The following is a 144,179-nucleotide window of genomic DNA, read 5'->3' on the forward strand; positions in this document are numbered from 1 at the left end:
GTAAGTCTTTTCAGGTCTTTTTTGGAACTATCTATTTCCTCATTTCTTATAGCACAATAGTACTCCATTGAACTCATATACTACAACCTATTCAGCCATTTCTCAATTGCTGGACATACTTAGTTTTCAGGGGTTTTGCCACCATAAAAAGAGTGCCTATAAATATTTTTCCCCTGCCAACTAGTTGCACAGTCTTTAAGTGCTCACTGCATGCTCCTAGACTCCCTCCAGTCCTATCAATGGTGGCATTTATTTTCTTCCAGAAGCCAAAATTTCAAAACTTACTGATTTCCCCTGGAATATCTCCCCTTCCTTGGAGGATGGAGACCAGGGAATTAATCATTCAATCAATCAATAAATAATATTTGCTGAGTTGCCTGTTCTGGGCAAAGGAGGAGGGAAGGGATACAAAGATCCTTTGTAAGATGTGGCTCCTTCCCTCATGGAGCTCACAATCTAGTTAGGGAGGCAAGACTGACACACATGCAAAACCCCCCCAGCCTCAGGTAGTCTAAGCACCTATTCAGTGGAACAATCAGTCAGGACTATGGGAGCTCAGCATGAGGAGAGATAACTGAAGTCTTGTGATAATTGAAGAAGGCTTCACAGAGGTTTTGAGCTGGGTCTTGAAGGATGCGAAGAATTCAGAGAGACAGAAAGGAGATGAGAAAATTCCAGTGGGGAATGAGAATAGTTTGAGCAAAAGTGCAGAGGGTAGAAATACAGGATGTTTTTGAGAGATAGTGAATAGTCTCAGGAATACATAAAGGACTAGTGGAAGATGAGGCTAGAAAGTCTGAAAGGGTAGGTTGGTGCCATACTGTGGAGGACCTTGAATATCAATCTGAGGCATTAAGACCTTATTCTGTAAGGTCCTTGGACAACAGATAGATAGTATGTACTCATGTTATGATTGTGATCCTTGTTCATGAAAGTTATACCTGTGGATTACAAGCATTGGCAGGTTCTACTAAGTTGGAAAGGCTTTGTGTACAGACCTGGAGATGGACCATAGGTCTGCCATCTGAGAACCAGGCTAGTTATATTTAGAGAGGCTCATCACAAGAGGGTTGGCTAGAGCAATTCATAACGCTATCTACTAAGGTGGAGAGACATGAGGATGTGTGTTGAAATAAGGGAATTTTGAAGTATTGAAGTAATAGAGAGCCACTGAAGATTGTTTCTTGAGGAGGGAAGGGCTGATGATCCAAGTTGTGTTTTAGGAACAGTGATTTGGTATTGGACTACAGATCAGAGTGGGGCAAAGAGAACCTGATGGGAATGAGTACAGATGGTAATGAGGCTCACTCTCCAGAATTGATAACAGACTCATATTAGTTCTTTATTGCCCCCAAACTTGTATGAATGCCTATCTTTCTGGGTTTTCTTCTTTTTATTTCTTTTAAAAAATATATTCATTTCCCAATATATTACAACTCAGGGAACCCTCCCTTATAACAAAGAAAAATGTTTCAGCAAAACCAACTAACTGACTAAGTGATCCCCACCTGTGTATGTAATATTCTTTACTTGCAAGTTTCCCACCTCTCTCCAAGGCAGGGTGGGAATGTATATTTCATCTTCTGTTCTTTAAAATCAAGATGGTTCATTGCAATTAATCTAAACATATTATTTTTAAGTTTATTTTCTTTACTCTGTAGTACTTCATATGAGTCTGTCCAGGATTTCTCTGACTTTCTCATATTTATCATGCCTTACAGCTGACAACAATATTCTTTTCTGTTCCTATCCCACAATTTCCTCTTCTCTTTCCAGGGGCAACTGGATCGGGGAAGCTCCATACAAGATGGGGAAACCCTGCTCAGCCTGTCCCCCCAGTTATGGTGGCAGCTGCAACAACAACATGTGTTTTGCTGGGCTCCGATCCAACCGACTTATCTGGTTCTAATCACTCCACGACTGGGGCAGTGTCCCGGGTCTAGGTTCCCCACACAGGGCAGGCCAAGCCACAGGGCCCCACATGACCCAAAAGACAGTGATATACAGAGTAGAATAGTTATTTATGATGGGGAGATCACCTCTGGCTGTCCACACCCCACCCCACCTCTCCACTCTAAGCCAGCTCTCCCCTTTGGGACTTTATTCCAGAAGTCCTGGCAAAGACCAAGTAGAATCCATCAGTATCTTTCTACTTTCCAGTTACACTTCTTTGTTTTTCTTTTCCTTTGGGTAGATCATAGCTTTGCTAATTCTTTCCAATTCTTATCTCAGGATTATCCAGTTTTTTAGGTGTTCAGGTCTAGAAGGGACCTTAGAGATCACCTAGGTCAGTGGTTCCAACTTTTAATATTCCTTAAAGCCCTTTCAACAAGAATAACAAAAAGGTTGTGAACTGCCAAGGTAATTTAATATGTTATTCATAATATCTTGCAATTATTTACTGCTTAAGATGTTGTTGAAGAATTTAGCTCATATCCCTCAGACCACCATTGAGAATCCCCAAAGGGTTCATGAACCATTAAATGGGAACCCCTGATTTAATCTAACCCTCTCATGAACTAGAAAATAAGCCCCCTCCAAAAAAAAAGAAAATAAAAGAAAATAAGACCCAAAGAGAAGAAGTGACTTTTCCCAAGGTCACACAGTAGATTAGAGGTAGGACCAGGAATAAAACAGCTTTCCTGAAAAATCAAAAACCTAAGTTGATGAGGGGTTTGGAGACCATAGATTTAGGGCTGAAAGATACTTTTGTACCCAAAACCTCCAATCCAACTTTTTCCCTCTGTTCTAAAAATGAGGAAACTATGATTTGTCTAATGTCACGCAGGTAGTAAGGAGCTGGAATTTGAACCCAGGTCTTATGATATAAAATCCAACAGCTTTTCTACTACATCACCTCCCTAGGTCATCTCTTTCTCTTTGTCCCCTTCTAGCCATAAGCTCACTACAGTGATGAAAATAGGGCACAGTTGCCAGGTCAACAGCCTCACTTCTAAACAGAGATGGTTGTCATCCCTTTCAGACATTCCTCCATATAGATGGAAAAATTCAGGACTGCTCAGCAACAGCTGGGATATAAAATGGCATGAGGAAGACAAATCCCAGGGGGAGGAAACAAACTTGGGAAACAGATCCCCCTCTCCAGGTTTTCCCCTTCTTACAAGAGAACTTCTATATACCACAAAATACCCATAGGCCATAGCTGGCTCCCACTCATCGATCCATCCCCAGCTTTGGGTGGTCAATTGTGCCAGGAACCCATAGGTGCTATCGAAACCTTATTGCTCCAACAACAATGGACTTTTCTTCCAGAACTTCCTCAATAAAGAGACCAGAAGAGGCAACTGGATTGATTCTTTCTAATATACCCCAGACCCACCTACCTTAGTGGTCAAATGGGACCGAAAGTAGTTGAGGAAGAAAGGGTGGGGATGGAAGACAGATTAATTTGAATGGAGAATGGTAGAAAGCTTGGTGATTGGGTCCTACAAGATATCTTGGACTTCTAAGATTGAAGCAGGGGGGGTGATCAGAAGGGACCCGGAAAGAGATCATTCCCTGACTTCAAACTCCAGAGTGTGTGCAAGTATATGTAGGAATATATGTATTTATGTTTCTGCATATAGGTATGTACAGCATCCCCCAAAAGTTTTAGTGTATTAAAAAATTTAAGCTTTAATAGCTAAAAACCTCACTGAGGCTTTTGGGACACCCTATATATATGCATGTAGTATGCATGATTATATATGTGTATCACAAAGTCACAATGCAGTTGCATGCTTTTATTAATACAGAAGAAATTAGCACATAATATAAGCAAAAACCCCTTCCCCATCCTGGGCTCCAATGTTTTCATCTGAAAAACAATTAGCCTACTAAGCAATTAACAAACATTACATTTTATTTTCATTTTCTCAGTAACCCTGTGAGGTAGATAATATAAGAATTATTGTTATTCCCACTTTAAAGATTAGGAAACTGTGACTTCAAGGTCACAGAAGAGTTTCATAGTAGATCTGGGACCATGGGATGACAGGATTTAGAGCTGGAAGGGACCTTAGAGATCAATTAGTCCACCCTTGTCATTTTATAGAAAAAGAAACTGAGACCCACTGGTATAGTGAGGAGGAAAAGTACTGGTTCTGGAGTCAGAGGAACTGAGTTTGAATGCCACTTCTGAAGCTTACTACCTGTGGGGTCCCGATTAGGAAAAGTCATAAAATATAGTAATAAGTGAGAAGGCATAAAAACTTAACTCTGTGAAAGGCGGAAGCCCAAACATGGTGACTTGTTTATAATCATAACTTAGACACTGAGTCATAACTTAAGATACTATGACCTATGAAAGCCATAATAAGAATATTGTGACCCACATGTGACTGGTATATGATCCATACACAAACTTGTATTTGGGTATAACATTGACTTGACTCCCAAGCTCATTACTAAGCAGAAAACCAAAAATACCCACCAATCAGTAGTGATGCATTCTCTAGCTCCTCCTGCCTTTGTCTGTTTTCTATAAGTACCACGGGGATTTTTGGGGTTCTTAGCCAGGATTCCCTGACTGGTGTGACTGCCACCCCAGACTGAGGATGATTAATATCTTGGCAGGGATCCATCACACTGCCTCAGATGTAAGTAATCCAAATTGATTAAACTACTACCTATAATCAATCTGGAGCTCTTTGGCCTCTTCCTTTGGTATAAAAAGAACACCCTGCAGTTATGGGAGAGGTACAGGGTTCCGTAGGTGGGGGAATTCTGGACCTTACACTACCTATATAATTTAGCCTTCCTGGGCTTCAGGTTCCTCTTTCGTATAATGAGAGAACCAGACTAGATGTCCTTTGGAGTTTCTTCTATCATTATATCTATGATCCTATGATCTTTTCAATCAATCAACAAGCATTTATTAAGGGCCTACTATGTGCCAGGCATTGTGTCAAGCAGCGAGGATGCAAAGACAAAATTGAAACAACCAAGAAGTTCACATTCTATTGGGAGAGTCAACATGTACCTATGTAGATATATATGAAATGAATACAAAGTGTAGCATTATCAAGCCAGTATGATGAACGGGATTATTCAACCACTCCTATTTGCCCCCTTTACCCTACTACTGACTCATTGCCTAGATGGTTTTCCCTGGTATAAACACTCTTTCTTTTCTCTAGGGAGTTGTTGTAAAAGAATATATCATTGTCTCTCCATTTTTTGGTCTGAATTTTTTTTCTGGTTGTGAGATATCCAGCTTGAAATGTCCAATAATGTTGCAAAATTGGAGCTCAGGAGAAAGACTGGGTCTGGATGTACAGCCCTGAGAGTCACTGCATAAAGATGGCAACTAAACTCATGAGAGTTGATGAGGAAAAGACTAGAGAAAGAGAAAATTGGAGATCCCAGGGCAGAGCCTCAGAGTATTACCAAGAATAGAAGACATGACATGGATCCAGCAAAGGAAACTAAGAAGGAGTGGTCTTATGATCTCATGTTTCTTTGAAGTAACTTTCCCAAACTCAAACAGATAATAAGTAGCAGAGCCAAACCCAGCATTCTTTTCATGAACTCTGAGGCTCTTTCTAGCTGACGGCTTATTCCAAATTCTCATCCAGTTTTGACATTTTGTAACTTAATGTATAAATTCTGATTCCAAACTTCATGCATCAAGGCCTCCCTTTCTTACAAAAAAAAAAGTTTTTCCACTTTTAAAATGAAATATAATTTTTTTTCAATTAACAAGCATTTATTTTCTCTTCGTTCAACCTCCCTTCTTCCCCAATGGAAAAAATTTTTAAAAAGCAAAAAACTTTGTTAAATATGCTTAGTCAAGCAAAACAAATTAGGCCACTGGCCATGTCCTAAAATAAATGGCTCATCTTGCTTATCAAGTCCATCACCTCCCTCTCAGGAAGAAGGTAACATTCTTCATCATTGATCCTCTGGAATCATGTTTGGTCATTGCTTGGATAAGTCTTTCAAAGCTGTTCATTTGTTCAATGGTGGTGTTATTCAGGGTTGTACTGGAGGTAGCTGATTGTTCAATTTTCAGTGTGAGCCTTTATACAATCAGAAATCAGCCAAAGGCTACAAATTGATTTATTTTTTGTTGATTGTCTAGACTGAAGAAAGTGATGGAGAAAATGGAATGATGCAGATTAAACTTAAAAGTGTGTGGTGCATTTTCAGAGAGCTAATTGTTAAACATTTATTAGCATACTCCTGGTGTTATTGTAGAAATTATTCTGGTTTTGCTCACTCCATTTTGTATCGATGCATACAAATCTTCCCATTTCCCTAAAACTTTCCATTCCATAATTTCTTATAGTACAATAGTATTCTATTACATTCATATACTGTACTTTATTCGGCCATTTCCCAATTGATGGACATCCACTAAGCTTCCAATTCTTTTGCCATCCCCAAAAAGACTGATTATAAATATCTTCATAAATATTGGTCCTTTCCCTCTTTTATCTCTTTGGAGTATAGGCCTAGTATGATACTGCTGTGTCAAACTGGGGTATGCACAATTTAGTACATTTTGGGACATAGTTCCATATTATTTCCAAAATGGCTTGACCAATTCACAGCTCTGCCAATAGTGCATTAATTTGCCTGTTTTCCCTAAACCCATAAAAGAAATAGTAGCAATCATGATTTTCAATAAGGTTACCATAATTAAAAGAGATAAACAGAGAAATTACATTATGCTTAAAGATATCCTAGACCATAAATCAAAATCAATACACTCTCCCTCTCTCTCTCTCTCTCTCTCTCTCTCTCTCTCTCTCTATATATATATATACATATATATCTGTATTTCAGTCTTTTTTCAGTCATATCTGAGTGTTCATGACCTCTATATGGATTTTCTTGGCAAAGATACCACAGTGGTTTGCCATTTCCTTCTCCAGCTCATTTTATAGGTGAGGAAATTGAGGCAAGCAGGGTTAAGTGACTTGCCCAGGGTCACATAGTAAGTGTCTGAGGACAGATTTGATCTCAGGGAAGATGAGACTCCAGGACCAGCACTCTATCTACTATGCCAGCCTAGCTGCCCAATATCTATAAATATGTATATGTACAGATATATGTACCTAAACTAAATGGCATAGTATCTAAATACTTAAAGGAAAAGCTAAATGAATTATATGGAGAGGTAGACAATAAAACTATTATAGAGGAAGACCTCCATGTAACTCTTTCAGACCTAGACAAATCTAACCAAAAATAAATAAGAAAGAAATTTAGTACCTGAATAGAATTTTAGAAAAGTAAGATATCTCCAGTGATTATCGAATGGGAATAGAAATTATCAACAATTTCCCAGATGGTCCTGGCATCTTAACAAAACCTGGTCACTTTTCTTAAAACAATCTACTAAAATATTCTTCTTATTTTATTTCATTCAATAATATTAATAACATTGTAATTTTATAACAGCATACAAACAAATCTTAAACTCCCGATAAAAATGATGTAAACAATCATTTAGAATCACTAAATTGCATCATAGAAACAGACATAGAAGGAAACTTTGAGGTAATCTAATCCAACCTCCACATTTTGCAATTAAGGAAACTGAGTCCCAGAGAGTTGAAATGACTTGCCCAAAGTGACACAGGTAGTAAGTAGCAGGAGAGGACTTTAACTTATCTCCTCTGACTCGAAATCCAGCACTGTCAATTCTACTGGTTTCCAAAAACAAAGGAGAAAAAACAATGGTGAACTTGCCACTACTTTCCCGACCCCCCAACTCTACCTGCCAAGCCTGGGAACCTCCTTAGTGGAGGAGAGAGGGGAGAGAGGTCTTTAATGGGTACTGTAGGTTGGTACTCCAGTACTTGATTGGCAGAGTCTTTATGGGAGCCCCTGTATTTATGGAGGTGGCAGGGGCTCAAGCCCCACTCAGTGCAGGGTGGAGGTAATGGGAAGACATCAGATCAACATTAGTCTCTACCTTTGGCCAAGTGCTGGACCTCTGAGAAGGGGAAGATGGGGTTTACTTGGAGAGTCACTGAGGCAGTGAGGTGGAGAAAGGGAGGCAAAAGAGAATTAAGGGAATTATCCCTTGTAGCCCAGGGTGTGCTGTAGCCAGCTCATACATGCTCTAGAAAGCTGATTGTTAAATTTTCAATGGGATCATTTATGCCTCAAAAATGGGCAAACCTACAAATCAGGGCTTGATTTATCATTTTATTGGTTGTCTAGACTTAGGAAAGTGATGGAGAAAATGTTAATAATGCAAATTAAACTTAGACATGTGTCATGCATAACATTTTCTTTTTTGGAGGACTGATTGTTAAAGATTTACCAACACACCTCTGTTTGCATACTTGTGCCCACTGTCCCTCACCCATCATGGTATGATCCCCTACTGTCACCTCCTACTAGCTGGAGCAAATCTGAATTCCCTGTGATACTCTTGCTTCTGTTGACTTTGATTGGAATTTTGTTTTCTTTCAAAAAAAAAAGTTGATGTAGTCAAGCTGAAGTCATACTTGACAATATCCAATAACATTGACAACTATTCCTGCTCTTCGGAGAAGGTCTTTCATTCCCCTCCCCCTCCACCTTAGCATGCTCTATAGTTTGGAAAACTTTTTCTAAAATCCTTTGAACCTCTGATATTATGTGGTTCTATGAGCCTATGATTCAATTTATTTTTAACTATAGATATGGGCTGAGGACAGTTTTATTGTTTGTCAGCATCGATGACTTTTGCTTCTGGAAAGTCTACTTAACTCTTTGCTGTGCCTGAATATGTGTGTATGAATATACTGTGGATGACAGATAGATAAATAGATAGAGATATAATTAATATACTTCTCAGCTCTGGACAAGATTAGAACCCAGGTCTTGAACAATAATGTCACACACTTGAGGATGTAAAGATCAGGAAGAGCTGGGGGTAAAATTCAGGCTGCCCCTCTAAATCTTAAATTCAGACCTTTCCCTTTGGTTGGGTTATTATTCTGAGCATGCTTCCTCCTGTCCATGAATCCAGGCAGTGGGGTGGGGCTGGGTAAGGAGGATGTCCCCCTCCTGTCTTCCTCAGACCTTCACCCCTCTCCACCTCCCTCCTCCACCCCTCACCTCACACTCACACAGCCAGTCCTTTGTTTTCCTGGGTCTGGGCCCCCAGGCAATAAAAGCTCGAGGCCTTCGTCTCTCATCCTGGGTGCAGGTTGGACTCTCACCTCCACACCCCAGTCTGTCCCTGTCCCTCCCTGCCTGCTGGGTCCCAGGGCTGTCTCCCTCCCCAGATCCAGGTGCAAGGCAAGCTGTAAAAGCCCTCCTAAGTTCCAGCTTCCCGGCTGTTACTATGGCTACAGCGACAGTCCCCTGCAGATCGGTTTCCCTAAGAGACTGGTTACAATTTAACATCCCCACCCACATTAGCCCTGATTAAGAGAATCAATAAGATAACACAGGCCACTGGGCCCTCCCTGGGCCGGTTGTCCCTCCCTCCTTCCCTCCCGACTGGCCCCACTCTCAGGCTGCCTCAGTTCTCCACTCAGCTTTGGGGTCGGTCCCCAGTATATGTGCCCAACCAGCAGGCGGGGAGATGGTCAGTGTAAACATGCCGATAGGGGCCAGTGTGGACAACCCTTATGGTGAGTACGTCCCAGGGCTGGCCGCCATCTTCCCTTCACAACCTTCCCTTTGGGGGTGGGCGGGGTGAGTGACTGTTTTTCCTCTCTCCCTCTCTGGGTCTTGGGAGCCTGAACCAGGGCAGAGGGTGGAAGTCAGTGCTGAATTAGGGGGGCAGTGGAGCCCAGTAGCCTAGGACTGGGAGAAGTCCTGGACAAAGCAGTTGGCAGGAAGGCAGTCTCTGCGGGGCTGGCCATGGGGCCTGGAGTACCAAAGGTGGCTACCGGACACGAAGCTGTGACTGGCCCCAGAGACCCCAGATATTCCCGGTCTAGAAACAGGTGCCTGAGTTGTGACTTTCCCCTTCTTAGGTTGAGGCCTTTCCTGGGCCTCGCCGCCCCCTAGTCCCGGCAGTGAGCCAGGCTATGGGCTTGGCTCCAAAGGTGGCCCTGAGTGTGGGACAGTGGTGCATGGCCCCCGGCTTCTGTTGCCTCCAGGGGCTGGGAATGCACACCTCCATCGCTAAGCCATAGATTCAGAGCTGGAAGGGATTCCAGAGGTCATCTAGTCCCAGGTCCTAATTTTACAGATGAGGAAATTGAGGCCCAGAGAAATAAACTGATTTATCCTAGGTCACAATAACTGTGTCCCGACTGAGCATTTTACTTTCCTTAGACTGGACAGTTTCCCTTAATAATGTTATAAAATGTTAGAGCTTGACGGGACTTTATTATGCAGAATGTTAAGATTTGAAGGGGCCCCAGAATATAGAAGATTGTGAGTTGGAAGAGGCCTCAGAACATAGAGTGTCAGATGGGGAAGGGCTTTTAGAATATAGACTGCTGCAAGCTGGTAGGGCCTTTAGAACAGAGAATGTTCATGCTGGAAGGAATTTTAGATATCATTTAGTCCATCGATTGTTTTTACAGAAGAAGGAACTGAGACCCAGAGCTCACAAAGTCCTGGGCAACTTCTAGGACTAGACCCTAGGTCTGTGGATCCCCAATTCCTAAATTCATGGAAGGGAGGGAAGCAAGAGAGGGAGAGAAAAGGATTATTTGAGCAAAGCTGACTTTTTGTGTGTGGCTCCTTCCCCCTGCCCCACTGGGATCATCTGGGACTTTGTCTTCTGGGCTTGATTCACAGACCAAAGCCACCCTGGGAGGTTTATTAAAATACAAACACCTGAACTTCCCGGCCACTCCCAACCCCCTCTTCCCACTGTTCTAGGTTATAGAGGGGGAAAATAAGGTGAACAGACTGGCGCACCCTATAGAGTCTGCCATGAAGCTGCTCCGTCTGGATCGGAAAAGAGACCCCAGGCTGGGCTCACATATTTCCCCCTTCCCACATCCCACCCCCATTCTGCCAGAGGTGTTATCCAGTTATCTGTTCTATTCTCTGAGTTGACCTGATAAAGGAGGTGTCAGATGGTTGATCTTTAAACTGAGAATGTCCCAAAAGGCCTTCAAGAATTTTCACAGAACTTTTAGAAATCTTTGTGTACGCTGCAGCATCTCAACAGTTATTACACTTTAAAACAGCGTTAAAGATTTCATCAAGTACATAACCTTGGATGGGGAGTCGGTCTGGGAGCTCAGCAAATCAGGGTTCAAGTCTCACTTCAGACACATACTTAAAATTGGGCAAGGTGCTTAAACTCTCAGCGGTCTAGAGAGCTCTCCAACCCATCTAGCTTATAGAGAAGGTGTCAACCTGCATTGGCAGAAGGAGCTTTTCTCATTGGGAGCTCCCAACAGCAATGAAATCGCAGGTCTGGCCCCTGTCCCTATCCCTATGTATAACTGGAAAAAAGGGGTGAACAGGTCATGCAGCTGAGGAAGATGGCTGCCCTTAGGTGTGTTTGAAATGTTAAAAGACCCAGTAGAAAGCCTCCTACACATTCGGTAGATCCCCTATGGAGGATCTGTGGGAGTACCTGAACAAAAAAAGCAAGAATCAGGAAGGATGAGAAAATGTGATTAGGTAGGAATACACTCTCAAGGAGAGAATATGCAATAAAGGATCATTCAAAGGACAAATTGTTAGAGCTCAAAGCACCTTTAGAACAAATGACTGGCAGAGCTAGAAGGGACCTCCATTAATTTATTGTACATCTATTAAGTGTTGCATAAGTGCCAGCCACTGTTCTAAGGGCTGGGGATATCCCAAAATCTGAGGGTCCTTCTCCCCAAAGAGCTTACCTTCTACTAGGGAAAGATGCAACATTTCTGCATGCATGCAGATAAGAAAAACCATTTTTGCCTTGTCATTTCTACCACATCTCTGGAACCTGTCCCTTTCTCTCTACTCATGCCTACAGCCCAGATCACCCTACCTTGGCTCTCCCCATTCCAGTAGATCCTTTACACAGCTGCCAAAGTGATTTTCCTTAAGGGTTAGTCAGACCATGCCACTCCCCTACTCAATAAACTATGGTAGCTTCCTATTGATGATAGGATCAAATATCATTTCATGTTTATCTATTTCTATATTTTACATTAGCCTTATAATGCCTATAATTAGTAGTATATTAACAGTGTGTGATTTATAAATAAGTCTATCAATCAATGAACAAACATTTATTAGGTACTTATTAAGTGCCAGGAACTGGGGATATAAAAAGTGGCAAAAGAGGGTTCCTAACCTCAAGGAGATGATAATCTAATGGGGGAGACAACATGCAAATTATATACAGACAAACCACATACGGGATAAATAGGAAATAATTAACAGAGGGAAGGTACTAGAATTAAGAGGGGTTGGGAAAGGCTTTCTTAAAAAGATGGGATTTAAGTTAGGACTTAAAGGAGGCCAGTGAGGTCAGTAGGTGGAGTTGAGGAGGGAGAGCATTCTAGGCATAGGGGTCAGTCAGAGAAAATGCCTGGAACTGAGAGAGAAAGTGTCTTGTTCTTGGAACAGCCAGGACGATCCAGTGTCTTTGGATTGAAGAGTACGAGTTGGGAAGTAAGGTATAAGAAGACTGGAAAGGTAGGAGGGGCTGGGTTATGAAGAGTTTTGAACGTGAAACAGAATTTTGTATTTGATCCAGACCATAGGGAGCCACTGGAGTTTATTGAGTATAGGGGGAATGATTGAGGTGACATGACCAGACTTGTGCTTTACAAAAATCACTTTGGAGGCTGAATGGAGGATGGATTGGAGTGGGGAGAGACAGAGGCACAGGGGTATCATCAGGCTATAGCAATAGTTCAGGTGATGAAGGCCTGTACTAAAACGGCAGTAGTGTCAGAAGAGAGGAGGGGACCTATGCAAGAGATGTTGCAAAGATGAAATCAGTGGGCCTTGGTAACAGACTGGGCATGAGGGGAGAAAAAGGGGTAGAGGACTTATATAATAACATATACATATCAGGGGTGCGTCCTTAAGCATTTTTTACTGATAGAACTGTTTAATCAAAAAGGATTTAGAAACCAGTGCTCTAGAGAATTTTCTTCACTTCCCTAGAACCTGGAGATCCCCAGCTAGACATGGATTTGGGGCTTGAGCGATAAGAGCTATGTACTGTTGTATCCATAGGTTGGAAGTTTGGCCTCTTCTCCCTCTGAAAAACAGAAACTTCTTTCCCCTTTGGGAGAAGGTTGACTAAAGCCTGAGCCTGCATCTAAATGACTTCCTTTCACAAACTTTCAGAGCTAAAGAAGAGCCTAGAACATAAATGGTTAGAACTGCATATACTATCTGGGTAGCAGATCTACAAGGTAAGAGTTAAGTAGTGCAGTGGGTAGAGTGCTGGGCCTAGAGTCACAAAAACCTGAGTTCAAATCCTGAGCTGGAAGAGACATTTAAGGTTGTCTACTTCTATATCTTCATTTCACAGATGAGGAACTGAGGCCAAAAGAGGGTTAAGTGGCTTTCTCAGGATCACATAGATAGTAAATGTTTGAGGAAAGATTTGAACCTAGATCTTCCTAACTCCAAATCCAGCATTCTGCTTTTAGTAAGTACTTAATAAATGTTTTCCCTATTGCTCCCTCTCTGTGTCTTGGTTTCAGTGTGTCTGTCTCTCTCAATCTATCTATCTGTTTATCTGGCTGTCTATCCAGTAATGTTTGTCCTACATCCATCCATGCATCTATCATGCATGCCCTAGTTCTATGATTCTATGATAATGGCAAAGGAGAGACCAGGACAGAGTGCTCTAGGAAAGTGTGAGGAAGGAAGGATCATTTTTACCTGGGCTAGCAGAGAAGAGGAATAGGATTACAGAAGGCTTCATGGAGGAGGTGAAACTTCACCTGAGAGGTAAAGGAAGAGAAATGTTTCAGTAAGTGAAGATAAGGAGGGAATTCAGTGCTTTTTCGTGAGTAGGGGCTAACTGAGGCAAATGGGATGGCAGCACAATAGTGGAGAGCAGCCAATAGTTTCCAATCAGTTCAACTAAATAGGGTGCCCCAAAAGTCTTAGTGAAGTTTTAAATTTTTTTTGGAGGCAATCAAAGCTAAGTGACTTACCCAGGGTCACATAGCTAGTAAGTGTCTGAGGCCAGATTTTAACTCAGGTCCTCCTGACTCCAGGGCCTGACCCACTGTGCCACCTAGATGCCCAAGTTTTAACTTTTAATGGCTTACAACTGCACTACAACTTTTGGGATACTTATATAGAATGTATGAAAGAGAATAATATAAAGTAATGCAGAAAAGGTGGTTTGGAGTAGATAGAGGAAAACAGAATGGTACAGAAGAAAGGGTGCTGGCTTTGGAGGCAGAGGACTCTGGATCCAAATCCTCTCTCTGCTACTTACTATCTGTGTGACTTTGGGCAGGTCACATTGCCACCTGTCCCTCAGTTTCCTTATCTGCAAAATGGAGCCTGTGTGGTCCCTTCCACTGCTGGATCTGTGAATGTATGAGCCTTTAGCCCAACCAAGAGTTGATATTTTGTCCCATAGGAAACTTAGGAGCCACTAAAGCTTTGGAATGATACGGTCCTACTCATGCCTTAGATTACTCTGGCAGTCCTGTCACTTTGTCCTGGCAGACCAGTTAGGAAGTTTTTATAAGATATATGTATATGTGTGTGTGTGTGTGTGTGTACACATACGTGTGTAAGTATATACACATGTACACATGTATACACACATATATACATATACATATATACATGCACATAGATATATACATACACACATATACACACATATACATATACATATATACATGCACATAGATATATGTACACACATATGCATATACATATATACATACACATAGATATATATCCATACACACATATATATACATACACACACATATATACATATATATATGAGGTCACAAACTAGGTTGGTGACAACATAAGTTAAAAAAAATAGAGTCAAAGTGGGAGATGTTGGAGATAGGAAGGGCAAGATTTGGGAAGTGTAGTAGTGAGGGAGAAAAGGCAAATGGGATTAAGGTTTCAAGCCTTAGGAGACTTGGGAGGATTGTGGTACCATCAACAGAAATTGAAGCAATCAGGGTCCCAATACTGAATAATCATGACTTGTGTCAATTCACTTCTCTTATCTGTAAGATGGGAATAATATCCCTTCCCTTCTTACCTCACGATGTTATCTGGATCAGATGAGATCCCCATGAAAGCACTTTATAACTAGAAAGTGCTATGGATATGAGTCCTGGGGGGATGTGAGAAGGAGAATGTCTTGGCTCCTTTTGTAAGGGATGGGAGGATAAAAGAGATGCTGAGTCTAAGAAGCTCTGTCTAATCCTAGCAAAGAAAGTGTTAGATACATGAAAGAAGAGAGGCAGAGTCCAGCCACCTTCCTAACCAGGCTAAACACATTCCCAGGAAGCCAGGCCAATCAATCTGTCAATCAACAAGCATTTATTAAGTGCTTACTATGTACCAGGCACTGTACTAAGTGCTAAGGCTATAAAGAAAGGCAGACGGTTTTTGCTGTCAAGGAGCTCACAGTCTAATTGGGGAGACAACATGTATGTACAAATTATGTATGTACTATGTACATATTATGTAGTATATACAAACAAGATATATCCAAGATCAACTGAAGATAATCAATACAGCAAAGATACAAGCATTAAGGAGGATTGGGAAAGGTTTCTTGTAGTAGGCATGATTTCATTTTATTTATCTATTTATTTGTTTGTTTGTTTTTACCTTGTTTATTAAGCACCCTAGAAGGAGGGATTTTAGCTGGGACTTGAGGAAAGCTAGCCAGAGAAGCTAAGATATGGAGATGAAGAGAGAGAGAGAAAATTCAGGGCATGGAGGAGAGCCAGTGAAAGTGCATGGAGTTGGGAGATGGGAGTGTTTTATTTGAGGAACAGCAAGAGAAAAAAGAAAGTTGAGAAAGAAATGCTGAAATCATAGGATTTAGAAACGAAAAGCATCTAAGATCATCTAGTCCAAATCATCATTTTACAGATGAGGCCAAAAAAAGATGAAGTCACTGGCCCCCAAACACATGCATTCTATGTAGCCTAGCCAGTAGTCAAATCAAAATTCTGTGATGTAATTCTGGTAGGCATTAACAGTACATCTACACTGTTTCTTTTTAAAAAACAAAATTTCCTGCAAAAAGTATCAATAGAAATGAAACTTCATATACACAAAAGGGATATGTTTTTCAAACCACACTCAAAGGCCACATTTCATAAGAGAATTTAACAAAATATTAAAAAAAATTTTTTTTAAATTAAAGTGAAATACTCCTGTCTTCAAGGAGCTTACATTCTATGGGGTTAGTAGAGGACATGTCCACAAATAAGTATATAAGAAACATGAGAGGAGGGAGTTGAAAGTTAAAAGGATGAGAATTTGTCTATTGCTTTCTCTGTGTATCTTTGTCTCAGCGCATCTAAATCATTCAATCAGTCTGTCTGTTTATCTGGCTGTCTATCCATCAGTCTGTCTGTACATCCATTCATCCATCCATCCAACCATCTCTCCGTCCGTCCATCCGTCTGTCTATCAGTCATGCTGCCTCTCCAGCTCTAGTTCTATGATTCTATGATAATGGATCAGCCTCCTGGCTGTTTCACAAGCAAGACACTTTATCTCTCATTTCCAGGCATTTTCTCTGGCTGTCCCCCTGTTCTGGGAATGTTCTCCCTCCTCTACTCTGCCTACTGACCTCACTGGTTTCCTTTAAGTTCCATCTTAAATCCCATCTTTTTTAGAAAGCCTTTCCCAACTCCTCTTAATTCTAGTGCCATCCCTTTGTTAATTATTTCCTATTTATCCTGTATGTAGCTTGTTTGCATATATTTATTTGCATGTTGTCTCCTCCTTTGTTCCACTCTAATTATGTATGCATACAGATAAGAGAAACCATTGTCCAGGCTTGTCATTTCTTTGAGAGGACCCCAGAGTATAGAAAGTTGAGAGTTGGAAGAGACCTCCAAACATGGAAGGTCAGATATGGAAGGGCCTGTAGAATATAGACTGCTGAAAGCTGGTAAGGCCTTTAGAATAGAGAGCGTTCATGCTGGAAGGAACTTTAGATATCATTTCATCCAGTCAATTGTTTTTACAGAGGAGGGAACTAAGATCCAGAACTCACAAAGTCCTGGACAACTTCTAGGACTGGACCTTAGGTCTGAGGACCCCCAATTCCTGAATTCATTCTCAGTAATGTGACTGGACCACCTCTTTGCTCAACCATGGCCTCAGGGATGCCTTTTACATCATTGCTCCCAAGCAGGTCACCTGACCTGCTGAAATTGAATGATACCTGCTAAACATCTTTCCATTGCCCATTAAGCCACCAGTATTGCCATTAATTAGATCAGTGGCCTGGGGCAGGTTGCTTTTGAGGCTCATTTGAGTTTCTGAGACTTACTAGCTATGTGACCTTAAACCAATCACTTAACCTCTATTTGCCTCAGTTTCCTCAACTATAAAATGGGGGAAATGACAGCACCTCCCTTGAGGAATTATTGTGAGAATTAAATGAGATAATATTTTTAAAGCACTTAGCACTGTGGCTAGGACATAGTAGGCACTATATAAACTCCTTTTCCCCCTCCCTTTCATTTGTAAAAAGGAAATTAATAACATCTGCTCTAGGTACCTCAATGGAGCTGTTGTCAGACTCAGAAGAGAAAGTGGGTATGATAATAACAACTCACATCTTTATGTCACTTCAAAAAGCTCTTTCCTCACAACTTTGGGAAATAGGTATAGTACAAGCAATATCATCCTCATTGTGCAGATAGGGGACCAAGGGGCTCAGACACGTTAAGTGACTTGCCCAGAGCCACATATGACCCCTAGGATGCAGTCTGTGCCAGTTTCATCTCCAGACAGGTCTGTGATTAGGATGGAGCCCAGGGCTGGCAGAAGATCATAGGACCACAGGATTACAAGGCTACAGCTGAAAAGGACCTCAAAGGCCATGTAGGCTAACATCCCCAGATTACTGAACAAGGAGCATTACGGAAGTTAGGAGGCGGCTGAATCCTGCAGCCTTCTAAGTACGGCCTGGCCAGCTCTTCGCTCTCTTGTCTCCCCAGGCTACTCTGCTGGGTAAACATCAGTCCTCAGTGCAGACAGGCCACTGTTTGAGCCTCTGTCTGCAGCGGAGCCTGCCAAGTCTGAGGCCACTAGGGTGGGGATGACCTCCCAGGCCCCAGGAAAGGGGAGCCCACTGGGCAGCAGCAGTTATAGAGGACAGAACTAGAGAAGGGGCTGTTTAAGAGTTATCCAAACACTCTCTGGTAGGAGACAGGGAAATGGGGAGAAATTAGTTTTAGAGAAGAGCTGATGGCGTGTTCCTTGGGCCGTTGTCATCCAGGACCTACAAGGAAGCCCCAGACAGAAAAAGAACAGGAGGAAATTATGGAGTAGATAAGAGACAAAGGTCATTTTATGAGCTTCTTCTTGCCTCCATCTTCTTCAAAATCTCTCTCCCCTCCCCCATCTTATAGAATCCTATAATGTCACAAGTAAAGAGACTTTAAGACATAGAATGTCAGAGCTGGAAGGCCTTAGAACAAAGAAGATAGACTGTGGCTCTGTCTGTGTGTCCTGGGGTGTTATATTTTAATGAAGGACCCAGGGACACTAAAACAACATAAAGATTTTTTGGCTAAATTAGCACGAGGGTAGGGGTGGAGGTGAGGAAGATTAGATATTTCTAGGACTTTCTTCCTACGACTGGTAAAATCACACTGTAACCAATTTGGGGCAGAGGTCCCAGAGCCTTTAAATGCATCCTCCCTTAACAGAAACCTAGAAACAAGTCCCCATCCTGATAGCCCTCCTCCCCAATTTGTGACTCCTTCCTCTCCTGCTTTGAGTGTCTCTCCATGATATGACAGACTTCAGTCAAAATGCAATAGCCCCTTTCTTTCTCCAGCCCCTCCTACTACAGGCTGATATGATTCCAATGAAAAAATTAATCGTTTTCCATCTTCCAGCTAACAGGGTGCCTTTCAACCTGGGCTTTGTAGAGACACAATGCCTTAATGACAAATAGTCACTTTGGTCTTGGGAATTTAGGGAAGCACATATAAGCTCAATATATAGAAGAATTTCCTAGAAATCAGAGCTGAATAATGGAGTGGGCTTTTTATCAGGTAGAGAAGTTCTTGGTCACTGGGACGGTTCAAGCAAAGAGGTTGGATGAGTGAATACTTGGGGTGTTATAAAGAAAATTCCTATTTCAGCTCAAAATTTGAGTAGATGCCCTCTGAGGTCCCTTCTAAATTCAGATACATCTAAATACTTTCAGATATTCAAATACTTGCCCATCTTGTGCTGCTCTGGTCCACATCCTCTATATTCTGATGTTCCCTATTTACTTTCTCCTGACATCTGAGCATCTGAGGTAGCTGAGTTAAAATCTGGTTTCAGACGATAGCTGGGTGACCCACTTAAACTCTGTCTCAATTTTCTCATCTGTAAAATGTGAAGACTGATAGTACCCACCTCCCAGGCTTGTTATAAGGATGAAGTATAATAATATTTGTAAGGTGCTTTGCTAACCTTAAAGCATGATATAAATGCCTTTTGTTTGTTGTTGGGTTGTATCCAACTCTTCGTGACCCCATTTGGGGTTTTCTTGGCAAAGATACTGGAGTGGTTTGTCGTTTCCTTCTCCAGCTCATTTTACAAAGGAGGAAACTGAGCCAAACAGGGTCGACTTGCCCAGGGTCACACAGCTGGTAAGTGTCTGAGGCCAGATTTGAACTCAGAAAGATGAGTCTTCCTGATTCCAAGTCCTGCACTCTATCCACTGTGATCCCTAGCTGCCCCTAAATGCTAACAGTCATCATTATTTGAAAAGTACACAGGCTTTATCTCTTTCTCTCACCATATGACCATCGCACCTTTTCCATTCATATTTATATGTGTGTATATATATATATATATATGTATATATTTGCTGACATGTTTTACTCCAATTATCTTTTAAAATTCCTCGTTTAAAATGTGTTGCAAACTGCTCACACTCCCAGTGACCCCATCTGGGTGATATTCATTTTTAATTATTCAGAAACTGTATTGTTCAATGATTTTGGAGTCCTTGAAACAACTTTGAAATGCTGTAATTCTTCTAAAACATTTTTCTTGATAACTTTTGTTTTTACATCAGCATTCTTTTTTCATCACCATTATTGAATACATTCCTCCCTCCTCCCTTACCCAGCTGGCTGAGTGTTGCTGGAAGCACCCCCTTAAATCAGTCCCCCCAACCCCTCTTCCCTAGACTGCTCTGACTGAAGGACCAGAGCTTCCTCTCCACCACGTGAGATCACCACACCCTTAGCTTGCTGGCCCTAGTTTAAACCCTTTGTCCCTTCTAGGACAAACTGTAGCCTTAAACAATAGCTCATCTGCAACTCAACCAGATGTTAATTCTACTACTGGAGGCTGGCTGAATGAGGAAGGAATTTTTTTTTTTTTGCCCTCAAATGGGAGGGGAAGAATGGAAAGCTGCTGTGAGACTTGGTAGCATTAAGATTTGCAAACACTTTCCATGTTTTCTCTTTTGATCCTCACAACAACCCATGAGGTGGGTGCTACTTGTTCAGTTATTTTTCAGTCTTGTCTGACTTTTCATGAGCCCATTTGGGGTTTTCTTGACAAAGATACTGGAGTGGTTTGCCATTTCCTTCTTTTATTTTACAGGTGAGGAAATTGAGGCAAAGAGGGTTGAGTGACTTGCCCAGGGTCACACAGCTAGTAAGTGTCTGAGGCCAGATTTGAACTCAGGAAGATGAGTCTTCCCAACTCAAGGTCCTGCACTCTATCCATTGTGTCACCTAGCTGCCCTAAGTGCTACTATTAACCAAAAGAGAGAAGGGAATAAGCATTTATATAGCACCTACTATGTGTCAAGCAAGGTGCTAAGTGCTTTATAAATATAGTCTCACTTGATCCTCACATCAACCCTTCCAGGTAGGTGCCATTATTATTATTATGGAGAAACTGAGGCAAACACAAGTTAAGTGACTTGCCCAAGGTCACACAGCTAGGAAGTATCTGAGTCTAGATTTGAACTCAGATCTTCCTGACTCCAGGTCCAGTGCTCTGTCCCCTACACCACTTAACACTATAATTATTACCTCATCTTATGTATGAGGAGATTGAAGCAGTTAGAGGTTAAGTGACTTGCCCAGGGTTACACATCTAAGTATTTGAGGCATGATTCGAATGCTGCTTTTTCTGAGCGTTACAAGTCCAGCACTTTAAACATTGCCCTAGGAAAAGAATAGAAAATAAAGCAAAATAGAGGGTTTAGGGAGCAGGGAAAAAACAGGTTCTGGAGGTTGGGAGTGGAAGGAGGTATCTCTAGTCTGAGGCAACACTAGCTATTTGTTGAGAGTGAATCTTGAAGCTTACAAATCTAGGATAGAACATGAAATGTCATAATTAGACGATACCTTAGAAACTACCTAGTCCAACCTGCCCATGTTATGGAGGTAGAAAGTAAGGCCCAAGAGAGGACAATTGACTTGGCCAAGGTCATAGGAATTAGCAGATGGAGCACTGAAACCTGCCTCCTCCACCTGTCCAGTGCTGATTCTACTACATAGCCTATTTGTTCATCAATCATGAAACTGGAGGATTCTAATTCTACCTTTTTTGGTGCCATTCCCAGGGCTGAGTGGATGGAGGGGGGTTCTTTGTTGTCAGTGTTGCCCAAGGGAGACTTTCTGATCAATCAGTCAATTAAGGAACATTTATTAAGGCCTAGAGGTGTATGGGGTGGTCAGAAGGACTAGCACCTCTGGTGTGAGGGCTGCTGAGCCCTTTTCACGGCTGCTCATCCACCTTTGGTGTCCATCTTCACCGAGCTCTCACCTGTGGCTCTAAGAAGCCATAGGGTGTGCAGGGGCCACACTCCTAAAACCACCTCGGCAGATTGGCTAACCCAAAGCAGGTGGTGCTGTGGAGCACCTAGAGCTTGGTCAGACATCAAAGACTCCAAGGTCATCCACTGCATCCCAGGCCATCACCAGTCACCTTGACTTTTGTTTTGCTAGTGGACTTCAATGACTCTGGAAGAGAGGGTAAGGCCAATGACTTTGTACAACTCTGCCTCACTTAAATCCAATTCCCTAAGGAGTCTACTTGTCCTCTTCCAAAACAAAGGTTGGACAAGGCCCAAGAGTCATTGAACATACAAGGACAAAAATAAAACAATCTCTACCCCCAAGGAGTTTACATTCTGTGGAATGAAACATATATATATAATATAAATATATATATATATGAGATCACTCTCTCTCTCTCTCTCTCTATATATATATGTATATATATATATGACATAGAACTCTCCTAACTCTCTCACTTATCTTTAATCAATGTGTCTACTGACTGCTTCTTTGCCACCTAAAACATGCCCTTGTCTCCCCATCCTCAAAAAACCCTCATTTCACCTGTCCATTTCCCACTAGCTAGCTCCTCCCTTTAGTGGCCTTAAAAAGGCACTGTACATTAAAGGTTTTCACTTCCTTTCCTCTCTTTTCTTAACTTTTTTGCAGTCTGGCTTCTGACCCCATCATTCAATCAAAACAGCTCTCTCCAAAGTTACTAATGATTTCTTAATTGTCAAACCTAATAGCCTTTCCTCAGTATTCATCCATCTTGACTTCTGTGCATCCTTTGACACTGTAGATCACTCTCTTCTCCTTGAAACCTTTTTCTCTATAGGTTTTTGTGACTGTGGCTCTCTCCTGGTTCTCCCATCTGTCTGACTACTCATTCTCAGTCTCCCTTGCTGGATCTTCATCTATGTAATTCCTGCTAATGGTGGGTATCCCTTGAGAGCATGTCCTGGGCCTTCTCTCTTCCTCTATGCTATTTTACCTGGTGATCTCATCAGCTTCCATGGTTTCAATTATTATCTCTTTGCAGATAATTCTCAATTCCAGTTGTCCAGCCCTAATCTCTTTCCTGACCTCCAGTCTTATATCTCCAATTTACCTATTAGACATCTCAAACTGGATGCCCAGTAGACACCTTAAATGCAACATATCCAAAACTAAGCTCCTTATCTTTTCCCCCAAACCCTCCTCTCTTCCTAATTTCCCTATCACTGTCAACATTCTCCCAGTCACTCAGACACTCATAACCTTGGTGTCGTCCTCAGCTTCTCATTCTCTCTCACCCCCACAACCGTTCAGTTGCCAGGTCCTATCGTTTCTGCCTTCATGGTAGCTCTTGTTTATGCCCTCTCCTCTCTTCTCCTCTTCTCTGACCTCGCCACCATCCTGGTCAGGCCTCATCTTCTCATATCTGGGCTATTGGTTGGTCTCCCTTCCTCAAAGCTTTCTCTACATCAGTCCATCCTCCTCTCAGCTGTCAGATTGATCTTCCTAAAATGTAGGTCTGGCCATACCCTCCCTATTCACAATCAACTGCAGTGACTCCTTATTACCTCCAGGATCAAATAAAATCTTCTGATTGACTTAACCTGGCCCTTTTCCACCATTCTAGCCTTCTTACACTTTACTCTCTTCTATGTACTATATGATTTAGTGACACTGGTCCTTGCTTTTCCTTGCACAAAATATTTCATCTCCTGCCTCCATTTTCTCTGGTTGCCTTCCATGCCTGGAACACTCTCTCTCCTTATCTCTGCCTCTTGTCTTCCCTGGCTTCCTTCAAGTCTCTGCCAAAGTCTCCCCTTCTGCAAGAATCCTTTACAATACTCCTTAATCTTAGTACTTTCTTTCTGTGACTAAGCTTAATTTATCTTGTATATCTCTTATTTGTGCATAGGTTTTTGCAAATTGTCTCCCACATAAGACTATGGGCTCTTTGAGCCAGGGGACTGTCTTTCTTTGTATCCCTGATGCTGAGCATAGTGCTTGTCACATATAAGTCACTATTGATTGACTAACTGGTGTTTCTTTGGCTCTTGTCAATGGAAGAGATGTTTTTCCTGAGAGATTTTTACTCTTCCTCATCTAGATTCATAGAGTGATCAGGGAAGTGCTTTCATAAAACCAAGAATTTGGTTTGGTTACCATTTAGAAATGGTAGATAACCTGGGAGAAGATGAACATAGGTAACTTCAGCCGTGGGCATTGGTGACACCAATTAGTTCCATGGGGAAATTTTAAAAGTGGACAAAAGATGTTATGGTGGGATTTTGCTAATTTGCACTAGAGTCTGGTTATACTGTGTTGGTCAAGATAACGTCATGTGGGCTATGACTGCGTAGGCAATTGTATAATCATAGGCTTGACAAAATTTGAAAGTCAGAATGGACCTCTGAGGATATCTAGTCTCACCCATAACAAAAAAGGAATCACCATTCCACCCTAAAAATGGTCCTCTGGTCTCTATTTGAAGAATTCCGAGAAGGCAGTTTCTTACTATCCCTATAGACAGCCCACTTTACTTCTAGACACGTCAAATTGTTAGGAAGTGTATCTTGGCACCTAGCCTAAATTTGCCTCTTGTCAACTTCCAGCCTGTGTTCCTGGGGCTGCTCCCAGGGACAAACAGAACAAATCTAATCCTTCCTCAGCTTGCAAAGTGTAAGAAAAGATAAATACTTGATATTTGAATTAAAAAAAAAAAAGAAAGCCAGTGGATCACTCACAGATGGGAATAAATTATAGCTAATTTGACCCCTCTGAGTCTTCTCCATACTAGACATTCCTTCAATTGATACTTATTTGACACGAACTTAAGGTCCTTCCTGGGCATCTAGGTGGCACAGTGCCAGGCCTGGAGTCAGTACGACCGAGGTTCAAATATAGCCTCAGACACTTACTAACTGTGTGACCCTGGGCAAGTCACTTAACCCTGTTTGCCTCAATTTCCTCATCTGTAAAATGAGCTGGAGAAGGAACTGGCAAAACACTCCTGTATCTTTGCCAAGAAAACCTCAAAAAGGGTAAGGAAGAGTCAGACATGACTGAAAACACCCAAATAACAACAATAATGTCCTTCACTATATTAATTACTCTCTTGCTGGATGGCACAGTGGATAGAGTGTTTGATTTTGAATCAGGAAAACCTAAGTTCAAATCCAGCCTCAGACACTTATTAGCTCTGTGATTCTGGGCAAATCACTTAACCTTCCTTAGCCTTGGTTTCCTTATTTATAAAATGAGGTACAATAATAGACCTACCTCCCAGGGTGTTACAAGGACAAAATCAGACAATATTTGTAAAGCACCTTTTAAACCTTAAAATGCTATCTATATAAATGCTAGTTATTATTATTATCCATGTCCTTCTTAAACTGTGGTGCTCATAACTGAACACAATATTCTGGATGAGATCTGATGATTGAAAGTAGAATTTCAGTGGATGGGTAAGGAGTATTATGAGCTACCATTTGAAGGCACGGAGGAAAATAAATGGAGCCACAGCCCAAGAAGAGAATCAATATGACAAGTCAGAGGAGAATAGGTATTTCAACTAGATGCGAAACGTGTTCAGCTCTGGCGTACAATTGTCGAGTCAGTCCATTTTTAGTAAGGTTCATAGTGCAATGGGATGGGAAAGTACATGGCTGACCCATCACAAAGAGATGGGGAAGTTTGTGGAATCTCAGCTGTGGTTGCCTGGGGTTTTCTTTCCATTTCTTTATAAGCCTACCTTTTGGAGAAGTCAGATGTGTGGATTTGTTTCTCTTGGTCTGGGATGCTCTGGAGCTAGAACACAGGACTGAGCATTGATGGTCTTCTTTAAAATCTGCCTTCTAGAACCACGGAGTTGATCCTCTGCAACTTAGTTCACTCTCTTGACAGTTTGGAAAAATTACCCAGCAATGGGAATCTTTCAAAACAATCTTTTACAACAATTGTCTTTCAAGATAATCGTATGTGTATGTGTATACACATACACACACACACACACACACACACACTATATATAGTGTACATATACATATATACACATATATTTTAAGGAAGATTTTTTAAGAAAATGGGTTCTGATGAACTGGATTTTTCTACGTGGTAAGCGTAGGCTACATATAAACACTAAATGGCTTCCTCATGATTAGGTTTCCCATAGGATAACAAGCACTACAACATTAAGACAGGGGGAGACCTTGGAACTCTAATGATAATGGATAAAGCACAATCATTAAATCAACCAATCATTATTGTATCAGGGAAGATGGCCTAGAACAGCATGGACAAATCAAGTCATCAAGCACTTATCAAGCACCTGCTATGTCTAGGCACTGTACTGGTGTAGTGGACAGAGTTTTGTGCTTGGAGTCAGGAGATGCTGCCTATGACGCTTATTAGCTGTGTGACCATGAGAAAATCACTTAATCTCCCTGCACCTCAGTTTCCATATTTGTAAAATAGAGATGGTAGCTTCAGAGTTGATGATCTGATCCAACTCCTTTTTATAGATGAGAAAACTGAGGCCTAGAGAGATTAAGTAATTTGCCCAACATCACACTGGTAATAATCAGAAGAGAGATGATGATGATGATGATGATGATGATGATGATAATGAAAGCAGGCCTTCTGAATCCAAAGTCAGTGCTCTGTCCACTTTAATAATACGTGATATACTTGCTGTTCACAGGGTTGATGTGAGACTTAATTAACTTGCAGAAAGAACTTTAAAGTGTTATCTAAGTGCCAGATAATTATTATATAGACCTGGAAAATTGTGTGCTTTGAATTGTGCTGGGATACTGTCGGCATTTGGACCGTAATTAGTAGTCAATGGTGGTGTATCCAGACTGTCGTTGGAAGATTACTGTTATGTCTTGCCCTGTGATAGATGAAACAGTAATGTTACCTGGATCATGATTTGTCAGAAAAGTAGTCCCTCCCCCTTCAGACCCGTGATGGAATCTGCCCTATAATTCAAGGGCAGAGAGTATGTATAGTTTGTGATTGGTGGGAGATCAGGTGGAATGGTAGGCTCTCCTGGTCTGAGATTGGCCAACCTGGTAATTAATCAACATTGGCATAGCCTGCCCTGTGATTGGATAGTAACTGAAGTTATTCTTGGCTGGGAGGTCCTATCTCCTGGCAGGGGGCCAGGTGGTATTGACAAGTCTGTCCACTAGGAGGAGTCCAGATACTTGGCAATGAGCAGACTGCTGAGAAGCATAGAGGTAGGCACATGGTAAGAGGGTGGGTAGGCAGACCCTGTTGGTCACCCATTTTCTCACCTGCCTTGCTGTTTTCCATTCTCAGCTGAAGAAGACATGCAAAATACTCATGCACACTCCAGCCTGGGATATCTTCCTTTGCTAAGTATTCTCAGCCCTTGCTAGGGAAGCTGAGTCCTTGCTCATTGCTTTTGCTTTTAGACAGAGTTGGGGTCATGGGGCTAGGTAAGCCAGGGAGCTCCATTCTTAGCAGTAGAAACTCCTTGAGCCACCATCTCTGACTCCAAGCTGAGAGTAGGTATTGTTAACATTATTAGTTTCTATTAAAAGATCCACCAGGGAAAAGGTAGAAAATCCTGGGTCTGAGGGTAAGAGCTGGTGTGTATATTTCATAGACCAAATAAAATATCAGAATGTAGAATGTCAGAGCTAGAAGAGATCTTAGAGACCTACTGACCCAACTCTTTATACCAAAATGAAGGAAACTTAAGTTCAGGATTGAAGTAGTGTAGACATAGCTAGTGGAACAAGGCATTGGTTTGTCCATAGTCCCACAAAAAAGTCAGTAGGACCGAAACCTAGGGTCTTAGCTGCTGGGGGGAGCTTGCCCACCTCTGAGATGAGCATGGGGGAATGAAAGGGCGTAGAGGGTGAAGGAGCTCATCTCCCTCTAGGCTAGACTGCAGGGTCCTTTCCAATAGGATAATTCCCTGTGTTGGCACTGAATGGAGCCTGGCCACTGGCTGCCCTAAAATCTCATTGTGACTGGCATTAAGGGATTAGATTAGCCTGCTGGTTGGCCTGCTCAACCTCCTTGGGTCCCCTAGATGACAGAGTCTGACTATTCACAGAGCTAGATGGAATCTTAGAGCCCTTCTACCCCAAACCCTAGGTTTGGTGTAGGTTGGTATCAGGGAGGGCATCTCACAGAGGACGATGTCCCTCCTGCTCCCTGGGGTCCTAGAAGCTGCAAGAGGATGTCAGATATCACCTCAGTTGTCTTCCAGGGACCACAAGGTACAATTGTTCCCATTGTGGGGTGGGAGTCAGATAGAAAACCTCACCTTCAAAACTGGTGCCAAGGGTAGCACATTGTCGTGAAAGGAGTTCTGGATTTGGAGTCAGAGGGTTTAGATTCATAGCTTAGTCCTGTTACTAGCTGTCAGATCATGACCAAATCACTTCCCTTCTCTGAATCTCATTCTTCTTTTCTGTGAAATTAGGAGGTTGGATAAGATGGTCTCTGATCTCTTCTAGTCTTAGATATGAACATGGATTTCAGGTCTGGGAACCAGAGCATTGCACTAAAAGTCAGGCTCTGAGACTGAGTTGGGCCTGCATTTTTTACTTCTTCCCCCTTCCCGGCTACTTAACTTTCCTCAATCCAGGAGTAAACAGTCATCCCGACATGCCCCAGGGAACCTGTGAGCGGTGTTTGGATGGACATTCTAGGTCAGGACAGGACTTTTCAGAAAAAGGAGGGGAACAGGGCCTAGAAGTTCCCTTAATTCAGGGTTTCTCAATCTAGACTCCTTGAATTTGCTTTTAAAAATAGTTTGATACTTATATTTCAATAGAATTGCTTTCCTTTGTAATCCTGCGTATTTTATTTTATTCATTTAAAAACATTGCTCTGAGAAGGGGTCCATAGGCTTCCCCAGACTGCCAAAAGGGTCTGAGACACAAATAAGCTTAAGAACCCTTGTCCTAATTAATCCCATTTCATTTTATTCACCTCAGAAATGATTTGTAAGGGAGTTGATTGGGACAAAATAGTTTTGGGTGCTTCAGTCCCATGAAACATTAGGAATGCCCAGAGCGCTATTAAAAAAAGAACCTTCAATGGAAAATTAGGAGACCTGAATTGGAGCCTCACTTATGCCTGCTAAGGACTCTGCCAGCTCCATCCGTTGAACTCAGCAAATATTTGTTAATTGACCGATTGAGAATATAACCTCAGGCTGCTCTCTGTGTACCTGTGAGTAGGTTTGTACACATGTGTTTGTGCATGTTTACATGTATACATGTACAGTGTGACTACAGGTCTGACTATGTCAAACCCCTCCCCCATTTAATCAATTTCAGTAGCTCTCTATTGCTTCCAGAATCAAATAGAAAAATCCTTTGTCTGACATTTAAAGCCCTCCATAACCTGGCCCCTTCCTACCACTTTGGTCTTCTTACAGGGTCCCTTCTACTGTTCCTCCTTCCTCTCTCCCTTTTACCTCCTCCACCTACCTCAGACTCTTCCATCCAGTGACACTGGCCTCCTTGCTATTCCTGCTCCACCAGGATGCTCAGGCCTTCAAATCCAAGCACCCTCTCCCTCCCCCTCTCTACCTCTTGCTTTGCTTCAAGTTTCTACTAAAGTTTCACCTTCTACAAAAGTCCTTTCCCAGTCCTCTTGAATTTTCACTGCTTCCCTCAGAGATGATCTCCAGTTTGCCATGTATATATGTTAGTATGTAGCTGTTTGCATATCGTCTCTCCCCTAAGGCTATGAGCTCCTTGAGGGAAGGGGCTGTCTTTTTGCCTTCTTTTGTGTCCCCAGCACTTGGCACAGTGTTTGGCACCTAGAAGGCACTTAATAATGCAGTTTCACCGATTTCCCTAATGAATTACAGCCGTTGTTTAGTATTGACTGGGCACCTGGGGAAACCAGATGTGGACAGTCTGCTTCACTCACTTTGCCCTATGCCCCGTCTCTCCCTGTCCTCCCCGTACTTCCCCTCTTCTTCCCCCCAGACCTGAGCTGTCCGCAGGGACAGAGAGCTGCCAAAATACCCTTCATCAGAACACCCACTTTCAGTTGTTGACTTTGTCTGCCTTCCCGGACAAGCTTGGAGGTGTTCTGAGTGTGGTGATGGCAGAGTGGGCCAGCAAAGACACAAGGGCCCGCGCTGGTCAGGAACTGGCGTTACATGGGTCTCCCTTCGGATGATAATCAGCCTTGCTCCAGATCAGAACTTAGAGTTCCTAACTCTTCTGCCTGACCTAAAGAGAGAAGTCCTAAATCATTCATCTTTTAGCATTTTCTTCTGTCCTCCTCTTCTTTGCCAAGCAACGAGCTGTGAGGACCTAGTAGGCTAGTGAAGCCGGCATGGATAGCCACCCTGAGGCTGAGATTTTTGGCAAGGAGTTTAAGGGGCTTCAGAGCCCAGACGGACGAGTTCTTACGCTTTCGGCCTCGCCCTGCCCAGCCCAGTCTGCAGCATTGACCAGCAGGGGGCAGATTTTCTGTCCATTTGGCTCCCTTGACTCTAGGAGGGTTGGGTTTCTCTTCCTGGTTCCACCTAATGGAGCAATGAGGCTGGGGGCTGCTGCTTGGTTCTTGAGGCCTTGGTTCTAGGAAACCCCAGGGGCTCATAGTACCATAGGCTACAACAGCCAGGAACAACCTTTCACTATTCAATGGCGCATCATACTTACAAAGTGCTTTTCCATCCTTGTCTCATTGAGAGTCAGTATGGTGCAGTACAAAGAATCCTGCATTCATTCAGAGTCAGAAAATCTGGGTTTGAATCTTGCCTCTAATACTAGAGGGGGTGACAGTGGAAATTCAGTTAACACCTCCAGAGCATTATAATTCTGTCCTGGGCACCCCAGGACATTTGATAAGCTGGAAAGTGTCCAGAGAAGGATGACCAGGTTGGGAAAGAGTCTTGATTTTAAGACATGGACATTAATTTATCCTGGAGAAGAGAAGATGTGGGAGACCTGATAGGTCGTCTTGTGGATGGGGGATTAGACCTATTCTTTTTTTTTCCTTTTTGGCGAGGCAATTGGGGTTAAGTGACTTGCCCACAATCACACAGCTATTAAGTGTTATGTGTCTGAGGCCAGATTTGAACTCAGGTCCTCCTGACTTCAGGGCCAGTGCTCTATCCACTGCACCACCTAACTGCCCCTGAATTATACCTATTCTATTGGCTCCAGAAGACAGAACCCAGAATAAGTCAAAGATGCAAAGAAAGTGGTAAATTTCAGCTTGATATAAGGAGAAATGTCCTAACAGTGAAAGCTGCCCCAAAGTAGAAAGGGCTGCTTCAAGCTATGGGGAGAGGTCCTCAACAGAGGCCTTGTGGTCATTTGTATATCGAGGTGGACATTCCTCTGTGTGAGGGCCTTTCAACTCTCTGATTCTGGGATTCAGTACAATGACCAATCTTGTAGGGTGCTGAACTACAAAATCACAGGACTCGAGTGTGTATCTTGGCTCTGCCCCCTACTCCTTGTGTGACCTTGGGCAAGTCACCGTGTGTGTGTATGTGTGCGTGGTGGGGGGGTATTCAGTTTCTTCATCTGAAAAATGAAGAGGATGGCCTAAATGAGCTCTGAGGTCCTTCTAGCTTTAGATCTAATATCTTCTGATTCTAAGACTTCTTTGAGTCTCAGTTTCCTCATCTGTAAAATGGGGATAATGGTACTTGCATCATTTACCTCACCATGTTATTATGAAGAAAGCACTTCGCAAATCTTTAGTCACTATAGAACTGTGAGTTAGTCTTGGGATGCTGTATTAAATGTGATTCCTGAAAGACAACCTTGTGAGTTGGGCAGTGCGTGAATTACTACACTTATTTTACAGGTGAGGAAACTGATGCTCAGAGAGGGGAAGGGGCTTGCCTCAAGGTCACAGAGCATATTCATGTTTAAAGAGGAAGATACTTTTCCCCAGGAGCCCTAGTTGAGGGGGGCGAGTCCAAGGGAGGGAGGCAGAGTCTGGTCTTCACTGGGATGATATTGGTAGGCGGTGTCCCCCCAGGTTGGGTTTTCAGAGCACACTGGCCCAGTGGGGCTGGCCACTGTCTCTTCCTCTGCCATGGGCCCCTCTCAAGCCAGATCTCTGCTCAACCCCACTAGCCTCTCAAGGCCAATAGTGTAAATAGTGTTGAGGAACATAAACACAGAGGAAAATAACAGCCTCCAGGCAAATGGGGCAAGAGTCACATGCTACTGAGAGGAAAGAGCCTGAACTATGCTGGAAGCACGCTGAAGAATCTAGTCTGGGGCATTATCTTCCCTGCTCACAGTTAGTTTCTCCCTACCACCTCTGAGTCATCCATAGGATTTATAGCCAGAAGGGACCTCAGAAATCTAGTCCAACGCCTCCTAACTTTACAATTGAGAAAACAGAAACCAAGAGAAGGTAAATGACCTACCCAGGGTCACACAGTGAGTCAGTAGCAGATTTGGTTCTGAACCTTAGTTTCCTCATCTTTGAAATGGGGGTGATGATAATACAATTGCTACCTCACAGGACTGGTGTGAGGAAAATATTTTATAAACTACAATGTGATGGGGAAATGTGACATATTCTTATGCCACCATTATTAATCATCATCAAATATAAACTCCTGAAAGCCTGCCATTCAATCTGGCCTGTATCACCACTTCTCATTTCAAGCCCATCTCCATCCAGTGACACTAGCCCTTTCACAGGTCATCAAATGTGTTTTGGGGTGGGGGGGAGGGAAGGGAAAAGGAAACAACTATTTATTAATCACCTACTATTATGTGCTGAGCACACTCTACAGTACAATGACCTCATCTTCTGCCTAAAAGCTGCTTTCAAATTTAACATCATTCACAGAAAGTCCTCGCTGATCATCCTCAGTGCCCAAAGACTTCTTGCTCCTCTGAACTTTCCTGGCTTTTAAAAATCATGATAGTTAACATTTCTAAAAGAGCCTACTGTTTTACAAAACAATTTTATGTAATTTTATTTAATCTCAACAGCCCTGGGCAAAAATTACTGTTGTCACTTTGTAGATGCAGAAGCTAAGGCTCAGACTTGGTCGCCCAAGACCACACAGCTGAAAGCCAGGCCCAATATTCTTTGAAAGTATATCATAGCTGTCTAATCGTTTATGCAACATTCAGAGGCATCCTCGTGGACTGTAGTTATGTGTGTACCTGTCACTCCCTTCCTACCACATTGTAAGCTCTGTGAGGACGAGGGCTGGGACTGTCCCTCACAGCTCTATGCAGAGGGCTGGGCACCATTGGGCACTCAGATAAATGGTTGAATGATCACACCAGCCAGCTCCTTATAAGCCACTGTAACCGGAGTCTGCCCTGTAAATGAAATTCATAACCTAGCCCCAATCTTTGCTGGAGACAATTCCACCCACTTCCCTCCCTGTGCACCCTTTACCCAGAGTAACTGCCAAGGAATTTTACAAACTTCTTTCCATCCTCCCACTTTTCTCTCCTCCCTCCAATTTCCTTAAATCCAGGAAATGGCCACCAGATAATGATGAGTTGGCTCCATGCTTTGTAGCCCAGGCTGTTTGATAGTACTTTTTTTGTTTTTTTGGCCAGCTTATTGATTATCACTGTAGGGGCCTATGTAGGATGGCATAGGTAACTAAGATACAGAGGAAAAAAAATGACTTTGAGTTAAAGAATGGTGGAGCCCGAAGGGACTTTAGAACATAAGATGTCAGAACTAGGTAGGCTATAGCCCAGGGGTAGGGGAAACCTGTGGCTTTGAGGCCACATATGGCCTTCTAGGTCCTCAAGTGTGGCCCTTTGACTCCAAACTTCACCGAACAAATCCTCTTATTTCTGTGAAGTTTAGATTCAATCAAAAAGCCACACTTGGAGCCCTAGAGGGCCACATGTGGCCTCGAGGTCACCGGTTTCCCACCCCTGGTCTAGCCTAATCATTCTAGCCTAATGCCTTCATTTGATGGATGAAGAAAACAAGGTCCAGAAAGGGGAAGGGACTGGCTCAAGAGGGTCAGTCCAGGTCTCCTAGATCTCAGCCAAATATCTTTAGCTCTCTATCACTCCCCATCGACCCACCTCTGGCCCCTTCCTGGCCAGAGGCTATGCAGGAGCCTCATGGGTTTCTGAAGGGTATTCTGCTAATTCTGGAATTTGGGTCATTCCCTGCCACTCTTCTACATCTGTCACACGGTTGCTGAATCTCTAAGAGGTACCGTTTCTTAGAGTGACTACTTTCCCCATCCTACCATAAGCTCATAGGGTTTTAGAATTGGAAAGGACTCTAGCTCTTTCCCCTAGTTCAGTCCCATCACTCTGTGGATAAGGAAACTGAGGCACAGAGAAGGGGAGTGACTTGCTCAAGGTCACATAGGTAGAGCTGGGATTTGAACCCAGCATTTTGAGTCTTAAATCCACTGATCTTTTCACAACACCATACTGCTGTGTACTTGTTTATAAACCTCTTTCACCAGGTACCTTTATCTCTTCTTTGGAAACAAGATCAGAACAAATTTGCTTAGGCCCAGAGGGGGAAAAAGAGGCTGTTGACTTTAGACCAAAATCTAACCTTTTAAGAGAAGTGGTGAGTAGAGAGAGGACACTGCCTCTTGCATAATCCAGGGGGTCCATCGTGCTGGCCTGGGCCTTTTTTGGGGTTAGGGGGCAAACCAAGCGGTAAACTAATTCCCTGTTAATTTTTTAAGGCAGAATCAACAGGCCAACAATGATTAGCAGGTGGGTAGGTTCATCTTAATCAAGGGGAACAGGCTGAGGAAAGTCAGCAGGCAAGGACTGTCCAGGGAGCAGAGAGGGCTTGAGCCCAGTTATCAGTTAACCAGAGGGGCTCTGTTTCCTTCTCCATGGTGGCCTTCATTGGGTGCCCTCCCTTTTCTCCTGGAAGCACAGAAAACGGCTCATAATTGTTGGTCAGAGTTGGTATGAATTGATCAAGGAATAGAAGTTTACTGAGAACCTGTTGTGTGTAGATTCCTATGCTAGGCACTGAAAAATGAATAATACACTGACCCTTTCCCCCTCCCCCCCATGGGGCCTACAGTCTAGTTGTACAGACAGAACTTATGTACCTGGAAAGCTCACTAACATTCCCAGGTCTCGTGTTCTCAAATACCCAATGAGTAGCACTGATAGGGCTTTGAGGGGTCAGAGTTAGAAGAATCATCCTTTAATCATAGAATATAGAATGTCAGAGCAGAAAAGGACCTTGGGACATGAAACATGGAACCTTAGAGGTAGAAGGACCCTTAGGACACAAGATATAGAGTATTAGAAGTGGAAATATCTCAGAAATGTGTAATGTGGTTAGGGCAAGAGAGGCTCTTAAAACATAGACCATAGAATATCAGACCTAGGAAGAGCCTTTGAACAGAAAACAAAGAATGTCAGATCTGGAAGACCCTTAGAATATGAAACAGAGAACATTTGAGATGGAAAAAACCCTCTGTTTTCATAGTGAAAAAAACTGAAACCCAGAAAGGGTATAAATGACTTGCCCCAGTTCTCACAGAGTTTGAAGCAGAGGCAGGATTAGAACCCAGGACTCCTGCTCTTTCTACTACAGTCTGCAATGGCAGAGGGGAGAAGGGGTGTCTGAGCCTTCAGGAGAGGGGCACCCAAGCTGAATCCTACCTTGTCTCTTGCCTGTGGTTGCCAGTGAGTGTAACCCAGCTGTAGTTCCAAGAAAGAGGCTGCAGGCTTTAGTGGGCCAAAGGGAATCCCTCATGATCAAGGGAAAGGCAAAGGTAGGAGGAAGTCCAGAAGAGGCTGATCTCTTTGGGGTTCCAGGGAACTGAAAGAAGTGGACAGGTCAGGCCAGCCCCAGTGGAGGTGGCTGCTTGGAGTGGAGTTTGGTCAGTGGTTGGGGATCTATATTGTGAGATAGCTAGGACTTTGTCCACAAACTGGAATTTGAAATTTCAAAGGGGAGAAAGCCGAAGTGCCCTATCCCTAGGAGTGGATATGGCTCTTGGCTTCTTTCCCCCCAACCCCCACCCCAGCCCCTCACCTCCCCCCCCACTTTGACTTTTGTTCTTTGTCTTGATAACTCTTGGGCAGCTGGGAGTGGGAGGGCGAGCACAGGAGCAGGTGTATGTAGACAAGGACCACTTAACACAAGAAAACCCTCCACACCCAGCCCTGCATAGACCCACCTCTGCCTATCTGCCTGCTCCTCAAAGAATGTCTGTCTCATTGTGGTTTTCATTCACACCTGGACTGTATGCACCAGAGCCTGGCCTTTACCCTCTCGTGTGATCTCCCATACTGTCTGAGTCCTAGAATGACAGAAATGGAAGGGACCTTAGAATATAGTAGCTTGGGCTTGGTTCACAGAATGTTAGTGCTGGGGGAAACTGTCAGAAATTGGAAGAGGGTTTACGGATGGAATGTTAGTGATTTGAGAGACCTTAGAATGCAGAACAGAGATTGTTAGAGCTAGCTTTAGAACATAGACTTTTATAACCATAGATTATCAGAGGTAGAAGAGGCTTCAGAGCCCCAGAAGGTTAGTGCTGAAAGGAGCCTCAGAATACAGTGTCACAGAGGGAAGGGGCCTTGGAGAATTGAATGTGAAAATTAGAAGGGACCTTTAAACATAGAATCTCAGAGCTTGAATGACTTCTTAGAGATCATTTAATCCAACCTTTTCATTTTACATTTGGGGAAAGTGAGAACCAGAGTACCCAAAGTCACATATAATACATTAGTGGTAGATATGGGACCCCAGCCTCCCAGAGACAGAACTAGGAGCAATGAGTAGAAATTACAGAGAAGTAGATTTAGACTTCATCGTAAGATAAAACTTTGTAACAATCAGAGCCATTCAGAAGTATAATGGGGCAGCTAGATGGCTCAGTGGATAGTGCCCAGGGCCTGGAATCAGGAATACCTGAGTTCAAATCTGGCCTCAGACACTAGCTGTGTGACCTGGGGCAAGTCACTTAACCCTGTTTGCCTCAGTTTCCTCATCTGTAAAATGAGCTAGAGAAGGAAATGGCAAACCACTAATATCTTTGCCATGAAAACCCCAAATGGGGTCACAAAGAATTGGGCACCATTGAAATGACTGAATAACAACAACAGAAAGTATAATGAGTTGTCTTGGTAATAAGTGGTTTCTGTCTTGGCATGCCTTTAAGGGAAGGCTGGATGACCACTTGTGGAGGATGTTAAGATTCTTGGTGAGGTATGGGTTGGACTAAAGGCCCTCTGGGGTCCCTTTAAACACTGAAATTCAATGACTTCTAGGGCAGTGTGGGATACTTCTGCATTCCCCGAGGGTCCCCGCTGTCAAACCTAGGAAGAGAATCTAGTAAGGGGGGGGGCCTGGCCCTAGCACAGAGTGTTGGGAGCCTCAGGCCTCTGTTGCACAGTCCCTACTGCATTGGCCTCTGAGGAGACTCTCTTCCCAGGGAGGGTGAGCTCGTTGGTTAGAATGTGATGCTGATAATGTCATGATCTTCAGTATGATCCTCAAATGAGCCATGGGACTATTTATTTGGAGGAGGCAGAGAGGCACTGTGGAAAATCTGGCTCTGCCTCTGCCTCTCACTACCTGTGTGACCTTAGGTAAGTCATCTCTCTAGACCTCAGTTTCCTCATTTGTAACATAAGGGGGAGATGACCTTTGAGGTCTCTTCCAGCTCCAAGTCTATATTCCTATGAACCAAGAGAGAAAGGGAAGGCCCTGCTGAGTGCTAGGCTGGCTCTGCTAAATCTCAAGCATTGGCCTGAGCAGCTGGCTTGAGTTCTGCTAATATAGAATAATGACTCTTCTAGCAATACCCTTCTCACTGCCCTCCTCGCCTCAAGTCTCTGCATACAATCTCCTCACTGCTGTCAGAGTGGCTTTCCTAAGGTTCAGGTCTAACCATGGCACTCTCTTACTCAATTCCAATGGCTCTCCATTACCTCTGGATCAAATATAAACCCCTTGATTTGGCGTTGAAGGCTCTTAACAACCTGGCCCCTTCCTAGCTTTCTTGCCTCCTAACATGTTTGTCCCCTTCCCACACCATAGTCCAGCCATACTGGCCCATCTGGTGTTCCCTTTGAACTGCCTCCCATCCCTGAAATGCTCTCCTTTCTCTCTTTTCTCACCCGGCACTTGGGGCTTGGCTTCCTTGAAGGCTCACTTCAGTCACCACCTTCTTCAGGAAGCCTTCCCAGTTCTTACAGCTGCTAGTGCCTTCCCCTCTAAGGCTGAATGCCATCTGTACTGTATTTATCTTGTACGGACTGATTTCTTTTCTCTCTCCTATTAGTGTGTAAGCTCTTTGAGGGCAGGGGCTGTTTTTGCTTTTTTTTGCATTCCCAGCACTTAGCATAGTGTTTGGCACAGAGTAAACACTTTATAAATGCTTATTTACTGGTAAGTTAATAGCTGTGTGCACGGATCAGGAAACAATGTATATTTCAGTTGAGGAGAGTAGAAAAAAATAAATACCTGATAATTGAAAAAAAATTAATTGACGAGAAAAAAAAAGAAGTGATGAGTAGACTAGAGTTTATTCCATAAGACTGTGGCTCAAGCATTGACATAGTAGTCTGCTTTTCATGGAACCCACCTTATCCTTCTCCCTGTCTTGGTCCCCCTTTCCCTGTGTCTAATTCTCTACTTCTTTTCAGTTTATTTCTCACTACCAGTCCTCTTCTAGGCTCAGGGTCTTGGCTGCCTTAGACAAGAGCCCTGTGGAGTCCAGGAGATTAGTTGGACCCAAATGAATGAGGCCTTGCATTGGAGTTGGGAGGGTGGGAGGGAAAGAAGAGGGAGAAGTAAGGAGAGAGACCACAGGCCAGTGTTTGACTTGATATGAGGCCCTTATCTAATCATAGGGATTATTTGGGCTGAGTTTGGGGGGGAGGGCCAGCCAGCCTAGGAGACTGCCCTGGGATTGAGTTTATATTCACAAGGTCTCTTCCTCACAAATAGGTCAAGGAGTCTCTTGTCCCTGAGAGATATATGGCACTTTTGGAAAGCTAGAACTCCGGAAATCGGTTTCTCTGGGAATATGCCAAGGATGTCCCAGTTAATGTCCTCCTGGCTGAGTGGAAGAGGACTGGCTTTGGAGTGGGAGTACATTGGTTCAAATCCCAGTCTTACTATATATTTTAAATGGATCACCTTAATCAAATTGTTTTCTCTGTTAGTAGACTGTTAGCTTTGATTTTCTCTTCTGTAAAATAAGAGGGTTGGATACTATGAATATAGTTTAATATACAATTGTTTTTATTTTTATATTTAAATGTTTATTTTGTTGATGCCTAATAGATTTAGAATACACTTAATAAAGAAGTAAGATGAGAAGGTAGGTTGAGATTTGGGGCACCAAACCCTTAATAAGTGCCTACTGTTTGCAGGGCACTGTGTTACGGGTTAGGAATGCCAAGCCTTTAGTAAAGAACAACATCTGTGCTCAAGCAGCTTCCTATTTATTGGATGCTCTCTAAGGTTCTTTTGAGCTCTGTACACTTGGATCCTTTTCCATGAGAGGAAGGGGGAAGGCCCAGCCTGCCCATCTGAGAACCGGGCTTTGCCAGATATTTGAGACTGTCGGAGGTCATTTCATCTCTCCTTCTGCCTCCAGGAAGAGCTGTGCTCAGGTCAGCCCAGACATCTGAATATCATCTGTATTTGAAGGTCTCCATAAGAGAGGCCAGCATGATTATAATCGGGCTCATAATATGGATTCTCTGTAGCTTTTGGTGCTGTTGACCACCCTTCCCTCCTGGACACTCTCTTCCCTGGGTTTTTGTGATACTGCTCTCTCTGGGTTCTCCTAGGTAGCTAGGTGGTATAGTAGATAGAGTGTTGGGCCTGGAAACAAGAAGACCCAAGTGCAAATCTGACCTTGGGCACTTACTAGCTTTGTGACCCTGGGCAAGTTGCTTAACCTCTGTCTGCCTCAGTTTCCTCAACTGTATAATGCCGATAATAAATAGCACTACCACCCAGGGTTGTTCTGAAGATTAAGTAAGATAATATTTGTAAAGGCTTAGCACAGTGCCTGGCACATAGTAGACATTTAATAAATGCTTGTCCCCTTTCCCTTCCTTCTACTTATTGGATCACTCCCTCTCAGTCTCCTTTGCAGGATTATCATCTATGTCCCACCTCCTAAACTTGGGTATAGCTCAAGACTCTGCCATGGGCACTTTGTTCTTACTCCTCTTTCCCAGTGATCTTCCAGGGATTAATTTATTAATTTTTATGTTGATAACTCTCACGTCTATCTTTCCAGTCCTCGTACTTATCTCCTAAGTTGCAGTTTCTTGTCACTCACTGCCTATTGGACATCTCCACCTAGATGACCCATAAACATCTCTAATTCAACAGGCTCCAAACTGAGCTCATTATCTTAACCCTTATACCTACCTTTCTTCCTAACTTCCCTTCCAGTCACCCACATTTGCAACCACAGAATTGTCCTTTACACCTCTCCTTCACCCCCACTGCTCATATCTAATCGATTGCCATATTTTGTGGATTTTACTTCCACAATAACCCTAACCTATCTCTCTAGGTTTATTTTATACCACTCCTTCTCATACAATCTGTGATATAACCAAAAAAACCTGCTTACACGTCCATATGCATAACATCCCATCTCTCACCTTCCTAACTTTGCACAATCTGCCCCCTTGACATGAATGTTTTCCTTTCTCAACTCTGCCTCTTGGAATCCTGAAGTCCCTTCAGTTCAGGTGCTATGTCCTTCGTGAAACCTTTCTTGACACCACCCCCTCCTCACACACCCAATTGTTAAGTGATTGTTAAATGAGTACTTCAAGGACTCATCAGTTTCATCAGTTCATATTTCCTCCAATAAGTCTGATGCAACCCCAAGGAGATACAAATTCCACACCTTAGTAGGCATTGAGAGTATCTATGGCCAAAAATTCATCACCTGATAGCCAGGCTTTCTTTGGCTAGGCAAGCCCTTATCCAGTGGGCACACAAATCCTTGACAGACCCATGCTCAAGGCCTCTCTAGGTTGATTATTGTTGTTATTCAGTTGTGTCTGACTCTTCATGACCCCATTTGGGCTTTTCTTGGCAGAGATACTGGAGTAGTTGTGCCATTTCCTTCTCCAGCTCATTTTACAGATGAGGAAACTGAAGCAAGCACGGTTAAGTGACTTGTCCAGGGTCACATAGCTAGGAAGTGTCTGAGGCTGGATTTGAACTTAGAAAGTTGGGCCTTCCTCACTCCAACACTCCATCCACTTGTCTAGCTTGATAGGACTTGCCAGAATTTGTATTCCCTTGGAATAGCCTTTGAGAATCCAAGGTCACTTGCAGGGCATAATGAAACATCAAAAGTAGGACTTCAAGCTAGATGGACCATTGTCTTTTCCCCAAAATTTTTATCTCCTCCTAACTCCCCTATTACTGTTGAGGGTACCACCACCTTCCCAGCCACTCATGCTGCAACCTAGGTGTTATCCATAACTCTTTACTCTCTCTCACTCCCCCTCCCCTCCCCATATCTAATAAGCTGCAATGTCCTGTAATTTCTAACTTCATAACATCTCTTGCATATGCCCCCTACTCTCCATCACCACCCTGATCTGGCCTTCATCACCTCAGGCCTGGACTATTGATTGCAATAGCCTTCTGGCTGGTCTCTGCCTCAAGTCTCTCCCCACTCCAGTCCATCCTCCATTCAGCTGTCAAACTGATCTTGCTACAGCATAGGTCTGACCATGTCATCCTCCCTTCCGCCTTCAGTGAATTCCAGTGGTTCCCCTTTACCACCAGGATCAAAAATAGTATCCCCTATTTGGCTTTTAAAGCCTTCCATAATCTGGCCCCTGCCTACCTTTCTAGTCTCCTTACCCTTTCCTCCCCTCCTCGTCTGCAATCCTCTGACAATGGCCTCCTTGTTCTCATGCTAAAACACGCCATTTCTGGACTCCTTGCCTTCTCATTGGCTGTCCCCCATGCCTCTAAAGCTCTCTCTCCTCATCTCCACCTCCTGGCTTCTCTGATTTCTTTCAAGTATCAGCTAAAATTCTATATTCTGTAGGAAAATTTTCCCAGTCCTACTGAATGATAGTGCTTTCCTGTGTGCTTATCTCCACTTTATCCTGTCTGTATCTTGTTTCTACATAGTTATTTGCCTGTTGTCTCTCCCATTAGATTTCGAATTCCTTGAAGGCAGAAACGTTTTTGGTTTTTTTTTGCCTTTCTTTAGTCAGACTTTGGGCTGGGATACAGACTGTATCTCAGCTGTTTAGCATAGTGCCTGGAACATAATGTGTTTAATAAATGCTTATTGATTGACTAAACAAGCCTGATAGGAAATAGTGCAAGCATCGTTATCCCTTTTTGACTGATGGGAAAACTGAGACTCAGCTGAAAATATTTGTCCAAGGCCACATGGCTAGTTAATATCAGATCAGATTTGAAATCAGCTCTTCTCAATTCAGTTCAATTCAAGGAGCCTTCTAATACCTTTGTGCTAGGAAGCCTAGAGATAGAATGCCCCAAATAGAAAAATAGGTCTTGTCCTCAAGAAGCTTATATTCCACTGGTGGATCTAACATGTAAAAAGATAATAAAAAAAAAGATAATTTGGGGCCCAAGAGAGCCCTCGAACCAAGGAGGTCAGGAAAGGCTTCCAAAGGGGTGGCATTTGAACTGATTCTAGGGCCAGCGTACTTGATACTAGGCCATGCTTTCTATTTACTGTGGCAGATATGGAGACACATAAGGCCTCAGAGGGAGGAGAAAGAGGAAAAGGACAGGACCAAGACAGAGACAGAGATAAAGGCCTGTGGACTGAGGTGGGTGGAGGAGGCTTCTCTGAAGAAGTGGGATTCAAGTCAGGCCTTGACCCAAAAAATTTTATTACTTCGTAATCACTTTTTCCCATCTCTAACATTGCCGGCCAGAGTTAGGAATTGCCTATTTCCATTTAATCTAAATCTAAATAGGTAAGCTTGGCACAGGGCAAAGGAGCCTGGATTTTTAATCAGAAGGCCTGGGTTTGAATTTGGGCTTAGCTTCTTCCTACCTTTGTGACTTAGGGCTGTCAGTTGAGTTCAGCAATCATTTATTTTTATTTTTTTTAATTTTTAGGTAATTGGGGTTAAGTGACTTGCCCAGGGTCACACAGCTAGTAAGTGTCAAGTGTTTGGTCTGAGGCCAGATTTTGAACTCAGGTCCTCCTGACTTCAGGGCCAGTACTCTATCTACTGCACCACCTAGCTGCCCCACAGCAATCATTTATTAAACACCTACTATGTGGAGGGCACTATGCTAAGTAGGTGCTGGGGATACAAAGAAAACCCTAAACTGACCTTGCCTGTAAAGAGCTTACATTCTCCTGGGGGAGGGGAGGGCATATCACTGCCCTAGTTGGAGCCTCCGTTTCCTCAGTTGAAAATGAGTGTTAGACTAGGTCATTTCTAAAGTCCCTTCTAATTATGACAGTTTATGTTTTAAGAGTTCTTCTGGTTTTAATATCCTCTATTCTCTGTCCTAAGGTCCCTTCTAGTTCTGACATTCTATGATAAAGCACCTTCTAGCTCTAATGTTTTGGGTCATTCGATCTTTCTAGCTCTGACATTCTCTTTTCTATATCTCAAAGTCATTCATTCATTCATGCATTCATTCAGCAATTATTAAACATTTACTCTGTTCTGGGCATTGTACTAGACACTTGTGATAAAAACTATATCCCCATGCTTGACCTGCTGGTCCTTTGAGGGCTGGCCTCTCTGCTGGGGAGCATGCTGCTTTTGCCAGGCATGACTCCATCCCCGGTGGGACTTTCTTCTGTGGTGTTTCACCCCTGCTGTCAAGGAGTTTATATTCTGCTATAGGCAAGTCACTACCTCTCTCCATGCCTCAGTTTCCTCATTTGTCAAAGTATGGAGCTGAACTGTTGAACTATATAATCTCTCAGATCCCTTACAGCTCAAAAGCCTACATTCTTTTAATTTTGTTGACTATGATTGGGTTTCTTCCTCTAGGCAGATAGCCACTTTCCTCCTTCGATTTCCTCCATAGAACCAACTTCTTAGGAAACTGAGCTATAGCCTTTAGCTACATCTTTGTCAGCTTGGAGGTTGGGAGGGTAGGGAGGTCATAGAGACTTCTGTGTCCAATTTTTCTGTTTGAAAAATCCCTAAATTGCTGCCTTTCCTTATGACTTAAGAGGCTCCCTGAAGTGTCCGAGCAGAAGCTAGACCACGCTTCTTAAACCGTGGGTCACACTCCCATAGAGGGTTGTGAAAAATTAGGCAACAGTAAAAGGTTTCTGAATGCACAACGACCAAAAATTAATTCAAAATCAATTACGTAATGAATCCGAGGAGTTTCTGGCAGCGCTTACCCGTGTTGCATCACGCCACTTCACTGCAGCCTTGCTTCTGAACACAAAGCATGTGCACTTTGCACTTCGCATGCCCTCAGACCACACAATGCCAACAAACCTGCCTAAACTGAAAAGGTCACAAGTGGAAAAAGTTTAAGAAGCCCTGAGCTAGACAGTCTACCTTGACTCTGTAGTTGCATCAGCCCATGTACAGCTAGGAATTAAACAGGAAGTAAAACTGAAAGCATTCCACTCCCTTTCCTAGAACTGGGGCACACAGAGCCCGTGTGACCAAGAACAAGTCATTGCATTTTCCTCTGCATCTCAGTTTCCTCCTGGGTTGAAAGGTGGTAGTCCATCCTTGCCTTACATACTTCACAGTCAAGGTATTTGTGAGGAGACCACTTTGTGAACTTTGAGGCCGGGCCTTATTGTCATTATTTATCAAGCAGATCAACTATTGCTACACCTCAAGAGAAATGTGAAGGGAGCAAGGGAAGGGCCAGAAAAGGCCAATAAAAATGGCTATGGTACTGCCATCTTTGTGAAGGTAGTGTGGGGCAATGGGAAGAGCCCAGACTTGGGAGTCAGAACCCTGGCTTTGAGTGCCAGCTTGCTAGTTGTGTGATGTTGAACAAGCCACTTACCTTCCCTGAGCCTCAGTTTCTTGATCTGTAAATAGGGGTAGTAATAAACAGAGCCACCCACCTGTTAAAGGTAGGATCAGTAGATTAAATGAGATCATAAGGTATTGGATTTAGAGTTAGAAGGGACCTTGTCAATCGTCTGATGAGGAAACAGAGGGGTAAAGTTTGGAAGTGACTTGCCCATGGTCAGTTAGGAAGCTCAAAGCTAGGATTAGCATGGAGTTCCCCTGGTTCCAAATCTTAGATAATAGATGTGAAAGTGTTTGCACTTTTCATTCAATGCCTTTAAAGAGTTTGCAGCCTAGTAAGAAAGCTATGATTCACAACATGTGAAAAATTAAATTTCATATATTTGTGTCCTGACTTCCTCTCTAGACCATGGACTTCCCAAGATAGAGACCCAGGTCAGTTTCTTTACTCTGACACCCCTCTCCATTCACAATCCCCAAACAGCATTTTTGCACACAATAGGTGCCCACAATAGGTGTTCATTTAATTTTATTTAAATAGTAACACAAGATGATAGAAGAGATTTCACAAGACTCTGATAGTGTCAAGTTTTTAGGAAAGAGAGATCACAGTGTTTGAGGTGGTTAGGGAAGGTTTCTGCCAGAAGTTAGGAAGTGATTTGAGCTTTAAAAGATGGGGAAGAATTGAAAAGGCAGAGAAAGAAGAGAAGGAAAAGGAGAAAAAAGGTATGTTCAGGGACAATGAGATGACAATTTGGAATGATGGGTTGGAAATAGACTACGGAAGGCCTTGAATGCCAGGTTGAGTAGTGGAAAGAACTCTATATTTGGAGCCAGAAGACACGAGTTCAAATCCTGGGTTGACTGACCAAATACTAGTTGTGTGACTTTGGCCAACTTTATCTCTCTGAGTTTCCTTTTCCTTACTCGTAAAATGAGGGGATTGTATCCTTATGGTCCTAGTTGGCCCCTATGGTTCCTTCTAGCTATTCATCCTATTATTTTAGGACTTGAGTAGTCACTCTGTCTCTATGAGGACAGACACGTGGACAATAACACTTGTGTGAGCTACCACACCCAGGTGTGTCAGGAAAGGGCTTTGTCAACCTGAAAGCACTCTAAAAATGTGAGCTATTACTTTTATTATTAAAGTGGAAGGTCAGGGGAGGGGAACAGAGGAAGTCTATGAACCCTTCAAGGACATGAGGAAGGAAAGCAGAGACTTGTTCAGCAGATTCCAGGGGGGTGAGGAAGACCCCCTCACATTCTTTCCTTCTAAACACTCTTCTCTTCCAGACTTCCCTCTTTCTATCAAAGGCACCACCATTCTTCCAGTCTCCCAGGTTTATAACCTTGACATCATCCTCCAGTTCTCACTTGAGCTCAGCCCATATCTCCTATCACCTGCCAAACCTTGCTCATTCCACCTCCACCAGTTATTCACAAATGATCCACTCTCTCCACTCACACATCTAACACCTTAGTTCACACCCTCATGCCCTCTCACCTGGATTATTGCAATGGCCCCTTCATTGGTCTTCCTGCCTCAAGTCTCTTCCCATTGCAGTTCTTTCTCCACACTGTGACCAAAGTCACAGATGTGACCATGTGCTCCTTTGGTCCTTTAACTCCAGGAGCTCCCTATTGCCTTTAGAATCAAATATACACTCCTATGTCTGGTTTTGAAAACCTTCACAACTTGGCCTCAACCTATCTTTTTCAGCCTCACTTCACACAATTAACCTCCAGTACTCTGCAATTTAGCCAAACTGGCCTCCTCTTTGTTACTTGCATACCATACCTCATCTCCTGTGTACATGCCTTTGAGTTGGTCATCCCACCTCATCCTCCCTAGGCCTAGAATTTACTTCTTCCTCACCTCTGCCTCATAGAATCCCTCTCTTCCTTTGTTGTTGTTATTCTGTTGTGTCCAATTCTACGTGACCTGATGGATTTTTGTCTATGGGATTTTTTTTTTTTGATGAGGCAGTTGGGGTTAAGTGACCTGCCCAGGGTCACATAGCTAGTGAGTGAACTCAGGTCCTCCTGACTCCAAGGGCCAGTCCATGGGATTTTCTAGGCAAAGACACTGGAGTGGTTTGCCATTTCCTTCTCCACTGTGCCCCCACTTTACAGATGAGGAACTGAGACAAATAGGAGTTAAGTGACTTTCCCAGGATCTCACAGCTATGAATTCAGATCTAACTGACTCCAAGCTCTATCCACTACGCTACCTAGCTACCCTGTCTCCTCCCTTAAGAGAGAGCAAAGCCACCACCTTCTACATAAAGCCTTTCCTGATCACATCTAACTGCTAGAGCTACTTTGTATTTACTTGTATCTATTTTCTTTATATTTATTTTATATGTATTTTTATATATATATATATATGTATATACATTAAGCTTCCTTATTAGAATGTAAGCTCTTTCTCAAGTAGGGAGTGTTTCCTATGTTGTATTGGTATTCCCAGCACAGTGCCTCACACATAGTAGGCACTTCATAAATTCTTGTTGATTGATTGATGATGCCCAGGAAGTTTAGAAGAGACTCCTTCAGAACAAACTAAGGGAAACCCTTCTTCACACAAGGATTATGGAGTTTGTTACCCCCAGTTGATGGCATAGTGGGGAATGTAAGATGAGATTTAGATCCCAGGTCATAGATCTATAAAGATAATTAAAGGTTGTGTTGCAGTGGGAAGAAAATCCCAGACCCAGAGGTCTGAGACAGAACCAGAATGAGAGAGGGGCAAATGGAGTTTTTCCCTAAGATGTGGGCATCTAGGGATGTGTTCTCCCTGCCATCACTGAGTCCCCATGCTTCCCCTGCTGGTTTTCTGAGGGCATCTCTGCTGCAAGGCCTGACAGCACCCATAGTACGCCTATTCTCTGCCATGCTTTGCCCCTTCCCCCACAACTGAACAAAGCCAAGAACAGTTTTGGCTAGTTACACATCTGGTCAAGGACTTGTTGAGTTCTGAATCTGCCACTAATTAGTTGTGTGACTTTACGCAAGTCACTTCCCTTGTCTGGGACTCAGTTTTTCCATCTGTAAAATGAGGATATTGCACCTAAATGTAGAGCTGGGAGAGATCTTAGAGTCCATCTGGTCTGACACCCTTATTTTTCAGATGAGGAAGTGTGGCCCAGAGAAATTGAATAACTTTCCCAAGGTAACATACCAGGTCTTCTAACTCAAATGGTCTCTTAAGGTGCCATCAGCACTGACATTCAGCGTTTTAAGGGGAACTGGGATATATGGGGGCATACTCCTAAATTTTGAGGTCTATTTGAACCCTCTCTCAGCAAATTCCTTATTCAGAGATAGAATATGAAGCTGGAGGACCTGTGGGTACTATCTTAGGTGACATTTTTAAATGTTCTTAAGGCTTCTTAAAAGAAGGACAATGAAAGAAGAAGAAGAGATTGAATCCTAGAGGGCAACAAAGGCATAACTACAAAAGTGCCTTAGAAATAGAGTACAATTCCCTTATTTTACAGATGGGAAAACTGAGACCCAGAGAAGGGAGTTGATACACAGCCAGTAACTGATAGAGCCAGATCTAGAAGCTGCCTCTTGTCTCTCGGATCAGTCCTCTTTCCAATGTACTAGAGAGAGAAGACTCAAGTTAATGTCTGTGTATTAAGAGAGTGAGGGAGGCATTAGGTCACTGAGAGGTAAGAATGACAAGCCACAGTATGGCAGAAAGAGCACTAGGCTTAGATGAGCTTGTTCATAATGAGCTGGGTGGCCTCAGGTCCTTCTCTCAGCCTGGGCTTCTTCCTTCGTCTGTAAAATAGAAGACTAGATGATCCTGAATATCTGCCTTTCAACTTGACTGCTCTGGGTGCTGAGATCTATTCTAGCTCTGCCATTCTGTGTTCTAAGGACTCTTCTAACCTGGGCATCATGTGAAATTTATGACAAATCTTGTTACCATGAACATCTACTTAGGGATTGTGTATATTCAGCGTGACTAGGTGGTACACTGTATAGAGTGCTAGACTTCAGATACTTATGAGCTGTGTGAATGTGGGCAAGTCACTTAACCTCTGTCTAATTGAGTTTTCCCATCTGCCAAATGGGGATAATAATAGCACCCACTTCCCAGGGCTGTTGTAGGGATCAATGAGATAGATGTAAAACACTTTCCAAGTCCTAAAATTTTATTTAAATACTAGCTATTATTATTTGTCTTCGTAATACTTTTTTGTTTTTTTGAGGCAGTAGGGGTTAAGTGACTTGCCCAGGGTCACACAACTAATAAGTGCCTAAGGCCAGATTTGAACTCAGGTCTCCTGACTCCAGGGCTGGCACCACAATACATATCTTTAGAATGAAGATTCTATGGATCATCAACAAGTATTTATTAAATTCCTGCTGTGTGCTTGGCTCCTTCCTAGGACTAGAAGATACAAATACAAAAGTGAGGCATTCCTTGTCCTTCCCATTCTCCTAGGGGAATGTAACATGCTCAGAGCTTCAAGTAATTCAGGATAAATAAAAAATAAATAAATACCGATTTGATTTGGGACACTAGCAAGAGGAATGGCCTTTTGAAGGAGGTGGCACTAGAACAGAACCTTGGAGGGATCTAGGGATTCCAAGAGGCAGAGATGAAGAGGGAAAGCATTGTAGGTAGAGTGTACAGTAAGTGCAAAGTGGAGAATATTAGGAAAAGAATGAGAATCTTTTCATTCTCTAGGGAGAAAAAGAGGTGGTCAGGAAGAGAGATGGGTAGGAAAAATGACCAGGGTCTAAGAGAAAGAGATGCTTGGGCTTGAGTTTGAATTCCCCATCCTGTCACTATGTGCTCATCAAGGGGAAATTTTTAGATGTTTCTTTTTTGTCTTTGTCTCTCCAGAGCCTAGCACAGTGTCTAGTACAGAATAGATGCTCATTGAATACTAATCCATCAACAAGTATTTATTAAGGACCTACTATGTGCCAGGCTCAGACAAGTACAAAGAATGAAACAGGCCCTATTTGCAATGATCTTACTGAGCTAATGGGGGACAACTAGCACATATTAAAATATACATTGATTAGAAGTCAGTGTATCAGAAAGTTTGATCATTTGAGAAATCAGTGAGGTAGAGCACTGGGTCTTTGAGTCAGGGGACCAGGGCTCATATCCTGGCCCAGGCATTAGCTGTGTGAATATGAAAAGTCAATGTACCTCTCTACACCTCAGTTTCTTCATCTGCAGTCAGGAAAACTCCAGATTGTAAAAAACGACATTTCAATATTAATCTAAATAGTATTAAAATGGCAATGATAATACTTACATTAGCCACCTCACTTGATTGTTGCAAGGATAAGACTTTGTCAACCTAAAGCACTATAGAAATATGAGCTATTGCTATAACAGATGAAGAAACTGAGTCAGAGGGAGGTTCACAGTGCTACATTTGGAAGGCACTCAGAGGTTATCTAGTCCAATTGAGACTGAGGGAAATTATGATCTGCCCGAGATCACACAGGGTAATAGGCACCGGAGATGGTGTTTGAACTCGGGTACTTCGAATGCACAGCCAGTGTTCTTTCTACAATATCACTCTGTGAGGTGACTCGTCCAGCATCACATCGCTAGTAAGTGACAGAGCCGAAGACTGAACTCAGGTCTCATGGCTGCACAGTTTGTACTGTGCCACTCCGAGCGTCAGGAAGGAGAAAGTTAGACGGATGACCTAGGGGGCTGTAATTAGCACAGGAGATGTCAGCCCCGAATCCAACAGCCAACCTAATCACGACGGCCCCCATAAGAAAGGGAAAAACCCCGGGCTAGCCTAACCCAACCCTAACTCGCCCAGCCCCATGGTGTCCACCAGAGGGTAAGAAGATTAAAGATTAACCCCTACCCCTCCCTAGTCTCTTGCCTCCACCCCTCAGGAAAGGCTAGGCCGAAAGCTCTGTAAATCCTCTCAGAGAAATGTTTGAAATCTAGGAGGACAGATAGAGGGATCAGGGCCGAGGCAGAGGGGACAGAGAGGCTGGGGGGGGGGGGGGGAGGCCAAAGTGGCCCTGTTTCTGGTCAGGCCGCCTCACGAGAGGGAACTGGCCACTCTGGACAGGCAGGAGAGAATGCGTCTCTCCAAAGCCCTTGTCGACATGGAGATGGCAGATTACAGCGCTGCCCTGGACCCAGCCTATACCACTCTGGAATTCGAGAATGTGCAGGTGTTGGCCATGGGCAACGGTAAGCCTGCCCGCAGGGGCGCTTGGGGAGCGGGGGCAGGCGGTGTGCTCGGATGTGGACAGCCGCATACAGATGTATAAAGACGTGTGGTGCTATATAAATAAGTAGAGGTGTGTGTATCGAGGTTCTCTGCGGCTCTGCAGAGGCCCAGAAGTATATGTGCGGGAGCGTGTGTGTACACGTATGTGCCAGTGCACACGGAGGCATACGTACGGGTGTGTGTGCACAGGTCAGCTTGACTAGGTCATTAGCCCTCGCTAGCTCTCATTTTCCTCAAATGTAAAATGATGAAGTTGAACCAGATCATCTCTAAGATTTTTCTTCTAGCTCTAATAGTCTATGATCTATATGGAGGTACGTACAGGTGCCCGGCCAGAAACTTTTATAGGACGTAGAGTCTGTTGGCAATCTCGATTGCGTCTTCCCTTCAGTGAATCTACTAGGCCAGGGCTTCAGCTTCCCTGGCTTCCTTCTAGTCTCGGCTAAAATCCCACCTTCTGCTGGAAGTCTTTCGCAATCCTTAATTCTGGTACAATCCCTCTGTTGATTGTTTTCCATTTATCCTGCAATATTTTGATCATATGTGGTTGTTTGCATGCTATCTCTTCCATTAATTAGATTGAGGTGAGGAACAGTCTTTTGCCTTTCTTTGTATCCTTGGTGCTTAGCACAGTGCCTGGCACATAGTAGGTGCTTAATAAATACGTATTGGCTGACTGACTGATTTGGTTGGTATCGGGGCCATCTGTCTCTGACAGTGGACTGGGGTGCCAGGCCTATGGCTCCTCCATTCCCCAGTCCAGAGAAGGGTGGAGAAATAAGGAAAGAAAACCCAGGGACTTAGGGGGACAGGAAAGTGTATTCCCAGAGAAGGCAGATGGGGGCAGGGGATGCCAGTATATCACAGGGTGCCCCTGGGTTAACCATAGGAGAGAAGCTAGGAGAAAGATTTTTTTTGGCAAAGTGGTTACATGATATAAGAAGTCACCTGGATATTATGTATATATGTATATCTATATATAGATATATATAGATATATATAGATATATAGATATAGATATAGATCTGTATTTGTGTCCCATATTTGTATATATATATGAGTTCTATTTTTAACTCCATTTGTATGTAGGCTTATGACGTTGCCACTGTGTATAAGTCAGGCTACAAATCTGTCTGTGTTGGCAGATGAATCCAGATCTTTGGGTGCCTATGTTGCTATCCCACATATATGCTCACATGTATGTACAGGGAAACACACACAGACTTGGACTAAGTGGAAGGATTGTTGACTTTGGAATCAGAATCTGGTTTGAAATCTTGGCTCTGCCACTTACTACCCTGTGTGGCCTTGGGAGAGTCACTTTACTTCTTGGCCTCAGTTTCTTTATCTGTAAAATGAAGGGGTCAAACTAGATGACTGCTGAGGTCTCTTCCAGATCTTCTAGACTGAAGATCCCAGCTACTCTCAAACCTGCATAGACATGTAAACTGAGCCCTCCTAGAGTGTTTACTGGGCCTAGGATCAGAGATAATCAGATATTCCTTCTAGTCTCAGACTGGCCCAAGGAAAATAAAGCCTTTTGAGTCCACCTGAAGCTAGAAGTTGATGAGGTCACGAAACAGAAAGTTCCCAGGCCATAGTACTTAATGGTCTCTTTTATGGTGATTTCTGAGCAAGAAAGCTTGGTAGCGGTGTAGTCCAAAGCTGGTGAAAAGTATGGAGATAGGGAACAGCTTGGATTCAGTCAAAGAGCCCTGGACCAGTCCCAAATCTGCTACTAACTGGCTGTGTGACTATGGGCAAGTCACTTTCCTTTTCCAGGCTGTTGTTTCCTCCTCTGTGAAATGGGGATAATGAGTGGCACCTCCATTATTCCCCCTCTCTCAAGGGTGATGATGGTGATCCTATGATCATGAAAACTTTTGAGAAAGAGAAAATTCTGTTGGAATGACTGAGAGCACAAACTGTCCCTGCACAACCATTCCATCTCCGAATGAGAACACACCGCTGGCTATGGCCCAAGGTCTGGTCCTTGCTCAGAGCTGGGAGGAAGGGACTTCACAAATTGTTGAGCACCATAAGGAAGTGCTCTACTGTTATTACTAGGGATGCCCAGGCCTGGGGGGACAGCTGTTAACCTGGCGTGTCCAAGCCCCAATCCAAGGTTGGTTACTAAATCTTTTTATGTGTCATGGACCTCTTTGGCAGTCTGGTGAAGCTTATGTACTCCTTCTTGAAATGTTTTTCTTTTTAAAATTTATAATGGAAGGAAATGTCAAATTTCAGTTAGGGATTAGTAAAAATAAAGACGTGATTTTTTTTCCCCATCCAAGTTCTTTATGGATGCTCCAGAGATCTGGGGCTTTTCCTAGGGGTTCCTAGGTTCAAGAAGTCCTTTCCTAGGGGTTCCTAGGAAGCCTTTGCTTCCTGGCTGCTAACAGAGGCCAGGCTCTGGCTGGGTGGGTTCTACAGGCTTAACAGTCTGTAAAGCACATTCCTCCCAGAAGCCTGGTGAGTCAGGAAATGCAAATTATTATTATCTCCTTTTTATAGATTGAAAAACAGCCTCAGAGAGAGGAAGTGACTAGTTTTGGGTCATTCAACAGGGAGAAGACTCAAACCCGGGTCTTTCGGCTCCCAAGTCCAATGCCTCATTCACTGCCTTGATGCTTTCCCCATAGGAGTAACTACGGGCTTCTCCTCTGCCTCCACTTCCCATGGCTTCTGTATGCTTCCTGCAAGAAGAATGGAGAGGAAGCTAATGAGCTTGGGCCAGGGTCAAGGGACTGGAGCCTGGGTCTCCAGCAGGCTAGGTCATAGGATAGAGTCTCTGGGAGTTCAGATTGTTGTGGCACCTTCTTGCTGCAGTTTCCCCAAGGACCAAGGGAGCGGGTTCCACCCATGTCCCTTCTGGACCGGACCCAACTTCCACCCCACGTAAAGCTGGACACGTGACTTAGGAAATACAAAACAGCTCTAAGCTAGGGAAGCAAGAGTTTCCCAGGGTGGTGCAAAGAGCCCTTACCTGGACTTGAAGAGCTCCAGGCTCTAGATGTCACATTATGTAACTTTTGGCAGATGACTTTTCTCTGGGATCAGTTTCCTTATTTGTAAAATAAGGAATTGAAGAAAAAAAATATAATGGGATCAGACTGGAGGACCTCCAAGATTCCCTTATAGTCTCGTTCTGTGTGCTAAGGGCCCTTTCAGTGCTAACATTTTGTGTTCCATAGGCTAAAGATGTAGAGCTGGAAAGGACCTTAGAAGTCAACAGGTTCAATTCCTTAGACCGTAAATAATAATAACTAACATTTATATAGCACTTACTATGTGCTAAGCACTTTACAATTATTATTTCCCTTGATCCTCACAACCCTGGGAGGTAGGTGCTATTATTATCTCCATTTTACATAGGGAGAAACTGAGGCAAACAGGGGTCAAGTGACTTGCCCAAGGTCACACAGTTAGTAAGTGTATAGGGCTGGATTTGAACTCAGGTCTATGTCACTCTAAGCCCGATGCTTGATCCCCTGTACCACTAGCTGCTCTAGATCTGGGAGGGACCTTGGAGGCCATCTAGTCCAAACCCCTAATTTTACAGATGAAGAAACTGAGGTCTAGGAAGTAAAAGTGGTCTATGTAGGATCCCATAGATAGTAAGAGGAAGAGCTGGGATTTGAACCCAGGTCCTTTGGCTCTAAATCTGGCACACCTTCCATTATGCCACACTGCCCTTCTGGCTCAGAAGATCTAGGGTTCTGGTATTCTAGAATGTTTTGCCTGCCCTGTATGTGGAAGGGGAAGGAGCTGAAAAAGAAATGACTTGGGGTTGTTTTCCCAATGGGCAAAGGATCTATCATTACCCCTCTCCTTCCTCTTTCCCCCTCCTCCAGATTATTCTGTTATCTAATTCACCCCCATCCTGGGGTCTTCCAGAGTTCAGAGCCAGGGAAAAGATTTTCTCCCAACCTCTACTGAACCCATCCAGGGCCTCTGCTGGGAAGAAGTCCAACACCACCACCCCACCCTCCAGCCCCGAAGCCCCAGGACATTAGAGAAAAGTTGGCCCTTCTCAGCTCTCCAGCTCAGCCTCCAGGGATGCCTGGCTGTTCTGTGCTCAGAACCCAAATAAAACATCTCGAATCTGCCCAGGTTTCTTCAGTGTCTCTCTAAGAAGCCAAGGTTGGGGGGAGGGTCTGCACTCCCTGTGGATGGGGACTGCTGTGATGAGAGGGAGAAGAGGGCAAGTAAAGGAGAAAGGACACACAGTTTAACAATTACCGTGCCTCAGGCAATAATTCACAGAACTCTTGGGGCAGGTAGACAGGGAGGGCAGCTGTGGGGCCCCTGGGTTTCATCCCATGGGGGAGGGAGAACATCAACCCAACCAACCTGAAATGAGAAGATTCCCAATCTGTGTGCAGCCTGGAATTTATCTGAGACTGTAAGCATCAGCATCAACATCACTATATATGTATTATAGATACATAATAATACTCCTATGGAATACTAGAGCTAGCAGGCATATAGAATTCATCTCATCACAACCTGCCCTTAGGCTCAGAGAGGAAATGAAGCTAAGGGAACATGTTTGGTTGGTTACAGACCTGGGGCTGGAATCCAAGATCTCTAGGGCTCTTTCCACAACATCATGCTATCTCACATAAATATCCTCTTATCTATGAATAGGACTTATTTCCTTTTCTAAGGTGTATTTCCCATTAGGACAGGGATCATACAGTTGTCCAGGAGGCTCAGTAAGTTAACTCTACTGGAGAGAAAAGGAGGTGAGCAGAGCCAGGCAAGGGAGACTGATGGAAAACAAATTGTACTTGAAGTCAAGAGACCCAGGCTCCAAATCAAGGCCCTGCTATTCATTAGTTGTTTGACTATGGGCAAATCACTTAATCTTTATTAGTCTCAGTTTTATCATCTGCAAAATGGGGTTTATAACGTTTACACAACCTCCTTCACAGGGTGGTTGTGAGGGGAAACACTTTTATCAATCTCTAAGCACTATATAAATGAGAGTCATCATCATCATCATTATTATTCTAAGCTCCCTCCCTGGGGACAGGGTAACAGTCCCTAGTCCTTAGAGTAATTGAGCTCTAATTCAAAGAGAACCAAGTTCAAGCAAGAATCTATAGCAAAGACCTATGAAGAAATTCTCTCCTTCTTCATCCTCCCATCCCAGTCACCAGCCTGGATGAAAGGTCTGCCAACCCTTTTTTAAAGTAATGGAACTTCTAAATTGACTTATTTATTTAAATTAAAGTTGCGTTGTTCCATTCCTTCATTGTATTTGGGAACCAATGCATTGCTATAGGGAGAATGTGTCATTTTTTAACAGAAAAGAATTTGTTTTAGAAATAACATCCTAACACAAACATCATTCATGGAAAAGTTAAGTCTACCAAGATAACAAAAGCCTAAGTCTCCTTGCACATTAGCTCCACGGAATCCTGGGAAAGTTCCACCACCCTCTGCACCTCCCCCTCTCCCCCACCCTGAGGCCTTTTTGGAACCTTTGGGGGCCTCCCCAGGACTCTAACAAGATTCCATGGAACTACAGGAAAGGTTGAGCAAATCCTGCCCCCCATCATCTCCACCTAAATTTGGACCTCATCTCCAAGGCAGATCTAGAGACTATCTAGTTCCTTAGCCTTCATCTCCCCTTGGTGGGGGTGGGGTGCTGGACCAGGTTGTCATTCAGACCACCTACATATTCATGGTTTCATCCCTGGAATCACTTTGAGATTGAATCCCAGGTTGTTCTTGGAGATGGAGAGAATCCTGGGTCTTTGGGAAGTTAATGAGGAGCACCCTACTCCCTGTATCCCAGTATTAGCCTCAGACTACCACGCCTTGCCCATACTGGCCTGCCCAGGAATCTGTTTGGGCTGTGCACACCTTTTTAGGAGTTGGACACAGTTACACTGAGGTAGGAGTCCAAAACTCCCAGTCATTTATTTACTTCCCCTTTCTATCGAGGTAGAGCCAGAGGCTACTATTGGCTCAGTGGTCCCCAGGCCAGTAGCCCCAACCCAGTGGAAGCTGGGAGAACCAGCTTTTCAAAATTTTTATTTTATTTTATTTTTTCATAATCCCTTGAAACTACAGTGGTTGTTTCTGAGGCCTAGAGGCCGCTGTGCTAAGGGAGACCCTGGATCAAGTTAAGAAAGAGGGAGGGTTCTAGGAAAGGTCAACCTTAGAGTAGGCAAAGCTAGGTTCTTTCTGTCCAACTGGTGCTGGTTTTTCCACCTTACTGAACTGCCTCCTTTCTGTGCCATGGAATCATGCCTTGGGTGTCCCAAATAGTAGGGTGCAGTGGAAAGAACTTGGATGGCAAATCAAATGTTCTGGGTTCTAGTCTCGACTTTGTCCATTTGTGATTTCATTGGACAAGTGATTTCTTTTCTCTGGTCGTTAATATCCTCCCCTGTAAAATAAAGGGGTTGAACTAGCTTAAGTTCTATCCAGCCTCTAGACACTCTCCAGTTTGTACCTTCTGATTTTCAAGTCTCTTTTTTCTCCCTCTACCCCGCCATGTGAGGCTTCCCTGGCCAAGCAGATGGAAGAGTCCTTGTATATCCCCCTGCTGGGGGAATGGTCTAGAAGAGAGTTCTGAACTTGGTAGTACAAGATCTCAGAATGAGCCCCAGCTCTGACACTTGCTAGTTGTGTGACAGAACCTAGTTTCCTTATCTATAAAATGGAGATAATAACTTATATTCCTCACCTCTCAGAAGGGGTTATTGCATTGTGAATTATAAAAGCTAGAAATGTGTGCTGCTGTGACCTGGATCTCTGCAGGTAGTGTTTCCCTAGAATTGCCCTGAGGCTCCCAGACTTGACCCAAACCTATTGATTTTTACTCATCTCATGACGGAACTAAACCAGAATATGGTCTCCTAGAGGGAAAATTATTAATAATAACAGCTCATGTTTCTATAACTCTTTAAGGTTTACAATGTATTTCCCTACTGACACTGTGTGCTAGTGTACCATTGTCTTGATTTTACAGATGAGGAAACTGAGACCTAGAGAAGACAAGAGACTTGCCCAAGGTCACACAGATACTACTGGAAACAGGACTTAAACCAGGGTCTTCTGACTTTTAAACTGAATGTTCCTTCCACTAACATTGTCACTTCTACCCCACCCAGGCCTCGCTCATCCACCTCTATGCTCTCTGTCCCTGCACAGATGCATCTCCATCTGAAGGTGTCAACCTCAATGCCCCCAACAGCCTGGGGGTCAGTCCTATGTGTGCCATCTGTGGGGACCGTGCCACGGGCAAGCATTATGGGGCCTCCAGCTGCGATGGCTGCAAAGGCTTCTTCCGCAGGAGCGTGAGGAAGAACCATATGTACTCATGCAGGTGAGCATAGGACAGGAAGAAGCTTGGGATATCCGTCTACCTATGCCCCTGGATAGAGTGCTGGAGTAGGAATCAGGAAGGTATGGGTTCAAATCAAATGTCCCTGATGCTTATTACTCATGTGGCCATGGGTAAGTGAGGTAACCTCTCTGTGCCTCAGTTTCCTTATCTATAAAATGGGAATATAATAGCACCTATCTCATAGGGTTGGTATAAGCCAGACTGGGTTCAAGACCTACCTCTGACCCTAAGCAAATCACTTAACCTCTCTATGGGACTCTTGAAGGCTATGATTTACAGAAAAGGTGACAACCTATATTGGTAGAGGGAATTTTCCATGTGTGGGAATTTTCTGTACCAGTGAAATCACAAGTCCAATCCATATATATCCATCATCACCACCATCGTCATCATTGTCATCATCATGATGATGATGACAATTCAAGATCAGGTCATCACCACCAAAAATTACAGAGGGATTGGCCATAAGGAATTCAGACTTATTGATAAATACAAGGAAATGGTAGAAATTGCAAACACATCACAACAGGCTATGAAAATTTAATACCTGCTGAATACCTAGCAACATATAACCTGTTGACCAGAATTGTATGTACCAGAAGCTTATTACCTTTCATGGATAAGACATGACAAGTCCCTACCACAATTCTCTATCACAAGTGCAGACCCCAAAATATCTTGGAGAACTCAAATAGTAACTAGACCATTATCACAAGCCAAACTATTCCCCACAATTACCTATCACATTGGTCAATCAATCACATTGATCCATAAAAAATTTAAAGAACATTTTCTGTAGATGTCGCCATAACAAGTATGCATCATCCCCAAGCTTCGTAGAATGAGAAGCTTCCAAAATACAGTCATTAACAGTGAAACTCACAGCCACGTAGGGACAGGATGAGGAGCATGGCATCCCTGTTGTCCCAGATGCTCCAGGGGGTATACCTACCAAGGATGCTTACAACACTTTTTCCACCTATTCAACAGTCTGCAGCACATTAAGCCTGAAGGCTTATGATAGTGACTGTCCCAGGACCTTTTCTAGCTGAACTCCATCAAGCAAGATGAAAAGAACAATGTTTCTGCAATCAACAGCAGATGACCACCCCTCCTATTTTACTAAGAAGATTGAGGCCATCTGCTTTACATCTCTTAACATTATAACATTCCTTCCTTTCTGGTCCCAAAGGATACTAATAGTAAAAAAGGTTAACATTTACATGGCACTTTCCATAATGTGTATCATTTGAACCTCACGACAACCCTCATCCACTTCCCTGGCTTCAGTTATGGCCTCTAAGTAGATAGCTCTCAAATCTAGGCCTCTAACCCAAAGCTTCAGTCTTACATTTAGAACTTCCTGCTTGATACCTCTAACTGGACATCCTACCGATACGTCAAATTGAATTTGTCCAAAGCAAGACTCATTATCTTCTCCTCTCAGCCCCAAAATGCTCTTCCTCTAACATCCCTATTTTCTATTGATTGTAATACTACTACCCTCCATTTGCCCAGGCTCAAAATTTCAGTTATCTTTGACTCATTCCCATTTCCTCAACCCCCATATTCAATCAGCTGCCAAATCCTGACCATCCTGCCTCCATAATATCTCCCACATTCATGTTTTTCTCTTGACTAACAGTTACCAGCTTAATTCAGTCTTTCACTACCACTTGTCTGGATTATTATCTCAGCTTTTCTCCCTGCCTCTAACCTGCCTACTCTTTGATCCGTCCTTCACACAATGCCTAGGCAACTTTCCCAACACACTGCTTTGATCATCTCGTTCCTCTAGTCAACAACCTTCTGAAGGTTCCCATTTGCCTTCCAAATAAAATATAAACTGCTTAACCTGGTATTCAGTGTCCCTTACAAATATGATCCAGCCCACTTGTTTGGCCTCATCTCTCACTACTCCCCTACACTTATTCTATATTCCAGGCAAACTGGACTCTTGTCTTCCCATCCCAACCTTTTCTTATGCCACCCCCCTTGCTTTATGCCATTCCAGCAGAATGTAAGCTCCTTGAGGGCAGGAATTATTTCATTTGTGTATTGTACCCCCAGTATCTAACTCAGTACCTCACAGAAATGGGAGCTTAAGAAATATGTATTGAATCAAATTAGATTTGTTCATTACATCCTGCAGGCTAGAATGGATATCTCTTACAGTTCCATCTTCTAAAACCTTCCTTTCTTTTAAGGCCCATCTTGGGACCCACTATGTCCATGAAGCCTCCCTGGACTTCCTCCAGCTGAAATTTTGTCCTAGTACTTTGCCTGTACCTTGTTTCACTGACCTACTGCTTTGTATACTGGTTATTTGCATATATGACTTTCCCTGTGTTAGTAGTAAGCTCAGAATCATGGAATATATGGAAAGGTTTTTAGAGGTTGTCTAGGCCAACCTATACATAACCTCCCCTTCCATATCCCTGACCATCAGTCATCTCAGACTTCTTTTGAAGGCCTCAGGATGGGGAACCCATTACTTCCCAAGGCAGCCCATTATTGTTAGCAAGTATCTAAGCAGAAATCTACCTTTCTGCAATTCCTCCCATTGATTCTAGTTCTGCCCTGTGGGACTACGCAGGGTAGGTATTCACATGACAGTTAGAATACTCCCCATTATGCACTGAAGAAAGTATGAACTTCTTATTCTGGCATTCAAGACCCTCCTTAGCCTTTCCTTCTCACACTACTGTCCTTTGCATGTCCAATGTTCCAGTCTATTTGCTTGTTTCATGGCCCTTTGAAAGCAGAAGCTTCATCTTGCTTGTATCTGTTTCCACTGCGCTGACCCCAATGTTGTGGACATGGTAGGTACTTAATATCTGTTGAATGGCATGGAATTGAATTTCCATTTTCTCTCACCACTCCTATTTCTCTCTCCCCTCCCCCCCAACTCCTCCCCCATCAGGTTTAGCCGCCAGTGTGTGGTAGACAAGGACAAAAGGAATCAGTGTCGTTACTGCAGGCTGAAGAAATGCTTCCGGGCAGGAATGAAGAAGGAAGGTGAGCTTGGGCTGCCCATCCTCCACCCTTTTGGGGCAGAACCATGATTTTATGGCTTGGCCAGTGGCCCTGGGTTGAGATGGTTAAGAAAAATGGCAAGCTAATGGTGGAGAAGAGGGTGGGGCCATGTTCTTGAAATAGAATCGAAGAGATAGCTGGCTTCTCCTTCCTCTCCCTGCTACACAGACTCACCCAGCCAAGGGTGTGGAGAGAAGGTCTGGGTTGATGAGTTTACCCTCTACCAGAGGACTTGGAAAAGGGTGGTGCCATTTCACACAATTTGCATTTTCTCTCAGTCCTACCCTACCCCCTCCCTCCCTTCTCAGCCTCATTTATACTCTCCAGGGAAGGTAAAATGGAAAGATTACCAGCCTGGGAATCAAAGACCTGGGGTTAATCCTTATTTTGCATCCTCACTCATTGGAGAATCACTTTCCTAATCTGTTAAAAAAAAAAAAAAGGGGGTTTGGATGAGATCTGAAGTTTTTAATCTTTTTTTGTATGTGTCTTAGAATCCTTTTGCAATCTGGTAAAACTTATGGACCTCTTCTCAGAATAATGTTTTTAAATGCCTATAGTAAAATATCTAGAATTACAAAAGAAACCAGTTGAACTGAAATACACTTATAAATTTTTTTTAAAAAACAAGTTCATAGACCTCAGGTTAAGAACTCCTGGACTAGAGAGTCTCAAAAGTGCCTTCCATTTCTGACATTCTGTGATATAACTGTGACTATGACATTTGCCCATGGAATCCAATGTAAGGTTGCCTTTCCACTTTGGGCCTCAGTTTCCTCAACTCTAAAATGGGTCACTTACAATTTTAAATCCCATGATCTGTCATCCTTGCCACACATAGAGTATGTGAAGCCAGGAAGCTGTCCATAGTAGCCACTCTATACATGTTTATTAAATGAATTAATTTTAGGATTATAGATTTAGTACTGGAAAGGACCTTAGAAGCCATCTAGTCCAAACCCCTCCTTTTACAGATGAGGAAACTGAGGCCTGGAGAAGTGAAGCAACTTGCCCAAGTCCATGTAAGCAGGAAAGAGTCAGAGGTAGGATTCAAACCCAGGCCCTCTGACTCCATATCTAGCAGTCTTTCCACTGTCTCACACTGCCTCACTTTTATGTTTCCAGTCAAATATTCTTCAATGAACTTTCACACCTCCCATTCCCACCCATCCTGTAGCTCTGTGATTAGCTCTGTCCCCTGTCCTATGTACACACACACATACACACACACACACACCCCAAAGCACATACATGGAACCAGGGCTGGCTTTTCACAAAGCCATGAAAGCTTTTCTCTGGAGCCTGTCCTCCTTCCCTCTTGGCCCTTACTCTTCCTCCCAGACACCTTGATCTTCTTTGGGCATTGGCTCTTTATCCTGTTCCAGCAGGTTGTTATTCTTAGCTCATTGCCCCAAATGCTTCCCATGGTTATTTGCATTTTAACAAAAATGGCTTTTTTCCATGGTGGTATTTCAGGCACTGAACAAGCAGAAGGGTATTTTTTTGTCTGGAGGGGGTGACTCAGCAGACAGCCACCCACTCTGCCTATGCATAAGGCCAGATTTAAATAGAAACACTCAAATACCTTTATACCATGTGCAATCATAGCATATTGGCAATGAAGAGCCTTTAGAAGTCTTTTAATTGACTGACCTTTGTCATTTTACAGGCACAGAAAGGGGAAGGGACTTCTCTAAATCACAGAGTAAGACTATCTAGTCTGGAGCTAGGACTGGAACCCAGAGCCTTGGCTCCCCCTCCAAGGCGTCCCTGACTTTTGCACTGTCATCTCTTTGCACACACTGTTTAACAGACATTTCGTACTCATGACTGAGAGAATCGCTCTCCCTTCCTTGACTCTTATGATCATCAAGCTGTCTTCCTACTATACAAATCTAGGATTCTAGGATACTCTACGCCCACAATCCTATAGTAATCCTATACCCGATACACCTACATGCACACTGTCATCCAGGAGCGATGCTTCTCAGACTTCTTAGGAGAGCTGTTGGCTGTGGGATGAGATTTCCAGGTTGTTGGAGATAAACTTCTTGTCTACTTGCCCCACTTGCCAGAAGTAACAATGTATACCAGGCCAGTGGAAGGTATATCTGATGCTACTGTCGGATGCCCAAGTATAATTGGGGAGGACTGGTTGGTAACAGATTAGTTCGTTGGTTATTTACAAGGCTGGGATAACTTTTCTGTTGATGTACGCACAACAATTAATGCGACAGCAGGTCCAGCTTACTGATTGCCACTGGTGTCAGTCTTTGGGTAAGTCATGGTATTGGTGTTTCCACTGAGCTGCTATGAAATACCTCCATAATGGCTCACAGCACCTAACTTCCTTTCTCCTGTCCAGTGGGAGAATCCAACACCAAGAAAGATTTCCTTGGATAGTTCATTCATTGATTTGGGAAGGCCATTCTTTTGGGAGTTTTGGCCATTAAGGTTCTCCTCCTGGTAATCACGTCAGAAGTATTTGGAAATAGAAACCTCAGAAATGGAGATAATAAAGTAGTCAGTAGTCCCTAAAGCATGGTAGACTTAGCAATCGCCCAATTATCCCTCATTTGGAATGCTGGAGTCTCTAGGCTTTATCTCAATATCTTCTGAAGATTCTGTCTAACACCTAACCTTTTTCCCCCTCTTAGCCAGAATGAAAACACGTCAGTCAACAAACATTTATTAAACCTTATTATGAGCCAGGCACTGTGCAAGGCACTGGGAATACAAGAAAGGCAAAAAAAAAAAAAGAAAAGAAAAGAAAAACCTCAGTTCTTAGGTTCTGGATGATCTATCTGGTTCCTTCTGCCCTCATATTGGCTCCTAAAAGTTGGAACAGTCTCTGATGATCCTGATGGGGCATTCACCTGCTTGAGATTGGTGGTGTGCTTACTATGGGCCAAGCACTGTGCTGAGTGCTAGGGATACAAAGAAAGGCAACATACAGTGTCTGCCTTCTGGGAGTTTACATTCTAACAGGGAAGACAGCATAGAAATAAATACATAAAAGATACAGAGTAGATGGAAGCTGACTTTTGAGGGGAAGACTTTAGCAGGTTGTGCAACAATACTATCTCTTTGGAGGAGACCCCAGGGCTAAGCTTTTGGTCCTAGAGAGGGTAAAATTTTCCTTACAACCAGAAAAAGGAGAAACTTCTGTCAGGGTCACAGCCTCTAGACTCAGAGAATCCCTTGGTCTCCAGAATCCAGCCCAGAGACAACTGGGTCCCAGGATAACAACTTGTATGCTAATAGTACTTTATAAAGTATACAAAATACTCTCTTCAAAGCTACTGTGTGAGGTAGATAGTGCAAATGCATTGCCTCCATTTTGCAGATGAGGAAACTGAAGCCCAGGCCAGAGAAGTGACTTGCCCATGATCACACAACTAATTAGAAGTGGAGCCAGGGCTAGGAGGGCCCAGGTGTTTTGACTCCGAGTTCAGAGCTCCAATCATTTTGCTCCTAGGAGGTGGAGAGCAATACAGAATAGTGGATCGAGTCTCTAGAGTCAGAGGACTTGAGTTCAAATCCTGCTTCTATGTGACCTTAGGCAAGTTAACTTCCCCTCTCTGAATCTGTTTCCTCATCTGTAAAATGAGAGGATTGGACAAGAAGCCTTGAAGGTCCCCTCTGGCTCCCGATCTAGGATCCTATGTAAGGAAGTAAAAGGGATGGTTAAAATGGGAACACTAGAAAATCCCAGGCCCCAGCATGGCCATCAGGGCATACAGACTCTCTGGGAAATCTAGGCTCATCCTCTGCCCCAGCTCTGCCCCTGGTCTGTTAATATTCAATAGAAGTTACATTAGGTCCACGACCTGGCTAATACTGAGCAAACATTTGGAAAACATCATTCCGTGACTGAACTCGAGCCCAGTGCTGATAACGTGGAGCCTGACCTTGAGGGGGCCTATTTACTGCTGCTGACAGCAGGCCTTTCATCCCGACAACAGGCTTAGCTACTCCCTTGCCCAGGCTTAGTTAGGCTGTCCTGGAAGGAATGCCAGCCCCCTGTTCAAGCTGTTTTGATTAGGACCACAGGCAGCCAGCAGGTGCGGGGGAGGGGGGGAATATCCCCCTTTTTTGTTGATCAGAGAAGAGATAGTCCCAGGTAAAAAATCTCAAGTGACAAAGGGACATGAAAACTCTCCCCCAAGCTGATGGAAGAAATGATTTCCTGCCCTGAGAAGGGAATCAAAGTATCCTCTTTAGCATCTTGTAGGACAATTATGTCACATCCCTGCTGGGGCTCAGTTTCCTCATCTATTAAATATGAGTCTATTAAACATCTATTAAATATTTATTAAAATTGGACTAAGGTCCCTCCCAGCTCTGACAAACTGTGTTTTAAGTTCCCTACTAGTTCTGACATTCTATGTTCTGAGTTCCCACCTAGCTCTTGACGGTCTCTCCTTCCCAGCTCTGACATTGTGAATTCTAACGTCCCTTCCAACTCTGACAATCTGGGTTCTAAGGTCCCTACCAGTTCTGACATTTTGTGTTCTAAGGTCCCTCCTAGCCCTGACATTCTGTATTCTAAGGTCCCTTCCAGCTTTAACGCTTCATATCCTAATGCCCCTTCCAGCTCTGACATTCTGTGTTCTGAGGTCTCTTCCAGCTCTGACAATCTGGGTTCTAAGGCCCCTTTCAGCTCTGATATTCTCTGTTCTAAGGTCTCTTCCAGTTCAGACATTCTCCATCTGCAGATATTCACTGCTCTTAGTCAATATCATAGATTGAGCAACCACAATGCAGAGCCATCAGATGGGATAATACAGGCTGTTACAAAAGTCTTCATGCGGTTTTAAGATAACAGATTTTTAGAACACCCTGTACAAATGCTTACGTGCTATATAAATGCTAGCAATAGTAATAATAGTTATTATTGTTACCTAGTAATAAGTGTGTAAGTATCTCGAGAAAGGAGAAACATAGAATTAGAAGTAGAACAGAAATTAACAGTCAACTCAGATCGTCAGAGCTAGAAGGGAACTTAAAGGTCATCTTGTTGAAAGTCCTTTTACTGGTGGAGAAACTGAGGTCCAGAGATGAAAAGTGACCTGCCCAGGATGACACATAGCAAATGACAGAGCTGAGACTAGAACAGGGGTGGGAAACCTGTGACCTTGAGGCCACATGTGGCCTTCTAGGTCCTTGGATGTGGCCTTTTGACTAAGTCCAAATTTGACAGAACAAATCCTTTTATTAAGGGGATTTGTTCTGTGAAGTTTGGATTCAGTCAAAGGGCCGCACGTTCCCCACCAACTATTCCTGAGTATTAACCCAATACTGTTTCCCCTATAGTAAGCTGGAACTTAGTTTCAGACTTCAAGCCATTAACAAGTCAAGATGTCCCTTAGGTGCCAGTTGTATCATGGATCCCTGTGACAGTCTGGTGAAGTTATCTCAAAACAGTGTTTTTAAATACATAAAATGAAATACATTGGGTTATAATGCAAGCAAATTATGTTGAAATAAAGTTATCAAAATCTTTTTTAAAAAAACAAGTTCATGGACTCTAAGTTAAGAGCCTCTGCCCTAGAAGAATATTGGGGTGAGAAGGGACCTTGGAACACATCTAATTCAATCTCCCACTTTAATAAATGTTGACTGAATGGAAACAAATGCAGAAATCCCCTTTATAATATGACTGAGCAGTCAGTCGATAAACATTCATTAAGTACCCACTAATTGCCAGGTGCTGTACTAAGCGGGGATGCAGCGAAAAACCCAAGACAGCTCACAGTCTAGTGGAGGAGACGACATGCAAACAACTACATATATGCAAGCCTTGCAAGCTATATATGGGGTAACTTGGAAATAATCAATTGAAGGAAGGCACTAGAATTAAAGGAGATTGGGAAAGGCTTCCTGTAGAAGGAAGCATTTTATCTGAGATTTGAAGGAAGCTAGGGAAGCTGGAGGCAGAGATGAGGAGAGAGAACATTCCAGGCATGAGGGATAGCCAGGGAAAAGTCATGGAGTTGGGAGATGGCGTGTTATATGCTAAGAATAGCAAGTAGGCTGTTGGAGCTGGGTCCTGGAGTATGTGGAGTGAAGTGTTAAGAAGACCAGAAAGGTGGGAAAGGGCCAGGTTGTGAAGGGCTTTTTGATATTTGATCCTGAAGGTAGTTGGGAGCTACTGGAGTTTATTGAGTAATGGAATAAATGCATAAATGATCATCTAGCCTCTGCTTGACTACTTCCAGTGACGAAGACCTCACTACCTATTGAGGTAACCCATTCCGTGGCTGGATAGCTCCTGTATATTGTCTGTATATTGACCCAGACTCTGTCTCCCTATAAATTTCCTCCATTGCTCCTCATTCTACCCTCTGGTGTCAAGCAGAACAAAGAGAATTCTTTCCCATGATAGTTCTGTAAATACTTCAAGACTGAGATTGTGTATCTCTTCATCCCCTCCTTATCAGTCCCAAATCTTCTTTAATCCTAAAGGCAGCTAGATGGCACACTAGATAGAGTGCTGGAGTTGGGAAGACTTGAGTTCAGATCTGGTCATAGGTGCTAGCTGTGTGACCCTCGGCAAGTCACTTAACCTCTTTCTGTCTCAGTTTTCTCTACTGTAAAATGGGAATAATAGCATCTACCTCCCAGCATTGTTGTGAGGATCAAATGAGATGATATTTGTAAAGTGCTTAGCACAATGCCTGGTACATAGGAAGAGTTTAATAAATGTTTATTTCCTTCCTTTCTCTCCCTGGTTATATTCCTTTATATGGGCTTTAAGAATATTAGCATGTGACAACCATATAACACTTTAAAATTTACAAAGCACTTTACATATGTGATCTCATTTAGTCCTCACTACCCCTCTTTGAGGTAAGTATTGTTGGTATTATTTTCATCCCCATTTTATAGATGAGGAAAACTGAGTCTTAGAGAGGTTAAGTGACTTACCCAATATCACACAACTACTGTCAGAGGCAGGATTAGAACCCAGGTCTGTTTTGATTTGAAGTCCAGCAGTCTATACAGTGCTGCCTCCTTGCTCCAATGTATTTCTGTCTTTCTTGGCAAGAGTAGTATGTTGCAGTAGAAAAAGTTCTGAGCTTGGAATCAGGAGACCTGGTTCTAGTCCTGGCTCTCTCACTTAACTCAAAGCCTCAGTCAGACCCTGTAATCACCCCTTTGGGCCTCCAGGGGAAGAGGGGACAGAAGGAAGAATCATACCTGCCTTCCCCTACCCTCTAGGGATTTTGTGAAGTAAAATAAAACAAAATGAGGGGCAGATGAGAAAGCCATTTGCAAGCCTCCTGCTCCTCTGTACTCAGGTAAGGAACTGTCACTGCTTCCCTTTGACAGGACTAATTGTCACTTAGGTAAGATACTGTCCTCCAGGCTGGCCCCACCCATCTTGCAGAGGCCAGGGCCCTGGGTGGTCTGTCCCCACTCTTCCTCCCTCTTGGAAAAAATGGCAGCATGGACTTTCCCTGATGCCAGCCATCCTTGGGGAATGACCCTAAGGGAGGGGACAATTCCTTTGCCCATAGACCACATAGATCTTTCATACCCTTTAACTTACAAAGTTTTTTCATATTTTTTTTTCTCACTTGATCTTCTCACAGTAGTCCTTTAAGGCAGGTAAGGTGGGTGTGATTATTTCCATTTTACAGATGGGGAAGCTAGGGCACAGAGAGGGGAAGTTACTGGCCAAGGTCACACAGCTAGTTAGTGGTAAGCAGGTGCTAAAGTCCAAGACTCCTAGTTTTTAGAAGTTTTTTTTTTTCTTACTCTACCACTGGAACCGCCATAGCTGTAGTTTCTCCATCAATGATAAACCAGTCTATGTCAAAGGCAGGAACTGAACCCAAGGACTCATCTTGATTTTCCATCTCAGGCTTGTGGTGAACTAGATGTGGGGTAAAGTGAGGTCCATCCAGCAGTCAGTCAATTGACAAGCTCACAACGTGTCATCACTGTCTAAGTACTGGGTATGCAGAGAAAGGGGAAGTTCACCTTCTAATTGGGGAGACAACATGCAAATATCCGTGTACGTGCAAGATATCTACAGTATACATAGAAGATAATCTCAGAGGGAAGGGACTAGCAGGGCTAGAGAGAAAGAGTCCCAGGAAAGGCCTTCTATGGAAGGTGGGAGTTGGGCAAGAGCCTTGACAGGGCGGTTAAGAGATGGAGGTGAAGAGGGGTACAGCCAGTGTAAAGTCCCACAGATAGGGGATGAAGTGCTGTGTGTAAGGGAGAACAAGGAGGCCAGTGATGCAGGATTAAAGAATGCATGAAGAGGAGAAAAGTAAAGACTGGAAAGGTAGAAAGGGTCCAGGTCATTTAGAGCTTTAGATGCCAATCAGAGGACTTCATATTTTATCCTGGAGGTAACAGGGAGTTGCTAAAGTCCATTGAGTGAGGAAAGAGAGGTGTTGTGTGTGTGTGTGTGTGGTGTGAGAGAGAGACAGACAGACAGACAGACAGAGACACAGAGACAGAAAGAGAAAGAGAGAGACAGAGACAGAAAGACAGATAGAGACAGATCAACAGAGAAAGAGACCGAGACAGAAAGAGAAGGAGAGGCAGAAACAGAGACAGAAAGAGAGAGAGACAGAGACAGAGAAAGAGAGGCAGAGACAGAAAGAGAGAGGTGGAGACAGAAATCAACAGACAGACAGAAAAACTGAGACTGAGACAGAAAGAGAAAGAGAGAGGCAGAAACAGAGACAGACTTAGAGACAGAGTCAGATCTGCATGTTAGAGAAATCACTTTGGCATCTGCATGGAGGATAGATTAGATTGGGGAGAGAGACTTGAGGCATGGAGACCACATCAGAAGGCTATTACAGTAGGCTGGGTGAAAGGTGATGAGGACCTGAATCTCGTGGTGATTGTGTAAAGAGATAGAGAAGTACATGAGAGCTTCTGTAAATGTAGAAATGACAGGATTTGGCAAAGGATCGAGTATCTGAGGTGAGGGGGATCGAGTCATTAATGACACTGAGATTTCAAGCCTGCTTCTCCAAAAGGATGGTCGTGTGCTCAATACGGATAGAGAAGTTTTGGTTGGATTTGAGGGAAAAGATAATGCATTTTGTTTGGGGAGTGTTGAGTTTGAGATGCCTTGAAGACATCCAGTTCAATAGGGGGTTATTAATGCAATACTGTAGCTCAGGAGAGAGATTAAGGCTGGATATATAGGTTTGAGAATCATCTGCAGAGAGATAATTGAACTCAGAGAAACTAATGAGATCACCAAGTGAAATCATAGAGAGGGAGAAGAGAAAAGGGGCCAGGACAGAGCCTTGGGGGACACCCACGATTAGCAGGCATGGTATAGATGAAGAACCAGTAAATGATTCCTAGGAATGGTCAGACAGGTAGTTAAAAGCAGTGTAAGCAAAACCTAGGAAAGAGAAAGTGTCCAGCACAAGCTGAGAGGTCAAGAGGAGAAAAATTGAGAAAAGACCTTTAGATTTGGCAATTAAGGGATTGCTGGCAACTTTGGAGAGGGCAGTTTTGGTTAAATTATGAGACTGGAAGCCAGGTACAGTGGGTTTAGAAGGTGAATGACAGGAGAGGAAGTGGAGGTCTCTAGTATAGATAGCTCTCTCAAAGAACTTAGTGGTGAAGAGGAGGAGATACAGGAGAGGAGATAGCAGGGACTTATGATAAACTGTACCTTCTCAAAGAGAAGAAACAGTACTGGCCTGAGCAATCAGACCACCTTCTCCACGGCCTGTTCTCCTGGCTTCCATGCATAGTCAGGCATTAGCCTACTTTTGTAGCCTCATCTCCTCTAACACATTCTAAGTTCTAGATCAACTGAATGACTCATGTTCCTCCAAATATATCCCACTCTTTCTCACTTCCATATCTTTGCTCATGATGTTTCTTATGCCTGAAATCTCCCCCTGCTCCCCCATGTACACACTCTACCTATTGACATCCTGCTAGTCCCTCAAAGCCAATCTCAAATACCACTTCCTCCAGGAAGCCTGATCCCACTCACCCATCCAATTAACAAAAACCTTTCCTTCCTTGTACCTCAAAATAATACTTTATTTGCCCTTCTCCAATGTACTTATCACATTCCACTTTGTATTCTATTCAGTAATATCCTGGTCTTGTCTCTTTGATTATACAATAAACTCCTCAGGTTCATAAGATTTAGAACTGGAAGGACTCTTACTGATCGTCTAGTCCTATGTCCTCAGTTTACAGGGGAAGAAATTGAGATCCAGTAAAGTTAAATTGCTGAAGGTCTCAGAGATAGTAAGTGGCTGGGCCAGGATTCGAGCCTGCATCTTGTGACTTGAAATCCAAGGATCTTTACACTACACACCATACCACCCTTGTAGACAGGCTCTGTACCGAATTTATTTTTGAGCCCCACTCCCTCTCAGTGTCTTGGATGTAGCAGGCACCTAATATCCTTGTTGAATTAAATTCACAGACAGCGAACAGATGGTGTTGTTGAAGAGTAGGTCACTTGGACCTCACCTGGGATCCAAGCTGAATGAAGTCAGTGCATACAATCTGCAGATTCTTCTACCGTTTCAGTCCTTCCTCTCTCAACTCAGTGTCCATCTGTCCCTTTTGACTTATAGCTGTCCAGAATGAACGGGACCGGATCAGTACACGGAGATCAAGCTATGAAGACAGCAGTCTCCCGTCCATCAATGCCCTCCTACAGGCTGAAGTACTCTCCCAGCAGGTACCAGGCCAGCCTTAGCAGGACAGGGGTGGGAGTGAGAGGAGTGGGGTAGGGGTTGGGGGGGAAGAGGCCTGGAGGGCTCCCAAAATGCTGCAGGGATCAAGGGGAAATGTGCTTGGAATATTTCAAAAGATCTGTAGGACCATAGAACTTTATAACATAGAATACTGAATGTTAGTGCTGGGAGAAATCTTAGAGCATAGAATGTTAAAATTGGAAGGAATCTCAAAACAAAGGAGGCATAAGCAGCAAGGGACCCTCTCATCCAATCCATCTCTCTCTTTTTCCAAACAGAGAGAGAGAGAGAGAGAGAGACCTGAAGAGAGGGAGTGATTTAGCTGGGATCACACATCTAGTTCTGGCAGAGCTGGAACAGCAAGGGGATAGTTAGGTCCCCTGAGTCTTGTGGGATTTTCTGATCCCAGCCAGTCAGGGTCAGGTCAGGCAACTACAGATCTTAAGTTCTAGCAGGGAGTATACAGGCCCATCCTCACCAAGATTGGCAGCTTTGGGCCTCCCATTTTTTCCCCTCTTCTGAGACTCCTATAACCGTCAGTAATAGCTTCTGGGTCAGTCCCAAGGACTCTGTAGACCAGGGCTTTGCCTCCAATCATCATTCAGAACGATCATCTGTGGGGAGTCAAGGCTGTCTGGATAGGGATAAGGATCATATGCCTGATCTCATCCCTCACCCCTTATTGCAGTATAATGCTATTTTTTGTAGTACATAAATCCACCTGTTCACATTAAAAAAAATTCTTACCTCAAATTAATGTAACTTATGGGAAGAGATGAAAGTGAACTTGAAGTAGGGAGGACCTCTTCTAGAATCAGTTCTACCATATGCTGTCTGTGCAATCTTGGGCAGGTCATTTCTTTCTGAGTAGCCTTTTCCTTATTTGAAAAATGAGTAGGTTTGGTGAAGGGGTATTGATGGTCCCCTTCTAGCTCCTACATTCTATGACCAGGGTTCTGCTACCTAGTACTTTCATCAGCACTTGTAATGGATTGACAGTACCTCAGTGACATTGGGAAAGTCATTTTTCCTTTCTGGTCTTGGTTTTGTCAACTAATTCCCTGTGTGATCCTAGACAAATCACTCCCCTGTTTGTGTCTTGGGTTCTTCATCTATAAAATGAGAGAGATGAACTAGATAACCTCTAAAGAAAGGGTTAAAATATTTTGATAACTATATTTCAATATAACTGGTCTCCATTATAATTGTTTGTATTTTATTTTATTCATTTAAAAATATTCTGGGAAGGGGCCCATAAGTTTCTCTAGATGACCCCAGGAGTCAATGACACACACAAAAAGATTACAAATGCCTGCTCTAAGGTCCCTTTCTGCTCTATTCTGTGAGAATATGATTCTAAGTCTGAGGAAGTAGAAAAACTGCCAAGCCTGTGATCAGGAATCTGTTTCTTCTGTCTTCATTCCATTCCCGTAATAATCTCCCTTTTCTCAATATAAATCCTTTGCCTCCCTGGCAGATGACATCTCCCATCTCAGGAATCAACGGGGACATCCGGGCCAAGAAAATCGCTAGCATTGCTGATGTATGTGAATCCATGAAGGAGCAGCTTTTGGTGCTGGTGGAATGGGCCAAATACATCCCTGCCTTCTGTGAACTGCCCTTGGATGATCAGGTATCCCAGAAAGTAGCATAGGGTACATCAGAACATCTTTAGGGTGGGGGAGTTATCACTGCCATTTGAGGTGCTGTGGATATACTCTGTGGATACATGGTGACTACCTTGAGTTTGCCTCCTAGAAATGGCATGGGGCCTGCTTCTGGTAATGGTGGTAAGGCAGCAGGATAATGATGGAAAAAGCATCAAATCTGGTGTCAGAAGACCCAGGTATGAATCTCAGCTCTGCCCCTTAGTACCTGTGTGACCTTGGCCAAGTAATTTTTCCTTTTTGGGCCTCAGTTTCCTTCTCAATAAAATAAGAAGTTGGATTAAATGATTTAAGGTTTCTTCCAGCTCTAACCCTACAATATGACCAAGGCCACACAGTGACTAAGTGGAAGAGCCCTCAGGACTCCCAGAATCACAGGCGCTCAGGCCATAGGACAGAATGTCAGAGTTAACAGGGACCCTGGAACATCAAGAGTCAGAGCGAGATGTAGGGGTGTGCTGGAGCTGGCTCCAGGCAGGAGCTGACTGTTAAACTTTCAGTGTGAGCATTTACACCTTAGAAATCTGCAAAAGCTACCAATTAGGGCTTGATTTATTGTTTTGTTGATTATCTGGACTTTGAAAAAGTCAGAGAGAAAATGCTGACAATGCAGATTATATTTAAAGTGTGCATCACATACATTGAGTCAGTTACTTGTTACCAGCAAGAAGAAATCTTAGAAGCCTATCTAGTCTCAGCCCCTTCATTTTATATAAAAGAAGCTAAGGTCAATTGAGGACTTGCCAAAGGTTATACATCAAATTAATCACGCGTGGATCTGGGACAAGAACACGGGTCTCCTGACCACTTCCCAGCCCATTCCAAATCCCTGGTCTGCTTATGCTACCTCTCAGCAGTGCAGGGCCTGGGTGACACCTTCCCACTTGGGCCTCTGAACCTCTTTCCCTCTCCCCTTACTCAGGTTCCCCTTGACTTTAAAAGGTACTGGCAAACTCATTGTAATACCCGAAGTGTCACTAGCTAATAAAGCTTAACTTCTTCTCCCTTCCCAGTATTATTGGCATTATCACACTATGATATCCTAAAGGAATGAAAAATGGTAGGATTTCAGTGACAGATTGATTTGGGGGACAAGAAAGGCCTCCCTGGAACACCTCAAATAATACCTGTATGTGAGGCTAGGCCACTCTAGAGCTGCACCGGGTAAAGAGGTAGCTTATTCTGCCTTCCATATATCAAACAGTTCCAGGGAATAGTGGAAAGTTTGCAGTCAGAGTGCTGAAGTTTGAATCCCTGTTCTTCTGTTTACTATCTGTGTGGTATAAGGAAGTCACTTCTTCTATAGGGATCTCCCTTTTTCCCATCTATAGAATGTGAGGGGTAGACTGGGCTCTAAGGTTCTCTCTACCTGTGAAGTCCAGGACTCTCATTCTTCAGAGTGGACTGAGCTGGGCCTCTGGCAGGGCACCAGCTCTTTGCCCTCCTACCCAGAGAGGGGCTCATTCTTCTCCAACTGCTTGAACTGTTCCTCCCTCCACCCCCCATGCCAGGCCCAGGTCCATGCATTAATGTTTAATCCCTGCTGTTCCTCCCCAGGAGTCCCAGTGGGTTTAGAGACACTACTAAGCCAACCAATTGTTAACCTCCTTTTCTCACCTAAATCTTGGAACTACTCCTGGGCAGGGGCTCAGAACATTCTGCAGGGGCAGTGATGGGTGGCAGATAGCAAGGGGAATAATTAACCCCCAGTCCCCAGCGATGGCTGGTGTGGTGGCTACCACCAGGGGCCAAGATGGCCTTGGGAAACGGAGCTAAACTGGGCTGCCCTCGGTATATGGGAAACATTTCTGGGAGAATGTCGCTGGTTGGGTCATATGGAATACCTCCTTCTTCAGGGTGGATAAAAGCGTAGGGTGCCCTGGAGACCCACAACAAGTCTACTTCCAGAGCTGGGTTTGATTTTGGTCAAATCACTTTCCTCCTCTGAGCCTTGTTTTTCCATCTTTGAAATGATGTTGTACTAAATAATCTCTGAGGCTGTTCCATCAGGACCTACCATTCAGTGTTCTATGTCTTAAGGCTGTATCCAACTCAGAATGTCTATGACTTTGCTCAGACACAGGGAATTAGAGCTGCTCTTGTCTCTCGGACTCGGGGTTAGAAGATTTGGGTTCAAGTCTAGGCTTTGCCACTAATTTGCTGTTATATCGTGGTTGGGCAGATGATCCTTCTGAGCCTCAGCTTCTTCATCCATGAAATGGTTACTTTAATCCCTGCCCTGCTGAACCCCACAGGGATGCTGGGATGATTCAGCACAGTGATGAATAGAAAAGCACTTTAGAAAAGGTAAAATCCTGTTCACAGGGAAGGCATGGTTATTGTTCTCATAGCAGAGCTGATGTGGCCGGTGCTTCAAAGGCAGAGAGCAGCTGTGAGACTCTCTAAAGTCCACGGGACTACTTAGCAGCAGTGTTGGGACGAGAAGTTTCTAAATTCTAGTCACCTGATGTGGAAGGCACACGGCCTCATCTAGATTGGCAGCCTCCTGGGGCCACGGGCCACATGTTTCCCCGTACCGGGCTCTTGAAGTAAAGTAGAAAGAACAGGGATGAAAACTCATTTTCAGCCAAGGAATTTACTGCTTTCCTCTGGGTAGGAGAATGGAATGGCAGGCATAGGAGGGGTGTCTCCTAAGAAGCTATTAGTTACCTCCTTCCCTACCCTAAGGAAAGAGCTTGGCTGATGGGAGAACTTGTTACCTTTTGCTCTGACCAGTAAAAGTGATTTTAGTCTTCCTAATACAGTCTTGCAGATAGGAGCACCATGGTTACCAACTGTCCAGCGTTTTTACCAGCTAGCTTGCCCAATGATGTACAGCTGTTCTCATATATATAAGCATAACAGGGACAATAATAATAGCTAGCACTTTATACTGCCCTAGTAGTCTGTGTAACACCTGTCAAAGAATAGACCAGCCATCCAGGTTGCTTGGTCTCTTTGGGGTTCAGTTACCTCATCTATAAAATCAGAGGGATTATACTAGACTTCTAAGGTCCTTTCTAGCTCTAAATCCATTATTCTATGACCTTCTCCCTTGAGTTCCCAGGATGCTGACCCTTCTCTCTTGACTTTCAGGTGGCCCTGCTTCGGGCTCATGCTGGGGAACACCTGCTGCTGGGGGCCACCAAACGGTCCATGGTATTCAAGGATGTGTTACTGTTAGGTGAGTGCTCTGACTTTTAATTCTGCCTGACCAATTGACCTGAAAGGAACTTCCATAAGGAAATTCCATGGGAATAGGGCCATGGGAAGAAGAGCATGATGAGTGTTTCCTGCCTTGGGTGGGGAGAGTCATCAAGGAATGAAAAGAGAAAAGAAAGAAAAAAGGAAAGAAAGAGAATCTTGAATCTCTTAGAGTCTTTCCTACCTCCAAAGTACAAAATCCGTGACTTGGGGTCTGTTGAAAAGACCTTTCTTTAGATGTGACCTGTTAGAGCACTGTGTAATAGAGCCCTGGACTCAGTGTCTACCTCAGTTTCCCATTCATAAAATGGAAATAAGCGAGATTGTTTAGTGGATTGGGAGTCAGGAGGTCTGTTTTCAAATCCTGACTTTGCCAGTTATTCTTCGGTCTTTCTGGTTCCCACCTGGTTCCACATCTGCAAAATAAATGGGCTGAACAAAATGATTGATCTCTAAGGTCCTTTCTGGCTCTAAATGGATGGATGACCTCATGACTCCTGCCCTGCTGGCCTCATTGGCTCTTGTGAGGATCACAAAAGATTGTGTCTGCAAAAATGATTTTGCAACCAAAAAGCACTATGTAAACACCAGCTATTGTTATTAGAATAGGAACATTATTTTCAAGGCCTGCCATATATGTGCATGATGTATACATGTGTGTGCACATACATACATATATGTATATGCATGTACAATGTGTATAAGTATGCACAGATGCATGCATATGTGGGTGTAAAAGTGCATGGTACATGTATTTACAGTAATGCATGTCTGGTTAAATACACAAATGTGTATATAACCCAGAGAAACATATATAAATGTTGTTTGTGTGCACATGTGTTATATGTATACATGCACACGTGTGTATACAGGTGTGTCGCACTTGTGTGTGTGTGTGCGTGCGCGCGTGTGTGTGTGTGTGTGTGTATACACACAAATTAGTCCTCAGAATGTTCACTGAATTGACTGGACTGCTGCGACCTGTCCCCTAACACATTTAGGCAACGACTACATCGTCCCACGGCACTGCCCCGAATTGGTGGAAATGAACCGTGTTGCAGTGCGAATCCTGGACGAGTTGGTGCAACCCTTCCAAGAGCTTCAGATTGATGACAATGAATATGCCTGTCTGAAGGCCATCATATTCTTTGACCCAGGTAGGTGAACTCAAGCAAGCCCTCCCTGACCCCTGATTCAGTGGGAACCAGTCCCATCAGCCCTTACCTGATCAGAGGTATCAACAGGGGCTGTCATTCCCAGATATTAAGTCCCTGAGCCTGTCGTCCTAGGAAGGACCCAGGGAAGTCAGGTCTCCCAAAGGCCTGATGGTGGCAGGGTTTGTCACCCTTGATAAGCCACAAAACAATCATATGATTCATAGGTTCATCGTTGGGATCATAGTTACAGAGTTGGAAGAAACCTCAAGCCATCCAGTCTAAGTATTTTCAGCTGAGGAAACTGAGACGTAGGGAGATTAGGTGATTTGCCCAAGGTCATATGTATCAGTGGAATTTGAACCCAGGTTCTCAGACTCCAGAGTTTTTTCAAAGATAACTGACATTTATTGAGTACCCTCAGGTTTGTGCAGCACTTTGGGCGCTAGTACTTTCCATTTGCATGCCTTCCCTCGATTCTTTCCAGTTTATCCTTGTTTGTGCATAATTGTTTTCATGTCGTCTCCCTCACTAAGACAGTGAGTATCTTGAAGGCGAGGACTGTCTTTTACCTTTCTCTGCATCCTTCTCTCCTAGCCCAGTGCCTGGTGCATAGTCAAGTCACTTAATAAATGTTTATTGGCTGACTGACTGATCGCCTCCTCTCCTCTTGTTTCTGCATAGCACCAAGGGTAGGGCCAGGAACATAGTAGGTGCACAGACTGAGAATTGCTTTTCTGGTGCTCCAGTCAGAGCCAGAACCTTGGACTGGATGAGCCACAGGGCTGAGATTGCCTGGTGTAGTGAAGAGAGTACTGTACTCCTGACCTGAGTTCTGGTCCAGGCTTCACTTGTAACTCAGTGCATAACATTGGACAGGTCCCTTTTTCTTTCTGGAGCTCTGTCATCTCATCTATAAAATGGAGGAAGCACCATGGGAAAAGTGTTGGGCTTGGAGCCAGGGAACCTGGGTTTGAATCCTGCCTCTGACATTGAGAGCCTGTGTGACCTTAGGCAAGTCATTTAACATCCCTGGGCCTCATTTTCCTCTTCTGAAAAACAAGAGGTTAGGATTAGACTATTTCTAAGGTTCCTTTCAACTCCAAATCAAGGGCTTAAATCTAGGATCTAGGATCCTGTGGAATGACTTACCTGCCTTAGCTACCAAGAAGCTCAACCAGGTAATTTCTTGAGGTTACTTCCAGTTCTATGAGCTAAGATTCTGTTTCTTTAGAGATGGATGTCATGGTTCTAATTCCATAACCCCAACATTAGTTCGATTTAAAAAGCCCTATAATGGCTAGTCAAAAGACCTGCCACTCACTCACTGTATGGTCTTAAGGAAGTCATTTTTCTTCTCTGGGCCTTAGTTTACTCCTTTGGAAAATGAGCGGATTATACTAGACCAGCACTTCTTAAACCGCGGGTGGCAACCCATATGGGGTCTCAAAAAATTGGACAACAGTAAAAGGTTTCTGAATATGCAACGCCCCAAAATTAATTCAAAATCAAATGTGTAATGAATCCAAGGTGTTTCTGACAGCGTTTGTCCCTGCTGCATCTCGACTTCACTGCAATCTTGGTTCTGAACACAAAGCATGCATACTTTGCACTGTGCATGCCCTCAGGTCATGCAACCACAATGCTGCTGACCAGTGGAAAAAGTTTAAGAAGCCCTGGACTAGATGATTTCCAAGACCCTTTCCAAATCTAACAATCTCTGTTCTTTGGTCCACTCTCGTTCTGACTTTCCTTGCCCAAAGGCCTGTGACTCAAACCTTTCTTGCACTTCTTTCCTGGCCCATTACAGATGCCAAAGGGCTGAGCGACCCTGGTAAAATCAAGCGGATGCGGTCACAGGTGCAGGTGAGCCTGGAGGACTACATCAATGACCGGCAGTACGACTCTCGGGGTCGCTTTGGGGAGCTGCTGCTGCTGCTGCCCACCCTGCAGAGCATCACCTGGCAGATGATCGAGCAGATACAGTTCATCAAACTCTTTGGTGTGACCAAGATCGACAACTTGCTGCAGGAGATGCTGCTGGGGGGTCTGTTCCAGTTGTCTCCTCCCCCCACCCTCACCCACACCCACCACCTGGGGGAGGGGAGGCTTGGCTCTCAAGGTCCCCACTCAAGTCACCCACACAGGGCATTGGCCCCAGCTGTCCCCACCCCAGAGTGGGACCGGAGGCTTTGTGGACTTAGAAGTTAGGAGGGGCCTTTAGAACACAGAATGTCAGAGCTGGAAAGAACACAGAATATGAGAGCTGGAAGGGCCCTTAAAACATGGAATGTCAGTGCTGGAGGGGCCTTTAGAACACAGAATGTCAGAGCTGGGAGGGCCTTTAGAACACAGAATGTCAAAGCTAGAAAGAACACAGAATATCAGAGCTGGAAGGGCCCTCAGAACATGGAATGTCAGTGCTGGAGGGGCCTTTAGAACACAGAACGTCAGAACTGGGAGGGCCTTTAGAACACAGAATGTCAAAGCTAGAAAGAACACAGAATACCAGAGCTGGAAGGGCCCTTAGAATGTGGAATGTCGGGACAGCTAGATGTCGCAGTGAATAGAGCACCGGCCCTGGATTCAGGAGGACCTGAGTTCAAATCTGGCCTCAGACACGTAACACTTACTAGCTGTGTGACCCTGGGCAAGTCACTTAACCCCCATTGCCTAACCCAAAAAAACAAAATAAAAAAAAGAACATAGAATGTCAGAGCTGGGAGGGCCATTAGAACACAGAATGTCAAAGCTAGAAAGAACACAGAACATCAGAGCTGGAAGGGCCCTTAGAACATGGAATGTCAGAGCTGGAGGGGCTTTTGGAACACAGAATGTTAGAGCTGGAAGGGGCCTCAGAACACAGGATGTCAGAGCTGTGAAGGGACTTAGAATACAAAATGTCAGAGTTGGGAGGATCCTTAGAGCACAGAATGTCAGAGCTGGAAGGGACCTCAGAACACAGAATGTTATATCTGAAAGGGACCTTAGGGATTATCTGGTTCAAACCCCTCATTTAACTGAGGGAAATGAGAATGAAAGTACTATTCAAGCTTATTTAGCTGGACTAGAAACGGTATCTCATTTTATTCCCAGAATCCTAGTCTGAGACAAGTAGGGCAGATATTAAGCTCCTGTGACCTAGTGTTCCTAATTTTACTGTCTCCACTCTCAGGATCCTCCAGTGAAGCACCCCACACTCACCACCCCTTGCACCCACACTTGGTGCCAGAGAACATGGGCACCAATGTGATAGTTGCCAATACCATGCCTGCCCAGATCAGCAATGGACAGATGTGTGAGTGGCCCCGTCCCGGGTGGCGGACAGGTGGGCAGCCCTGGCTTTTCTGGGGAGAGGGAGGCTTTTCTGGGGGAGGGAAGTCTCAAGGAGCTAAGGGTGGGTTGTGGGATCAGAATCAGTGCCCCACTCTGTTCTCCAGGGTGGGAGAGAAGAAAAACAAAGTGATCTGCACACATGGGATCAGTTTCCCAAAGCCAAGACTAGAATAAGATAGTATGAGCTTCTGACTTCTCAGAGGAGGGGGGATGCATGCCCTCCCTAGGATGCCAGGCCACCAGGTATTGACTTAGGTACTTGCTGCTTTTTCCCCAAAGGGCAGGTTCCTTCCAGACCACTTGACATTATGCTTTGGTTTGGGGTGGAGAAGTCTGGCTTCCTTGCTCAGGCTGGAAGAAGAGACAATGATGCTGGGAACAGGAAGGGGATGTCCTAGAATGCAGGGGAAATATTCCAGCCAGGAACTTACCATCTTTCTGTTACAACCCATTTAGCCACAAGCCCTCGTAAAATCTCAAATTTTAGAGCTGGAAAAATCCTTAGACCACAGAACGTAGAATGTTAGAACTGGAAAGAACCAGAGATTACCTAGTCCATAGCCCTTATCATACAGCTGTGGAAGCTGAGACCCAGGATGAAGGGGGTGGGGTGTGGAGTAATGACTTGGTCCAAGGTCCCACCATAAGTTAGTGCCAGAACCAGGACTAGAACCACGGCCTCGACTCCCAAGTCCAGGTATTTTTTCCATTACAACTCACTGCCTCCTATTCCCAGAGGCTTTCTTTTATCTCTCAGGGAGCCAGAAGTGCTCTCGCTCTGACTGAGCGGGTGGTATTTGTCTCTTTGTCCTTTCAGCCACTCCTGAGACCCCACAACCATCTCCGCCAGCCAGTTCAGGGCCTGAGCCCTACAAGCTCCTGCCAGGAGCCATCGCCACAGTGGTCAAGCCTCCATCAGCCATCCCTCAGCCCACCATCACCAAGCAGGAGGTCATCTAACATGGGGCTGGAGGGGTCAGGGGAGGCCAGCCAGACACTGCCCCTCCCAGCCTGGCTTTGTCCTTCCCTGGCCTCCAGAGGGACCAGCCCCCCGAGAACTCCCAGCGCTCTTGGTGAAGTAGGACAACAAGACCTGCCCTGGGATCCTAACGGCACAATGGAAAGCCAGGGCTCAGGCTGAGGGCTCTAGCTGCCGACTTCCGTGACTTAATGCAATCCTTCTCCTATTTGGGAGAACATTGGGGGAGGTTGGGAACAGTCACCATTGGGTGAGACTAGTTGTTTCTCAACGCTTTCTCCCCACCCAACCAGTTTCCTCATCTCCTGACTCTGCTCCAAAACAGCTGCCACCTTTTCTTCTTGGGATCTTTCTAGAACCACCAGTTAGGACACCCCTCCTGTCTTCTTTTGGAGACTAAAAGCCCTGAGACTCAGAGTCCTTTGGGGAGAGGATGGGCCAGGCCAGGACTCTCTCTCTCTCTCTCTCTCTCTCTGCCTACTTCCACTGCCATCCCAGTCCCAATATCCCTAAGAACTTTCTTAGAGGGAATCTTCCTCTCCAGGCTGGAGAAGACTTGGAGACTGAAACTGTGATAGTTCAGTCATTTGACAAACTTTATGAAGCATCTATTAGACCAAACTGTGTGCCAAGCACCGTATGGAACACAGATGAAGAAGATAGCTCCCACACTTAAGGAGCGGGGGCGGGGCTAGCTGGGAAGACAAGAAACACAGGCATAAAACGACTAGAAGACAATTCAAGGCAATCAAAATGTAATAGGAATCCAGGAGAAGGAAAAGACTCACTGTGGATTGGGGGACAGTCCAGCAGGGCTTCACAGACAACCGGATTTGCATTTGTGTTGACAAATAGGGAAAATATTCCAAATGGGGGCAGATCTGGGAATCAGTCCTGTTTGTGATGAGACCAAGTGCATTCAGGTACAGTGAGTCATGGTCTTAGGTAAGGTGAGGCAAGTTGAAGGAGAGCCTTGAAAGCCAGTATAGACTTAATTGTTAATATTTTAGGTTCTTCAACCAGGGAGGGGGCAAGGGTTACCCTAAACTCAAAAGACTTCTCAGGGCAACAAAGTCAGTGGTTTCTCCCTGCCATTCTGTTATTACCCCTCATCATGGAGAGAGGACAGAAACTGTGGCTTCCCTCTCAAGTTTTAGCCCATCCTAGGGCTAAATTAGCCTCAAATTCAGACTGGAATCTATAATTCTTTTCTCCTGACTCATTCTCTCTTTAGGGAATGCTGGGATGGGAGGTCAGCAGGTTTGTCCTAATTGCTGATTGGTCCTTCGAGGCCTCCTGGGGGCTTCCATTCTGTGTAGACGGTGTTCAGGGTCTGGAGGGGAAATTTCCTTGCAGGTGCTGAAGTAGTAGGGACATTTAGGAGATCAGTTCCCCAGGAAGAGGCTGCTGACTAGTCAGAACCACAGAGAAGTAAGTCCAAAGCTAGAGATGATGGGTAGAAAGGGAACTTCTCAAACTCGTTCCCTCTTCTTTAGCAACAACCTTTCCAAGGATCTCAGAATGTCAGAGCTGAAAAAGATCTTGGGGATGCCTTGTCAAGGCCAACTCCCTCCTTTTAGAGAGGAGCAAAGGCCCAGAGAGGACAAGTGACTTGTCCGACATCACATAGTCAGTGCAGAACTTCCATGCTTCAAAGATAACAAATCCTTCCAGCAGTCAAGACTGTAAACAGAGGTAGCCATAGTCAAACTCTGAAATCTGTAGATTCCTCTGGCCTTCTCGGTGCTGCTTCCTCCTTCCAGGGGTGACCCTCAGGACTCTTAAAGAGCCATGTGTTCTGCTGCTCTCTGCCTACTAGAGAATGGACTCCAAGGTGCTTTCTAGAGATAGGCAGTTTGAGAGTGCTAGGAAGTTCTGCCTGCACTGCCTAGATCTCCAACCAGTTGGTCCATAAATGCCAACATTTAATCTTCGTGCCTTTGGATTTTCTATTTTTCAGAACCTCCTCTTAAATCCAGGGCATGGAAAAAGAGGAGGGAGAGTACCAAACACAAACTCCAGCAAACTTAATAATTTGCTGCCCGTGGAAAAGTCCCAGGTTGAGTAGAGTCTCCTGATAAAGAGCCATCCCTTGTCATCCCCAATCTTTACACTTCTTCCCTCTCCCCAAGTTTCCTGAGATCCACTAAGGCCACACTGGGGAAGGGAAATGTCAAGGAAAGGTGGGTTATTGCCTTGGTCTATACTCCCCCGATGACTGTTCTCTCTCGGGCCAAATTTGGACAAATATTCCTAGACATGACCTGGGATGTTTGGGCATTTGAATCTGTTTGGGGATGGAAGAGAATATATGTATGTATGTATGTAGAAAAGGAGGATTCAATAACAACTGAAATCATCCTGGGAGTGGGGATAAGGTAGAATCCAAGCTGCCACCATCCCCCTCAAGTCCTGGTCACTGGGCTTTCTTGCAGTTGTGGGCCCAAGACAAGGGGACATTGCCTTTCCTGTGGCTGTCCTAGTCTCAGGATCTCCATGAGATGGAGGTGGCAAACTCCTTGGCACTTCCCAAGCTGGGCTGTGCACCAAGGTTTCTACCACCTCCACCCTCTTGGCATGGTCTCAATGACCTCCTCAGAAACCCTGAAGGTCCTTCCAGGAGTCAAGGGAGGAAGAGGCAGTGACTGAAAGTCGGCAACATTGTAATGGCAAAGCCAATCATGTCCACTAAATTATTCTGTAATTTGCCTTGATCATCTCTAATTGTGTAATCCCAAATAATTCCAAATCCCAGGGTCATTGCAATGTTCCAGTCATTAGGACATTTTCCTCCCCTCCCTCAAAAAACTTCTAGGGGAGATGAGAATGGGGGCACGAATAGTGTTGATGACTGAGCAGACCTTCTGGACCCTTCCCACTGCCATCATTGCCATCCCGGTAGGGAAAGAACACTTCTTAGCCCTAGTTTGTATTTCAAAATAAGTGTTTTTTTAAAAACCTTCAAAATAAATACCAAGGATGTTTTCTAACTCTTCCCACATGGATGGTTTTCCCTCCTTTCTTATAAACTCATAGAGCATCAGAATTGGAAGATACCTTAGAATATCAGAGCAAGAAGGGACCCTAGAACAAAGAACATAGAATGTCAGAGCAGGAGGGACCTTAGAACATAGACTATTAGAGTTGGAAGGTACCTTACACATCTAATTCGATGTGTGATATCTTACAAATGAGGAAACCGTGGCTTGCCCAACATCATGCAACAAATTAGAAGCAAAGCTGAGATTAGAATCATACAATCCTATAGTCTGAAGATACTTCTTAGGTCATTCAGTCTAATCTGTCACCCAATTCAGGAACCCCTTCTTTAGAATCTTCATTAAGGACTCACCCAAATTCTGCTTAAACACTTCCAATGATGGGAAGCTCACTACCTATTGTAGTATTTTACTCCACCTTTGGTCAACTATTATTGTGAGCTCTTCCTGAAAATAAGCTGAAATCTGCCTCCCTATAACTTCTGCTCATTGACCCATGAGTCTGGCCATCATGATGAGCAAGTTTTCTCTCTTCCCATTTATAACCTTTCAGTACTTAGATATTGGTGCTAGCCCCACTAAGCCTGCTGTTCTCCAAGCTAAACGTCCTTAATGTGCCAGTGAAAGTAAATTTAAAATGTTTCTGGTGGGAAATATGTATGTGTGTGTGTGCACATGTGTTTGTGTGTTCATGTGTGTGTGTATCTGTGGTGGGGGAGCTCAGGAAAGGGTTTAAGGAGGATTGGGAATGTAGGTGGGGTTAACTGTTTCAAGACTGTTCAAGGCTGAGGCAGTCAGTACACGGTTCTTGCCTCAACTACTGCAAGGGTAGCATGGTTACATTTTGCAAAAGCACATCATGTTTCTGAGAAAAACAAATGGAGGAAAATTTTCATCCTGGTCCCAGCTATGTGTCCCCCATGTCCAGCAGAACAGAGTAACAAGGAACCATGTATTTATTCAGGGGGTAACTGAGGCAAGGAAGGCTGTGGAAATCTGTTGAAGGAAAGGTGCTTATTGCTGTCCCTCTTGGGAATGCCTTGTTAGGAAGGTAAAAGGAGGCCAGCCACAAGACTGAGAAAGTAACTTGCCTGGGCCCCTAGAGATGGGAATCCTTCAGAAGACACCAGGACATTGTCTCTGGGGAATCCGACCTTTTCCACAAGGTAGGGAGCAGCAGGGCCTAGAATCTTAAGCATACTGGGCCTCGTTGCCTCATTATACCAGGAGATCAAGGCTACTGACTAATCAAAACTATAGAGAAGTAAGTCCAAAGCTGCAGATGAAAGTTAGAAGGGAACTTCTCAAACTGGTTCCCTCTTCTTTAGCAACAACTTTTCAAAGGATCTCAGAATGTCAGAGATCTTGGGGATGCATCATCAAGGCCAACCCCCTCCTTTTAGAGAGAAGCAAAGGCCCATAGAGGACAAGTGACTTGTCTGAGGTCACATAGGTAGTCAGTGGCAGAACTCCCATGCTTCAAAGACAACAAATCCTTCCAGCAATTGAGACTGTAAACAGAAGTAGCCATAGCCAAACTCTGAAATCTACAGATTCCTCTGGCCTTCTAGGTACTGCTCCCTCCTCCCAGGGATGACTCTTCAGGACTGTTTCTTAAAGAGCAATGTGTTCTGCTGCTTTCTGCCTGCTAGAGAATGGACTGCAAGATGCTTTCTATAGATGGGCAGTTTGAGAGTTCTAGGAAGATCTGCCTGCCTAGACCAGTTGGTTTATAAAGGCCAATATTTAATCTTCATGTCTTCAGATCTTCTATTTTCCAGAGCCTCCTTTTAAAACCCAAGGCATGGAAAGAGAGGAGGGAGGGTACCAAACACAAACTCTTCCTCTTGGGCTCTTGGATGGAGGTATGCCAATCCTGCCCAGGGGAGAATGTTCCACTCTGCCTATGTTCCCTCTGCTCACGGCAGATTATCTCCCTTTGTCTTTGATGTTCCTCTTCTGAGACAAGAATCACATCAAGAAGAGGAGCAGAGCTGTGTGACCCTGGGCAAGTCACTTAACCCCATTGCCTAACCAAAAAAAAAAAAGAGAGAAGCAGGTGGTACACCAGGAAATGGATGGTGTGCTGTCCTAGAAGCCTGGAGAGTTGAATTCTGGTCCCTATTCTGCCTCTGGTGATTTAAGCACCTTGGGCAAATCCCTAAACCTCTAAGCTTCAGGTTCCTTGCCTTCCCATTAGTTTAGTATGCCTCACCCATGTCCTCTGGACAGCTTCTAGCCCTTTTTTTTGCCCTGTGACTCTCACCTGGGAAATGCCCCACCTTAGTACTACCAGGAAATACTTCTAATAATGTATAACTAGGCCTAGAGTCAGCTCAGTGCGATGTATCACGGAGTTGACTTCATGGGGGAGGCTATTTGGGGCTGAAATAGGCTTGATAAATCCACGCAGAAGACTATAAAACCTTGGGAGCCATAAATTCCTCTGCCTTCACCCTACCAATTACTCTGTCCCATCAGCCCTTCGCCCAGTTAATCACAAATCACTCCAAGCCCAGTGATAGTTCTCCCAGGCTGGCTGTGTTTCTATCAACTCAGGGAGCTGACCTCTTCTCCCTCACCCATAGGGGATCACAAAGGGATCATCCTACTCCCTCATTTAACAGATGATGAAACAGAGGTTCAGGGAGGATGAGGTATTTACCTAGGGTCACACAGGTAGTGTCAGAGGCAGGGTTTGAACCCAGATCCTCTTAATCTGGAGTTGGTTCTCTTTCTTCTGGACCACACTGCTCTGAACACACCACTCCAGAATCAAAGACCAGCAGTGTCTTTTTCCTTCTTTTAGTTGCTTAGGCCCTGAACTCTGTTTTCAGGGTTGGAACCAACTTGGTGTCACAGAAAGGAACATTGAAGTAGGTATCAGAGGATATTAGGGAGGTGCTCTATAAATGTTTAAGTCTTGTAATGAGCTGGCATTTACCATATGTTGGCTACTAGGGGAAACAAAGAGGTAGAATTACATGATAAAAATGGTCATGGTAGAAAGGGCCCTGGTTTGGAACTCAGAGGGGCTGAAAGGGGGTTCTGCTACTTCCTATCTCTATTATCCAGGGTTAGTTTTTTCCTACCCTGTACTTTAGTTTATATATCTGTAAAATAAGGAACTTAAGCTATCTCATCTCCAAGGTCTCATCTAGCTCTAAATTTTCCAAGTATTATTCCCATTTTATAGGTCAGGATACCGAGACACTGAGGTTAAATTATTTGCCCAGGGTCATAAAACTAACATGTCAGATTCTCCCCCTTAAGAATCTAAAATGAGTGTTCATATAGGAGGGTAATCAATAATACAAAGCAGTATGTGGCATGGTGACCTGTTCTCTGTCTTTTATGACCTCAATACTTTGTTGAATCAAGACACAATTCGTTAGGAGCTCCTGGAGACAGGGTAGGGGATCCCCAGGCTGCCTAAGGAGGGACAAGGTCAGAAACAGAGCAGGTCAAAACTCACATGCCAATCAGCTTATGAATGATCACTGCACTTCCTGCCTGGGCAATAGGGAGTCTCTAAAGGAAAAAAAAAAAAACAACAAAAAGATAAATGCACTTATGTATGATGCTGTCATCCTAAAATAATTATGATGAAGATTATAAATAATAAAAGTTCACACTCCTATGGAGCTTTCAAGTTCACAAAACACTATCCTCACAATGACCCTATTGTTAGATTGTTCCCATTTTACAGAGGAAGATACAGCCTCAAGGAGCCCAAGTCACACAGCTGATAAATGTCAAAGTAGGGACTCAAGTCTTCTCACTTCAAGACCAGGGCTCCCTGTGAGAAACTGTCATTCTTTCTACCATATTGGCCTGCTTCTCCAATTAAACTTTAAATCTTTGAGGTCAAAGCCTATGTCATGCTTCTCTTTCTTCCCCAGGTATAGTTCCACAGTAAGCTCTTAATCAGTACATGGGTCTGGAGTGAAAAGAGCCCTGCACTTGGAGTCAGAATCCCAGCTCTACCATTTGGCATTGGGCACATCATTCACTTAGTTTAGCTTAGATGAGCCTTAGTTTACCCATCTGTAAAATGGGGGTGACAATACTTATACTACCTATTTCAGAAGATCAGTGTAAGGAAAGTATTTTGTAAACTGGAAAGTGCTGAAGAATTGTGAGCTGTTATTATTAGTGTCCCAGCAAATCTTTATTGAATGTCTGAATGAATAAGTAAATGAAATGACACCACCTTTGTATGTAGGCTCTGAGATTTCACCTGGCAGGGTCAAGTCGAGGATATGGGAATGTGGTATTTTTAGATAAGTCCTTACCATAAAACTTAATCTGTTTCGTTTTTGAAAGGTCCCCACCCTGCTTCCAGCCCCAGCGATGAAATAGCCCCTCGGCCTTGGGAAGCACAGCAAGGCTTATCTTGGGGGGAAAAGAAAACTGTAAATGAGCTTTATGGCTCTTAGATGATGTCTCACAGAGGCAATGATTGGGGCCATAAACCACAGGCCTGCTCACTAGGGCACTGCCCTGCAGGAAGCCTGGAGACTGATGCTTCAGGGCTCAGAGATACGTGCTGCTGAGCAAGGCAAGCAGTTATCAGGTGCCCGGAGGCGCAGCTTCATCAAGGTTAACTGTAAGACGCCTCAGAGGGCACAGCAGAGAACGTGGAGGGGGGGGGCTGAGGGGGAAATGAGGATTCCTTAATCTAGAGGAGAAAAGGCTGAAGGGAGACAGTCTTGCTTTTCAAGATTAATATGCTGTCTTTTGTAGAAGGTCTCATACTGAAGAATGGTAGAATTATAGAAGGGAATTTGAGTATAGAATGTTAGAATCCAGGATGTTAGAGCTAGTGATTACCTTAGGACAGAGGCTGGTGGATACCAGGGCCCAAAAGGGCTTTAGAACAAAAAGGGTGACAGATTTGGAAGGGATGCTAGCAATGGAAGAGATGCTAGAAACACCATAGTCCAACCTTCTCATTTTGTGGTCAGATTCCCCACCCAATAAGCATCCCTATTCCATAGCAGCTGATGAGAAAAGGCATGCCAGGTTCAATGGGAGAAGCTTCACAATCTGCCCCTGGGTCTGGGGAGGGGGAAGAATCCCAGTCTCTTTTTTCCTGAGGTCCACCTATCTCATAGGTCCCAAAGGCAGATCTGAGCACTGGTGTTCCTTCCCATAGGTTCAGGAAACCTCCTCTGACCTTCCTCAACTCCAAGCCCTCCCTGAGAAACCATTATCTTTATTACCAGAAGGCTGTTTGCCCAGGGTAGCAACTGTTTCCCTCAACCACCTTGGGCTGGGCCCTTTGAAGTCTTACTCTCTCTCTCCCACTCTTCAGAACAGGTACTTCAGGGGAAAGAAACCAGTCCCTGAATCTACAGCCAGAGTCAGGAGACCGTGTTCCTATCCTTCTCTCTGCCATGCATCATCTTGTCTTGTTCTCTAGTTGTACCATTTATATATGACCTGTGTCTCCAACTAGACTATGAACTCAGAATTACACAATTTCAATTTGAAAGGGACCTCAGCATCTCTCCAGTCCAACCCAAAACTGAAAAGGAATTCCCTGAGTGTATATCAAACAAATGGCCATCCAAACTTGGTTTAGAGACCTCTATCAAGGGTGAATGAACTTCCTCCCCAAAGCAGCACATTCCACTTTGAGTAGCTCTAAGTATTAGAAAGGCTTTCCTAATATCAAGCCTAAATTGATCTCTTTGGAACTTCTATCCATTGCCCCTAGTTCTGGCCTTAGGCAATGATCCGAACAAGTATAATCCCTTTTCTAGGTAACAGCTCTATAAATACATGAAGACAAATATCATGTCTTCACCTCACCCTTCTCCCCCAACCCACAAGTCCAGGAGAAACATTCTCACTTCCTTCTGCCCATCATTGTATGTCATTGCCTGAGTCCCCTAACCATTCTGGTTGCCCTCCCATGGCTGTGCCCAGGTTTACCTCCTCAAAGACAAGGAATGTTCATTTTTCTTCATGCCTAATCTCCAGTTCCAAGCATAAGCGGGCTGGTTTTCATGGAACTTTTCACACTCTTCATAGACTAAGTACACACTTTGCTGACATCTGGCCTGAGGGAGAGTATAGTCTGTGACCACAGAAGCAGGTACAGCCATCTGGACCCCATCCATCATATGTGTTACCACTAGCCAGTCAGTAAGTCAATAAGCATTTACTAAGTGCCTACTATGTGCTCAGGCACTATACTAAGCACTGGAGATAAAAAAGAAGAAGTCCCTGCCCTCTAGGAACTCATAATCTAACGCGGGACACAAAATTGCAAATGACTGTGTACAAACAAGCTATATGCAGGGTAAATTAGAAATAATCAACAAAAGGAAAGCAATAGAATTAAAAGGGATTGGGAAAGGCTTCTTGCCGAAGATGGGGCAGCTAGGTGGCGCAGTGGACAGGAGGACCTGAGCTCAAATCTGGCCTCAGACATTTGACACTTACTAGCTGTGTGACCCTGGGCAAGTCACTTAACTCTGATTGCCTCACCAAAAAAAAAAAAGAAGAAGAAGAAGATGAGCTTATTTTAGTTGGGACTTCAGGAAAGCCAGGAGGTGGAGATGAGGAGGAAAAACATTTCAGACATTGGAGACAGCCTGAGAAAATGTCTGGGAGCAGAGAAATGGAGTGTCTTGTTGGTAGAACACTGAAGAGTATATGGTGGGGGTGGGGGATGGCCTCTAAGGCCAAATTAGGGGGTCCTGAGAATAAGACCCCTACTTGTTTAATTCATTTGAAATCTATCTATATATTTTATAGGGTTGTGAGGCATGTGGTACTGCCAGAACTCGAGCCCATCTTGACTTACTCTAAGTTTGGAACTCTCTCCATTGTGTTTATATTAGGCTAAGGTCCCAAATGGATCACGATGGCATCTGTGAGCCCCACCATGACCCGCCGTGGGTCTCTGAGCAAAGCTGAAACCCCACGAAGCCCCCAGTTACCTCCACTCTCTTGGTCAAGGGGACAATGTGTTCCCCTCCTCTTTGTGAGTAAGGAGTGATAAAGAACAATCGTGAGGAGCTTAGTAAACAACCAGTGCTGGGGAGATACTGACCAAAGAGAGCAGGAATTTATGGCCTTGGCTGGCCCAGCTTGTTTCTGAGCACCAGATAGTAGCTAGGGTCATAAACTAGGACATGTGCACAGAAAGCTCCCAACAAGCCCTTCTTCAGGCTAGCAGGGGGCGGAACCCTGGCAACGGTGCCTGGTACGGGGGCAAGAGTGCTGGATTGGCATTAGAAGACCTGGGTTCAAAACCCTGCTCTGCCACTCACTGCCTGGCAAGTCGTGCTGGAGTTTTAGTTCCTTCGACTGTAAAATGAAGCTATTGTAGTAGACGGATGCAAATGTCCACGAACCTAAGATCTCTGGGGTTCAGATTATGTTAGGAAGGTTAGAACAGGGAGAGCCCGGAGAACACAGAATGTTAGCACCCACAGGATCTTACAACAGAAAATCGACTGTCAGAGTCAATGGGGGACAGAGAACAGAGGATTCTGTTAGAAAGGGAAGGGACTTTAGAACACAGAGTGTCAAAGCAAGAGAAGGGACATTTGGGGAAGGCACTAAGTATTTATACAGTGCCTACTGTGTGCCAGACACTATGCTAAGTGCTTTTTACAAATACCTCGTTTGATAATCACAACCACCCAGTGAGATAGGTGCTGTTATTATCTACATTTTACAGTTGAGGAAACTGAAGCAAACAGAGGTTAAGTGACTTGCCCAGCGTCAAACAGCTAGTATGTGTCTGAGGCTGAATTTGCACTTCAGGAACAGCAATCTATTGGCTAGGCCACCTAGCTGCCTCTGGGAAGGTAGCAGGAGTGAAAGGACATTGGGTAGAGAGCCCTTGGTGGGGAAGAAAGAACGGTACAAGAAGAGGTGTGAGCTGGCAAAGAAAAATTCTGCTTAGTTTGCAGTTCTGCTGGGGACATACCTAGTATACACTGGGGTGGTGGATGGGGAGTGTTGAAGGATGTGTAGATGAACCAGGTAGACTGGTTTATGGTAAAGAGCTCAAGACTGGGAGTCAGAAGAACTGAGTTTGAACCTCAGCTCAAAATCCTTGGTGACCTTGGACAAGTCACATCCATTCTCTAGGCTGGACCAGAAAGTCCCTTACTTACCAGCTTTGGCATTCTGTGCTGATATGTAAGGCCCTTTCCCGTTCTATGTTCTCAGATGCCCTTCTGCTCTGAGATTTTGTGTTCTAGGTTCGGAGGTCCCTTCTAGCTTTTATGTTGTCTGTTCTAATACTCTAAGTTCGCTTCTACCACTGGATACCAGGTAGGGGCATATTTCAGTATCCCTTGAATCTCCACTGGGGCCATTGGCAAACCTCCACCCCTTCCACTCCACCCCCAGGGCCCCAGTTCCATAAATGGCTGGGACCTGTCGGTTCTCCAGGGCACCTGGGAACAGTGAGTACACCCTGTCCCTCCCAGGAGACCTGTGCTGTGCTGACTCAGAAGGTTAGCAAATCAATCAGTGACTGGAAAAACACAGTCTCCGCCCTCATCTCCGTTTGGAAACTCCTCCGTGTCAGTCTTCTTCCAAGAGGTTTAGGACATCTGCAAAGGGACGCATGTATTGGGGCGATTTGTTTATATCAAGGCTTATTAATAAAGGGACACAGAGGGTGAGCTAACGTTTACTCCATGGAGCCTGCTCCAGCAATGTAAACAACAGGAAAAACATGGTCTAGGTAGGGCTGAGCCAGAGGCCTGGATCAAGGCCCACGGTCTCAGCCTGGATCAGACCTGTCGGTCAAATAAATAGTAAAAGAGTATGATTAAGTGAAAGGAGTCTTGTCATTAGGGGACCTGGATTCAAATCCTGTCCCCAACACTTAAATGTGTTAACCTTGGGCAAATCATTTCTCTAAGCCTCAGTTTTTCCATCTGTAAAATGATATTAGTCACCCTATCTTTTTTATGGAGCAGTTGTAAGGACATCCACCTATAAATCTTTTTTAGATTTTAGAGTTCTATAAATATCTGAGTCCTCTACAGATATGTGAGTAGGAAGTCCAGCTTAGGGTAATGGAAAACATTGAATTTAACAGGGAGAAGACCTGGATTCCATAGCTTCTTAGTTCTTAGTTCTTTCCTCTGGGCCAAAGTGGAATAATTATGAACCTCCTTCCACTGGACAACTCTTCAAACATTCCTCGTTGTCTGTTGAATAAATCATAAACTTCTTAGCCTGGCATTCCAGGTTCTAATCTACCTTTCCAGTCTTCTCTTATACAAATGCTCCTTCATGCAGGCTCTGTCCCTCCATTCTCATCCTACTCATTGCTTCAAACCTTTTTGAGAGAGGAATCTGGGTGATATCTATCCCTATATTCCCAATACTGAGGCTGGGTCCTTGAAAGAATAGATAATTAATCAATGTTTGTTTAAATGAATCTAGGCTGGTGCATTGTAGTAGAGAGAACCCAGGTTTTGGAGTCAGAGGACCTGAGTTCAAATCCTGTTTCTGCTTTGAATCGATGTGATCTTGAGAAAATAGCTTCTACTTTCTGAACCTCAGCTTCCCTATTTGTAAAAAGAAAGGGTTGGTTAGCCCATTCTAGCTTTAAGCCTGATAAATAAATTGCTGCTCAAAAATACTCTATTCTTCAGGGTCCCAGGGGACAAAGCATATGCCTATGGGCAAAGTGACTGCACTGAGAAAGAATAAGGAAGTAAGATTCCAGGTGGGAAGATGAATGCTGTGTGGTTTAAGCAGCTAGGTTAGGCAAAGGATTTCTAGATTCTTGGACTCAATAGCTTTGTTATCTGGAAGTTGGTCCTTACCGGCCTTGGTCTCAAATGACATCAGGAAAAGAAAAAGATGTCTGAGAAAATTCAGTTGTGAGATGGTGATGGTGGAGAAAAGTTAGGAGGGACCATCTCTTGACTCCCAGACCAGTCTTCTTTCCACTACTGATCCCAGGTGGGGCTAGGATACTTTCACTAGGGTAGGGCCTCTTCTAGCCTGGGTCTCACTGCCTCATATATGGCCAGTGCCTAATATGAGGATTATATCAGGGGTTGGCAAACTATGGCTTGGGTGATGAATGTGGCAGAAAGACCATGTGTGGCCAATGATTAACTCCCTGTCATTTGGGTGAGCCACCTACCATGAGAACAAGTTTTCATAGATTCATAGAATCTCCAAGCTGCAAAGGACACCTAGTCTAACCTCCCATTACATGCAGAAATCTCCTTTACACCATCTCTGACAAGTAACTATCCAACTTCTGCTTGAATGTCTCTAGTAAAAGGAAGCTTACTCTTTTTACCCACAAAGGCAGTCCATTTTGTCTTTAGACAACTTTAATTAGGAAGTTCTTCCTTATAGTGAACTGAGAGGCAGGAATTAACTACTTCCTATAAAAAAATATATATTCTGGAGCCCTTTCTAAACAATGCCCAACAAATTACAAGATGTCCTTAACTGTAAAAAAAAACAAAAAACAAAATCAGCCTCAGCCCCTGTGCCCATTCCAGCTGAGTCCTGTTCTGGTCTTTACAGATGCGCAGGCATCACTTCCAGGGTGAAGCTGCTTGAGATTTGAAGACTGTAGATGTTCCAGATGCCAGGGTCATTTCACCAGGATTTAACCATTGGCCTTTTCCCCTCTAAATATTTCTTCCTGTTAGTGTCCTGTCATTTATTTAGACATTTCTTAAGTGTAAAGTGTAATGGAAAGAGACTAACTTTGTGTTTGAGTCCCACTTCTGTCACTTAGTTTCCTCCTCTGTAAAATGAAGTTGATGCAGTGGAAATAGTACTGAATTCAGATTTAGAAGACTTGGGTTCAATTCTTGACTGCCATTTTCTAGCTATATGATCTTGTCTAAGTCACCTAACCTTTACGGGCCTCAGTTTACTCGTTTGTACAATGAAAGGGTTGGAATAGACGGTCTCTGAGGTGTCTAAATCTATTATCCTTCCAGCTCCACGGTCCTCAGACTAGATGGCCTACAAGGTCTGTCCCTTACAGCTCTAACATCTTATGTTCCAAGGCTCCTTCTAGTTCATAGACATTCTATGATTCTATAGTTATAAAATGAGGCCAAATGGAAGATGGAGGAGTAGTCTACAGCGTGGTGAAGAGACAAAACCAAGCTAAGGGCTATTTCTACAGGAGCAAGACTCCTGGGTGCCATCTTGAGGCTTCCTGGATTCTCTGATCTTATCCCTGTTTTAGGCTCCCCCTGCTGTCAACAGGAGGAAACACACCTCAGCACGGTCTAACCCAGGCAATGCAGAGCCAGAACCTGGGCCTGGGCACCTAGCCCTGGGAGGCCGGAAAGTGGGGGCAAAGATGACCGCCCAGGGTTTGTTCCAGGGAGCGTGGTATATTGTGCACTTCTTACCTACATCCTTTCTACCATTATGATTTCCCAATTATCCTGGTAACATCAGGTCACAGTAAACATCCTGAGCTCTCAAAGAGAAAAAGAAGTCACAGACTACATGCCCGTGCCCGTGGAAAGATGTTAACGAGTTTTGCACCAGCTGCACCAACCGCCTCCCTGACACGCTGCCTACTGTTGCAAGGCTTCCCTCAAGGCCCCGGGTCCAGGATAGTTGTCAGTCTTAGGGACAGCTCTGCTTAGCAACCATAGCCCTGTTACCACCCACCTACAGACCAGATGGAAGTGAATGAGGGGATGGAAAACAGGGGAAAGGACTGGACAAGGACCCTCTTGCGCATTGATTCTTAATGGGGTCTGTGGACTTGTTTTAAAAGATGGATAAGATGGATAGCTGTATTTCAACAGTTATCAACCAATTAACTGGTTTCCTTCGTAATCCTAAGTATTTTGTTTTGTGCATTGAAAACCATTGTTTGAGGAGTCCACAGGCTTCACCAGACTGCCAGAGGGTCAATGACACACAAAAGGCTAAAAAAAAAAAGCCTGGGTCTAGGGCTATATGTGATGATATCAGAGCCAGGAAAGACCTTAGAAACAGGGAATATCAGACTTGGGGGGATCTTTGGATACCATCCGATCCCACACCCTCGTTTTACAGAAGAAAAAACCCAGATTTCCTTAAAGATAGGAACCCCGTGTACAGCTGGCGGTCACCTTAGGGTTAAATAGCTACAATTCAATAGAAAGGGATCTGGACTGGAAGTCAGAGGATCTGCCTTCAAATCTGCCTCAGAAGACTGACTCACTGCCCAGCTAACACTGGGCAAGTCACTCCACCGGTCTGCCTCAGTTTCCTCATCTATAAAATGAGGATAATAATAGCACCTAGCTCACCTTGCTGTGAGGATCAAATTCATTGCAAACCTAAACGTGCTATGTAAATGCTGGCAAAACCAACAACCGTTCAGTTTGAGTAGGTCACTCTCTGGGCCTCAGTTTCCTTACCAATAAAATGAGGTTGTTGGGATAATCGTCTCTAAGGTCCTTCCCACTAGGATATTCTGTTTTATGCTTGGAATAAAGTGTAGATTAGAGGTTCTTAACTTGGACCGTGAACTCTTAAAAAGAACAAAACAAACTTTGATACCTGCCTTTCAAGATAATCGATTTCCTTTGTAATTTTATGTTTTATTTTAGGAATTTAAAAACACTATTCTAAGAAGGGGGCCACAGATTTTACATCCTGCAGAGGATTCCATAACACACAAAGAAGGTTAATAGACTAACATGTAGATCAATGCAATTCCCTCACATTATTGATGAAGACATAGAGGCCCAGAGAGGGCATGTGCTTTGTCCCAAGTTGCACAGCGAGCTGAGGAACTCTGTGTCTCCCTCTAGCGCAGGGACTGGGGGAGGCGGGAAGGTGAAAGTGTCACTAGAACCAAGGAGCTTGTGCCAGGATCTCAGGACCAGAACTCGCGACTTCGATCTTTCCACTGCGCCTGTGCAAGACGCCTGAGGCCAGCATTACGTCACTTCCGGCGTGGAGGGGCGGGTGGAGCGGTCGGTGGGTCGGACCTGTCCGCGGTGCTGGCGGAGGCTCCAGGTTGCCTGTGACCCGACCCACCCTCCCTTCCGTTCTGGCCCGGGGGGCTGGTGAGTGTCCGCGCGCCCGGAGCGGGGGGGGCGGGGCTGGAGAGGGTCCGCGCGCGCTCGGGGCGGGGGGCGGGGCCGCAGCCGGTGAGGGCCGACTTGTGTGCGCGTGCGCGTGTCTGGGGCGGGGCCGGGAAAGGCGGGAGGGAAGAAGAAGTAAAGAAACTGACTAGGGGAGAGGATCCGGCCTCCCGCGACCTGCAACCCCACACCCCCAGCTGCCTGCTGGACATCTCTCCTTGGATGTCCTGTAAGCATCTCAAACGCAACACGTTTAAAACGGAACTCACCCTCTTTCCCCGCCTAAACCCTCTGAAGGCAGGCTCCCCCATCCTGCTGTGCACTCAGGTTTGCAACCTAGGATTCCTCCTGGACACTCCTCTCTTCCTCCCCCCCTACGCCCAATCAGTAGCCAGTCGGTCAGTCTGCAACATCTCTCGCATCTGTCTCCTCTCCACTCACCATGTTGGTTCCCCTCACCTGGCCAATTGCAACAGCCTCCTAATTGGTCTCTCTGCTTCCGGACCCTTCCCTCTCCCATCCGTCCCCACCGCCACCCTCCCCAGCACAGCTGTCAGTGTGATATTCCTGAAGCCCAGGTCTGACCATGTCACTCCCTTGTTCAAAACAGCTTAATTAGCTTCCTGCTGCCTCTAGAATCGAATGCAAACATCTCTATTTGACGTTTAAAGCCCTTCTCAGATTGGCTTCAGCCTGCCTCTCCAGATTTGTTTCACATCATTCCCCTTGGGGCACGCCACGATCTAGCCGAACTGGACTAATTGCTGTTATGCATGCACAACATTGTATGTCCTTTTTCCGTGCCCTTGCCACAGGCTCTGCCACATGCCAGAACTGCAGTCCTGCCTCACATCTGTCTCTTAGAACACTTAACTTCATGCAAAGCCCAACTCAACAACCCTCTCTTGAAAGGAAGCCTTTCCTGATTCTTCTAAAGCAGAGGTTCTAAACCTTTTTGTGTGTCATGGAGCTCTTTGGCAGTTTGGTGAAGAATAATGTCTTTAAATGAATAAAATACAGAGGATTACAAAGGAAATTAATTACATCGAAATGAAGTTATTAAAAAAAAGTTCACCGACTGGAGGTTAAGAACCATTGATCTAGATGTTACTGTTTTTTCCATCCTCAAATTACCTTGTACATGCTACTTGTGTACATTTTGTATCCCCTTACTAGAATGTAAACTCCTTGTGGGCAGGGAGTGTTTTTCATTTTGCATTTGTATCCCCAGTACATGGTGCTTTACATAGAGCAGGTGCCTAACAAATACTTGTGGAATGAGTGAGGAGAATCAGGAAATGGGGTAGGGGGTGCTGGGCAAGGAGGAATCAGGGTAATCGATGAATTAAAGGGGGAACAGGGGAAGAAGAAAATCAAGGAACCTTGGAAAGGAGAAGGGGAAACCTGGAAAGAGGGACCTGAGAAAGGAAGACTCAGAATAGGAGACTAGGGTAGGAGAGAATGAGGCAGTGGAGACGAGGGAGAACCTGGGGGGAGACTCAGGAAAATGGGATATTGGGAGGGAGAGAATCAGAGGAAGAAAGGACCTGTGAAAAGGGAGATTAAGGGGAAGGGAATAACTTATAAAAGAAGAGATCTCAGGGAAAGGGCAACACTGCTGAAAGCTAGGGAGTGAGGATCATATGTTGTTGAATATTGCTTACTTCTTTACTTCCTTGCCCTCTCTGTGGACTGGAAGAGGATTCTGCGAACTTGTCTAAATAGACAGCTCAAGTCCCAGGCCCATCACCCAGGCACCATTGTTATCTGGTAGTTTTCTGTGGACAGCAGCCCAAAGTAGAGCATAGAATATATGAACTGGAAGTACCCCTAGACTTCATTTATTCCAACTCTTTTATTTTACAGAGAAGAAAATGGAGGCCCGGAAAGGGAAGGGGACTTGTCCAAGGTCATATACCATAAGATGCCCCAATGTTGTTTTCAGCTAAGGAGGAGGCTCCTGAGGGCCTGTGGGCAAAGTTGGATATTACTAGTTTCAGGCAGTCAGCCCACAAGCCTTTATCACGTGCTTACTGTGTACCAGGCATTGTGCTAGGTTCTGGCATACAAAGACAAAACTGAGACAGTGCTTGCCTTTGAGGAACTTACATTCTACTGCGATATACATGTTTACAGAGACATAAATACAGGATATATACAAGGTAAATTTGTAAAAACTTGGGGGAGGTCATTAACAACTGGGGGAATTAAGAGTGTTTTCTGGGTGTTACTTGAGTTGGGCCTCAAAGGGAACTTAGTACCTTCCCCTTGGCAATTTGGCTTCTCTTTCAAAACTACTTTCTTGTACTCTGTGGCAGGTGGGTTTTATGGGTAGCACAACATGCTGGTAAATGGGCTTAGAATGGGTTTTTTAAATTTTTTTGGACAGCTTCCTGATAATCTAATGTCCGAAGAAAGTGACTCTCTGAGAACAAGCCCCTCTGTGGCGTCTCTGTCTGAAAATGAGCTACAGCTCTCCAAACAGCCTGGGTATGTGTGCTCCCTGACGGAGGAGCTCATCACCAAAGCCCGGGAGGAGCTGCAGGAGAAACCAGAATGGCGGCTCCGGGATGTTCAAGCCCTTCGAGACATGGTGTGTAAAGACTATCCCAACCTAAGTACATCCTTGGACGATGCTTTTCTCCTACGCTTTCTCAGAGCCCGAAAGTTTGACTATGACCGAGCCTTGCAGCTTCTGGTCAACTATCACAGCTGTCGGAGGAGCTGGCCCGAAGTGTTTGACAACCTGAAGCCCTCTGCCCTAACTGAGGTTCTGGCTTCAGGTTTTCTCACAGTGCTGCCTCACTCGGACCCTAGAGGCTGCCAGGTAGTTTGCCTTCGTCCAGGTACGTCTCTTGAATGTTGTTGTCTCTGTGAGCTTGGGTTGGATTTGGTTCTTGTGGTGATAGAATTTCAAGTAAGAAGGGACCTGAGAGATCCTCTAGGCAATCCCTGCATTTTACAGAACAGGAAACTGAGGCCCAGAGGAAGAAAGTGACTTGTTTAAGGTCCCATCAAGAGATGGGGATCTGGGGATTTAAACCCTGGTCATCTGACTCTGATTGACCCAGTGCTCTCTTTCTAGTAGGAGACAATAGTTCTTTGTGTTCGCTGGAGGCCTTTGAGCAAAGGGAAAGGAGCTGTCTAGTTTTAGCTCAGTGATTATTTGGTCATGTGGGGAGAGCCCTCTACTAGAGCCTTGGTAGATCCTATAGAGCTGGGAAACCTTGAAGTGTGGGCCCCTCCGTGGACAGTGTGACCATTGTCTGAGACTGGCTTAGCTAAGCGCTCATTTCCAGAAGGCTGGCCACCAGTCAAGGAACTTTTGGCCACTAAAACTCATGGAAATGTCTGTTTAGGTGGATTTACACTCTGTGTCGGTGGAGAGGGTTGTGGTGGGGGCTAAGGGGCATGTTAGCTATCTATAAGTATTTAAAGAGCTACCACATAGGAGATGGAGTCTTTGCCAGTAGAAAGAGCTTGCTCACCAATGAGACCGTGAACCAATATAAGTATGAGTTTCCCTTTCACTGAGCGGAGCCCAGATGGGTGCATCTGAAGGTGGGCAGGTAGCATGGCGACAAGAACCATAGGCTGGGAGTCAGGAGACCTGGCTTCCCGTGATAGGTATGAGATCTAACCAGCTCTAGGACCTAAATCACCTCATCATCAGAGCTTTATGCTCATCACCACCATCAAGTGGGTTAATAATACCAGCATCGCCTGCCCTCAGGGTTGTAAGGAAAGCCCTTGCTGCTATAGAATTAGGAGAACCTGTTCTGGGGTAGAAGATACTACCTGTTCTCTTCCAAGTGCCATGGCTTGGGGCACCCAGCTCAGAGAGGACTGTGAAAGTGGGGGCAAATAGAATAGCTTAGAAGTGAGTAGTCCCATTTCAGTCAGTCATTTTTTAGTCACGTCTGACTCCTTGTGACCCCATTTGGGGTTTTCTTGGCAAGGATACTGGAGTGGTTTGCCATTTCCTTCTTCAGTTCATTTTACAGAAGAGAAACTGAGACAAACAAGGTTAAGTGACTTGCCAGGGTCACGAAGCTAGATTTGAACTTAGGAAGATGAGTCTTCCTGACTCCAGGCCTGGTGCTCTGTGCATTATGGCACCACCTAGCTGCCCCTGAGTAGTCCCGCTAGTCTGGGCCTAAGCTTGGACAACAAACATACAGGCCAGCGCTGGGCCCATACTTGAAGCCCTTACAGCTTGTTAAGAGGGCCTGTGTTTCTGGTGATGATGGTATCAAGTCTAGTTTAGCTCCTTGGTGACAGGAAATGTGTTTTTTGCTTTTCTTTGCATCCCCAGTGCCTAGCACAGTACCTGGCAAAAAGTAATCAATTGGCAAATGCCTATTGATTGATGATTGATTGGTTAACATGGCTCACCATTTTTTACTTGCATTAACTTGAAATTGATCTGAAAGGATCAATTCGTTAATATTACCCTTTGACCAAGTCCCCCTGCTCTTTACAATCACACATGTACACACCACATCATAGACATATTAACTATTAGATTAAAAACAATAGAATTGAAAGGAAAATACTTCCTAAGCCAATAAAATTACAGTGTGTTGTCAGCAACGGCATATAAAGGAAACAAAACAGACTCAGAGTCAGGAGACCTGGGCCATATTCCTGATTCAGTCACTGAGGTCACATACCTTGAACAGCTCTCTCCAGGCCTCAGTTTCCCCATTTGTAAAATGAGAGGGGTGGAACTAGATGGTCTTCAAGATCTCTTCCAGCTCTTTTAGTCTATAATCAAAGAAAGAACTGTGAGGCAAAATTTTATAATCTCTGAACTGCAAAGCAGGGATTATGGGAATCTGAACTATTGTTACAGTCATCATTGTCAGTAGCAGCCATGGGAACAGTGAGCAAATCCCTTAGTCTTTTTAAGCCTTAATTTCCTCATATGCAAAATAGGGATAACAATATGTGTAATAACAATAATAATAATAATAGCATTTTCTTAGTCCATAAAGGTTTGCAGAACACTTTATACATTGTAAATTGAAAATTTATATATCAAAATCACAATGGGGAAAGTCACATTGTGGAAGGGATAACTGTAGTGTTTTTAAGTAAGGTAAAATAAGGAAAATGTTATAAAGAAAACCAATTATATTGAAATGCAGTGATCCAGATATTTAAAAAACAAACAGGTTCACAGATTCCCAAGTTAAGAATCCCTGAACTCAGGTGTCCTGGACTCCAGGTGCAGCACCCCTTCCTCTTTGCCATCTAGCACACAGCTGGGCACCTCTGCTGAAGAGGATGGAGAGCTGGCAGCAGGACGACCTGGGCTCCTGTCTCTGACACAGACAGGCTGTGTGACGTTAGGCAACACTGAGCTCCTCCGTGCTTGAGGCAGCTCTCCAGGCTTCAAAGTCCCCTCATCTGGGAGTCCCCTATGCAGTCCCAATGAAATCCCAGGCACAGGCCTGAGCCCTGTTCCCTCCTTCACAGGCCTATTGAAGAAAATGCTTTGTAAATTGCGAATGCTATAGAAGTGTGAGCTCTGCGTTGTTATTATTGTTCATTTCTCCCCTCTTTGTCTTGCAACCCTAGATAGATGGATTCCAAGTAACTACCCAATTACCGAGAACATTCGTGCCATATACTTAACGTTAGAAAAGTTGATCCAATCCGAGGAGACCCAGGTAAACGGAATCGTCATCCTCGCGGACTACAAAGGAGTTGGCTTAGCCAAGGCTTCCCATTTTGGTCCTTTTATAGCCAAAAAAGTGATTGGAATTCTCCAGGTAAGGTCCCCACTTGGGTTGGGAAACAATACATAAATACATTAGTCAACTGACACTTTATCCTTTATTCTTAGGGTGGTGGGGTTGGGGAATGATTTGGCTTTTCTCCCAGAATCCAGAGTGCCCATTTTTTCCCCCAAGCGAAGGACGCTTTGAAAGTTTTGCCTTGCACTGTGGGCTTGCCAGCACCTCTCTTGGTTTGCCTGAGCTCCTGTAGTTTAGACAAGATCAGCTCTGAAAGTTTAAAGTGCAGAAAGCAAAGAAGGCCGCCAGCTCCTCAGAAATTGGCTTTTCTTTTCCTAGGAAGTAGAATCTGACTTTTGTCGTTATTTATTTATATGAAATTTATATGGATGACATTTTTCTTTTTTTTAATGAAATTTTTCCAAGCCAAACCTCCTATAGAAAAGTTTGAGTATTTTTGTGCCTCAGATTGTTGAAGCAAATTGCATGATGTTTTCTTTTTTATATATTTTTTCCAATTATACATAAAAACAATTTTTAACTTTGTTTTTTTTTTTATTTTGAGTTCCAAATTCTTTTCTTCCCTTCCTTCTCGTTCCCTTCCTTGGAAAAGCAAGCAATTTGATCTAGATTATACATGTGCAGTCATGCAAAACATATTTCCATATTAACCATGTTGCAAAAAAAAAAAAAAAAAAACTAGACCAAAAAAATACCACCAAGAAAAGTAAAAGTGAAAAATAGTATGCTTTGATGTGCAGGACTCCATCAATTCTTTCTCTGGCAATAGATAGCGTTTTTCATATGATAATGTTTTCAAAGTACCTTGTAACATTTGACGCATGAGGCCTGGTGTTCTTTCAGTGCTGGGGAAGGGACCTTGCATTCTGCATGGCTGTGCTATCAGTACCCAGGTTCTGACGGGGCCTCTCAAGCTGGAAAGAGTTGGTGACCAAAGCTGGTAACAGTCTTTGTGCCTGTCATCTGAGGATCAGCCGGCTCAGGGCATTTGACGATTTGGTAATCAGAAGCTTGGCCCCCCATTGAAGACCTTTTTTTTGACCAGAACTACTCAGAATACCGCTACTGAGGGGTTGAGGGGATATGAAGGATACATATTGGGAGGAGGCGTGTCTACACTTTGAAAGTTCAGGCTCTTTTAAAGCCTTGCAGGAGATCTGGCAGGGGTCAGTGGAAACCCACTGAAAGGGGGCCCTGGCACTGGGGCTAAGCATTAGACTGGGTTTATCTCTAGACAAATGTGTGGTAGTTACTACAACTTATGAAATGAGAAACCACATAAGGGTGTGCCCATTTTTGAAACTTCAGCAGGATGACTCCTCCTCCAGCCATCCTCTCTCCTCTCCAGTCTCACAGCCGCTGCTCTGACCCATTCACATTCTTCCTTGGACTATTGCAGCAGCCTCCTAACTACTGTTCCTGCCTCCAGGCTCCCTTCTTTCCTGTCCATCCTATGTACTGCCTCATATTAGTCTTCCTAATATACCATGAGGCTACTCACCTTACTTTCCTGCCCCAAAGTATGCAATGATTCTATTGTTTTTTAATTAATTAATTAATTTTTAGTTTTCAGCATTCACTTCCACAAGATTTCGAGTTCTAAATTTTTCCCCCTCCCCAACTCAGCATGCAATCTGATGTAGGGCTATACATGTACAATTATATTAAACACGTTTCCATATTAGTCATATTGTAAAGAAGAATTAGAACCAAAGGGAAAAACCACGGGAAAGAAAAAACAAAAAAAGAGAGAGAGAGAGAGAGAAAATAGTACTCTTTGATCTGCGTTCAGACTCTTTCTCTGGAGAATAGCAGTTTCCATCGTCAGTCTTTTGGAACTATCTTAGGTCATTGCATTGCTGAGAAGTGCTAAGCCTAACAAAGTTGGTCATTGCACAGTGTTGCTGTTACTGTGTACAATGTTCTCCTGGTTCTGCTCACTTCACTCAGCATCAGTTTATGTAAGTCTTTCTAGATTTTTCTGAAGTCTGCTTGCTCACCATTTCATGTGGAACAATAGCATTCCATTATATTCATATACCACAACTTGTTCAGTCATTCCCCAATTGATGGGCATCCCCTCAATTTCCAATTCTTTGCCACCACAAAAAATAGCTGCTGTAGAGGCAGCTAAATGGTGCAGTGGATAGAGTACTGGCCCTGGAGTTAGGAGGACCTGAGTTCAAATCTGGCCTCAGACACATGATACTCATTAGCTATGTAACCCTGGGCAAGTAACTTAATCCCTATTGCCTCGCCCAAAAACAAAAAAACAAAAAAAAAAACAAAAAAAAAGAGCTGCTATAAATATTTTTGTACATTCGGGTCCTTTCCCCATTTTTGTGATCTCTTTTGGATACATACCTAGTAGTGGTGTTGCCAGATGAAAGGGTATGCACAGTTTTATAGCCCTTTGGGCATAGTTCCAAATTGCTCTCCAGAACAGTTGGATCATTACACAACTCTACCAACAATGCATTAGTGTTCTACTTTTCTCACATCTTCTCCAATATTTATTATTTTCCTGTTTTGCCATATTAACCAATCTGATAGGTGTGATGTGGTACAATGGTTCCATTGTTGTCCAGATAAAGACCAAATCCTATAATTTTAGCCCAGCACTCAAGGCTTTCCACAATGTGACCCAGCCTGTGGGTCTTTCTCCTGTGACTCTTCCCTCATGCCCCCAACATTCTAGCCAAACTGTGCTCCTCATCATTTGGTGAGTATGCCCGTCCTTTTCAACTCCATGCCCTTCATGTTTGCCCAACCTGGAATGCCCTTCCCTTTCTGTCTCTATATTTCCAACTCCTGCTCATCCTTCAGGGCTCTGCTCAATTGTCACCTCTCCAATAAAGACTTGAGCAGTTCCCATAACTCACAGCCAGAACTCATTTCTCTACCCTCTTCAATATGTTCCGCTTGGAGGGCCTTCCCTCCCTTCCTAGACTGTAGACTTCCTGAAAACAGGGATTGACTCTTACTCCTGTCTGTCCTTCAAAAGGGTTTGCATGTAGTAAGTTTTTAGTGTTTATTGATTTAATGAATCAGGAATGTGGCAGAAGAACTAATCATGTGATACTTGATAGGGTGTGTGTGTGTGCACGTGTATGCACTTGTGCATGTAGAGCATATCCTAAGCCTCCCTTCTTGATTCTTTGAATCTTTTGCTTTCTGGATTCACCAAATCTTGACAGAAGGTAAGCACGTTCCAACCCAGAACATTTTCATCTCAGAGGCAGAAGTAGGTGTTCCCCACTCCCCATCACTAAATTAACTTTTTTACTGCAAAAGACAGTTTTGATGGGTAAATAAGGCAGCAAAGGCCCTTGCTTTCTGCTACCAGTGTGTCTTTAAAAGTTCTCTGGTGCCCTGTAGGCACCTCAGACATGTTGGTCCCACTCCTTCCCCCACAGGGCAGTGAAGATGTTTTCTTTGCTCCTTACTGGGAGGAGCCCCATTATTGTATACCCTCTGTGGGAGATATTGCAGGGCAACAGGAAATCCCATTTTTTTTTCTCTGTCATCAGCTTCACAGTGTGACCTTGGGAAGTGAATTGTCTCCTCTGAACTTCATCTGTAAAATGAGGTCTGAGGTCTTTTCCAGCTCTGCCGTTCTGTGTCCTAACAGCCTAGGTTCTCAGTCTTCCTGAATTCACTCCATCTCATCTGATCACTCATTCTGCAACCCCATCACACTAGCCTAGAGCCTTCCACCTCAGTCCTGTCATGGTCCAGGTCCTTTCCAACTCTGACATCCTATGTCCTTGGCCTTCCTGAATGAACACCATCCCACTAACCTGTCCCTCAGCATTTGCATGTAAGTTCCAACACAGGCAGTCTATGTTCTAAGCTGTCTACCAGCTCGCGTATTATCCAATTTCTGTTCTAACTTGTTTTGGGGCATGGTTCTGTCTGAGAATTTAGCTTTTCTTTGGCATCAAGACTCTGCTCTGCCCAGCTCTTTGAGCACAGGTGTTTAAGGGACTGGATTTGGAGGGTTTGGCATTTCCTGGGTCTTTTCCAGGCATCATATTTAACATTAGGAGGACTGCTTACAGTTGGACAAGTCGTGTAACTTCTCTGAGACTCAGATTCCTCATTTGTGAAAGGGTTCAATAAGCCCCAGCCTGCCTGCTTCAAACGGTGGTTGGAATCATCACATTCGACATGAAAATGCGTCATAAACTATAAAAACACGACACCCATGCGAGCTATGGCTATTGAATTCAGTTAGTAAATGTTATGCATGGAGTGATGGGAGATGTCTCAGAAGCAGGGGTATACAGACTTTGTTTCCTACAGAGGTTTCCAGATGTTCTAAAATACCTTTTCTTTTCTTACCACAGGATGGGTTTCCCATTAGAATAAAAGCTGTCAATATTGTAAATGAACCTCGAATATTCAAAGGCATTTTTGCTATCATAAAACCATTTCTGAAGGAGAAAATAGCTAACAGAGTAAGTGACTTACTTCTTTCTGTCAATGGCAGCTTTAAATGTTGGCCTTCTCCCACTTTCTTCTCCTCTTTGAAGAGGTTCAAGATTGTGGGTATGGAGCAGTCTGGATATCGTCAGACTTTTTCAAATTATTAGTTTTGCTTAACTTTTTTCCTCTTTTTTTTGTCCTTTTTTATAGGGGATGACTTTCTGGGAGGGGAAGGAAGAGGGAATGTACTGGGAAATGTAGGTGATGTTAAAAATATATATTGATACAAATTTATTTTTAAAATTAAAGTTCAATGTAAGTTTTATTATAATATACAACATATTATACACAAGTAATTATATATATATTTTATATGTGTAATTATAAGTTTTACTATAAAGTTTTAATATAAACTTTAAAAAGTTTAAAATAAAGTTTGGCCTTTTCTCATGGAGTAGCCCCTCAAGGCAGATGTTTTCCTTATAGAATCTTTTTTTTCCTACTGTTTTATTTTTTAGAAGATGAATGAATGTTTAAGTTGTCGTTTGTGTGTTAGGGCAGACTAAGTGTGGAGATGCAAATTGATAACTTCCTCTTTAAAATGAGGGGGTTTGGCCTCCATGTCCTCCAAGAATCCTTCTAGCTCTGACATTTTGTGATTCTGAAGTTCCTTCCAATTCTAATGTTGTAGGATCCAGGATCCATGGTCCATTCTAGCTCTGAAATTATCTGTCATCTAAATCCAACAACTGAATCAACCTTCTGGGCATAAAAGAGAAAATTCATCAAGGTTAACATTGTAGGGGCAGCTAGGTGGTGTAGTGAATAGAGCTGTGGCCTTGGAGTCAGGAGGACTTGAGTTCAAATCCAGCCTCAGACACTTAATACTTACTAGCTGTGTGACCTTGTGCAAGTCACTTAACCCTGATTGCCTCACCAAAAAGCAAAAAAAACAAAAAAAAACAACAGCAACAAACAAACAAAAAAAACATTGTAGAGACAATGGCTACCCCACCTTCTGGGTCACCTACCCCTCCTGGCCATGTGACCTTGCCTCAGCTTCAGTTGTCTCACCTCTAAAATAAAGGGGTTGGATTCAATGACCTCTAACTCCTTCCAACTGTAGATTTCTGATCCTGTGATTCACTGCCCCTCTCTCAATCTCAGTTTCTTCCTCTTCTGTAAAATAGGAGGACTCTGTACGGTGACCTATGAGGTCTTAAGCTGTCAGCTCTGACTTTCTGAGTTTTAAGGCCCCTTCCATCTCTGACCTTTGGTGAGTCTTGGTTTCAGGACATCTAGGAATTTACCTTGAAAGCTGCCACTATTTCTGGCCTTATTTACTTTTTAATATCTTGACTTATGTCTAAAAAGTTAGGTCAGAGGGAACCACAGTCGTTAGAAAGGCGACTCAAAAGAATTTTGGTGATTTCTTATTTAATAGAACTTTTAGTCATAAATATGTTCTTTGAGTGATTTTCAAAAGTTATTTACCTAGTTATTAATAGCAGTGTTACAGTTGGCTGGACTATATTTCAGGAACTGGAAACAGAGAACTGAAATCTCCCTCCCTAGTTGCCCCTTTTCATTCTAGTTTTGTTCTCTGGGAAGAAGTTAGCTTTTACACTGTGTGTTTCCACAAGAAGAAGCCCTAGGCTACTAGGGCCCTGCTGTTACCAAAGCCGGCTGTGGAGACAGTTACTCAAGTATTTTTACGTGGTATTGTCAGAGAGGAACTATCAGGAGACCTGAGTCTTTTTTCTTGACTCTGCTACTTGCTGACTGGGTGGTTACTTCCCTTCCTTGAGCCTCAGTTTCCTCATCTGTCAAATGGTTATGATAACCCCTGTCCTACTTACCTCTCAGGGTATGCCTCAAATAGTATAATAAGAAAAGGCTGTGAAATGTGAGCTGTTCTCATTCACTGACATGCCTCAGGGGTCCTTAACCTTAGTGGAATTTTGTAGCAGCAGGTGGAAATGCACCTCTGTCCTAACGTCTTTATATATGCGCTTCATGGACTCTTCCCTGTTTGTTTCCCTTCAGTTTTTCCTTCATGGATCTGACTTGAATTCTCTACACCTGAACCTTCCAAAGAGCATCCTTCCTAAGGAGTATGGAGGCACTGCTGGGGAGCTGGATGCAAATGCCTGGAAGGAGGTGCTGCTGGCCTCAGAGGAGGACTTTGTGAAGGAGTTCTGCAGGCCTCTCCCTCCCAGCAGTAGCCTCCTCCAGGACACCACGATGGTGGAGGGAATAACCTCTGAGGTTCAGGGCGATGACTCCATTCGAGGAGTAAAGTCACAGCTGTACTCCTGCTATTAACGAAGAAGTCACATGGTTTTCTACATACGTTGCAGCCATTAAGTAATTTCTTTCTCCCTCCTAAAGCATAAAAGGAGAATTTGAAGTCCCATAAGTTTTGGCCCTATCCATTATCACTGAACAGAATTTATGCCTAATGAAGTTATGATCAGCTTTAAAATACCAATATGTTACAAAAGGTGGCATGTACGTAAGTTGCTTGAGAATCAGTCTAAGACAGACCTTTGTAGTCTACCTTTAGGCCCCTGGGGAATATAGTCAGTGGTCAAGTTTCATGAACCCAACTTTGAAATCATTCATCTGGTAGCTGTACTTTCAGAATATATCCTGTAATTTTTATCAGTTTGGGTATTTCCTTCCTCAATACAGATTTCAACTCTTCCATGCTTTGGTAGATAGTTTCATGAGCTTCTGAGCAAAAGCAATCTCCCACATAGTGACCAACCCACTGGTGTTGAAGCTCTCTGCACTTAGCTATTCTTATCCTTGGGTAGCAAGCCTACTCGTCTGTTGCTAGGGCTTTCCTTGAAATCCTTCCATCTTGATGGGACCAGCCAAAGCTTGTGCTCCCTTGGCATTGCCTTTGAGAACCCAGGCCACGCCGAGGATTGGAGGGAAGGAATCTCATAACTATTGCAAAAAAAATCCAGCAGGGGGCAGTCCAAGGAAAAGAGAGGTCTGCTGTCCTGGAGAAACCAGCCTGTGTGTGACGGGTGAGCCCATTCGGTTACAGTGGAGATTGCTAGTAAGATTATGAAGATTATTGGAGGTCCCCTCATGTCTGGCTTCACAACCATCTGTCTTAAAGATCACTTTCCCTGCACTCCTCCTTACTGTCCTCACTGTGACCTATCAGGAGCTGCTAATTCATTACCTGTACTTTTTAAACTGTAATGTTTCTTGCTGCAGTATAGAAGCATCAGGGCACCTTCAGAGAGTTTCCTTTCAGAATTCAGGAGCCAAAGATACTGTGGCCCCCTCGGAGACTCCTGCTGCCATGATCCCATTTTTCCAGTAGCCCTGAAGTCTTAACCCTCATTCTTTACTGAATATCATTCCCAGGAAGGTAGCCAATATGGCAGCATGATTGTGGAAGGGTACAATTTTAATTGACTTAAAATCACCAGATTTCAGTGTAGTATAACGAAAAGAGCACCAGTCAACGGTCCCTGTAGTTTACTCTGGTATCTGGTCCCATTTCTGCCACTAACTCATAGTGGAGCTCAGTCTCTGTGGACCTCAGATTCTTTTTAGCTGTAAGATTCTGGCACTCAGTTTAGTTACCGTGTAGTATCCTGCATCAGTCTTCTACTTGCTGGTGGAAGCTGTGGCACAGTGGGGAGAGTTGGACTCAGAATCAAGACCTGGGTTCTAACACATGCTGGGCAGATCATTTAACCTGTTGGTGCTCTAGTTAGCTCTAAGCCTGTAAGTTACAGAGAAGGTGCTGAATTGTAGTTGTAGAGGAAGTTTGCTCACGTTGGAGTTCCTGGTGAAATCCCAGGGCTAGTCCTTATCCCTTCCCCCTACTAAGACGAAAAGCTGGACCAGACTAGGGAGATCTTGTCATCTCTATTTGTAGGTAGGCATCACTAGGGGGAGTTCCCACACCACTTGGCATTCCAGGACTTTAGGCGCTGAAATCTTTGCTAAAGATAATTTTTTTTTTTAGCGACCTGTAATATTGTGAAGCCAGCAAAAGGTCTCTGAGTACTTAAAAATTCATAGGGTTTTGGGAACCAAATGGAGATACGACGTTAAAAAGGCGCATATGTTCTCAAGATTTCCTGCAAGCTTTTTGTCTGTAGATGTAAGTTATGCCTGCTCATTAGGATTCCTGAGCTGCTTTGCCACTCCACCCCTGCCTCTTGTCTCCCTCATCCCAGCTTGAGAGCCCCTGTAATGTATCAGCTAGAGTCAGGTCAGCCATTCTTAACCTGGGCTGGGACTTTGAGCACTTTACATCCTCAGTGTCAAGATTTGCCTTTGCCCTGCACCCCAGTAGGATTGAGGTTTGATGTTTTTAGACCTGGTTTATGTCTGATTTATTGCATATACAAGATGGTTTAAAATTGTAGCCTCACCCTTGATGTGCCTCTTCTCTGCATTTATTTTAATATACTGTAAAACCAAGAGCAAGGCATATGTTTAGTTCCCTAGAAGCAGAGCAACCAAGACATACAGAAGCCATTTGTTTATACCTTTACTACCAGGTAGTTCATCTGTACAGCAATTTCTGAAAAGCACTTTCTTGACAGGTTTTTTTCTGGTGAAATTCCATTTACTTTGCCTTCTTGGTGCCAATTTTTTTTCAAGGAAAGCTTATCTCCCTGTAGATTAATACTGTGTTCTCTAGGAATAGCCAAGACATTACATATTTTGAATGCCAAAATGACAATGGCAGTGTGCCTCAAATCACCAAAAATGGCCTGGAAAAACAAAGGCTTTCAGCCTTGGGAGTCCTCAGAAGTGAAGATTTCGTCTACTTCAGTAGGGAAAACCCATTCCTGAAAGTAGAGACAAATTTTCATCAGGGCTTGTTGGATTTAGATTAAGACTCACCTAGGCCAGTAGTAAGAAGTAGGATTAGCAGAGGAAAGTTGAAAATCTGACAAGAGTAGAATAGGAGGATACTTGATCAGAAGTTCTTTCCAGTCACTGGAAGAAGAGGTAAATGGAAAAAAATTACCTTGGTCCAAGGTTTCTAAGCATTAGTGGCTTCAGTGAATGACATTCTGAATTACCCAGCATTAACTGTTTGTTCATAACTCTAATATGAATGATGTAGCAAATCTAGAGAAGTTACACAAAGACCAGGGCATGTCCAGTTCCCCTTGGTTCTTCCAGGAGTCTCAGAATCCAGATCTTGTCAATGGGTGCCCTCATTATGATGGGACCAAGGCTGGAGTATCTTTTCTTGAAACGCTGTGACTACGGGAGGATGTTTGGGCACTAGACAGCTAAGAAGAGTTGAGCAAGGATTATGAATGGGGAACTCGATTGCATTGGAGTGCAGGTGATCCCTACACACTCTCATTGAGGCATTTTAAGGAATTCTTTCCTGGCAGTGAATAAGGAAAGCAAAAGACATCTGTGGGTCAGGCTTTTTTCCTTTGGCTTTGATGTGAAGTGAAATACCAACAAGAGGGATGTTAGTACTGGAAGCAGATTGTACCATAAATCATACTTATCATGACTTTTAAAAGTGAGAGTTCCAGCTGTCACAGATGCATAAGATTACTTCCTTTGGATCTCCCTTTGAGGAAAAGTCCTAGCCAATTTTATAAATGTCTGAAGCTGTGTCTAAACCCTATATTGTGCCATTGCCTCGGCCTGAATCACCCTTACTACCACCATTCACAATTTGGCTCTCAGTTGCTCCATTTGCAAAAACAAAACTAGATTATCTCTAAGTCTTCTTTCAGCTCTAACGTCTGTGACTTTATGATCAACTGTTGTATTTAGAGGATGTGCCCCTTTTATTAATTGGCCCATTCAAATTGATTTGATTTTCCTTTTGATTTCTCCTAGCTCAGAATTCTAGAACACTGCAGTCCCCTCCTGAGTTCATCTTGTTCCTTAGCTGAGGACAAATTAGGAGTTTTAGAAGCAAACGAAAGAGGGAGCTTTGTTTTTAGTAAAAAAAAGCTCTGGGTTTGTAGTCAGAAGACATGGGTTTTTTAATCCTGTGACCTAGAGCATGATTTTCCCCCTGTTTAAGCCAGAGTTTCTTCCTTTGTAAAATGAGAGGATTTGAGGGGCAGCTAGGTGGCGCAGTGGATAGAGCACTGGCCCTGAATTCAGGAGGACCTGAGTTCAAATGTGGTCTCAGACCAAACACTTGACACTTACTAGCTGTGTGACCCTGGGTAAGTCACTTAACCCCAATTGCCTAAAAACAAACAAAAAAAATGAGGGGATTTGGCTAGATGATCTATAAGAACCCTTCTAGCTGAAAATTATATGATTTTTTTTAAAGACCTTCTTATTGCTGGTGAATGTTTCATCCTCGACACCTGATGGCAAACCAGCTTGCGAGAGACAAACACTTGTCGTTTATTAACTCCAAGAAAACTCAAGGTGCCTGGTAGTTCATCCAGTTTTCATCAGAAGTCAGTTGTCCTGGGAGGTGGGCATGTAAAACACCTCAGACTAGTGTCAGGTCACTTGTCAGTGAATATAAAGATGGGACAGATGTATACATGTGTGTCTTCTGCAGTCCCATATGATTCTGAAATCTCTAGAACTCCCCCTGGGGAGGTTTTTGCCCTGTCTGCTTTATCCTCAGATGAATTGTGGGTATCTTGCCATCTTTCCACCCCTGGGTGGCCAGGAAGCTGGAGGGAAGCATTCTCCAGTGCTTCCTCATGTTTATGTTTCAGCTTGTGGCATTTTTCCTTTGAAATTTTCCTACTTAGGGACAGCTTGGTGGCGCAGTGGATAGAGTACTGGCCCTGGAGTCAGGAGGACCTGAGTTCAAATCCTGCCTCTGACACTTGACACTTACTAGCTGTGTGACCCTGGGCAAGTCCCTTAACCCCTTTGCCTAACCAAAAAAATAAAAAAGGAAAGAAAGAAAAGAAATTTTCCTACTTGAAGACTGAGTGACTTTTCAGCAGTTAAGCTGTTGATGGTGGTATGGTTGCTTATCCTTTGGTCATTGAGTGGTGTCCTAATAATGAAATAAAGGAACAGGGATCGTCCTGAGTAGGAAAGGTGAAATCCTAAGTTTAGTATAGTAGACGGAACCCTAGTATGGAGAGTCAGAAGACCCCAGTTCTACTTCTGGCTCTGTGACTAAATAGCTATGTGACTGTAGGCAAGTCATTTTCATCTGGGGCTCAGTTTCTTTAGCTACAGATTGAAGTTGGACTGATTGGTCTCAAAAGCCTCTTCCGATTTTGATAGTCTCTGTGCTAACATTCCTTTCTGTTCTAACATTCTTGTTGTGTTCTAAGGTCCCTTCCATCTCTGATGTTTTGTGAGTCCTTATCCATTCACCATTGTTCGTTCTGGGGGAAGCCAAGAATGAAGGGATTTATACTGACTTGGTAAACCAAAGGTTTCTCTCCAAACATGTGATCCAAAGGGAGTGTGTACAACAGAGATACTAATCAAATCACCACCTGGTTTTAGAAAAAGGTCCAAAATGGTTCTGAGTCACACAAACATTTCTTCTTCAAGGAAGGACCTTTAACTGATATGAGGGCAATAACTCTGTAACTGTTGCTTGTTTGTTAAATAAGCAATTAGTTCATGTTATTTTTCTTTTCTTTCTTTTTTTTTTAATATAACCAAGCAGAATTATTTCCTTGGGCACCAAGTCAGTGGTTGCTTGGGATCAGGCCTGCTTCTCTTGGCCCATGGGGCGAGGATGAGGCTGGGGAGAGGGAGGAAGGTGGAGAGCAGACCTGTTCCTCTTTGCAGTTGGACAACATGAATCTATGCCATGGCCTAGAGCCTGGAAGCACAGCCTCTGCTTCTGATGTGGCCAGAGGAGGTCTTGCTTATATCCTTTGGCCAGTTTTGGCCACAAGTTCAGTCATTTGTCACATTCTTTCTTTGAAACTGAGATTCTGTGGGTGTAAGTGTGCACCTGGAGGTGGATTGAGTCTAATTCTGTGTTTATTTTGACAAGATGTTTATTTTTATAATGCATTTTATAACATGGTGTTATATGAAATGTGAAAATGTGTTGTTTTATTATGCATGACTGGAGCTTACACAATAAAAATCTATCTTGGGTTGAGTGTGTGTGGAGGTGTTTTAGTGACACAAATTGAAACATAAAATGGCTCCTCCATCCAGCTCTAACATTCTGTTTCCTAATGAACAGGCGCACTCATTACTTCAGTTCAATAAAACAAGCATTTATGAAGTGCTTACTATGTATGTATGTACTTACGTCCTGGAGAATACAAAGTCAAAATAAAAAGAGCCCATCATCAAGGAGCTTCTGTTTTACTGCAAGTAATTTGAGGGATCAGTTAGTCTAACTCACTACCTTCAGAGATGAAGAAACCAAGGAGCACAGACAGACACAGTGACTCACCCACAGTCCCACAGTGAGAAAGGGGTAGAGCCAGAATTGGAACTCAGGTTTTCCTGGGCAAGCTTATTATATTTCCACCACACCACACCACCTCTTACAACTCTAAATGGCTATACACATCCCGCGTATACATCTGGTTTTGCATTTTGACGGGAGTAGGGGGAAAAAAAGTAGAATATAAACTAAATAAATCTTGGGTTAAAAAATGGTCACGTGGTGATGCAAGGTGCTTCCTGAATCTTAGGCGGATGCTGACAATCACACCTGGGAACGTTATAAATTCCTTCAGGCTTCTAAACAAAGGTTTCACAATTTTGTAAACTCTAAATGGTCTGAGTGAGGAGACACTGTACTTTCATTACAATTATGGAAGTGGACAGTACAAGGATTAACTTCATTTTACAGATGAGGAATGAGGCTCCGAGAGGTTCAGTAAAACTATTCTGAGATAGGATTTAAACCAAGGTGTCCAAACTCTGTAAGTCCAGCACTCTTTCCACAACACAAAAAAAAAATGCCTGATTACACAGTAATCAGCAATGTCTGGTTATTCCTCTAAAGTCTAGCCAGGTTAAAGGCAGCACAGTAGACCATGGGGGAAGATGGCTGGATCTGAAGACAGGAGGCCTAGGTTTGAATCCTAACTCTGCTCCTTAATGGCCCAAGTGATTATGTGCAAGTCAGTGTCACCTCTGTGGGCCTCAGTTTTCCTCTTAGATGACATGGCCTCTAAGATCCCTTTCAGCTCTAAATCCTATAACCTTAAGTGGACTTGACATTTCCTTAACTGGCTAAGCATTTCCTAGTTCCTCTTCTATATCTCTACCATAGATGTGTAGATGAGTCAGAAGATGTGGGTTTGACTTTTGTTTCTGACATTTGTTAGCCATGAGACTTGGGGCAAGTCATCAGCTGTCTTCCCTGGCTGTCATTGGTCTATTGTTCTGATTCTCAAAGAAAAGCTTTGTTTCATAGCCTCTTGTGGACCAAAAGGGACAGCTTATCAATCCATGATATCACTTGCCCACTGTGATATAACTTCAGTGTCTTTTTCATTGCCTCACATCAGCTTACTTAACAGCACGGACAAGGCAGAATTGAGAGATAACATGGAATAGAGAAGAGAGTCAAGCATTTGAAGTCAGAACATCTGGGTTGAGAGTTCAGATTTGGCTACTTGTTAGCCATGTGAATTTGGATAAGCCACTTATCCTGAACCTTAGTTTCCCCGTAAAATGGGGAGAACACTTGCACCACCAACCTCACCGGGTTAGTGTGAGGATCAAATCACATACTAGATACAAAGTACTTCATAAATCTTAAAGGTCTAAAAAAAAAAGAAATGCCAGCTATGATCATTACTAAAAGTAGTTGACTTTCCCAAAAGCTTCATGAAGTACATTATAGATACCAAACATGCCTGTGGTATCTGGACTAGTTCTTGGTCATTTTCCTGTTTGTAATGGGAGAATGTCTTCATCATTACAGAGCAAAGGAGGAGTTGACAGCTGACTAGTAGGCAATGGGATGATGCCACCATGACAACAGCTGATGATTCAGAATGTTTTCATGGTTTAAAGTGATGGCACCTCTGATTTTATTTATCCCTAACAAAGCTAATGGCTATGTATAAGGAAGCCTTTAGCTTTCATCGGATACTTAAGTAAGTTTTACCATCTCCCATTCTATATATAGAAGGGACAAAGTGAGGCAAAGTGTTTGATCAATCCATTGACCTACATACTAAAGTCTTAACATATCTCTATGGCGCTATGCTACCTATCACGTATACTTCTGCCGGACTTCTGATGGCCTCATATTCTATCTTTATCTCCATCTATCCAATCTTTTCTTCCACTGCTTATTACAACTTCCTGCCCTGCTTGTTTATTCCAACAGGTCAAATGTCCTGTCTTGGGAACACGAAGCTGAGTAATCAGGAGGATGGTGGTACCTTGGTGGGAATAAGGATATTCACAATTCTAAGCTTTTTCTCATGTTGTTTCCCCTACCTGGAATACCTTTTACTTTCATTTTTCTGCCTGTCCAAATGCTAACACCATGCTCTCTTTTGAGAGCCCTACCATTCTTCCAAGTTCACAACGCAGGGGTCTGCATCCATAACGCCTCACTTCTCCTCACCCACATACCATGTCTGCACTCCTAGAACCCTCATCACTTCTCACCTAGACTACTGCAACAGCTTCCTAATTGGTCTCCTTGCCTCTAGTCCCTCCCCTTTCCAAACCATCCTCCACACCAATGCCAAAGTGACTTTCCTAAAACACAGTTCTGACCATGTCATTCCCCTACTCAAACTCCATCAATAGTTCTCTGTTACCTCTAGGATCAAATACAAAATTCCTCTATTTGATGTTTATAACTCTTTATACCCTGCTTTCAATCTACATTCCCAGTCTTATAAATTGTGCCCCCTTCATGCTTTCTCCAGTCCAGGCAAACTGGCCATCTTTCTGTTCACCATACGTGACATCCCATATCCCATACGTTGGTGCTTTGGCACAGGTGGGGCCTCATACCTGAAAGGCATGTCCTCCACAACACCTTGTCTCTTTGAATCCCCATTTCCCTTCAAATCTCAGCTCAAATGCTACCTCCTTTCTTGATGCCCACACCCAGCTGCTAATATTCTTCCCCCAACCACTCATAATCATTATGTGCATACTTACATATGTACAGGTCATCTCTCCCAAATGAATGTAAGCTACTCAAGGGCAGGGAGGGTTTCATTTTTGTCTTTGTATCCCCAGTGCCTAGCACATTAATAAATACATATTAATTCAAGGTCCAGCTCAAGTCCAACCTCCATAGGAAGCCTTTTTATGACTGCTTTAGCCAATACGCTTCTTCCTGAATTCCCACAGCACATTGTTTGGGTCGCTCGTTTTAAGGTCTTTGAGGGCAAGGGTCAGGTCTTTTCTTGATATTCTGTACATAGCAGGCACTCAACATGTATCTACTCAACTACTCAATTTTAATACTCTGAAGGTCAGGGACCATGGTATATTTCTTTGTATCATCCTTAGCAACCAACACAGTGCTTTTGGTCATTTTCAGTCATGTCTGACTCTGTGACCCCATTGGGGGTTTCCCTGGCAAAGATACTAGAGTGGTTTGCCATTTCCTTCTCCAGCTCCTTTTACAGATAAGGAGACTGAGGCAAACAGGGTTAAGTGACTTGCCCAGGGTCACACAGCTAGTTAGTGCCTGAGGCCAGATTTGAACTCAGCAAGGTAAGTCTTCCTGACTCCAGGCTGGTGCTCTATCTACCACACCACCTACCTGCCCCTAACACAGTGCTACATACATGATAAAAGAGTCCGTATTATGTTACTTTGAGCTATTTCATTGGCACAGTAAGGGCTTTTCCCAAATGCAGATAAATCCTTCACATCTTCTGGTCCCACTACTCTGGTATTTATTTCCCACAAACTTTTCACAAGAGGAGGCCACCTTCCCTTTTGTTTAGTACCTCACAGGTATCAGTGTACAGCTCAAAAGGCTCATCGGCTATTTCTCATTTCTGCTATGAGGAGCCCCACTCCTTTCCCACTCATGTTTATTGTACCGTCATCAATATGACTCCAAATTATACCAAACCTGCCCATAAGGTAATGCTGAACTCTTTAAGGAAGAGCCTGTAAAATTTCTTTAAAATCTTCATATTTTTAATCAAATACGTTACAGTGCAAATGGAGTAAGTGCTGACAGAAAAGTTCACATGCATTTACATATTTTTCTTCTGCTGTTGAAAATTACACTGGACATAAGCAGTTTTCCAGGCTAATTTTCCACTTAAATTAAACCTTGAAAGCATTCATTGAAATCATTATATTTGTCAAAGCCATAGACTGAAATCAAGCAGCATTATATTATTGTAGTATAAAAAATGTATGAATCTGAAAAGAACTAAGCTACAGAAGCCAGAGACGTGCCATTCTGAGACTCCTGGCCTGGGGAAGGGGGTGCAGGGCTTCCCTCAGGAAAAAGCGAGCACGCCCCTTAAACCTACACACTGGAATGTATGAAAAATACAAGAGAAAACTGGGCTTCTATAGACCAAAGCATTTGTGAAGCAGTACATTCTTCTTTGTTTTTTAAAGATATTTCAATCCAAATATATTAAGAAGGGTTTCCAACCCTCAATGTTTTTCTATTAAACAATTTAAATCTAAGCTGCAGGGATCTACGGGCTTTTTTTTTTTCTTTTTCAGAATTCTCTTCACAGCACAGCTGTAGTTCTTTTTTTTAAAAAAAAAAAACGCAATACTATTCACCTTGTACTTTACGTGTTACAAATAAACATAATATATCAAAAGGAAAAGTTTAGATCCTGCTTTTCAAAACATTATTCATCTAGTAACCTTCGGCATGCCTGGATAGAGCCAAACTTTTAGGAAGCATTCACTTAATATTTTAGTTGAAGCGAAATACAAGGATGTTGGCTCTTGGCACAAAGGCTGTGTGATGCTCCCGGAGGCTCAGCTGAAGTCTCTGTTGGTCAGGAAAACAGGTGCCACAAGGGTCCAGAGATAGAGGATGAGGCAAACCCAGCTGGAGGAGATCTTTACCCACACCGGGCTCCACTTGCTGGTCTCTGTCTGGAACTCTACATCAGGGCTAGAAAGAGAAGCAGATATAAGACACAACATCCACCTTACTTTCCGGGATTCTTGACTGATTTTGTTGCCTAAATCCGTCATATTTAGGAAATGGATACCATCATCTGATTAGGAATCATTTTAACATGAAATTTGGTTGAAAGCAGACTTCAAATAAATACAGCTGTGAAGGATGCCAACACAACCAAGACAGGCTGCTATTTGTGCTTCTGGGCTCTGAGGGGAGCTGTTCTTTTTATTCCTGTTTCATGAAGAAGTGGACATCCTTTTGGGAAGAAGAAAGTGCTTTGCAAAAGGATACCATTTCAAACCAGTTTAACCATTTCTTCATTCATCACTGTGTGCCCCTGGGAGAAATTTTTCAGGTTGCCACATCCTCCCTTCCCATGGACTTTATGAACCAGAAAAACAGGACTAGGACGGGCAGCTAGGTGGTGCAGTGGATAGAGCTCTGGCCTTGGAGTCAGGAGGCCCTGAGTTCAAATCTGGTCTCAGACACATGACACTTAAAAGCCATGTGACCCTGAGCAAGTCACTTAACCCTGATTGCTTCCCCCCCAAAAAAAAACAAAAACAAACAAAAAAAAAAACCCAGGACTAGGGATCAACTACCAAAATGTCCCTTGCTTGTTTTCTTCCTGCCTTTGCCTGGAATAGTCCCTACCATCTTTACTTCCTGTAATTTCTCCTAAGAACCAGCTCAAATGCCACAGGCTCTTCTAGTCAGGAAAATAACGATCATTCTTTTCAGAGACCATGCACAGACCTTAGTTTGCACCACTCTTATGCATCTAAGTTTCATTTTGTAAATATTATGCAAGCATATGCTTGCCTGAGCTTTGATCAATCAAAATGTTGGAAAACAGAATGGGCCTCGTGCTGAGGAGAGACCACACCATAGCCTATCAGAGCTGCTCATTCTCCTCATCTCTCTGGGCCTAAAGATGAGGCAGTGAAGACAGTTAGCTTACTACTTGTCTTCACCTAGTATGTATGTACAATTTCCAACCTCCTCTTCATCAGGGGTCAGCTGCCCCAGTGATAGCCAGCTAGTGGTGTGTAGGCATGCATGCAGCCACGAAAAGTATGAATAAATCTTTGAGGCTGTATGCACATATGAGTAAAGATATTTTGGTAAGCTAGCATTCTGCATCTTGGTTGGTGTCTGTCCTGATTTTTCCCTCCTCAGACGTATCTAGGCAAAGTTTAGCAGTGCTAATTTGATACTTCCAATTCCCAAGATTTTATGTTAAGGAAAAGACTCCATGCATTATCATTGCATAAGGCCTGGTCATAAGCCTCCGGAACAGTCAGCAAAGGTCAAGTGTTTTAGCATCAATGTCAGAGACAGTCTGAGAAGGACAAAAAAGACAGCATTTAGATCTAGTTTAGACCCAACCATTACTAGCTGTATGACTTTGGGCAAAAGTAACTTAATTTTTGCCTTCACCTGTTAATCCACAAAGTGGGACTGAGAGGTGACATTGCATAGTAGATTAAGAGCTGGCCTTGGAATCCAGAAGACCTAAGTGCCAGTCCTGCCTCTGATATATGCTAGCTACGTGATCCTGGCCTGGTCATCTCAGGGCCCCAGGCATCTAAGAGGTAGGTTCCTATACTAATCACAGGGCTGGCACAAAAAAAATGATGAAGTGAGGATACATGCTACCTATCTCTTCATATGAATAGGAAGATTAAATGAGATTATACAAAAGCAGTTTGTAAACCACCAACCACTATATTGTCAGTAATTATAATAACGATAATAATTTATGAGGTCCACAATTTGATTTTTTGTCTTATACCTTTGCCAGTTGGTCAGGGTCATCATGATGTACAAAGAGGCCAGGAACATCATCAAGTGGAAGACAGAGTAACTGTACTGCACTCCATCTTTCTCATTGTCCACAGCTCGCCGTGGCTGTCCATCTTCTATATCTTTAGGGCCATTTGAGGAAGCATCATCCAGTATCACACTGTCACTCCCAGACAGAGTCAGCTTGCTTACCTGACTGTTGTTGGAAGAACGGATGCTGCAAATGAACCCCCAGAAAGAAAAGTCAGAAGGAAGGCAAGACACTTGGTTGTTGCCATTACATGGCGGTATGGAATTTCTCAACTCTATCACCTATTTTAGGGTTCACTGTCTTTTTACAGTTTTTAGTTGTTTATTGCCACAAGACCACTTAAATCAGGCAGTACGCTTAAACATTTACAACTACTGCTATCCACACCATATTGGAGAGACAAGAGAAATGCAATCTGGCTCCTAAAATGACCACCCTGGCTGGTCCAGAGGAGCGAAGGAGCCCATCCCTCCTGTTTCATTCAACCTGGCAACTTTTCAGATGAATAAGTGAAATTCTCTGCTAGCAAAACTTACTTACTGTTAACAGGTAAATGAAGTTGGGTCAGTAATACAAGTAAAGGACCAGCTATGCTTAGAGATACTAGCCTTATACTTCCCTTTAGAAAGGACAGCTGAGAGTTTTCGCTGTTATTTTGAGGATGCCTAAAATGGCTCTGCTGCTACTAAATGCAGTGAGACTTATTTTAGGAAAAAAAAAACAAAAACTAAGGTCCCATCATTGCAGATGATGTCCCTACCTCATTCTGAGTGTGAGGCTATCTTAATTTAGAGAGGTGTGGTATCACGGCCAGGATATGGAGACCTGGGTTCACCTCAGGCCTCTGCCATCACTGGCATTTGATCCAAGTCATTTCAGTCCTTGAGACCTCAAGGTATCTCACTTACATAACAGAGAAAACTGTTGCAACTTTCCTACAAGTTTGCTGTGAGGGTCAAATTAAATGCTTTTTGGAGGCACTAAGTGCGTGCTGTGATCACAAACTCACGTGGAATACAGGAGGCAGAGGACAAAGATTATCAGTCCAGCAAAATTCTCTAAATCTAGCCACCGCCCATTCTGTGACAATGGAGGAGCAATGGTAGACACTGAGACAGTTGTGTTCCCAGGAGTCAAGGTGGGTATAGTTATCTGTGTGATGATGCTCAATAAGCCTGGGTTACAGGTTCGATCTGAAAGTAGGAGGTAACATTTATGCAAATGTAGAGTTGTAACATACCTTCAAATATCATCCAGGAATAGTTTATTTTGCATGTGATCTATTTCTAGTTTTCATCCAAAACCAATATGGTAAAACTCCAAACGTTCATTTCAACAAGCATAGATATTATTAACTAGCCCTTACCAGGTTCATTGGACATGGCTGACCATGTGAGATAAATGGTATAAGCTGTAATAATTGAGGACTGGAGAAGGCCAGAGCGAGGCTGATGTTCCTGTTCAATAAAAAGAGGGAGAAAATATATACATATATATATGTATGTGTGTATATATGCTAATATTTATGTAGCACTTTACAAATATTTGGTCTTTGAAGTAGTTCTGTGATTTAGATGGGATAGGGAGGATTACACATGGTTTGTAGGTGATAAAACCAAGGATAAGAGAAGAAAAGAAACGTAATAAAGAAGCCGGGATTTGAACCAAAGTTTCTTGACTCTTCAATTCAATGCTTTTTCCACTACAATAGGCTACCTCTCCAAAAAAAAAAAAAAAAAAAAAAAGCTCAATACATTTTATTGACAGCTTTTGATTTTTGCAAATCTGATCAATTTCTTTACTCAAATATTAATTAAGTGGGTTTTGTATTCTGCTTGAGAGCTTTAAAGATGATAATTTTGGCTTCAAATGAAAACTAATATAGCCCAATGAGTGAAGGAAAAAGAATAAATGTTCTTAGTAACTCCCCACACTACTCCCCCAGATTCTGCTGTGATATAACTTATTATATACCTTTGTCACAGAGCTGTTTTGAGGAAAACTCTTTGTAAAATGGTATGATCTTATATAAGACGAGCTATTATTATTATATAAATGTGAACTATATAATTACAGCATGTTATTTGGGTACCTTAAACCTGGTCTTAGACCCTGCTGTGGCGGGGGGGGGTTCCAGTTATTAGAAGTATGCCTCATCCGTAGTATGGCTTCTACTTATAATACCATCTTGTGGTAGGATCCTGATCATGTTACTATAATTAGACTTTAGTATATTATCAAAACACTTTGGATTTCTAACAAATAGTATAATAAAAGGGTATTTGACTGGGAGTTAGTTGGAACACATGGATTCTAGCCTGGGCTCTACTACTAACTTGGTCATATCATTTCACCATTTTTAGTTTCATTTTCCTCTTCTGTAATTAATATTAAGACAACTGGCCTAGATATTTAAGGTTCTTTCTAGCTCTCATGACTCAAACAAACCCATTAAAATAGAATATGAAGACCGAATGCAAAATAATAATTTTTTTTTATTTAAAGGAAGACCAAATTGTCTCAGGTAAGAAAAATTGCAGATTTTTTTTTCTGGAAAGCTGCAACAATTTTAAACCTTTTGGATTTTAATGATCCATAAAGGATCACCCATAAAATTTATAGAACCTTAAGGAAAGAACCTTAGAGACCAAGTCCAGATCCCCAATTTTACAGGTGAATAAACTAAGGCCCAGAGAAGTTAAGCGAGTGGTGGAGCTAGGATTGAGGTCCTCTCACTCCACATGCAGTGCTGTTTTCTATTGCCCCATGCTGCTTTGGCTAAAATGGGGGAGGGGAGGAGTCTTTACCTTTTTTGGAGTGTTATGGGTCCCTCTGGCATCTGGTGGAGCCTACAAGACTCCTTCTCAAAATGTTTTTTAATGCATAAAATTGTCCTAAGAGTTTCCAAGTCTTCTCATTAGCATTATTATCATTTACTAGTTGGGGTCTAGAGCTGCCACTTATGTTAAGAAAGTCCCCTAGCTGGCTGGAGCGTTTCTTAGGATGTGTTAAAATTCGCTGAAGATTCTCAGGCATTTCTTATTTAAGATAAGGAATCAGGACTAAATAAAAAGAATTGATGACATTTGATTTATGGTCCCCAATTTCTCAACAAATCCTCTCAATTTATTGATGTATCCACAAGGAAGCTCTGGCTCTTAGTTAACTTTTGGTATATAGATCTTGCCCCTCTCAATTAGCCCACTGTAAACTCTTCAAATGGAGCCTTGAAATGTAAACCTCACAAACCTAACTTTGAAATATAATTCTCTTTAGTTTGTCTCCAAAGGCCAAACTGTTTCTCCTGTGTTCTCCTTTCCTCAAGTTACATGTAAGACCTGCCTTCCCTCTGACATGGGTGTAAGACCAAAAATTATTTTTTTGTCTCTCTGATGTAATTAAAAACTATATAAAACTTCTTCACCCTCTAAATGGGACCCAGAGTTTATCAAGGATTTCAGGTCTGAGCTTGAGAATATAATGAAAACCTTAGTTTTGCTTCCTAGATCTTTGCACATTGATGGTTCTGACTAGTAGCAGTACCTATATCAGCAGACTCCATGGTTTTTTCCATAATGTCATATACAAGATTACAAAAGAAACCAATTATAGTGAAATATGGCTATTTAAAAAATTTAAAAACAAACTCCTGGAGCCCAGGTTAGAACTCCTGATCTAATGCAACACTCAATACAGGAATCTCTTCTACAACATTTCTGACACATGGTTAGTCTGCCTAAATCATCTAGGGATTGGTAACTCGTTTCCAAAGCAGGCCATTTAAAACCATATGGACAAATTATATTTACACAAACCTACAGATAATTCCCATTCCTTTTTCCCAAGAGAGACTAAACAAACTTTCAGAGCAAAAGGAACCTTAAACAAACATCTAAATACAACCCTAATTCACAGAGGAATTAGCCAAGGGAAATGACTTATCTAAGATGAGACAAAAAGTCAGTGGATCCCAATGCAGCAGAGATCGGAATCCAAGCTTTCTGAAACTTTTATAAAAATTCAAGATATTTAAGTCACAATGATTTTTAAATGAAATATTAACAAAAAGGAGGTCAGCAGGAGAAAAGTAAAACAGAAAAAATATGTCAATACCTGAATTTTTGGAAGGATTGAGACAATGGATACCACAATGCAAAAAATCAGATTTAAACTGATGAATAACTTGTTTTCCGTGCAGGCATCAGTTTTGGTGTAAAATACATACAAGAGCACCATGCCGATGAAAGACAGGATATAGAAGAAGCTTGTAAATGACAATAAAACTACAAAACAGGAAATCAATGTTAACTTCCACAATTTGAAGCAGAAACCAACTAGGATTGAGGAAGGGGTCTTTTCTTCCCCCTCTGCATAAACTGAGGCATACTTTCACTTTTAGTATAATCAATAATTACAAATGGAAACATAGGAGGTCCCAAGGTTATAAGAATATGTTACTTTGCTCATGTTAGGTGCTCACCAAGCACCTAAAACCATGTACTAGATCATGTCATTCTGATTTCCTGGGTTGGAAAAGCAGTTTATCAATCCAGTTGTAATTATTTCTTATTACCTATAGGCAGACCTGTACTTAGGATAAACAAATAGTTTAAGTCACTGCAATCTCCCCTAAAGGCTTGAGTTTGAATCCCATCTGACAAAGCTGGTGTTTTCCTGCCCCCGTATTTATCTATTAAAGTTCATCCCCTTCTTTAAAAAAAAAAATCATTATTTATTGGCATATTGATCTTTTTAAATTTTGAGTTCTAAATTCTCTCCCTTCCCCTCCCCCCACAACTGAGTAGGTAAACAATAAATCAATTATACATATGTGAAATCATGCAAAACCTATTTCCATATTAGCCATATTTCAGAAAAAAATAAGAAGAATAAAGAAAGTGAGAACAATACTTCAGTTTGCACTCAGAGTTCATGGGTTCTCTCTCTGGAGGTGGATGGCATTTTTCATCATGAGTCTTTTAGAACTGTATCAATCAGAGTAGCCAAGTCTTTCAGAGTTGATCATCATTACAACATTGCTGTTACTGTGTACGATGATCTCCTGGTTCTTCTCGCTTCACTTTTCATATAGGTTTGCCATATTTTTCTGAAAGCATCCTGTTCATCATTTCTTTTTTTTTTCATATGAGGCAATTAGGGTGAAGTGACTTGCCCAGAGTCACACAACTAGTAAGTGTTATGTGTCTGAGGTCTGATTTGAACTCAGGTCCTCCTTACTCCAGGGCCAGTGCTCTATCTACTGCGCCATCTAGCTGTCCCCTCATCATTTCTTACAGCATAATAGTACTCCATCACAATCATACATCACAACTTGTTCAGCCATTCTCCAATTAATAAGCATCCCCTCAATTTCCTGTTCTTTGGCACCACAAAAAAGCTGCTATAAATACATTTGCACATATAGGTCTTTTTCCTTTTTCTTCATCCCCTTCTTCAAAAGGCTTGGCTTACCTGCTACCTTTTTCAGGAAGCCTTCCATGACCCTATTGCCTCCTAACTGAAAGTGATCTCTCCCTAACAGTACTTTGCCTGGACTTCTTTTGCATACTTATACTATTCCTGGTATCATACTTATTTGGGTACATTATAACAGCCCCCCTATTATATTATAAGCTCATCAAAAGCAAGGTCCATGTATTTTCTCTATCTTTGTATCTCTAGAACTCTGTATACAATATGAACTTAATAACCATCAGAGAAACTAAATTTTCAGTGAGAACCTGGAAAGGATCCTTTCATCCTCTAGGTAGTTCAATTTCTAGAATATTGGTTGCAAGGGACCATGCTGAGTGGACACAGTAAAAATTCTAAGTAGGCGGGAACTGCACTCATAGCTGACTTCAAATCCTGTCCTACACATGGGATAGCAGCAGTAGGATCATGGGATTTAGAGCTGGAAAGTAACTTGGAGGTCATTTACTGCAACACCTTCATTTTACAGGACAAAAACTGAGGCCTAGAGAGTTGAAGAGCCTTGCTCAAGATTATACAGGTAGCAAGACATCTGGGATTTGAACCCAGGTGTCCAGACTCCAAAGCCAGTGCTCTTTTTATTATATCACATGAGAAAGTGTTGATGACAGTGGGATGAATGGCCATAAGCACAAAACCAACAACTCTTATCTGTGAGTCATTATTCATTTGGAAGATCAGAGATCTAAAAAGGTCATAGGTGTCATATTAAGGCTAGTGTCCTGCTCAAAGGATTAAGTATGATACTCCTGACAAGGGATGCCTCAGTAATGGGGAATATAGTATTTCATGAGATAGTCCAGTATTTATTGAATAGTAACCAAAAATGTTCTCAAGCTCTCTAAAAAAGCAAGCTAGATAAATGAAATTAAAATGAGGTTGAGGTGTCTGATGGTTGTCCTTAACTAGACTTTTTTTTTTTTTTGGCAAGGCAATTGGGGTTAAGTGACTTTCCCAGAGTCACACAGGTAGGGAGTGTTATGTGTCTAAGGCCAGATTTGAACACAGATCCTCCTGACTCCAGGGCCAGTGCTTTATCCACTACGCCACCTAGCTGCCCCACTAGACTTCTTTTGATGTCATGCCTTCTATTCTCAGGGGATAGAAAGACTAGGCTATAGCATCCGGATTCCAAATCAGAAGTCTGAAATACAACTTCCAGAACGGGATGAAATTTTCAGCAATGCATGCACCGATTAAAACCTGACACTTCTCAAGATAAGTAGGCCAATTTCCAAATGTGTAACAAATGTAGGATACCTACTGGACAGGAAGTCAAAGCACACAATTATTTTACCTAACATGGAATGTCCATCCCAATCTAAGCATGTATACTATCTCACAATATAAATACAAAAATACATAATCTTAAATTCTTCCTTCCCTTTTTTCTCAGTAACTCCACTAATCTGTAAAATGAGAGAGTTAGGATAGTCTCTTTCCAGCTCAAACCTTCTATGTTCCAAAGTCCCTTCCAGCTTTAATATTCTGTGACTTGAGATTCGGTTGAACTGGGAAATAAATAATGGTTCTTAAAAAAACAACAAACTTTTCATCAATGGCTTTTACACATTTGAAACTAATGAGATTTTACAACCTTGTTTAGCTCACACAATCCAGCTCTAATAATAATCTGTTCAGACACCTACCTGCATACCAGCACCTAGCGTTTCCTTCTTCCATTCGATTGACCCAACCCTCATTTAAAGAGTGGGCACAGTCCACTAACAGTATCAACTGTATGAGGATGTATATGGCGGCCCCAAACATTCCAATATAATACCAGGCTACAAACAAAAAGGAAGACAGTACTTAGTTCACATTATAGGTTAAGACAAGACAATCACACTGATTTCAACTCAGATGAGTACATGGTAAAGAGAATCAGAGAGTTCTTTTGTTGGGCTGTTTCAGCCCTTGTTTAATCTATACCAGAAATCCACACATATAATTCAGTGTATGTTAAAGAAATCAAATTACAACAAAAAACTAACAGCAAAGGTATTGGAATTCTTAGGGGGACTTATGTTAACTCATCCATATTACAAAGTACTTCCAATAAACATACTATTAAAACGTGGCAAGGACAGCAAGCAAACTAGCCTTTGTTTCCAGGCAATTTGCTATTGCAGACATCCATTAATTAATGCCTAGCCTTCATAATATATATGTGTGTTTACAAACTGATTACTATGGTATTTTATAATTTGGAAGTCATACCTGTGCTAAATGGGCCCCCAGGAATGTAGAAAGATCCAACCATGAGACCAACAATGGCAACAATTTTGAAGAACCAGAACCTATTAAGACATAAAAATGTTTCTCTGAAATGTTTCTGTCCTCATGCAAAAACAGATTGCTAAAAAGCAAAAACACAGTGCCCAGTTAAATGAAGCATTAACAAAAGGACTGACATCAACTGGATTTTCCATACTTATTTCTTCATTTTAAATCTAAGGAGAAACATGACCATAGATAACATGTCATTATTTTACATTGCTTTTATAAATGAAGTTTTAAATGTTTACCAATTTTGTACCTAATCATAATTCTTCAATACTTCATGGATCTGGAATTTTATCAGTGTGGGTACACCTTAGACTAGTGCAAATCAGAACCTCTCAACACCTTGCCAGAGTATCTTCATAAATTGCTACATTAAAAAAAAATTAATCACACTGTCTAGTGGCAAACTTCTGGCCATCACTAATGATTAACTCATAAAACAAACAAAAAATGTGAAAAATGCTAGCTCTATTGAATTAACTTTTTAAAAAAAAATAGACTTTTACAGCTAGAAGGACTATAGATTATGTTAAGTAAATTATTACCTGACTCTCAGTCTAATACTCCTTTAAGGCTACGAGTCAGTTAAGCTTGGATTTTAGCACTGAATCTGCTACCAACCATTTATGTGATCTTAGGCAAGTTATTTTTTCATTGCTGAGCTTCAGTTTCCTCATCCATAAAATGAAAAGGTTGGAGATTACTGCTGAAGTCCAGTCCAGCTAAAAAATTTTGTGATCCCAAGAATACTAGTATTGAAGAAACAACAAGTGTTTAAAAAAGACTTTTAAAAGATTTGTTAGAATTCACTATTTACATGTAGCTGCAAGGTGAGTTACCAATAACTATGAGAAAAAGACAAGATCAAGTAGATGTTATTATATACTCAAAATTAATGTAGGTGGATATTTATGATTCCTAAATACAGAATGTTACAAATCGGCAAAGATTGTTCTTTTATGGAAGGAAACACAAAAGACAGGACATAGTACATAAATTCAAAGACTCAATGCCCACATCTCCTGCATCCTAGTCCAGGAGAAGCACTAGACCTTAAAAGTTGCAACTTCTAAACAAATACCTTCAGTCTTTTTTTGTTACACTTCTCACAATAGTTTTAGTTGCTGTTCATCATTTTCCCTGTTGCTCCACTCTCTAACAGCACATATGCAATGAAATTTAACTAGAGTTTAAGGCCTGTTTCTTATGCTTCCATAGTAGCAAATGTGATTGGAAAAAGGTTAAGTAAAGAGGCCTATGTAACAGAGATCTGTGAAGGTACTGGGAACTTTCACAGGTACTTTTCTGAATTTAAAATATTGGGCTTACTTACATAAAGATGTACTTTGGGTCACATGACACCTTAAAAGGGGTGAAGAGGGAGTAAAGTAATGCTTTAGCTAGGGCTCACAAGGGAAAATGTGGGCAGAAACTATGTAAAGCAAATGCAGGTTGGGAATTTGCAAATTGGACCAGCCTTGGCAACCAGAAGTTGAGTGGAGCCAACATTAGGTATGATGATATTATGGACTATAAGTATATAATAACTCATTTCTAGGTTGAGGAGTGAGCTAAAACAGAACTGCATAGCTGGAGCTCTGGATTTCTATAGATAACATAGCCAATACCTACAAGGAAAAAGTAAAACCAAACCCCCAAAGGCTCAGAGGGACAGTTAGCTTAGTGATAGCATAGTTTTGACAAAACCCTAAGCTAGCCAGTTCCTGTTCTGGTCATTGACTTTTAAAATATACTTTTGATTATCTATGCCCTACTAAGATATTTCTGGATTTATTTCATGCTAACAAGCCTGGTATTCAAGGCTCTTTTCCTTCAGGTACAAAACTGCTTATGATGTGAAATTCAAGAAAGAGGAGCTTGACCTGGAGAATTCCTCTCAGGTTAATTGGTCTCTGACTTTGAAAATGATGATCAAATGCTTTCACATACATTGTACCAAAATTATCTAGGCCACTTATCTATATTTGTCCCAAGATTACACTACAATGTCCTAACAGGAACAGGGGTGGCATGAAAAAATGTGAGCAAGAAGACAAAGAATGCCTGATAAAAATCGTTAAGGTATCATATGTACCCATTGTGCACTGCAGCTCTTGGATCTTTACTACTTTTCACATTTAACATCAGTAGAAAGAATAGAAAGAAAAAGATAGCTAAGGCAAAGTTGATCCGATAGACAGCTTTGTAACCAACGAAGACATCACAAATGTTGTCACTTGTGTCATCATCACGCTTGATTTTAAATCCCCCTTCACAGAATCCAGGAACCTGGAAAAAGAAATTCCAATGTTATTGTGTACCTCATTTTGAGAAAATACACCATATGAAAGCCTAGATTACAAACTAGATGAAGTGAGGGTGATAATGATTTAACAAAGGCTTCACCACAGGTTTCCATTAAGTTATGAGCATCCCCATACACTGAAATGAGATTTACTTTATAAAAGTTTGCTTTACATATATGACTTTTCAGGGATTTTTGTGTAAAGCAAGGTATGTTTCTACTTTAAATAGTTTAACAATGCCTGGATAGCTATAGTGCAAAAGTGACACAAATTCTAAAAAGAAAGCTTGTAAGTTAGTCTCTAGAGATAATAAAATTTAGTCCCAACCATCACCTGAGCTCTGGGTATCCCAGACAACAATGGGTTCAAAGTCCTTTAATTTGGGGTGAGAGAGGTAGTACCCTCTCTATTTCTACTTCAGTATAGAGACTATATGAATTTCTCTTTTTTACCATCAGCCTACCACTCACATAAAATCCTATTATTAAATATTCCAATAAATTGAACTTTCTGAATCAGATGTGAAGTCTTTGTTTTTGGTAAATTAGATCATTTCTGTCTAGTGTGGTTGTCTCTCAGCCTATATGCCATATCTTCTAACCTTAGAAGTACTAGCCTTGCTTGGAAGGATAAATTTTATACACTTAGTGAAACAGAGTGGTTGGATGACTCTCTCTCATTTTGTTTCTCTTTCTTGTCAGGCCAAAATGTGAATATGTTTACTATAACAATCTTTCCTTACCTCTGAAGTAAAATGTGAAAGCTTCATGATGTGCCTAAAACACATCCCAAAGGACTATACCTAATCTCATAATCATGAATATGTAAACCATTAGACCCATATTTCCCAAACTCATTTGGTCAGAGAAATTTTGAGGTTTAACATGCACCTAGTGGGTCCCATGGTTGAAAGGACCTACTGAAAGTATGAAATACCTTTGGGGGGGAAAGATTAGGAAACTATGAAAGCAAGTAAAGGAAATAATTTATTTTATTCCCCTTACCCCAAGATATCTCACTTATATGATATAATTTTCTATTTAATATTTTAGAAGGAAAAATACTACCATCATTAATATTTCCTTATGGAATAACAGGTTAGGAATACAGTTTTGAAAATGGTGAATTAATACATCAATTAAAACTCACTAGGTTATGTATTGAATCTTTTCCAATGATTAGTTATTTCAAAATTTAAAATGATAATAAATTAGTAAATTACAGCCTAATGTTAATTCCAAATACCTTCTTCAGCTGTGTTTCCAATCCTTCTGTCAACATAATACAAGAAACAGCTGTGCCCAAGAAAAGGATAAAGGCATAGATAAGGCGAGTCAGAGTTGAATTCCTGACATTAGGACAGCAACTGCACAGCAAACATGATGCGCCACTGCACAAGCATGGAATCTATAAGGGAATCATGACAAAATAAAATGTTTTCCTTATACACTGAGAAATACAAAAAGGGAATCAAACACAGTGAAAGCCCTTTATGTTACATATGAAACCTATATTTCATTAGGTTTTTGTCACATAAGTTCCATTTTGGCAGCTATGATCTAACCCAGAGAATAATACAAATCTGTGTAATAACAGGGTTATAATGTATTAGGAATATGTCACAGATGTATTTTTATTAGTAAAAAAAGAAAAAAAAGTTGTCTATGTTTGGAAGACAGTGTGGTATCAAGTAAAAGGAGCTCTAGACCTGGAGCCACAAGTCCTCAATTCAAACTTTGGCTCTCCCATTTACTAGCCGTGTGACCATGGGTCATGTTTATTTATAAAAAATGGAGATAACAATATGAGGAAAGCACTTTGTAAAATGTAAAGTGCTAAAGAAATGTGAGCTACTATCATCTTAATATAGTATAACTTATAAGGAATAAATGCCAATAAAACTTTACTTGTTTTTTTAATGGGCCTCCTGGTTATCCAGGGCTGCCAGCATAATGCCCCTTACATAGAACAGCAGTTTTGGGGATTAAGGAATGTCAGCCTAGATTCATCCAATGGCTATCAGGACTCAGTAGGGTCTTACTAGTCAGCACAAGACTGACAATGAGAGTTCCAGAAAGATGATACAACATGAATCACATATATGTTTATCTCAGAAATACAGACTGAATTGTTTCAAGGAATGAACTTATCAAACCACATTCCAAGGTCATACACATTAATTACTTAACAGACAGAAATGCATGGGTCCCTGGTCTCCTATATCCACAGTCTGGCTCTCAGGATACAACAGAAGCTATATAACCTTCACTGCTTATAGATAATATCTGCCCTGGGTTGTTATCTACAGCCACATCTCAACCACCACTCAAGCCAATGGACTAAACTTGGTATGTATAACTGGCAGAGCTCAAAGTGTAATTGAAATTAAGGTAAACTTAGGCACAAAGTTCTGAGCTTTTTTATTTATTAGCAAAGCATGAATTTGCCAATAAATAGGGTCTCAGATTCCTCATCAATAGCTAAGACCTCAAGGTGGGGTTTTCAGCTCGTTTTTATAGATGAAAGGAAGAGCGTCCATTGTAAAAGGTAGCATCGTTGATGGGGAAAACAATATGATTGGCTGGAGATCAGGTACTGGGGCTAACAACAACTCCTCCTTCCATCTTGTTGCTGATTGATTGCATCCAGTTGCAAGGTTAGTTAGTGGTACATGGATAACAAACTAGACTTCCCTTGAAAGACAGAAATAACAGACCAGACTTCCTTAAGGGACCCCAAGTAGGAAAGGGATAACAGATTTCCTTGACAAAGAATAGACCATTGATTTAAAAGAAAAACTGAACTTTTAAACTTAACTTAGATAATGCATATTTTACCGAAAAGCCAAACTTCTAAACTTAACTCAGAGATAATAAAATGTGATTTAAGCAGTTACAAAAACGTCAGTGTTGGTGTTACATTTGAAAATAAAAGTAAGCTGAGAAAGTTCCAAATATGATCAATTTATTAGTTAGACTAACAGTAACCAATAAATTAGGACAATGGCCTTTCTCAACGATCAAAGACCACAAGGTAAAGCTTGCTAGTCTTCATATAGTTTTGAGAAGTATAAGAGAATGAAGAACAGGGAACATCACAGATGGAAAACAAATATGATTGGTTACAAAGTCTGGCAAAAACATTATGATTGGCTGGACATTTGGGGCTAGCAACAACCCCTTACTTCCTTACTGATTGATAAGTCCTATTGATAAATAGTTAAGTCTGCTCAGTTAGTTGAACAGAGATAACAGACTTCTTGGCACCCACCAGCATTCTGTAAGGCTTGTTAGTAGGATAACAGAATCTCCCTTGTATGTGGGTATGCAAGGCTGTACAGATTTAATGCATTTCTTTGAGCTAAAGTTGACACAAGACAACTGAATTTTAAATTAACTCAGACAGGGAAAACTGAACTCCCGGACTCATGAATTTCTGAACTTGACTCAGAGACAAAGAAATACGGTTCAGGCAGTTACAGAATAGAATAAATTACAGAATGGATTCAAATATAATATAGAATCAATTATAAAGTAGAACCAATTTGAATTTCTCCATGGCAATTCAAAATAGAATCAATTATAAAATGGAATCAATTTGATTTTCTCACATGCCCTAAACAAAGTTGGAAATATGTCTTTCCTTCTCTTCACTGAAAAATGAGAATTCTTAATAAAACCTATTTTCTTTTGTTACTGTGTGCCTAGGAAGTCGTGTGACTCTCAATCAGAGACTTTAACCCTTCACTGTGGCATATATAACTTGAATTATCCCAAAACAAATACTTCCATTCCAAATAGAAAGTAATTTTCTTTCCTTAAAATATTTTTGGTCATAGCAACTCATGTAGTTATTTATAAAATGCCATATTAGAAATGTCATTGTGGTCCCTACCCCATGACAGGAACCAGTTAACAACCTAAATTACCTAACCTTAGTCCTGACCTTAATAACTGGTCACAAAAAAAACCCCAAAAAAACAACCCTAGCATTTTGCAGATTAAGACAATAGCACCAGTTAGTTTATTCCATATGAAATCTCACATTTAATACAAAGAATACTTTTGAAGTCAAGAGACCTGGGGTCTTTAAAGGTTTTCAACCATTACCTTGGGCATGTGACCTCAGTCTAGGGCTCAATTTCCTCCTAGTCAAATGAAGTTTCTAAGGTTCCCTCCCTCTCTAAAATTCTGTAATTCTTTGTTGTTTACTTACTCTGCACAATTCTTAAAATAACTTTCTACTTTGTGGTATATATCTCTGATGAGTAAAGGACCTCTGTCTGATCCACATACCCCTACAGTAACTTGATATTTTGATGTATTCCCATAAAGGAATAGCCTATAATTTTAGCCTACAGTGCATAGTCTATAATCTTATTCTAATGACAACCAAAGAGGAATGATTACTCCTCCAAGTTGGCACTACTGCCTCCCTTACATTTGAATATGTGGTTGCCTTAAAGTAACAAATGGTGATGACAGATAGAAGGCCCTTGAAACTGATCTGTAAATCATGACTTGCTTGCTGTCTTTGGCTCTTTCCAGATGGTCCCAATTCATAAAGTAAGAAGAGTAACAGTAGTCAATATTTACATAGTACTTTAAGGTTTGCAAAGCACTTTACAAATCTCCCAATTACAAATCCATTATTTGGCAAAAACAAGTTTGTGGTCACATTCAATGAAAAATGAGTTGTGTCTGTTAGTAAATGCTTAATAAATGCTTGCTGACTGATGGCCTGCTGATCTCTTAATAAATCTTTTAGTACCATAATTTTTACAGTAACTAAAACAAACCACCTAACTTGGCATTCTAAAGCAAAAACTACTGTTACTTTCAATAATAGTTTTAAATGACAAATGAAATTTTTAACTGACTAGATTTTTAAATATGTTATTTTAAGCTGATATTATTAGTTCTTTTGACTGATAGGATTCCAGCAGCTAATATAGGATTTACATTTAGAATAGAAGAATCACAGAATTTTAGAACTGGACAGGACCCCAAAGATCATCCCCAGGGGTGGGGAACCTGTGGCCTCGAGGCTAAAGTTTCTACCTCCAGCCCCCCAATCTATCATCTAATCTACCTAGGGATAAAAAGAGATTATCCAAAACCACACAGCAAATTAATGGCTTAATTGGGACAAGAAACGAAAGTCTCCTGACTGTTAATCTAAAGCTCTCTACATTGTACTAAGTAAGCATCACTCAAATTAGAAGTTCAAAACCAAAGTTTTATATTATACTGTACCACTGACAGGTATCTGAAATCCCAAATCTTAAAGCAGCATGAAGTAATAAAGCAAATCACTACCTTCCATCTTCAGAAACCGATTATATTGTCACTCAAATTGTTGGGCAATGAAAGTAGATGAAAACAAACCACTCAACTGTGATTTTTAAGGTCTCAAACTTGGCCATCAGCTAGGGACAGAACTGCTTTGGTGAAAAGTAGGTAAATAAGAATAATTTCCAAATAGTCCAAAATTTAGCTTTGATGAGAAATGTCATCAGAAATGATGAAGGTCAATCTGATTCTAATCTCCCAATTAAGGCACCTACTTCCCCTGAATCAGTAATGGTTCTCACCAAAGATATTACCTATAGCCCTTAAAGATACCATACCTGAATAATCATCTTCTGTATTTAGAAAAAAATGAACAATGGGGTTGGAAGAGAGACCTTTAATATTATTTCATCCAACTACCTTTTTTTTTTTGGCTTTACACAGAAGGAACAGGCCTAAGAAGAGAGGGACTGAGTTGCTCAAAATTAGTAAACTGGCGACTAAAATCCAGTTTTCTTGATTTGTAGGCAAGAGTCTATTCAAGATACCTCCTCTTGCTGTTAACCATACATATGCATAACATTCCATCTCCTGTCTGTGCCTTTGCACTGCCTGTTCTCCATGCACATCTCTTCATGTCCCCCATTCCCTTCTCACCTTTATATCTCTCAGAATCCCTAGTTTCCTTCAAGATTCAGCTTAAGCTACCTTCAAATCATTTTGCATCTATTTGGTATTTCCCTGCTCCCAGCTAAACTACAGGCTCCTTGAGTTCGGGGAATGTTTTCACTTTTGTCTTCCAATATACTCTCCTAGCCTAAAAGGTTAGTGCTTAATAGTGTTTGTTGATTGAATTCAATTACAATATAAAGTATGGTGCCTTCATCAACTGTCTTAACAGGACATCCAGTCAAAAGAAAAACAGGATGGAGAGATTTGGGGCTGAGGGCAGGATTAGTAGCCACAGTGACTTTCCGGACTGGGAAAGGAAAAAGATTCACCATAGGAAAACATATCCACTAGACATACATACATACATACACATACACAGACATACAAACACACAGACACACACACACACACAGCCAGTCAAAGTCAACTCAGGTCAATTAAAAAAAAACATCATCCGCTTGGTATAAAGTCCTGTGATAGATTCTGTAGAAGATGCAAAGATGTAAATCACCCATCTTTGACAAGGCATTAAAGTTTACAGAATGCTGTCCACACAAAAATCCTGTAAAGTTAAAAATTGTTTACCTATATTTTGTATATAAGGAAACTGGCCCAGAGAGGGGAAGTTGTCAACAACAATACTGTTACACTTACTTTTGTCAGGCACTTGCGCTAAGCGCTTTGCAATTATCTCATTCGATTCGCACAACAATCTTGGGAAGTAGGTGCTATAATTATGTTCCCCATTTTACAGATGAGGAAAATGAGGTAAACAGAAGTTAAGTGAACTTGTCCAGGGTCACACAGCTAGTAAGTCGTCGGAGATTCGATCTCAACTCAGACGTTCCTGACTCCAGGCCTGTCTGGGGCTGTATCCGCTGCACCACCTAGCTGCCCCAAATGCTGCCGGGTACCTTTAAAGTATCACACAGCTAGTAAATACTTTAGGGCATACTAGACAAGAACCAGGGGTGGTGGTTTCTACTGTTCCTTGTTCCATTTAGTTCTGTGACCAAAGACAAGTCACTTAACAGAAAGTTCTTCATCTCTAGAATGGTGATAATAACACTAGTGGCATCTACTCTAAGTTATTATAAGACAGGCACTATATAAATGTGAATTATTATTGTTATTATCTTTCCTAACTCATTCCTGCTTATCTCTTTACACACTTTTTTCTTTTAATGAAAATCAACAGGGCAAAGAAATGTCAGATGGGATCCAATCAGCTAATATTTGTAAAGCCCTTAGCAGAGTCCCTGGCGCATAGTAGGGGCTTAATAAATGCTCGTTCCCTTTCCTCCTATAATGTCAGATGCAATCCAATGAGATACATAGTAGGGGACTGATAAATGCTTGTTCCCTTCCCGCCCCCAACCGACAGATGAGATCCAAAAGAGATAAATGGTAGGCGTTTGAAACACGCTTGTTGCTCTCCCCTCCACCCTCAGCCCCCATAGACGTCAGATGCAGAGCGGGAAGTCAGGGCTCCAGTCTCCCGGCGCTGCTTTCTTTCCCTCGGCCCGAGAAACAACCGCCCTCTTCCCCTGGATCTCTCCGCCCGCCCCGCCCCCTCCCATTTCCCTTCCCAGGCCCTGGCGTCTGGGCCGGCTGGGGTGGGTGGGGCAAAGAGCCAGGTAAATAAACAAAAAGACTCCGCGTCCCGAACTCCAGGACATCGCGGCCGGGCCAGAGCCGCGGGTGGTACCGGGGCTGGGAGAGGGCGGCCTCCCTGGAGCGGCGGCTCCGCGGCTCCCTGGCCCCGGCCGGCCCGGGACGCCACCCTAAGGTTTGCGGCCGGAGGTCGGCAGGTGGTCCGCCCTGCTTTCAGCCACCGAGCCACTCACCCAGCTGGCCACGGAGCAGACTCCCAGCACGGCCCCCATGGCGGCGGCGGCGACCGGGCCGGACCGTGTCGGCGGCTGCGGGGTGGTGTAGGCTCCGGCTCCGGCTCCGGCTCCAGCGACGTTGCCTTCGCGGGTGCCTCCTCCTCAGAGTCCGGGGTCGACGGTTCCGAGGGATGGAAACCGTGATCCTCCCCTCTTCCGACGCGCATCATACGTCACCGCGTCGTTCCGCCTACCTCCGCCCCCTCCCGATCTCCAAGACCGGGGGGCCGCCTATTGGTTGAGGAGGGAGGCGGGGCTAGAGGGGCTGTCAGGGGGCGGAGCCGTCTGGGAAAGGAGCTGTCTAGTGGAGGAGTCTTACTGGGGCGGACCTGTCTGGGGGAGGAGTCGTTGGGTGGCGGAGATGTCGGGGTAATGTGAGCTGAGCGAGTTCCAGTACCGCGGCCTTTGCGCCGGGCCCCTAAGAGAGCCCATTAACTTGGAGAGCCTAATGAAGAGTGTCGATTGCCCCCTGCGGAGCCCCCACACTTGTTCTTGGCCCTCTTGGCTCCTCTCCGCCTGGGTGTTGACCGCAGAGTTGCTCAACAGTAGCGTTTTACATGGACGTGCGCACAGCGCCCTCCCCCCCAATATGCACCCCGGGGTTCCCAAACACCCTATCGCAAATGAACTGATTGGTATCAGCCCCGAGCTAGACGTAGGATTACCAAACGGAGCACGGTATGTCGACATAATGCGGGCTGAGCAATGTCAGTTTCATCCTCCTTCGTAGGGGTTGGTCAGTGCTGGCAGCTGGAGAAATTCATTTCGTTTTTAAAACCAGCGTTTTTAAGTGGAGGACTTGAGGAAAGCGTCTGAGACTCTAGGTTGAAATGTCGCCTCCGAGACTTTTAGTCTAGCAGAGGTGTGACTTTCTGCAAGTGAACTGCAATGGTTCAGTTCTCTCCCACCTTCCACCCAAAAGTAGCAGTTGACTTCATTCTAGGAGTTAGAGCGGGAAAGGGCCCTAGAAGTCTGGTTCCAAGCCCCTCGTTTTACAGATGAGAAAACTGAAGCAGACAGGTTATTTAAGCTGGGAGTAATAAAGCTAAAAATTTGAACCCAGATCCTTTAACTACAAATTCAAGGCTCTTTCTACTTCATGCTCCCAAGATCTTTGAGAAGTTACAGTCTAGCAGGAAGTATAAATACATATAGTGAATACAAATTGTTCGTTCTTCGTTTTCAGAGGACCAACGACATCATCAGGTGATGTCTTGCGTGTTCGAGAGTTGGATTTCAGTAGGCATAGTTGTACAAAGTCATCAATCTCACTCACTCTTCCAGAATCATCGAAGTCCAGTGGCAGGACAAATTTTAGAACAACTGGATGGCCTGGGATGCATTGAATGACCTTGGCATCTTGGATGTCTAACCAAGCTCTAAGCTTCCTTCAGCAGCCTTCTTTGCCTTGAAACAAATCGTTCTCATCCACAAGCTTGCGGTGGACATACTCCTAACTCACCAACCAGTTATGAGGCTTGTTGGTTACCTTCAATCTGGTTTAGCCTGTCTGCTGAGATGGTTTCCAGAAGAGCTGGAAAGTGGCCACTGCACATTCTACAGCTTCTTGGAGCCACAGGTGGTTCACAGGTATTCAAATTCACACCATTCAAATTTATAATTATATAAAATATAATAATGGATTCAGCCTAATGGAAATATGAAGTGTAAATTTGAATTTGAATAATGTGACCACTTCAAAGGCTTATTATTTGAAGAAATCTAGTGCTAACTAGACAGTATAGGAAGACCAAAGAGCTAGCTAAAATTGGAGGAAGGGGTGGTAGGAATGAGAGAAGGCATTTATGGAAGATGTGACATTTGAAGTTGGTTTTCTTTTAGGCTATATATATAGGCAAGTAGGCAGAGGAAGGAGAGGTATTTCAGGCTTTGAGAATGGATTGAATGAATGAGTAGCATATATTAAATATTTATTAAGTGCCAAGTGCTATAAGCAAGTTGAACTGCAAAAATAAAAGCAAGTCTAGACACTAATAGGGGTGTGGTCCCTAGCAAGGGGATCCTGGTGAGTCTTTTGGGTGATGAGTAGAGTCTTTAGGGAGTAAATTGACTCACCTATTTTTAGAGTATTGGTAAAGTTTATTGATTTGATTATCATTCTAGAACTAGAAAAGAGTAGAGAAAAGGTAATTACCATAGCAAGGCATCCTGTGTTGGTGAAAAGATTGTTTGAGAGTAGAGTAAAGCATGGTTGGAGTCCTCTCTGAAATAGTGGGCCTCTGGAAGCACTTATCTATTAGAACAGTGAGGTCCTTGGAGGCAGGAGTTGAAGAATAAATTGATTAGTACATACATCATCCATCATTAGGGAATAGTTTCTAGACTTGGACTAGACAGCTGGTGAAAGATCTAGGAGAAAGAGGAGAGCAGAGTAGAGCAGTAAAACTGCACAGTCAGCACCATGGCCCTAGGGTGCATTTGGGGGTCTGGTGGTAGGAGGTGTTGCCTGCTGCTAAAGGTTAAAAAGTGCCTGTGGTGGAATGGAATGAGCCCTGGATTGGGGGAGTCTGGAGTCCTGGGCATTGATTTCAATTTGCCATGAGAGGGTCTAGAATCAAAAGACCTGAGTTCAAATACTGGTACTATGTTCAACAATAATAACTAACTAATAGTTATATAT

General features: G+C 43.0%; 4 protein-coding genes and 1 long non-coding RNA gene across 8 annotated transcripts in view; 4 read left to right on the forward strand and 1 right to left on the reverse strand.

The window, feature by feature from the left end:
- Nucleotides 1–1,909, forward strand: part of R3HDML (R3H domain containing like) — a 10,208-nt gene extending 8,299 nt beyond the window's left edge. Inside the window, exon 5 of the mRNA XM_027848423.1 lies at nt 1,777–1,909. Coding sequence (XP_027704224.1) covers nt 1,777–1,909 — 133 coding nt within the window. The remainder of the gene's footprint in view (nt 1–1,776) is intronic.
- A 7,565-nt stretch (nt 1,910–9,474) lies between these two features.
- HNF4A (hepatocyte nuclear factor 4 alpha) lies at nt 9,475–85,480 on the forward strand. 3 transcript variants are annotated; one of them, XM_027853335.1, is made up of 10 exons: nt 9,475–9,581; nt 58,198–58,372; nt 61,317–61,411; nt 72,019–72,125; nt 73,619–73,774; nt 76,905–76,992; nt 78,014–78,169; nt 79,977–80,213; nt 81,342–81,494; nt 82,320–85,480. In XM_027853335.1, exons 1-10 carry the CDS (start codon nt 9,533–9,535, stop codon nt 82,460–82,462), a joined length of 1,359 nt encoding a protein of 452 aa, XP_027709136.1. In that variant the 5' UTR covers nt 9,475–9,532; the 3' UTR covers nt 82,463–85,480. The 3 variants fall into 3 exon arrangements, with proteins under 3 accessions (XP_027709136.1, XP_027709124.1, XP_027709131.1); XM_027853323.1 differs by lacking the exon at nt 9,475–9,581 and adding an exon at nt 50,821–50,987; XM_027853330.1 differs by lacking the exon at nt 9,475–9,581 and adding an exon at nt 50,821–50,987 and having other exon boundaries at nt 81,342–81,464.
- Nucleotides 85,481–98,431: 12,951 nt separating this feature from the next.
- TTPAL (alpha tocopherol transfer protein like) lies at nt 98,432–114,855 on the forward strand. 2 transcript variants are annotated; one of them, XM_027853372.1, is made up of 6 exons: nt 98,432–98,526; nt 100,411–100,706; nt 100,934–101,390; nt 104,128–104,321; nt 108,656–108,766; nt 110,781–114,855. In XM_027853372.1, exons 3-6 carry the CDS (start codon nt 100,949–100,951, stop codon nt 111,057–111,059), a joined length of 1,026 nt encoding a protein of 341 aa, XP_027709173.1. In that variant the 5' UTR covers nt 98,432–98,526; nt 100,411–100,706; nt 100,934–100,948; the 3' UTR covers nt 111,060–114,855. The 2 variants fall into 2 exon arrangements, with proteins under 2 accessions (XP_027709173.1, XP_027709183.1); XM_027853382.1 differs by lacking the exon at nt 100,411–100,706.
- A 5,927-nt stretch (nt 114,856–120,782) lies between these two features.
- SERINC3 (serine incorporator 3) lies at nt 120,783–141,604 on the reverse strand. Its single transcript, XM_027851559.1, has 10 exons — nt 141,497–141,604; nt 134,932–135,093; nt 133,476–133,669; nt 131,315–131,394; nt 130,744–130,881; nt 127,715–127,884; nt 124,968–125,058; nt 124,611–124,794; nt 123,560–123,787; nt 120,783–121,752 (listed from the first exon to the last, which is right to left on the reverse strand). Exons 1-10 carry the CDS (start codon nt 141,533–141,535, stop codon nt 121,614–121,616), a joined length of 1,425 nt encoding a protein of 474 aa, XP_027707360.1. The 5' UTR covers nt 141,536–141,604; the 3' UTR covers nt 120,783–121,613.
- A 279-nt stretch (nt 141,605–141,883) lies between these two features.
- Nucleotides 141,884–144,179, forward strand: part of LOC114036644 — a 3,698-nt gene continuing 1,402 nt past the window's right edge. Inside the window, exons 1-2 of the long non-coding RNA XR_003568345.1 lie at nt 141,884–142,216; nt 142,725–143,128. This is a non-coding gene — a long non-coding RNA (uncharacterized LOC114036644). The remainder of the gene's footprint in view (nt 142,217–142,724; nt 143,129–144,179) is intronic.

The sequence above is a fragment of the Vombatus ursinus genome, unplaced genomic scaffold (genome assembly GCF_900497805.2).
Source record: "Vombatus ursinus unplaced genomic scaffold, bare-nosed wombat genome assembly UNPS02000580.1, whole genome shotgun sequence".
Taxonomy (NCBI): Eukaryota; Metazoa; Chordata; class Mammalia; order Diprotodontia; family Vombatidae; genus Vombatus; species Vombatus ursinus.

Coding starts and splice junctions, on each gene's coding strand:
- HNF4A (XM_027853323.1), top strand. CDS start 50,873: ATGCGTCTCTCCAAAGCCCTTGTCGACATGGAGATGGCAGATTACAGC. Junction 50,988..58,197: donor GGTGTTGGCCATGGGCAACG/GTAAGCCTGCCC, acceptor GTCCCTGCACAG/ATGCATCTCCATCTGAAGGT. Junction 78,170..79,976: donor CATCATATTCTTTGACCCAG/GTAGGTGAACTC, acceptor GGCCCATTACAG/ATGCCAAAGGGCTGAGCGAC.
- TTPAL (XM_027853372.1), top strand. CDS start 100,949: ATGTCCGAAGAAAGTGACTCTCTGAGAACAAGCCCCTCTGTGGCGTCT. Junction 101,391..104,127: donor GGTAGTTTGCCTTCGTCCAG/GTACGTCTCTTG, acceptor TTGCAACCCTAG/ATAGATGGATTCCAAGTAAC. Junction 108,767..110,780: donor AGGAGAAAATAGCTAACAGA/GTAAGTGACTTA, acceptor GTTTCCCTTCAG/TTTTTCCTTCATGGATCTGA.
- SERINC3 (XM_027851559.1), bottom strand. CDS start 141,535: ATGGGGGCCGTGCTGGGAGTCTGCTCCGTGGCCAGCTGG. Junction 131,395..133,475: donor AGAGCTGCAGTGCACAATGG/GTACATATGATA, acceptor ATGTCTTAATAG/GTTCTGGTTCTTCAAAATTG. Junction 123,788..124,610: donor CTCTGCCTCCTGTATTCCAC/GTGAGTTTGTGA, acceptor GTTCATTTGCAG/CATCCGTTCTTCCAACAACA.